Consider the following 137,294-nt stretch of genomic DNA (forward strand, 5'->3'; position numbering starts at 1 on the left):
ACCTTCATCCAAGTCAGGTATAAATACACTGAACAGCACAAGGCCTAGCCCTGTGGTATACCATACAACACTTCCCTTCAACTTGAAGCTGTTGGGTATGATTGTTCTACCAACTCTGTAACCATATAATACTAGCATAGTCCAGCCTACATTTGGTCATCTTCTCCATAGAATTTTGTGGGAGACTGTCAAATGCTTTGTCTAAGTCAGGGTACACTATTACTACTACATTCCCATGGTCAATTAAACTGGTCACTCTATTAAAAAAAGTAGTTCAGGTTGGTTTATTGTGAGTTATTCTTGATAAGTCCAAGCTGGCTCCTGCCAAGCAATGCATTCTATTCTAAATGTTCACATATCAACAGCTTAATAATTTGTTACAGAGTTTTGCCCAGTATTGATATCAAACTGACAAGCCTGTAGCTACCCCGGTCTTCTCCCCCCCCCCCATTTTTTTTTGAAGATAGGAACATTTGCCTTTCTTCAATCCTCTGGCACAATGCCCATCCTAACCCTAACCCTAACAACACTTTAATGAGAAAGAAAAATGACAGCTTAGGAAACCATGTTTCCTAACTCTAGGAAACCATGTTTCCAAACCATGTTTCCTAACCCTAACCCTAAGGTTCTTTTTGTTACTCTGGGTTGGAGGTCTTTTTGTTTACTCTGTTTTACTGTTTCTTTATGAGCCCAGCCGCTCGGTTTTAGGAGCATGCTGGTGAATGCTGTAGGAGGGATTTTAACAATAAAAAAATATGTTGTTTCCTAAAAAAAAGTGTTGTTTCCTAACCCTAACCCTAACCTTAACCCTAACCCATCCTCCATGATTTCTGAAAGATCACAGAAAAGGGATCCAAGGTGGCTTTCACAAGCTTCTTCAAGACTTTCAGATGTGGCCTGGAGATTTAAACTAATTCATGGGAGCCACGTACTTCCTAACTATATACTCAAAGTAGCTGAGGTAGTCTTCCTTCTCCTCCAAATATTACTGCCTTACCATCTTCTCCTAATAGTGGTCCCACCTTTAAGTTTTTATTTGATTTTGTACTAATATAGCCAAAAGCCCTTTTTGTTGCTTTTAGCTTCCCCTGAAAGCTTATTTTGTGCTTTAACCATTCTAACTTTCTTTCTGAAGATATTGGCTACTTGATAGTACACCTCCTTGGTAATTACACCCATGTTCAACTCCTATATATAGAGTTCAGTTGAACACTCCATATACATTCACATGGTTTCCTAAGCTGTCATTTTTCTTTCTCATTAAAATGGTGTTCAATTGTACTACCAATATCTTATTTGGGGGAAGATCCCAACTCTCTTCCATTTTTTCTGACTTGAGGAATTTGATCTATGGGATCTGCTTAGTACTTCTCTAAGCTTGTCCTGTCCTGAAATCTAGTGTTGTCCTGAAATCTAGTGTTGATATATCACTATTTTCTCTTTCTGTAATATTTGAACCCCAAGACAACATAGTCACTTCCTCCCAAAGTTCCTACTGCTCTTAACTCTTTAACCAGCTTTTCCCTACTGGTTAGGATAAGACCTGGGAGAATCAATTCCTTTGTCTCCTCTTCCACATTCTGGAAAATGAAACAGCAAGACCACAAAGACCTTTTGGAGATCTTGCAGCCTAGGCCAGGTTAGTTTTCCAACAGATGTTGTGATGGTTTAAGTCTCCTGTTAGTATGTGTCTCTGAAACTGTGTATCTTGTCCAGATTATCCAGAACTTTTGCTTGATTAGCACAATAATATTGTTATAGTTCTCCTTTCCTTATATTCTTACCCAAATGCTTTTGACTGGACCCTCACACTCAAATTCCTGGATCCCAATACATTTATACATATATATTGCCTTCACATATTTTATAATTCCTCTCCCTTTGTCTGCCTTATTCCTTTTGAATAAACTGTACCCTTCAATCTCAGCATCCATCTCATGGGTTTCATTCCATCAGATTTCACTAATGCTAACCAAATCATAGTTATCATGACTGCAGAATTAGCCACTATCTGTGCCAGCTAAACTACAATCTTTTTTTATAGCTTTATTTCGTATATTTTCTTGCCATCCAGCCATCATATCATCATCTCCTCTCATCTCTGCTACAAGTGATAGAACTGTCATCTGGATTCCCAAGGTTTCTGTAGGTTGAAAGCCTTCCAGCTGAACTTGCCAGACAATAAACTTATTTGTACGATAAGAAAATAGTGGAATGAAGTGAGTTAATGCTGTCTGACTAGTGAGATTCCAGATCTATATTCTCGTGAGGTCAGAATATATACTGTGGGCCCAAGATGTTAGTGCAGTATCAACAGCATGCCCTGTCAGTATTAACATTATCTAGATTTATGCTTCTTCAACAGATAAAGGTGATGATATAATAGAGGAATTTTATGAAAATGTTAAAAACATGCTACTGTTCATTAACTTTCCTCCACAACTCTAATAATCCTAATGGGTGATTTCAGTGCAAAAGTAGGAAAGATTTAATATGAATATCCGATAGGTGAGTATGGCTTAGGTATTAGAAATGAACATGGTGGCTGATTGATACAATTCTATGAGGAAGTACATTGTGCTGATACCACTACCTCCTAGAAATTACCATGTATGAGACTATATAGTTGGGTATCACCTGCCAATATGCAAGAACATATAGTTAGAAATCAAACAGATTATATTCTTACTAATGAAATATTTGGAAATAGTATATTAGGTGTGAAAACATACTTAGGGGCTAATTATTGTTCTAATAATTGTCCATTAGTAGTAAAAATGAGGTGAGATTCAAAATGATGAAAAGATAAAAAAGGAAAATACTAGAATTATAAATCATAGTATCTAAAAATTATCAGAGGTAAAATAAAGTATAGACATCATTATGAAACAAATGGAAGAGTTTAACAACCGGAATGATGTGAATGAAAACTGGAAGATGGCTTGTGAATTACTGATACAAATTATCAGTAGTTGAAACAGGTAAAGAAAGCATAGATGACAAATGAATTTCTAGAGTGACTGGAAGGACATCATAACATGAAAAACACAAATAAGGAGAAAACATAAAAAGAAAACATATAAAGATATTCACCAGAAGATCCAGAAAAAAAATTGACCTGCAAAACTAAAATGAGTGATAGATGTAATGAAACTGAAGTGCAGGAAGCTAAATATGATATTCTTAATATGCATTAAAATAAATAAAATTACAGGCACAGATAGAATCTAAAATACCAATATATGGAGAATATATAATTGCCATTAACCCTCCCCATGACATGCATGGGAAGTATATGTGGAATAACTTTTTATGACAATAAAGCACCACATTATAATTAGCCAAATGCAGATATAGGACCTCATATATGTAGAGAAGTCACACAAGGAATTAAAAATTAAAAAGTGATAAGGAGGTGGAACCTAATGGCATCCCTGCATAAACACTAAAACCAAAGAATGTAAACATTTTAACAAAATTGTTCAGTATAATCTTTGATACAGGGATTATTTCATATGATTGGCTAATAACTATATTCATTACCCTATTTAAAACAATGCCAAAAATGCAATGAATACTGTACAATAAGTCTGATGAATAATGTTTTAAAAATAGTTCTTAAAAGAGTACACAACAGGATCTGCTGATGCTGTTTTGAGTCTCACCCAGTTTGGATTCAGGCATAGATCAGGTAATAGAGATCCTTTTTTTAGTATAAAATGTCCAGCAGAATATTGTAGAGAGATGAATGAGGATGTTGATGAGGCAATGGTCAGGATAACCATTAAACTGCTGGGGAATTTATATAAATTTTAAATATTTTCTATATTTTCTATTTATATTTTTACGATGTACTAGTTTTTATGATTTTAATCTGTTATTTTAATTGAATTGTAAACTGCCCAAAGTCTCTTGTGAGATGGGCAGTGCAGAAATGTGAGAAACAAACAAATAAATAAATAAATGTACAACTTTGTCCTCCAACATCTGGAGTCCACTTCCTATCTTTATTGACACAGAGCTTTTTCTAGGGTCATGTAATCACTGTTGTGCTTCATTACAACAGTAATGAAGACCAGCTTTCTATCACTTCAGTGAAGGCTAGGTGATGCTTTGAAAATGTTCTAAGTCACCAGTCCGGAACTGGCCTATGGTGGCGGCTCAGAAATAGGTAAAACCTTCCTGTATTTTGAACCTGGCCCACAATAGATTTTGAAGCACTTTGACACGCAGCAAAAACTTCCTTCAGTTCTGGTATAAATATTCAGAACCAGGCCTTCATTGGGATGTATTTTGTGAATGTTTCTCCTTTTGAAATCCAATACCAATTTGACTGTTTGTTTTATGTGTTTATATTATTGCTTGTTTCTTTTATATTTATACTGTGGACATTTTATTGCACTTTTATGGACGTGTGTAAACTGCTGAGAGCCTTTTTCGATTGCAGGGTAGAGTAGGGGGTGGGTATGAGTCACATACATACATACATACATATTTGACAGAAGTGCCCCTTATTTTAGAAATATCCTCAAAGTTGAATTTCAAAAGGAAAAAAGTTGGTGCTTAAACATTGTCTCTGAATTGGGAAATCAAGACAAACTTTGTTTTCCAGGCAGATGTTTATAATCACTGTATAGAGCTCACTTCTATACTACAGCCAACAGGACATGTCAGCTGTTATGTCCTGATTCTAAAGAAGTGACACTGATGTCACTTCATCAGGTAAAAGTTCAGTCAAGTTGACTTGACTCCCAATCAGGGCCATAACTAGGGACTCTGTCACCTGGGGCAAACATGGATTCCACGCTCATTTTGACACCCCCCAAGTGCTCATTTTGGCCACCCCCCCAGTGCGGCACCCAGGGCACATGCCCTGCTTGCCCGCCCCCCAGTTGCGGCCCTGCTCCCAATAACTTTTTGGAACACAAGTTTTCTTGGCAATAGTATACTGCAGAAGTGCTGCTCTTGCCTTTTTAGGATGCTTATTTGACTTCCCAGTCTAGCCTATTTAACTTCAATTAAATTGTTGGGGAATTGAAGCAGAGGCCCAATGGGAGCTATGAGAACAATCAGTCGGTTTGCATTTGTTTGCTTGGAAATAAGCCTCATTAACTCTAAACGTACGTGTACCAATTGCCTCCTGATACAGCACTTTCTGATACAGCATGGCCGCTTGCAGAGGGATTTATCCTCCAGGGAAAATATGTTCTCTACGCAGCACCCAGTTTCTACTAGCGCTGGAATCAAATGCTGCCTTTACCCACAAATATGGGAGCGAGAGAGTGGTAAGAAAATGGCAGGTTGCTGGAACTCTCCCAATTAAGTAGCCTCTAGCATTGTTGTTGTTGTTGTAAAAATACAAGTGGCAAAAAAGTTGTGCCTTTGGAAGACATTTTTATGGAAGGAAGCAGGCAGTGACCTTTTATCTTTTAAAATCTGTTATTTACAAGCGAAGTTGTTGACTCTCTAATTGCAACTTAGAAACCAGCATACAGTCTCATTCAATCTCTGACTAGCTGCTACATTTCAGTTTCCTAACACATTTTTGTTTCCTTAGGGATTGTCTATATATGCTGGAAGTGAATCCCAAGGTAGATTATGAATGCAGAGTTGAGGGAATTGGATGGTCTGAATGCAGAAAGATTCCAAATACTGAAAAGTGGGTGGATTAGATAAAACCACCCTTCATTATTTTGAAATTGGCTTTGTAATCCTAAATCGAACCAGATGGACACACAAGGAGTAAAGAAAGAAAGATGATTAAAACTCCCAGAGTTCCCAGAAAGCACGGCCAAGTTGGAAATTTGGGAGTTGTTGTCTGGGGCCAGTTTGGCTAAGGCTGTTTACAAGTGTGTGAACATGCACACAAAGAGAATTCAAGAGAATTAATTCTGAGCGATACCGCAGTTGAATGCACACTGCTGTGGGACGAGAAATCCCATTAAACACAGAGGGATTTACTTCTAAATAAAACTTTATACATGTATGGATCAAAATCACGCCCAAATCAGTGAACACTATTTTGTTTTTAAAATGTACCGTATATATAATTGTTATATTATCAAAGGGCTGTTGTTGCTGTTATTTTCTTGCCTGCTTAAAAGCCTAGTATGGAAAGAAAGGGGGGATACAGGTAAGAGTCCTCCCACCCACCCCCATCTGCGCACTAACAGTGCCAGGAATTGTATCTAAAGGATCCTGGCAATCCCAGCTACATTTCCTAATGGAGCTCCTGTTACTTGGTGGATCAGACGGTTACCAGGAATGATCAAAAGTAAATTAATGAAGTGGAGGATGAAATGAAAGCTATTGAGCATCAAATAATCTCCAGCTATTCTACTACTGTTTAACTTGTTAACCTCATACCAAGCAATCAATATTTTGAATTATTTCCCTGTTGGCAGCTTTAAAGATAACATCTTGAAAATTGATTAGTGTCAAAATTACAGCGGCTCTTTCCAAACCATGAAAAGCCTTTTCCTTCTTTTACCTATACTATCCAAATGGTCAATTTTCCCTCCATCCAACATTATCAACGTAGCTCTCATTACAAAGTCTGGGACTTAGAGACACCCTGCAATGGAACAGTTGTGCAAAACTTACCTTTTCTTTTTCTTTTTTGCATATTCAATACATGCAGTAATCAATCCAAACTCAATATTTTGGTGTTGTCATATATGATCAAATCAGAAACTTTGGGGCCAGCCATTTTATTTTAAGAGACATTGCTCCTAGACTACAACAGCCATTCCCAACTATCAGTCCAAAGGACACATTTCCTTTCTTTGCATTTTGGTTTATTTCCCCACAATCTATGACTCTTGCTTGAGAATATATCCTCTTGAGATGGGTGGAAGTTAGTTTTCAAGTAAACATGTATAGGTTACATATGTAAATAAGAAAGGTAGGTATCAACCCCACAGTGGTCTGCTTAGCCTGATACGGCTCTTTCCATCTTCCATAGGATCATTATCACCAACTGGCTAGTAGGTGTTAGAATTATCAGGGATCAACTCAGCATTGTCTCATAAGCATAAGGGGATCACTCTAGTAAACGCATCTCTATTGTGCTTGTGGGATGTCCCATGGATCACCTGATTTCCACTTCCTCCTTCTTCTTGGGCTTGGGGATTAACAATCTCCATTACCCTTCTGGCAGACCTGCAAGCAGGAGGTGCTGCATGCAGCTCCTCCCCCTACCATCTTGCCTGCACGCAGAAATTTCTATTTCCATAAAGTGTCTACAAAGAACCAGTGATGATTAAATGCTTTCCACTATGAACCTACCTGTATCCAGATCTACTGAATAAAAGTAAGCTATCTCTATTTTCTCCATCTAACTACAGTGTGAAGACTGAATTTATTTTCTGAATGCAATTAAGCTTAATGTGCAAGTTCTCTCTTGGTTCATGCTTCTACTCTGCAAGATTGCTGTTAGCTGCTTGGAGTTCTTTTATTAACCTTAAAAACTCCATCAGTAGGAAGGGTCTTAGATAATTCTTTCCTGTTCCTGAACATTTTATATTGTATTTTTTTTTATTATATATTGTATTTTTATTTACAACTCTTTATATTTTTGAAGCTACTTTAAGAGGATTGCTGTCCTGAAAGGCAAGGTATAAATAATTGTAATAAAGCAATAAATAGCTGTTTGGTAACATAAAAAATAGTCAGGTAGAAATTCAGGGAATAACACTACCTCAAATAAGAGATGAAAGAATTCTTGTACATATTAGAATCACTTAAAAAAAGAGGAGAGAAAATGAGCAAGATCAGCACCACATGCATGTTATTTAGAATGGACTATAGTATTTAAATAAAAATACTGTAATTTAAATATTAAGACAATATCTATAGTGAGGAAGATTATAACAAGGTGGTTTGTGAGACTGTTAGGTCTGCAGTCCATCTGCTCAGTGTGAATGGGACTTCTAGGACCCTGTTCCCCATCCTTATGGCATCTTTACATTTGTCTCAGATTGGACAGCTTTTCCAACAAAGCCAGTGAGATGTTTGGGATGCTATCTGGGACTGGTGGGAACTCTCTTCTGGCATATTTGGAGGGCATCAGCCTATTTACCTGTGAAATAAAAGAGCTGCTTTCTGACAACCTTTATTATTGGTCTGTAAGTAGAGCACATGGTCATCCTTTCATTTTTATTTCATTTCAGTTTCTCATTGCTAGGCAACTTTTGTCCCAGCAATAGATTTTCCACAAAAGAAGCCGAAGCATTACTGGGCCATATTGATCACATGGAATAATAAGCAGCAGCAACAACAACAATGACAACGATCATAACCAAGGTGCTTCACTCAGTGTAGTGTCAGAGTAAGGCTGGGCAATAGGTGGGTCTCCAAATGATACTGAACTTTAATTCTTAGCAACTCCCAATCAATTTAATTTAATCAATTCCATTCCATTCCATTCCATTCCAATTCAATTCATTTAGGTTGCTGTTAGCTTCAGAATGACTGTGGGTGGCTCACGATATGACGAAGAGAATAAATACAATACAATTCAAAGAGACAGAGCCAACAGAAACAAATAGGATAAAGACAAGATAAAAAACAAGGTGGCGAATCCAGCCAACATACAAAAAAAACCCCAGGTATCAACACATATGCACAAGTGGCACCAACCACCCTAGCCCAGGGCCTACATGACCGACATGGACAACAATTACGAGGTTCTCTACCTAGGCCTTGAGAATGCTTGCAGTCTGTATCCAAGAACTCTCTATCATTTTCCTTACAAGGTTGTACATGTTTTCCCATCTGACAGTAAAAAGTAGGTAGCGGTTCATTGAAACCAATCTCAGAACACCTTATTTGCCTATACTGCTATTCATCTAGAGACCTGGAAGAGTGGCCTTTGAAAAATGGAAGGAGCGTTTACTAAATCTTTGTGTCAACCAATGTCAAAGTGAATGGGGGACGGAGTGTTAGAGAGAGCCCATTATGTGGTTACTATTTGTTTAGATTGGTTTGTTTCCTCAGCTGTTCATGTTTTATATTGTGTTTGGGTATTGTTTTTAAATGTTATAAGCTGCCTAGAGTTGCTGTTGTGAGATGGGTGGCTACATAAATCAAATAAATAAAATATAGCAAGCCAGCTTAGCTGTTGGACCCATAAAATTTGCTGATCATGTTTCGTCTTCTACATCAGTCGCTTCATTTACTAGGAAAGGAATAAGAATTGGCAGCATCAACATACATACCAACAGCAATCTACATGCTTTAGGTGCTGTTTCTCATCTAGCCAAGAAATGCACCAGAAGAGGTGCAGAAGAGGCATGTATTAGCAGGCTTGGAATCTTTGAGGCTTGCAGATGCCTGAAAAGCATTAAATAACAGGAAGAGGGACAAAAATGGTTCAGTGAAGACTGGGGCTCCTCCATGCTGCTGGAGGCCTTGCCCACTGCCAACTGCCACTCTATTGTATCACCATTGCTCCCAGATTTGGGGAAGATGAGGAAGGATAGAAAGGCCTCCTGGATGACCAGCAGGGAAGTGGAAAAAAACAACTGAACTCCACCCAGTGATCCATCCCCTATCTTCATTATTTCCTTGCTTGTTGGCTTTCATGGCAAAGAAAAGAAAAACACCACTGAACGCATGGGAAGAGCAACAAAATTGTCCCTATGATTTGTCTAAAGAAATGGAGGGGCTGATAAGATGCTATGGCACATTAGCTTCAGCAAGGAAGGGAGAAATCCCAAGAGCAGGAGTTCTCACCAACAGCATCTTAAGAGGAAATGTTACAAAACTGCCTTTGCAGCATTTCCTCTGGAAAAGGAACTGAGATGATAGGGAATAGGGCTTTACAAAGCTTCAGGTTCAAAGGCAGAACAGTGCTTTGGAGCACAACTGGGTGCATGTATTGTATAGCCATCTGCAACTCCTTAAACCAAAAGCATCTTTTCCCAGTATTGTGCTGCAGGGGTAGAGAAGGGAGGTATGTTTTGGTGTGTTTGGTAGGCACAAGAAGGTGAATGATTGTTGGGATGGAAGATGTTAGTGGAAGGACAATGGAAGTGTATGTCCTGATAATAAGTGCTCAGTGCTGTAATATTTCATTAAAGGCCCCAAGTATTTATTTCTGCATTTGAATTAATAAAACCCCTGAAATGTTTCTGCCTTCCAATGGTGCATCTATAATTATGGAATGTTCCAGATTCCAATGCTTAATGTAGAATGTTACCTTAACCTGCATAGGTTTTCCTTCTGACAAGAAAAGCAGTCTGTTTCTAAAATGGTAACTGTATTTCGTTTCTCCTGTCTGAACATAAAAGCATTGGCCAGATATGGTGGTGGTGATAGTGGTGGTCTTGCTGCAAGAAATGACATGGCTACTCAACTGAAATGTATTTACTTGTTTTTATCAGCAGATTAAGCATTTAAATGCTAGGTAATTTTAAACTAATTTTAAAAAGCTATTTAACCAGTCCTAATTTTAACAGTATGAGTATGCTTAAAAAGTGGATGAAATGTCCCAAGCTGATTTTAAAATCCAACAACATTTAATGTGAACTGGCAAAGGACAATTAAAAGGCTGATTTCTCTCCTCAGCTCTCAGTTTCTTTTACACATGACTTTTAATGTTCCCCATTATCTTTGTCTACCCACATTAGATTCCCCACATTTAACATGAAGGGTGTAGCCTGGGTGCTTGGATTTTGCTTTGCTAGGATGAAATCCCATCTGTGTATACTGAGAATTACTCATGAAAGTTATATCATCAGCGATATACTAATCACTTATCTATTTTAAAATTTAAGTCATCACTAATTTAATTCAATCTGCAATCTAAAAGAAATCAAAGAATTATTATGAACATGACTCATATGCATGAAAACGGGAATAAACATAATAATACACTGATTAATATTTGAATTTAAGTCAAGTTAGCTAAAAATATTTACACAGAAACAAGTCTTTTTGATTTATTTTTCTAAATACATGTGTTTGGATCACTGACTATTTGAATCAATTTTAAATTTGAATAATACCCTACACAAATTGAAGAAAATATTATTGATAGATCTTGGGAGTACAAATGAATATAAAATAGGAGAGGAAGGAGTAGTAAGCCATTTCAGGAGCTACAAGTGAACAATTTTAATAACTTCTATAAACAGTGTAACTATAAAAAGACAATACTTTTGATTCTGTGATAACTGAACTTAAGGAACTTCATTGAAAGAAAGCTTCCTGTTTCTTCCACCTTCCTAGATTCCCTAAAATGTGTCCTGAGACGTCAGGACCCCCGCCCCACAAACAGTATGGGATGGACTGTGTATAGCTGCTGGGGGAGACAGGAGCCCTTAACTGGGATGGCCTCAATACCATGGTAGTGCAGCAACCTCCATTATTCTTTCTGATCTTCTATAAATACATTTCAACTTCCAAATTAGTACTAAGTGGAAATCCAAACCATTATGAGCCATTATCTTCTCAATAACACTTCTCCTGTTCTGAAGGAAACTAGGTTAAAGAATCTGGCCATAAAATGTTGCAAGATGGGCTTTGGGATCCAGCCAGCCAGCCAGCCTACCTTCTTCCGACATTCTCCCTTTTCTGCCAATAGCCAGCATTCTGTAGTCATGGAGGAAGGATGGCCTGCCCTTGCAGCCTGTCAGTTCTAGAACTTGTGGTCCTCTCCTTGCACACCTGGAGAAGGTTCGTACACACACATAATCCACTGATGTCTCTGGTCATTCTTTCTGCAGGATTTTAAACTGTTTGAGAGAACTCTGAACTGATCAAAATCACTTGCCATGCAACAGTAAATAGCTCTGCATCATACGGTCTTCTGTGTCCTGAAAAAAATGACTGTTGCCATGCACTGAAGGGAGCATAGCATTAGTGCTATATTTCTCCCTCCCCCCGTTTACTATCATAAGAGTAGCAGATATACTTAAAATAAAAGCTATATTCTGTGTCACTAATTAAGAGGAAGCCTAAAGTCCTTCTACTCAAGTGTAAGAACTCAGTATCTTACAGCTTTCCTCTTATGGAGAAAATGGCTCTTAAATTATACAAGTTGTTTTAACATTTACAATTGCTTTTGATTAACCTTTGTAACACTTCCATCCTCACATGTATGGCTGATGTTTGCCCAAGAACTGCAAGTAAAATGAGTCACCAGTGAGGAATTTATGGGAAAGATCATGACAAAAATAGTGTCCCTGTTTAGAGGGAAGGTACTATAGGTTTTATTGCTTTGCCAGAAATACATAGTTAAATTTATCTATAAAACCTGACTTTGATCCTGTTGTTCTTTTCCCTGGCCTTGAGCAAATAGCCTGTACCTGTATTCTAGGTTCAGAAGTACTTGGTAAGTTTTTTTGGGTGATTTAAACTAGACTTCATCAATCTGGTGCCTTTCAGATATGTTGGGACTACAACTCTCAGAAGTCCCAACCAATATTTCCAACTAAAGACTATGCTGACTGAAAGATTTGGGAACCACAGTCCCAATATAGCTGGAGAGCACCAGATTGGAGAAGGCTAAAGTGACATTTCTTCATTAGCTTCCTTATAATTCTGCAGTTGGGTCCGCCAAAGCAGTTTGACAGGAGGGGTACTACAAGTTCCTCTTTGATAGTCCATCTTTTCGTACGATTGGCGAACTCTTGTAGTGGATCTCTTCCTGACCATTATCCTACTTCTCCTTTTTTAATGTTAGAATTTCTTTAAAAAAGAAACCTCCAAGTTTACCCCATTGCATCAGTGCACATACAGTATTGCAAAGATGAAGACCCTAAATCCACAAACTCTGGCTATACTACAGTCCTGACTTTTTTAAAATTACTTTTTCGTAAGATCAGCCACTCTGGAGATCCAGATGGCTCTCATCCGGTTGGCCTTCTGAAAGGCCTTGAAGATCTGTTTTTTTCTCCTTAGGTACTGGAGTAGGTACCGACAGGAAGCTCTGGCGCGGGCTGGTCCATGAAGTCACGAAGAGTCGGAAGCGACTGAGCGAATGAACAGCAGCAACTGGAGTAGGTGCTGGATGAGACTGTCAATAATGATTGGAATGTTGAATGATTGTGGACTGGCTTTGGCTTATATTATGTTCTCTCTCTCTCTCTCTCTCTCATTCTCTCTGCTCTACCTTGTTGGCTCTGTTTTTGGTTTTATTCCTATGTCAGCCACACAGAATCACAGTTTGTGAATTGGGCAGCCATATACATGAAATGAAATGAAATGAAATGAAATGAAGTGAAATGAAACAAAAGGATCCAATCTGCCCCCCGACATCAGTGCACTGAATATATACTTAGAATTGCATAATTCCTTTATTTTATTTATTATATCAATTTATATGGCCGTCCATCTCAAATTCATGAGTCTGGGTGGCTAACAGTAATTAAAATTGCATATAAAAAGATTAAAAAGTAAAAACAAGAACACACAGGTAATCCATAGCCAAGATAAAAACAAAATCACTGATGACAACTCAATACAACCATTGCGTAGGCTCTGCCCTACATCCAGATCTCCAGGCCCAGTGACAAACCATGTCTTTAAGTTCTTATGAAAGGCGGATAGGATTGAAGCTAATCTAATCTTATTAGATTTGTTAATATTAATAATAATAAAATTATTATGCACTAATAATATTATTATATATGCATTAATAATTGTTAAGTGCATGTGCAAATATATGTATACCCTGGTTTCTGTTTAGACCATATACACCTTCCATTTTTTAAAAAAAAATAAAAAAATTTTAATCATGCAGTTTTAGCAAGGGTAACAGATTTATTCAGGAGCTATGTAAGGAAGATTTGGGGACAGAAAAAAGCTATAACCAAATGAAAAGGGACAGCAGTATCGATCCAGGTGCAGGCTAAATCTTCTCAGCATGAAATGCTGTGTCATCAGCATTTCTATTTAAGCATTTCAAATCAACTGGCTGATTGGGTTTGTTCTTTTCTACCCTGCCCTGTAACTGAACAAAAGTTAGTAAGACAGTGTCCTACCTTTTTAAGTCAAGGCCCCGTTCCTGTATCATTGGAACTGACTCTGACACTGAACTGCTGAAACAGACTGCAGAGCTTAAGTGACAAAAATGTTCTCGCTGTTTTATGATTAGGGCTGTAAGTTTTAATCAGTAGATTAATCAACTATAGCATTAGTTAATTAATCACTGGGGGGCAAATCCAAGTCAGTGTGGAAAAATTTTCATAGCTGAAGCCAAAGCTGATGGGCAAGAGAAAAAAAATAACTACTATGGCTCTGTTGTGGTTCTGTCCTTGCAGGAAAGACACACACACACACATATATGCATGTCTGTGTGTATGTGTGTTTGTGTGTATGTAGCTGAATCTATATCTATAAATATCTATATCATGTTTGATTCTCGGAGACTGCCTGGACTAGTCCCTGCAGTTTTCTTGGCAAGGTTTTTCAGAAGTGGCTTGCCATTGCCTGCTTCCTAGGGCTGAGAGAGAGTGACTGGCCCAAGGTCACTCAGCTGGCTTCGTGCCTAAGGGGGGACTAGAACTCACAGTCTCCCAGTGTCTAGCCTGGTGCCTTAACCACTACACCAACTGGCTCTCATCTATCTACTATAAATCTAAATCTAAATCTATCTACATATAGACAAATACACTTCTTACAGTGTCTCTTATTATATTCAACTGTCATTTAACTCTTCATTATTTCAGAAAGCTATGCTGAGATTTTGGTAACATGAATTGTGTTCAATTATTTATCTATCACACAGCCATTTAAAAAGGCAGATGATAAATAACTACATTGTACTTACTTGTTCATTGTGAGTATTTATGTTGGTGTGTATGCGCAGGGAAAGAGGGAGGGAGGGAGAGAAAAAGTATGTAGGGCATTGTGAAATGTTTGCAGTTTCTACCCAGACCTGCTGCTTGAAGCAACAAGCCCAATCCAAGGCTTGGTGTGGCTGCTTTTGTTGGAGATCCTGGCAAATCCAACATGCCTTATTAGCATATGGATGGTTGCTCTAGGATGCAAACTCTCTGTGCTATTAAGGAAGCTGTTTGTTGCCACTTCCACTTCCTCTCTCTCTTCCTCCTTCTTCCACCTACTGAGGAGGCAGCAAGCATGAGGAGGCAGAAGAAACAAGGAACAAGTTACATTCCACCAAAGATGAATGTAACTGGACCAAAGAATAAAGTCAGTAGAACTCTTTTTTACTTTACTTTGAACCTACTCTGTCTAAGCATGTGATTCTTTATGCTTGGGAGGGCTAAGTGTGTAAGATCAATAACCTGTGTTTCTCTGACGTGCTCATTAAAGCTATTTTAGATAATATTCTTTCTCTGTGCTCTGCTGTGTTAAACTCTGCTCCATTATGTGGTCCTAGCTGGCCACTAATTGGCTTCAGCTTTGAGAGTCTTCCCATGTTCCTGACTATGCCCACACAGGCATGGAAGAGACTTCTTCTGGGATTTGCTGGAAACTCAGCCAAAATCCCAATGAAGGTGTCTTCAGATGATGTAGTGAAATCCCCAGGTAGACCTTGATGCTTCAAGCAGCAGATTTTGATGAGTGCTTCACAAAGTCCCCCTGTGAATGCTTTGCAGAGTCCTAAGAGTTCACATATGCAAAAATCTATTAGAAATCCACTACCAATTTGCATATGTGAAACATCTATTTTAAGTCTACCAGAAATTTGCATATGTGAATAATCCATTATGTCCACTACAGTATGTGCATAGGCGCAGATCTATTATAAGTACGCTGGTATGCCCAATGATGTGGCCAAGGTTGGACTGAACGTCAGCCCACCCACAGCCCTCTAGAGAGTGACAACAGATGGAGTAATAATAATAATAATGATAATAATAATAATATAACATATACGTCTTTAAGTAACTGAAACAGAGGGAGAGCTTTATAAATATGAATCTAGAGCAAGAAGTTACCTAGGTGTAACATTTGAGTATGCTAAGCATAGTACCTAACACCACAGCCCTAGTCATAATCTTTTTTAAAGATCTTTTTTAAAAATTGATTTTAATTAATAGGAAGGAATATAAAAGATCAGTAATCAAATGTAAAACTGAACAAAAATACAAAAAAAAAAAAAAAATCAACCCAGAGCACAATCAAAGCCAAGTGAAAAACCAGAAAGTCAAAAATGGTATGTAGTAGAATAAATCTAATGGGTCTCAAGTCTTAAAACTGACCACATGGAAACATATTGATCAGACATTCCCCAACATTAGGAAGAGGTCAATTCATACTGTAGAAAGTATGTACATATCTTCTATCCCAGATTTTTAGATAAGATACAGTAAAGTTTTTTTCCCTGGAGTAAAACAACCTCCTTAGCTGCAGCTTACAACTAATACATCTAAATCTGTTGTTCTTCAATAGGTTCCAAATTTTCAGGATGTAATTTAATGTAATACTTACATTTTAAATCTTATTTTTGTCTGCAATACCCTCTTTAAACCAAAATGGTGTCTTAATATATCATACAGTATTTATTAGTACAGTATTTATTAGTGTCCCTTCCAACATACAGAGATTGAAACTCAGCTATTGCTGCACATCTTCTGGGTCATCCAATAGACCAAAAAAAGAATCTTTTTGTTTTTAATTAATCACATTTTAAGATTGCGGAATATTAATTTAACATTAAAAAACTCTAGCTGATTTATTTATTAAAATAGGATACTATTAAATTATAATAAAAATAACTGTAGATTTGGAACTTCCATAGTTGTTTAAATAATATTAATTAACTTAGGAGCTTCAGATGCAGTTAATGCATCAGGCTCAAATAATAAAATCAGGAGGAGTTTTAATTGAATACATTGCCATTCTGCAGTCCTAAGGAATCTAAATTGTTTTTCAAAACATCAAATATTTCAAATGAGTGATTAACAACCTGCTGATGGAAGACACTGGAAATATTTTTGCATCCCATTATCTCCACCAAGATAATTCAATCAGATTTGAATCTCTTTCCCAAAATATTTCATGTGCCTGTAGCTTTTAATGAGGAAAATAATCAGATGTCTAACTAAAAGAAGAACTGAGTCCCTGTCAAGGTATTAAGAAGGCAAGACAACAGCTTTCTAGTTACGTCCGTAACGATTTTTGAAATACATCATTTAAATATCGCAGTGCAACAGAGTTAAGAACAGAACCTAAATGGAATAACTGAAAATCAGGAAAGTTAAAGCCCCTTCTCTGTATAAAAGTCATAATCTAGGTTTAAAAAACTAGGGAACTGATCATCTCATAAAAACATATACTTTCAAAGCACTCTCTCTTTTAATGTATTTGACAGCATTTTCTTTTTCTTTTACAAAATCTTCCACAACATGGAGGCTTTAAGACTACAATGCCAGAACATGGCCCTGCTGAGAATACAGAAGGTTTGTGCTTTGCTGGCAGGACCAATAATGGCAGGAGGTGCTGATCTTGCTGAAGCCCTGACACCAGCTAAGCTGATAACATTGAAAGTGATTAATGAATGATTGAAAATTCAATCACTGCAGCTCCAGGAAGAATCTCTTATTTAGGGGCTGTAGCAGAAAACTAGGCAGCTTGTAAATGAGCCTCTGATCGTTGTATTGATAGGTACGCTACCGTTTTCCAAGGCTAGACAGAGAAAGAGAAAAGTATAGGCCGAGCTTCAGTAGGTAGCAAAAAACGTAAGAAATATCTTTCTTACTGTGTACGAAATGCCTGTCACTTCTCACCTCTTCGTTTCTCTGGTCCAGCTTTTGCCTAAGAATATTATTGTCTTAACTCCGTTGTTATTCACCAGCCTGAAGTTTCTGCAGAGAATCCTTCATAGATTTTCTGTGGAAAGGTAAAACTAGGACGTAAAGCTGTGCTTTCATATGATTTGAAATGAGAAAAGTGGAAGAGATTGCAAACAAAGGAGGTTAAACCCCACTCACCATTTTTAGACCCTGAACTGAAATTAATTTTTAGATATGCAAATTCATTTTCAGAACTATACCCCACCTGTAAATTCATTCCCTTCCTTCCTTTCTAGAAAATAGGGACCATAACATTTTTTTAAAACAAACAAAAGGCTTACTTGGTCAATAATTTCATTTCAAATTCTAGTGACTTAGATAATTTCTTGGACTTTCTAGTCTTTAGGGGTAATGCTACGCTCATCTATTGAAAGCAAATCTTATAGATCCAGTAAAGATTATTTCCAAGAAAATGTATTTTATTTAAGCAACTAAATACATTTTCTTGGAAATTATCTCCATTGGATAATCTCCATCTCCATTTTAGCATCCTAAACCTAAAATTAATTACTTGTTGGACACAAATAATTTTGATGTCAGTGAAACTTAACATCTAAGTTGGATATAAACTGTTTTGATTTCAGTGACATTTAACACCCCCTTCCAGGCCATATCAGAATTGAAATATGCAGGCCCTCTTCCCACCATACTGTTCGTTCCAGTGATATTACTTCCTCAGATTGCTTTGTTACTTTACCATTTCGTTATTCAGAAAGTATGCTGGAAAGCAGGCAAGGAAACATGATTTTCCCCAATTGTGAAAATTAACATATTAGGAACAAAGTTATTTACCTCTCTCAGATGGATTAGTTTACCTCATGAAAGAAGTATAAACTCTCAGATGTGTGATTAGAATGGTTACAAATCAGGATTTTATCAATTTAATAGAGCCCCAAGTTTGCATGCCAGATGAAACAATCCAGTCAGTGCTACAGTAACTCCTAACAGTCCTCTATGGTAAAACGTTCCAATAAATGGAATGCTTATACCTGTACAGAAAATAAAACACTGCAGCTGTAGCAGACTCCTTAGATTTTATAATTTGAGGATTTTAAAATAAGCATAGTATGCTAGGGTAATAAACTTTTTTACATTTTATATTGATTTCCCCCCTTTGCTGAATACTGTTATTTTTTTTTCCTGAAGTTACTGTCCATACACTTTTTTTCAGTTTTTTAAATATCCATAGATAATATTTATTACTGGGCAGACTGAAAACATGTTTCTCCAAGGCATCCAGACAGAAAGATATTTTGACACATGGGTGCATCAACTAAGTTCATTATATTTACGGTATTTTGAAACAACAGGGCTGCAGCAGAGGATTTAGATACATGACCGCCTGGCATGCTTGGATTAGCTCTGCCTGTTTGCAATCAATTCCATCCCATGGCATAGACCTGATCCAATTCATTGTGGGTACTGTTCCGTTAAGGTAGGGGCAGGTAATCATATGGGTCCAGAGACTGCATTTTTCTTTTAAAAAGTGTCTTTGGCTTCCAATGGTTGCAGGGGTCATGGTAGATCCTGGCAATGTCACTAGAATGGGCAGGGAGAAATGTTTAACCCTTTGTGGTGCTTCTTGAAGTGAAAAAAAGGGCATAATAGATACATTGAGCTTCACAGAGACTAATGTGTATTTTGCTCCCAACCACCCCCCCCTTTTTTTTTTTGGTTTGCAAAAAGTGTCAGTTCCGACTTTTGGTTCTTTGATCAGAAAATCACAAAAGGTAGCCTGCAGTCTACCCACCTTTGCCATAGAATATAAAAATGCTCTGCTTTCACTTTTTACAAAGGGTAATATTCACATGTGGTCTTCCTGCCTCAGAACATTAAGATCTGTACTTACCTTTCAGGAAGAGACAGGAGAAAAATCAGCAAGGATATTAAGGTTATCAGGGAAAAATTGTAGTAATGGGAAGAGTAAAAACAAAGGAAAAGGTAAAGCTATTTCTATTCTCTGAAAAATGTGAGCAAATTATAATATTTGTATCTGGTCATTAGTGAACAAAATGTGGCTGCATTGTTTGTAACACACACACACACAAACACTTTCTTATCCATTATTAACCCTTGTTTATCAAATTTTACCAACATGATTTTTATTTTTCCTGGGTAGAAATCCTATGCTAGTAGCGTGTTTTTTTTTTTTGAGAAGTAAAAAAAAATCTTTTGATTGTCTGAATGTAGATATTTTAAAAGAGGCATCTGCAAACAACAAGGGAAAAAAAACAGCCTTTTTGTTAAGGCTTCATTGGGAAACAGTTACATTAACCCCAAACTACAATCAAATATAAAATTCTGATGGGGCTATTTTCTTGTTAAGTTTGTAACATTTTACATTCCTCTAATGACCTGAGGTTATAAGCAAACTACTCAATTAGAGAATTTAGGCTGGTTGCCCACATACCTGGGAGCAAATTATCCTTCACAGATGCAGAACATTCCTTATAAAAGGGCTAAACAATATTTCCTGTTTCTTTTCTCTCTTTTTGGGGGGTTGTATGAATGAATTATTTCATGAATTTCCCTCCTTAAACTTTCTTAACATTTTATTTTTATGATAATACTTCCTTTTTTTTTTTAAAAGGGCAAATATTTGGTTTCAATGCCTCTACTTCTCTGCTGACCCTTTGTTGGCATGTACGAATATAAAAATATAAGATGCTTTTCAATAAGTTTTTAATAAAAACAGTTCCCCTCCTCTTGTCTCAAAGTGCTCAGGCAGAGTGTGGTATCCTGTGTTATTGTGATAACAGATATTCTGCGTGTGAGGCCTTTCTCAGAGTCCGGCGCTGTCTTTTATCATGGACTTTCTCCTCTGTTATTTCTTTCATTTAAAGGAGGAACTGTTTCTCCCAAGCCATAAACACCCATTAAAAGTTCCCCACCCTTTCATACTGGGGCTGAGGGTCTTAACAGTCTGCAGCTGGGTGGATCATTTTATCTTCATTTCAAAGGCAAAGCTCTTCAACATGTAAGCCAGCTTATTACCAACTCCCCTTAATGGATGTTATCTTCAGTAAAAAAAGCAGGTGATCCTGTCCGTGAAGAGAGAAAGGGTTCCTGTCCTGTAATCTATATTCACAAATGGGAAAATCAAGTCCTGGCATTCTGGGGTTCAGGAGGACTCTGAGTGCAATCCAGGTGGACCAGCTGGGTAATAGAATCGGTGGCCTGCTAAGTGACCCTCTTGGGTGGCTTCCTCTTCACTGGGAATTTGCGGAAGGGAGAAGGCCTGGCGGATCGGGGTGGCCCTGTGTAATCTGAGGAGAGGCTCAAAGGCACTGCTGTAGCTGCCTTTCGTGATCTGGAAGCAGAGATTCCTAGTTCAGCATTCCACAGAGGAAATGTATATGGGTGCACAGACATGTATGGATGTATGTCACCTTAGAGGATGGCTGCAAGGTCTGTTTGACTCTTTAGGAAATAATGTGTTTTCTTTCTTCATAAATGGTTTAAGTCAACTGGCATTTTCATTCGTTTGGTCAGGCAAACAGGTATTCATTTTTTTCAGTGAGAGCCCCACATTTCTTAAAAGGAACAAAGAGTACCTAAGAGCTTCAAGGAACAACCAAAATATAATAAAACTCATGCTAGGAGGACTCAGATAACAAAAATGGAACGCAGGTTTACGTTAACTCAAGTCCGACCAAGTTACATTGACCTGGTTGTCTAGAAGTTTTAACTTCTAAAAAAAAAAAAAGCTCAGCCTTCGTGTACTGTACAAAACTCTGGCTTATTGAAAAAAAATCACAATTATGTGGTATCACACTAACCTACAAACAAGCAAACCATGTTTAGAGTTAGTGTGATGTGTGAACCATTCAAATAACTGGAGTCAGCTGGGAGTAAGTGCAACAAATGTGGTGCTGAGATGAGAAAATTCTTGTCCCTATCCATGCCAACATGATTCAGCAGGAGCAGGACATTCTGCATTAGGAATGAGATTTCTGGGTTAGCTGGTCTCTTGACATCCTGAGAAGGAGAACTAAGGTATTAGAAATTGTTGGATACATTATCTCTGTCCACTAAATTGTTCCTTTTATGGTGCAGAATAGAGAAAATATCACCTGGTGTCCTACTTTCCATTCCTATTCAGTTGTTGTTATATACATAAAAGGGTTAAACCTGGAACAATCAAAAGCCACTCCTTTGGGGTCTGTCTATGCTAATTACCCTCTGTTGTTTGCAGTGGCTTTGGAAAGGTCTGTGCTTTTTGACAGAAATGGAGATAAAGATGACATCAATTCCTACCTGTTGGTCATCTCTCTCACTTTCTATCCCTGCTTTTGCTGGCCTTTTATCCCACTTGGCTATTAACTATTTTGATATTTGCTGAGGGTTGATAAATAAATATCAGGTTATATTTTTGCTAGTTGAACTGAGTTCTCTGATCTGGTTATAGGGATCAACTGGGAATGAGCTGGGTACAAACTACACTGAAAATTACCTATAGTAATTATTCAACAAAAGAGTTATGGGCCCAGTAGGAAGCAAAACTAAACTCTGAGCTGCCCAGTCATAAAAACATCCCAATTTATTTCCAGGTGCTTGATCAAGCACACAGCTGATCAGTGATTAGAGGCCATACATTGTTGATGCTCATTAGGGCTTAAAATATCCTAATTGAGGAGCATTTTTCATGCCTACAAAGAAAACATTTTAAAATGGCTGTAACATAGGGACCAGAAAACCGCATCCTTGAAAATGGGAAAGAATATGGCATCTGGAGCATGAAATGGAGGCACTATTTGAAAAGCTGGACCTCTCAGAAGCTTTGGAGATAACCTCTCAGAAGCTTTGGAGATGCCAAGTTTTGGATGAAAAAGGATAGATTACTGAAATCTGAAATAATTCTGAGGTTGAGCTTCACAAACTAAGTTGATTATTAAATTGTGCTTCAGGAAAGGAGATCTGGGACAAGCTAAAGCAGACATGCAGGCTCAGAAATGAACAGTAATATTTTCATGCAGAAAACTCATAAATCTTAAATTACCAGGGAATGGAAATTGAATGGAACATGTGCCAAAGTTTCTATCTATTCAGAAGACACTAAAAATAGTGTGAAACTTTATTTTGATTTAATCAAGGAACTGTTATTAAGATCATTACCAGAACATTATAAACATATAGTAGAATTAATCAACTTCATGATGAAATTTCCCTTGAGAAAGTAATTGCAAAACGGGAGGCATACCAGCATGGTTTGAATGTAACTGTACGGAATGCAACTGTACAGAATTTTTTAAGCAACATAAAGGAGAGAAATGGAACCTGATATTACTGTAATAAAAGAGGAGCTAAGATCCATACAAGAGAGATATAATGAGATCAAGTGTCCTAAAAGAAAAGTCAGGCCTGCCCAGGGACTGCAAAAATAATGAGATGTAGACAAATACAGTATTTATATTAGCATACTTGAAATTGGATATGATTCTGAATTTGAAAAGAAAGACAGATTTTTGCTGGATAGTGGTACATCAATATATCTGCAACAAATATATTTTTATAAGCTTTGATTAATTTTATTATGGAAAAGTTAATTGAGCAAATGGAATGTTGATAGATGTATGTGGAAAAGGCAGTATTAAATTGAAATATCTGATAAATCATAATGAAAGCAGCAATATAATATTCTAAGAAGCATATTACATACCTGAATTGGATGCAAATGATATATGTTATCTATATAACATGGCTGTAAAATTGTGCTTAAAAATGGATTTTGCACTGTTACAAAGGACGGTGAAATAATGTTGATTGGAAAGTAAACTGAAGCTAATTGGCTAGAATTATGTGATCTAAAGCAAACAGAGTAGCAGGATGCATGCGTAATAACAATCCTACAAAATGGCATGGAATATTTAGTCATAGAGATGAGTCTGTTATTTAGAGAATAAAGGATGAGGACTATTGGAGTAAAAATTCCAGAGTTCCTCAACACTCTTCTCCCTCCTCAGTCGCCTAAGTGATGCGGTTCAGATCTGTCCCTCTACTCAATCAGGACACAATTTGTGAAGTCTCCAGTACCTTTATTAAGACTCTGCAGAGTCTGGTCAAACACACAAAGAATGTGTTTGACAATGCCTTCTTGGGCAAGACCCCAAGCACACGTACAAGCAAGCTTTTACAATCATTTTCACACAAAAAGTTAAAGGTAGGACAATTGCACTGGCCAATATAGTGCTTCCCAAACTTTCCTTCATCACCCAAAACTGCTTATCAGAAAGTTCGTTTTACCCAATGTAGGTAAAACACTTTAAGTCAGTTTAAATGTCTCTGTTGTGATTGGGTAATGGGTTTGTGTGTCATTACCCAAAGAAAAACCACTTTTACCCAATTTTGGGTAATTTACCCAGCTTTGGGAAGCACTGGGCTAATACATAAATTAGTCCATACAGTATGTGATCATTTTCAAACTAATCTGGAAGTTCCCTGCTTATAGTTTATCTAGCGCATGCATAACAGTGTCTGTAATGCCTTGGCAACGTACAGTGGGTAACAATGGAAATTTTCTGCTTTTGTGGTGATAATACCAGTGGTTTTCTATGACTATTACCTTTTCCTGGAAGAGGGGAGCTTGTGCATGCTACTATATGTGATATTTAAGCTCCTCTGTTCCTTTCTGGTTGTCCTAGTTTCATACTTCAGAACAGTTACTTTAACCACCAGTGTCGAGTGCAGTAACCTTATGGCAGCTGTCTTGCTCTTTTATTCCATACATCCCTTAAAGGACCTAGCAACTGGACTCAATATTTATTCTTACAAGAAACAAAGGGGATCACAATATGATTGTTGTTTAAAAGCAAAAGGAAAAAGGAATTTTGTTTATTTATCAAATTTCGTCACCGCCCATCTCCCCCAAAAGAGGGACTCTGGGCAAAAGGAAAAAGGAATACTGTAGTTCAAATTCAAACAAGCCAATGAGCAATTGGACTTAGTTTTTTCAAAGATTGTGGTCCCCTGCCAATCAAAATGAAAGCAGTAAAAACTTTGTAGTGTTCATGCACTGTCATTCAAAATATACCTGCATCTCTCTTAATAGGAGCGAAGTGTTTAAGAAATTCAGCCTCTGTTGTGCTTAAGCAGATAATAAGTTTAACAGAAAAATAAAGAGATCAAAATCTAATAATGGGGGAGAATATTGCAATCATGATTTGGGGGGGGAAAGCATAAAATGTTTAAAAATTATTGTCTTGAACAGGACAGGGCTTCAGAAAGAAAAATAAAATAAAAGCCTGCTAAGCATGAGGAGGTGTCTTCTGTGTGATTCAGGGTTATTGAATGATTTTGAGGGGAAAGCACTTAACACAGCTACTTACTGCTAAACCATCTATCAACAAAATGTGCAAATAAAACCCAACATGAGCTATGGAATGGGAGCAAACCCAGTCTTTCACATCTCAAGGTATTTGGATGCAAAGCTTATGCATATATCCCTAAAGAGAAAAGGAATAAATTAAATTGCCTAATCCAATTAGAAATAATGCTGGGGTATCAAATAGGAACAAAAGGCTACAGGGTTTTGTTCTTAAAAACTGGAAAAGTAAACGCATATGATGTTAGTCATTTTAATGAAGAAGAAGGATAACCCCAGATGAGCTGCACTATTTTTATACTAATGCAGACCAGTCTAATTTTACCAGTAGCACTTGGATCTATTCAGAAAATTCACAGAGGGAAGCAAACAACAACAACAACATTGCACAGTCAGAAGAGGTTACTGAAAATGAGTGTGAAGAATCTGAAATAGCATCAGATTCAGAAGGGGCTGCTGACACACAGTAAGACCCAGACCCAGACTTAGGTTAAGAAGATCTCAAAGGTCTAATAAAGGAATCTCACCTGAAAGAATGTGCTGCACAGCTAGAACAAGGGATGTGCCTGATCCCAATTCATGGAAAGAAGTACAGAGACTGCCAGCAGCCACAGTAGAGAAGCTGCAAGGGGAGAAATGAAAAACTTTCATAAAATTAAAACATGGATGCTATCAAGGGGCAAGAAAGCCATAAGCTCTAAATGGGCTTTCAAAACAAAACATGATGTTCATGTAAATATGCAATGCCATGAGGCTATGTAGTAGCAAAGGGCTACGCACAAGCATATGGTGAGGATTATGATGAAGTGTTTGCACTTGTAGTTAAATTTGCAAGCATCAGAACTCTACTTAACTGTAGCAGCATTTAGAAAGCTGCATGGGGAGCACCTAGTGATCAAGACAGCCAATCTGCATGTGATCTGAAAGAGGTTTACACGTGTCAACCGCCAGATTTTGAATAACCAGGGAAAGAAAAACCGGTATGTAAATTGCACAAATCCACATATGGGCTAAAGCGAGCAGCCAAAGCATGCTCTGACAAATTAAATAAAAATGTTGCAAACATGGGCTTTGAGCAAGGAAATACTGATCCATGCTTATATTCAAAATTAAAAATGGAAGATGCATATACATTCTCTGTTATGTTGATGATCTAATAGTATTGTAGAAGACAAAAGAAACAGCTTGGAGACAGAGAACACTTTAAATAAAGAAGTGGAAGTAAAATATCTTGGAAATATTAGCTACTGTCTTGGTACTGAAATTAAAAAGGGCAAAAATGAAGCATACTTGCTTGGTCAAAAGCAAAGGTGATTCAGGTAGTCCTCACTTAACAATCATTCGTTTCGTCATGGTTTGGACTTACGATGGTGCTGAAAAAAACTGACAACTGGTTCTCACACAACAGTCATAGCGTCCCTGTGGTCACGTGATCATGATTTGTGCACTTGGCAACCGGTTTGTGTTTATGACCATCGCAGCATCCCATGGTCATGTGATCACCATTTTCAACCTTCCTGGCCAGCTTCTGGCAAGTAAAATCAATGCAGAACTGCATGATTTGCTTAACAGCCACTTGGTTCGCTTAACACCTGTGGTGATTTGCTTAATGACTGCTGCAAAAAAGGTCGTAAAACCGGGTAGGATTCGCTTAATGACTGCTTAGCAATCGAAATTCCGGTCCCAATTGTGGTCATTAAGCAAGGACTACCTGTAGACCTAATGAAGTTTCTAGGTCACAGTGAGGCAAAGGAGTCAGGTACACCCATGGAAGGTGGATATCTGAACAAAGGAGGAGACCAAAGTGAGTTGGCAAATAATGAGCAGCATAGGACAGCTTGAGAAAGCGGCAATATGCTGCATTTTGGGGCACACCCAACATAGTAGTTGGCCTGCTTAGAAAAGTCAATGAGCCAAGGCAAGAGAGTTGTATAGCATTAAAAAGATTAGAAAGGTATAGGTGGTCCTTGCTTAGTGACCACAATTAGGACCAGCAACTCTGTTGCTAAGCGCCATGGTCGCTAAGCAAAACATCATGTCCATGACTTGCGATTTTACTTCCGTGTTCTCCATTAACTCTGCTTGTCACGAGCCAGTTGGGAAGCACGTGAATGGTGATCACGTGACTGTGGAATGCAGCGACGGTCGTAAATGCGAGGATTGGTAGCAAAGCTGTTTTTACACCATCCTAACGTCGAATAGTCACTAAATTAGGCAGTTGGTAAGTGAGGACCACCTGTACTTGAAAGGAACTCTGGATTTTGATTTAAAACTGCCTGTTAAATCTAATAACGATGCAAAACTTACTGGATATAGATTTGGATTGGGCTGGAGACAAATCAGGTAAGAAATCAACCACAGGATCCATATTCTTTTATGGGGATGCACCCAGAGCTTGGCGCAGCAAGAAACAAAGCATAGTCGCCCCGTCGCCTACAGAGACTGAACACTCTGCTGGAGAAGAAGAACAAGCAGGCGGGGAATTCGCACAGCTGCGCAAACCATGACTAGATTTTAGAATAAAAGGACCATCCAGCCACATTATTTGAAGACCACGTGGGGTATATAAAGCCATCCAGACCTCCTATGAAGGGCATAGATGTTAAACTGCGCCCTGTGAAGGACACGCAAGAAAAGGGGCAAGTAAAACTGACGTAGGCCCAACTGAGGATACGGTCGCAGACGCCCTTACTGAGCCACTGCCCAGGGACCACTTCCGCAGGCTGAGGGGAGCGCTGGGACTCAGAGAGTGACACAACGTGTGGCAGTACAACCCATTGTGGTGTGCAGTTCGGTGCGCAGAGCTGCCGAGAAGGGGAGCACTGGATACATCATCCCTGTCCATCAAATCGTTTCTTTAATGGTGCAGAATACAGGAAGTATCACCTGGTGTCCTACTTTCCATCCCTATTCTGCTGCTGTTATGTACATAAAAGGATTAAACCTGGAACAACCGAAGGCCACTCCCTTTGGGACTGTCTATGCTCATTAGCCACAGTGCTGTTTTCCGTAGCTGTGATGTAAATCCTTGCCTGTTCTTCGTGTCTCTTTCTCGCCTGCTCTTCCTGCCTTCCTTTTCACTTGCTTTGCCAGTTAACTCTTTTAATGTTTGCTTATAAACATCACAGCACATTTTTCTAGCTGAACTGAGTGGTGTGTGTGCTTGCTCTGATCTGGATACTGTATAGGGACTGACTGGGAGTGTGTTGGTTACAAACTAAACTGGAAATTACCCATACTGTAGTAATTTTGCAACAGAAATGGAAGATCTACACTATGAAGTAGATGTACGCATGTAACAATACACAAAACAGGATTTGGAATGATGAAACTGCTACTCAGGAAATGGCCTACCTTAGAAAGGTTTTGATTATACCACAGTGGTGTAAGAAAATGTCCACTATGGAAAGCTGTGTTTTACCTGGACTGGTATTAACTGTTTCAGGAGAAACATTTGCTTTAGGGTAGTTGCACAAATAAGATTATCAGCTGCTGCAAGATATTTTATTCCATCTCCAACCCTAGTTTTCCATTTATTTTTCCAAACACTAGTATTACCACCATCTGAGGATACTTAGTCCCCATTATTTTTCTTGTTTCTCCATCCTTAAAAGGACTTTTTTCCTCAATAATGTTTTGGGTAGAAATCCTGGGGCCCCTCCAAATCTGCTGATGCATCCAGCAGATGCATCGTTGTTTGCATCTAAGAATCTGCCCTCAGAAAACAAGCTGTTTTCTAAAAAAAAATAAAAATCTATGTAGATGGCTTCTTTCAGCATTTAGAGAAATACACACCATATAAATTTTACTAGCATAAAATACTACAACTTGCAATCTTGCTTGTACAGAAATTTTCACTTACTAGATTAATTAAGAGGCATAAAACAATTATACTGATATTCTTTTTTTTTAGAATATATTAACAGTACAAAATCAAGACTAAACCAAAGTATTATTAGGCATTGTCTTTGTAAGGGGGATGGTTATTAATATCCCAGGATGGCAATGGATTCTTGTTTGTGTCCTGATACTATAAAATCTGGCTCATTCGATGCAGACTAATTTTATGGTACTCTAACTTTTCCTGATGGCTTCAACCTTGGAGATCCCTGTTTAATATTAACCACCAGAGCTTTGGGGAGAGAAAGAGACAAAACAGGTGTAGTTCACTGAAAACAGAGAAATTTGCTCTTTGCCAAACCTTTTCCTGGACAGAGAGAAACTATAATGATATTTGCATTGGTAATCTCATAATTGAATTGATTTAATCTGATCCGATATTTCCATGGATTCAGAACGCAGGAGTGCAGATGCTGACTAAGATACCGAGCCATGAATATATCACCCATGCTCTGGGAATGCAGTACAGTAGTTGCTGAGAGAGTATTGTATAATTCTCAAGGTTTGCTGTTCACAGACACAACCTTGAGTTCAGGATTGAACGATCTGTAAGACTGCCTCAAACTTTACAGACTGTCCGACCACTGCAGTTGGGATTTCAGTGGTTGGCGCCCCATTCTACAGACTATTATGAAGTGTTTATGTATGCAGAAACAGACAGTATGACTGTTATCTGTATCTTCTGGACACTGTAGGAGGAAAGCCATGTTAGTGCACAGTAGCAAAACTTAGGAGTCTTGTAGCACCTTTTCTGACTAACACATTTTATGAAAAGGCATCAGCTTTCATGAACTGCAGCTCACTTCATCATGTGCAACATACGAAGAAAACTTAGGCTTTTTCATAAAATGTGCTGGGAAAAGTGCTACCAGACTTCTGGAAATTCTTTATTCTGCTTCATGAGAAACGCTCATCCCTTGGTGCTGAGGTCTGAGCTCTGTGAAGAGTATAACTCTTTACTTAGGCCTTTGTGAATTAATGCTACATTGATTTTAGCAAGACTGATTATATGAAAGTTTTTAGTATTAATTGTTCTATTGTACTTATTATATTTTCTTTGGTTTTATTCTTAACAGCATTTAGCAATCGCTTTAGTGCTAATTAGTCCAGAAATATTTTGAAATAAATAAAAAATAAAATACCAGTGCTTATAAAATATTAAACAAACATGCATATCTTTCAGTAAAGTAATATCTAAACAAATGGCATGAATTGTCTTCAAAATTCGCCAAAGTGACGTTACCTATTCCTTGAATAGGAATGGGGAGGGAGCACCTTGTCAAGAAAAGTAAGTCCTTTTAGGATTGTAAAACACTGTACAATTTTGGAAATCCTGGCCAATATATTTAGGATACAAGATGTTAAAAGACCAATGAAAATGCAACTCTCTCACTTTCTCTCTGTGTGTATGCTGTATATATACGTGTTTATGCATGTATGTATATATATGTGCATATGTGTGTGTGTGTGTACACATACACATATGGAGTAAGAATAAACTCACAGATGTAGAAAGAAGAATCTCATCTATAAAAGTTTTTTTTTACTGTTATGGGAAATGAGAGGCAGCCTTCACTTTTCCTTATGTGGGCTACAAATGAGATACTTTCTCAATTAATACATTTTTTAAAATAAGGAAAAGTATGTGGTATTGATTAAGCATTCTGTAAAATGTCATAAAAGCACCAAGAAAAGAATGAAAGTATTTGGGGCTTTAAGACCTGGTATAAGCAGTTGGGGAAAATACACGAAACCAAAATGCCCAGTTTTCCCCATGCAATATAATTTGATTAAAGGTTATTGGCCTTATAGCAGGGTTTTCAATTTTATGGACCTACTAAAGCTAAAATTGAATTTCATATGCAAAGTATATACAGTTCTGTTTGATATTAGCATTGTCCCCCACAGAGACATTTGCATTTTGTTTAACTGAAAGATGAAGCAAGTTAAATGCCAATCTGCATGCCTCAGTCCATTATATGAAGCATTCTTACATTATAAAGATATTGAATGGAAGAATATTCTTGGGTAGTTTGTGGATACTTTAAATCTAATGCATACATTTCGGGTATGTGAAAATTAGGCTTCGTGTTTTAGGCCAATTTATTACCAGCAGAATCCAGTAAAAAAATTATGAAGAATACTATTATAGATTGGAAGAGTTCAATGCAGTGCCTGCATTTTTTTCTCTAACAATTACCAAGGTTTGATTTCTGAAAAGCCTTTTCCATAGATTGTAAGAAATTAATAATTTACAACAACAACAACAATAAAACATATACTGTACATTATGACAATTTTATTGTCTTGGACTTCTGGATTTATATTGGTAATTTTTTAAAAAATAATGAATAAAGTATTTGGTGTGAAAAATGATGTAGTGGACATTAGCATTTTTCTTTTGTATCGTGTGATTAAATAGGTAATGCGATTCCAAAAACTTTAATCTCAGTGGTGAATGGTGTTAAACTTTTAGCCTGAAATTTACATATTTTCTAATTCCTCATTTTTATCTTTGCTTCCATCAATGCATATATTTGAGCAATTCTAAAAATTTGCTGGAACAGAAAATATGTAATTCCTCTAAAATATTGTTGAGTTTACCTCAGATCTTACTGGAAATTTTGTAGCACAGAACATGGCTGAATAGATAGAAGAGAGTTCATTGATTGGACATGGGCAGGGGAACTGATGAAACAAAAGTTCAGAGGAACTTTTCCTCTGGACTAGAGGAATGGGCAGACTTTTGACTTGTGAGATACGTGTTTGTGTATATGTGTGTGTCGGTGTGTCTGTGGGTGCAGGTGTGTGTGTGTGTGTGTGTATGAGAGAGAGAGAGATCTTTTTGCTATAAATGAGGTATATCAATTGCTACAAGATCTAGCATGGTGGATCAGGAGGAGAACCTGTAATCTATGAGCTACATCTAAAGTAGGTAGACAGAGAGGCAGGCAGACAGAATCAGCCCAAATTGATCCGCTCTGCAGGATGAAAGCCTCTTCATTGAAGATTTGGGACTGTAATCTACCATGCTGGTCCAGTGCAGATTTGTAGGTACAGATGGCTTTTGACTTCCTAGTCTAGGGCTATGACTGGCCCAAGGCCACCCAACTGGCTTCCTTTCCTATAAGAGTCCATTGCAGGCAACAACAAGTACCTAGGAAGTAGTAATAATAATAGTAATAATAGTAGAGGGAAGGGCCACAGCACAGTGATGGAACGCAAACTTTGTATCCAAAAGGTTTCAGGTTTAAACATTGATATTTCCATTATTTATTAGACTTATATACCAGCTTTCCACCTAGAAAGGGCACTTTTATGGCTAACCAAAAAGAACGAAGAAATAATTACTGTAAAATCATAGTGAACATAATGAATACAATAAATAACAACCAAAATAACTAAGCTAAATTTAACAGATGTATCTTGATACCTTGTCTTAAAGGTTTAGAAATGATGACCAGTTAAAAAAACAGAAAGAATGCATCCTGCAGTTCAGAAGTGACTGAAAAACTCTTTCTGTTTTTTCCTGTTGTGATGGACCTCTGCAAGCAGAACCGACTTGAGAAATATCTCCTACAGATCCTAACCTAGACAGTGCTCCAGTCATGAATTTGGAAAGGCACTGGTATCCAAAGCAGACCATTCTAATTTAGATGGGCAAATAGACGGCAAGGCACAAGCTATTGATTGGCCTTATATGTTAGCCACCCAGAGTCACATTTTGCAAGTTGAGCACCATACAAATCGTTTAAATAAATAATGTTGGATTCCAGATTGGCCTGTAAGAGCTCAGATGTCTGAAGAATATCTACACTTGTACTAACAAATTCTCTCTCAGACTCAAGAGTCTGAGAGAGAATTTGTTACTACAAGTTTAGATATTCTTGTATTGATATAGATATATGTATAGATATATACACACATACATATGTGCAGGATGTACCAGAAGTCAGGCCCTGTAGAAAATGTATTATATAAATTACATTAAATGTTTAAATTGGTTGCCATTTTCTTCTAAACACTTCCTTACTGATTTGACACATGACCTTTGAACATTCCTAACTACAGGAATATTTTTCTCTGGAAAAAAATATTAATTAATAAAACATTGTGATTGGCCTAAGGGGCCTGATGTGTGTATAATGGTTAAAGCAGAGACTAGGAGCAGGGAGATTCTTAAAACCAAACTCTGGGTTTTTTATTCTTGGGGTTATACGCGCATATCCGAGACAGAGAGAAATAAAGAGAGAGGGATTAAATATATTAATTAAATTTAAAGATTTAAGATATTGTAAATGTCATAGAGTCCAGAATCAAATTAATTGTTCTAAGATTGTTTGCTTAAAATCTCTTTTCTTCTCTGAGATGCTAGCTTCCTTTCCCATAATCTGTGTGCTGTTACTTTCAGAAATAAGTTGAAACAGTTACATTTTTCAAACTCTGCTACTGAAATTGGAACGAAATGCTTTTTTTAAAATGATGGTGCATATACTAAAATGCCTATGTAGCATAAACGAATACAGTAATTGTATTTGAGGCCTTGGAATAGATTTTTTTCTCCTAGACAGAAGGTGAAGTATCCCCGGTCATGCTATCAACTTCAATACAATTACTGTATCCCATTCTCCCTCCATTGTTTTGGTGCACTTTGTCAGTCATGTGGTCACTCCCTCACTCACATGGCATCATCCTTTATTTATTTGTTTGTTTGTTTGTATTTCATTAAATCAATTTATATGCACCCATTTCACAAATGCAATTCTAGGCGGCTAACAACGCATTGAAAATGTATCAACAAAAGTGTAAAAACCAAGAACAATCCCAACAAACAGTCAACAGTAACAATGACATCTCATGGGCCCTCTGATCCCCCGGCCCCCCTGCCCCGGAACACATCCAGATCTTCAGTGCCTTGTGAAAGGGCCACAGGGCAGAAAGTTGGAAGAAAATTATGGCCTTCTCTCGTTTCTCTAACAGATAACAGAACAATTCAGAATGGTGCAGAACCAAAAGCACTCATTTAACAATTAATCCCCCCATCAACTAAATATCCCAACCTATCAGTACTTTTTTAAATCAATTTTTTTAACAGTTCTGAACTCTGGCCAGTTACTAACTGCTTTGAGACCACCCACAGTTATAGTCCTGTAAGTATGATGGCAAAGCACATAACCTTGGCAAGTGATATGAATATATTTAAGTTGCAGATGTAAAAAATAGGAAGCATGTATTAAAATATGATCCAGCTACTATTGGCTTTAAAGGAAAATTATACCTTTGCTAAAATCTTTCCTTTGCAACTAATGGTGCAAAGAAAGTAGTCCTAAACACAAGAGTTTTAATTCCACTTAAAACACTGGGACTTATTTCCAAGTAAATATTCAGAGTTTTTCAACAAAATTTTAGCTGCCTAATTATGAAAAATAGATAAACAAATACTAGCAACCATCAACAATAAAAATTAAGCATTCTAATATTGTAAGAAATATATGACTAGATATTATTTGTGACAAGTTGTCTATGAGATACTTCTAAATAATAGTATTTTGTTTTATTTTGATTAATTCTAAAGTATACATTTCTTTGTCAAATGGTATCTATATGTAATAGATCGTTCTCTTCCTGTTAGTCATGTATAGACTGACCATCCTCGGTTAAGTACTGTATCATAATATTAACTTGATGGTACAGTTAAAAGACTAATCAGCAACAAAAGCAGAGTTAAAGCAAGACAACCATTTTTACCATTATCACTTACTAGTGTATGCATCTGATCACTGACTGGTTTACTTATGAGTGCCGGAAAGAAAGCTTACTGTAAAATTAAAGCTTCAGTTGGAGTCAATGGCACAAAATGAACTACTGTACACAGAAAATAAGAATTTGGATGCAACGCAATATTACATTTTTAACATGGCAGTTTTGCCATAACTGGTTACAGCATTCCCATATGGATTCTGAATTTTGTGTTTCACAACATGGGTGAAGTTGAGTAGAACCTGGGATCAGTACTAAGATTCTGGTGAGGAACTAGTGTTTTTAGATGCATGCATTTTCTGTGTGTCTCTCAACAAAGACAAGATCAAAGCAACAGAAAAAATAAATCCAAACTTCGGCCGTTCCATTGGTGTAGGACTAATACTACAATAAATAAACAAATACTTAATTTCAAGTACCAGCTTTAAACTTAGATTTTCTTACCATGGTTGTGATGGCAAAATAATGAAATGAGGCTGTAAACTCTTCCCCTCCCCTCTGCCTCCCTTGCTCCCCCCCCCATTGCATATGTAAAATAGGGCCTGACCCAAGAACAATCATGTTTCTGCTGTCAAGAAAAGCCGATTTAAACACATCAGGGCAAGAACAATGAGAAAGCTCTCACCTGTCCGCCTAAAGGTTTTCTAGGAGGCAGCCCCAGTGAGGACACGTGTTGCTAACAAGGTGAGAGATGGCAGGCATCCCAGATAATCAAGCGTGGGCGCTCAGTTCTCTCAAAGTTCCACTCCTGGTTAGCAATGGAATCCTTAGCTTGCTGTCTGTCACATGGTGTGACTTTGGTTTGACAATAGAAACACACTGTCCCCTGTATCTCACTTCCCCCAAGAACTTGCTCACGAATCAGATCCCTCAGATTTCCCACCTCTCAACCCCGAAGCGTATAAGAATCTCTGCTTTTCTACTGTTTGGGGTCCCTCTTTCTTGGAAAGCAGGCACCCAACAATCACTGAAAAACAGCTGGCAATTTCTCCTCGGCGTTGTGCTCCCTTCTTCTGCAAAAATTCCATGAGGTATTTGGCATAGTTCAGGAATAACCACTGAACTACTGGAATATCCTACAAAGTTAGTTGTTTATTAAAGTCTATTGATTAGCAAATAAAATAATTAGATAAGATAGATGAATATTTACACTATGCCATTTTATTTTTTTTGCCAGTATTGCATTATCCTTTGCACCCCATGCCAAACTCTTGCATCTTTGAAGAGGCCTGCTGTAATTTCTGTAAGCATTCAGACAGGCTTGGAAGTATTCTACCTGGAATCTGTGCTCCTACTCCCAGTTATAGATCGGATTGCAGTGAATTGATACATAATAATGCACAGTGAACAGCTGTCTCATTTCGTTCGATTTCACATTTATTTGTTGAAGCTGAGCTGAGATTCAAATGTTGTCCAATTAAGTCCCCTCGGCAATCTGTTCCATCTAACTCCGTTTAAGACTTTTCTTCTAAAATGTTTTAACTACAATAACCTCTACCCTGAATGAATGCATAGTTACTAGTTGAAACACCAGCATTCCAAAAGAAAAGAGAACTTTCTATATACTTGGGATGTCCTCCTGCTGCCCACCAATACAGACATTTGTAAATTAAGAGGTAGACATGTTTAAATCCCAGAAAACAGCCTGGGGATTTAAAAAATGTTGAAGGCATGGGGAAAAATGAAATATACTCATTTTGTTGTCTGCAAAGGAAACTTCAGGATTTACACTGATAGCCAAAGGCAATCAAAGACAGCTGATTTTAAATTAGGGTAACATCCTGAATTTCATCATTGTTTTTTATGAGCACTTTTCATTCTTGTCTGGACACGAAAGGAAAAAGAGTTGAAGGAAACTGCATGAGGCAGTTGGTGTCAGGCCCAGCCCAAGAACATCAAAGGATCAATCCAGCCAAACTTCAGTTCTTTGTCTGCTCACACCTTATAGACAGAATCTTGCCAGACTAAAGCTACTCTACCTAACCTAAGGGGAAATAACCTGGGAAGGCTCTAAGGCGGGGCTACTCTGAACCTCTTAGTCTTCCCACGTTCCAGCTCGGGGCTGTGTTGTCTCTTATCTCGCTCCCCTCCTTGGAACATGCTCCCTCCTTCCCGAGAACCAGCTGCCGTTACTGTAGTCCATCACATCACCTCCCCCTTCATAGACACCTCCCATCACAGTCAGTAAGCGAGGACTACCTGTATCTTTTTTCTGCCATGTCCTTATGACATCGCTTTCATCTCATCCCCAGCACATGAGACAGACTATCTTAACTATACTGGTGATTGTGCTTTCCCAATTAAACTGACAGCATCCAATGGCAGCAGTTAAATGTGTAAAATTTATTACACTTCACCACCTATTACATCAGAGGCAAAGTCAGGTGATTAGTAACAAGTTACCAATAGTGCTTATTGAATATTTCAGACTGAAGCAGGTATGCCTCCTTCCTCCTACTCCTAGGTTAGTCCTTCCCTGCCACTGTTCTGTAGTGGTCTCCTACAAGAGTCAGAGCAGTGCTGTGCTGGTGGGCTATCAGAATTGCCTAATAATGCTATGCTGCTCAACTGATGGTACTATAAACACTTTCACTCTATGGTTTTGAAAGTTTAGCTGAATGCTGCAATAGTGGAATGACGGGATCAAACAGCCCCCCCCCTCACTGCCTTCCAAATACAGCATATTAGAACCTGGAAGTTGGCATTTGTTGCCTGCATAAAGGACGGAAAAAGATCCTCAATAAAAGTACGGGTTGTGACTGGGCTCCCTATACGACTCAAAGACAGAAGGAACCTAGAGATAATGGACAGGTCCTACAGCCAGATTTGCCCCATTTCTGCTACAGGGCCATGAGTGGTGGATGCTTTTCTCCCCAGCTGGTGACAGGCAGAAGAGGGAGGACAGCAAAGCCAGAGGAATCAACCAGTTGTTTTGCTTATCATAAATTGCACAGACAAAATCAGCATAGCACTATTTGGTGATGACTTAGAACAGAGAGGAGGCAGCACAGGAATCAGCAAGTTTATTTCACTACAGTATAGTTTCTGCCAACTCAGGGATGGGTGGATAGCGCTTTACTTCAATAATCAGGAAAGGCCTTCAGTCCTCCTCAGGCATTGCAGGACCAGTACAATGCTGGACATGTGGTTTTAACAGCACCCCTGCCCCCCAACAACTTCTGTGCTGCAGTGCTACAACTACTGGGAAGGATCCCATTGGATTGTGCCCCCTCCCACTGCTTAACATTGCAGTTGTAGAGGCGGCTTTATAAACATATACCCAACAGTTGGGTGTGTGCTTCAAATACCCCTTTTGCATCTTCAAGCACCAGACGTGGGGGAGGCTTTTGCAGTCTACACTTCTGTGGGAAAAAGTGACAAGACACCGTTTTGCCAAGATTGGATATCCTCATTCTCTATTCCAGAGCTTATATATGTCACCAACATCAACCTTCATCATACTCTTTATTTCAAATAAAATTAAATTGGTTTTATTTCAAAAACAGCATCTCTTAAACATCCAAGCATCTGGAGCATATTGTTCTAACAATACATGCTTTAACTAAATATATTGCTGAGCAGATGATTTAGGTAAGCTACAATCAGTATGTAATCTTTCACAATTCTTAAAATACTGGTTGTTAATCACCCGATTTAAGCTATTGATCCCTTGTTAAGCCTAGGAGTTCCGGTAAAATATTTCCCTTTCTTCCAATTTGGAATTGCCCAGGTTTTAAGAAAAGTTAAATACACTTCTTGTGACTTAGATATGAAGTTAATTCATCAGAAAATGTTGTGTGTTTATTGGGTTCCTCAAAAGAAGTTTTAAAAAGAATGGATATCAGATTTGTTGCACTGATTTTGCAGGTGTCTTTGAGTCACATGTTTTGCTCATGTTCTTATAGTCCCTTTCTGGTCTCAAGTTATATGTAATATGTAAATGCAATGTTGAACTGTATTTCAAAAATATAGAACTTGATATTTTATGAAGAACTTTGGCTCTATTTTGCTTGGGAATCAGTTAAGAGAATCATTCTATGAAGGTGGAATGTTAAAGAGTGGATTCAAGAGATGTGTTGTGATTTGAAATGTCTTTATATTGTAGAGAAGATAGATATTATGTTGCTATATGGTTTAGATTTAATAATATGTTAAAGGACTAAGGTGTATATTAACAGCGCATATGGATTTTTAAAGTTTATCACAAGTGTGTGTGTGTAGGTTTTTATATTATCACTACTGTATTGTTTTTACTTTTGTTAATAAAAACAGGTAAAATGACCTTCTCCTCTCTCTCCTGTTCTTGTCACCCATGGCAAGAGGGTTGACAGAAAAGGGGAACTCTGTCTCTTCTCCTCCCCCTCTTCTTTTGCCAGGGGGAACAGGAAATGCAGGGGTAGATAAATGATAGCAGTGGAGAAAGGCTTTTTTGGTGCCGTTCTCTAGTCCCACCCATGGGATCAGAAAACTAACAGCACCAAAGGAGGTGTTCTTCCTACCCCGGCTCTGTCTTCGCCTGGGCTCTCAGAGCAGGTTGTTCTGTAGCACATTTGCTTAGGAGTCCTAAGTGTGATCTTCTTTGCGCCAGCTCCTACGCTGAATAATAGCACTTTAGGACTGCTGTGTCAAAACACCCTGAGGCAAATGTGCATTGGCTGAATGCCTTTGGTGGAAAAGCAGGAGAGACACAATATCATCTATGAGGACTAGTATGTTCTTCTCCCGTTTAACCACACCTCTATTTTTCATTTTTCCCATTATATTTCTGTCCCGATATTAGATTGCGAGAGGCCATGTGCCCTAAGCGCCTGTTCCTTGTAAAATGTCGTGATAGCGCTGTCCTCGTAATAGTGGGAAAAGATTTTCCATCTCCTCCGCCCGTGCAAAAGCACAGCAGAAGGCTTCATAAATCTATATCCAACAGCTGGATGTGCGCTTTAAACACCCCCTTGCGCCTTCAATGCTTTAGCACCAAACACGGGGGCTGCAAAGCTACGCGTTGCTCCCGTTGGGCCTCCTCTTCCCGTCCTGTCCATAAAAGGCACCGCCAGTTCTCTGCTTGTCACTCTCCGCGCTTTCTTTCCTCCCGAAGGTACAAAACGCCCGGCATTCTTTTTAAGCCCGGGAGCTTGAAGAGTTAATTATTATCTGGGTTCTTACGCCTGGCCGTTCCGAATCGAGCCTCAGAAGCAGAACTTCCCTCTCAAATTCAGTACTGTACCACTATGGCTTCTAGGCAGGACGATATACATTTTAAGCTCCACTATGTCGATTCCCAGAGAGGCAAACAAGAAACCATGTCTTCTTACAGTTGAATTTGAAAGCCCTCTGTAGTGGAACAGCGGAAGCGGATGAATAATCCCACGCAAACAACGTAACAAACGCCGGGAGACTCGTCCTTTTCCAAGATGGCCGCGCAGCGGACAGCGTCAGTCTTGCGTCATAACCGCCTCACCGGGGGCCTTGCCCTTTTCCAGAATGGCCGCGCCGCGAGCGTCGCCATCCTCCTCACGTTGTTTCTCGAACTGAGACGCGAAGGAAGTTCGACGGGAGGGGAGGGAAGGAATCCCGTTTTCCTCGCCCCACGTCGAGCAGCGCAGCTGAAGCACGTCGGAAGGAAGTTGCGGTGGGGCGGGGAAGGTGCGTTTCCCCCGCGGGGCAGGAAAGGGGGGCGTGTACTCCTGCTGGCCGGCGATAAAAAACTTTAGAGAACGAGCGACGATGAAGGGAGGTGTTGCGACTTAGCAGCGCCCAGAGTGTGACCTGTCGGGGCTCTTTTAAGTTTAACGAAAGAGAAAAGCGAGGGAGGTGAGTGGCGTTGCTGAGTTGGAGCTTGCCTGCCTGCCCTGGCCCTTATTAGCCTGCTGGTTTTGAGCATCCCTCGGTTCCCCTCCGCGCCCTGCATTTCCTTTGTAAGAGCCTGCTGTGGATCGGCTTGGGAGCGCCGGGCAGAGGCCGTCGATGCCCTGCTTTGGGATGCCAGGGAGCACGAGTGGCAGGAACCCTTCCCTGCGGAGGTTGATGCAGTAACCATTGAGGGATGGGCGGAGGGAGAGGGGGCAAGCATGCGCTCCTTAGGCGTCCAGCTGGGTCATGCTAATGCACATAGTCTAGCGTTCTCGAATATAGGCCTCGGATTTTTTTTATCCTGCCTTTATTATTTTTATAAATAACTCAAGGCGGCGAGCATACCTCATACTCCTTCCTCCTCCTCTTTTCCCCACAACAACAACCCTGTGAGGTGAGTTGGGCTGAGAGAGAGGGACTGGCCCAAGGTTGCCCAGCCGGCTTTCATGCCTAAGGCAGGACTAGAACTCTCAGTCTCCTGGTTTCTAGCCTGGAGCACTACACCAAACAGGCTGTCAGAGCCTGACTAAATGTGTGGATTGCATTTTAAACTAAAACTAGCAGTTCTGGACTTAAATTGCTTTTCCATCTTGTTTCCCCCTTCCCCTTTTTTTGGGTAGATATTATACTAAATTAATCCCCCTCCTCTGTTAAAAAACAATTCTAATTCAGAATCAGTGGTCCTGTATGTGGGTAGGTATGTCCATATAAGGTCTTATACCATTAAAAGTGTAAAATGATTTAGGAGTTACACCACAGATAGATCTAGTGTAAAGTTGCTAAAAAAGGAAAGGGGAAATGTAAAATAAATAGTTCTCATTGTGGGAAAGTATGCGTAGTCTTGCTTATGTATGAGATTTCATCTAGCTTTCTTGAAATTAAACGGGAATAACATAACTTGGTGGTTTTTGTTTTTTTTTAGGATTTCAAGTTAATTACTGGCAACCATGAAACTTCTGCAAGAGTCTGTAAAATGCAGATTATTACAGCCATGCATAGTTTAGGTTTTTTCTTAAGGGGTGGGGGAACTAATGGAGAAACCAACTGCATATTACAGTGGGAAGGGAAGTGCTGATTCCTGCCTAGGAAGATGTAAGAAAAGCATTGTCCTATTTTTTCCTTCCCATTATGTACTCCAAAATCTGTTCACAAAATTTCATTTTTGGTCACACTGTGTAATTAAGGTTCCACTTATGATAGAAATACAGGGCACCTTATTGCTTTTCAGTACTTGGCAATATTTGTCATATGTTTCAAACCTGGTGCAGACACTATGTTTCTCCTCTGGAGTTCAACATTTCAGAATAGTTTAGACTATAATCCTGTAGTTCCCAAGATGGCAAGGCACCCCTCTGCCATACGGAGAAGCTCTTCAATGCGAGTGTCTGCAGCTGTTGCTTCTCTGTGAAGATAGTAAAAAGGAATGTGGGGCCCATGACAGGGAAGCTTGGAACTCTAAGAACCAGAGTTCTCTTCCCCCATCACCTCCATCCCAAAGTAGGGAATAAAGGTCTTCAGCTTTGTGACGTGATACAATTTATGTTCTGACCCATTGGGGAAATGAGGCAGTGGGAAGAAGAGAAGCAAAACAAAAAAATCTGTCATACCTTTCAGCTTGCTGGTGAAGTTAGCAATTATATTTCTCCTGTCCTCTTCGGATTGCTCAATTAAAGGCATATTTTTATTCATCAGCTATCGCTTCTTTGGATTAGTAATTTATCTAGCTCACCATTTATTATCTAGCCAATATATTTGGAGGAGTTGTGGTTTGGCAATGATTTAATTACTAAATTATTTTTGTCAAGTACCTCAAGTTGTTTCTTGATTAGGTAAACACTGAAAGTGGTATAACCTGAACATAATGATGCATTCTGTGAGATGTTAAAGCATTCAATGCCACACTCTGCCAATAGCTTTTAGTTCCAGAGTGGAAAATATTTTTTTTCTTTGTATGATAAAAAATGACAAGAAATTGATATTTAATAGAAAAACAGCTCAAGGCCCATCTTTTTTTTTGGTGAGCATTCTGCATGGCTGGATTTATCTATGTTAGATAAACCATGTTTTAATGAGCATTGTGTGCAGTGCGGCTGTATGTATTAGTTATATCCTCTAATTCAGTGTATCTCAACCTGGGCAACTTCAAGATGTGTAGACGTCAGCTTCCAGAATTCCTTAGCCAGCATGACCATTAAGAATTCTAGGAATTGAACTACAGACATCTTAAAGTTGCTCAAGTTGGGAAATGTTACTCTAGTTCTTAAAGGTATAGACTGCTAGGCCTAAATGTCTTGAGATGTGTAGGCCTCTCCAGGCAGGGAGTCTGAACATATGATTAGCATGCATGCAAAGACAGCATAGGACTAAAAAGCTTATTCCCAATTGAGGTTATCTTGTATTCTAGAGAGCATGCCCTTTGAAACTCATTCTGATAGTCATCTTTTTTTTGTGGGGGCAGGTGCTGAGGTTTTCCTGAAATTAACAACTCTTTTCAGTTCTGTGCTCTATCTCCATAGAACTTGAAGTTGTATAAAATTTCTTATATGGGAAAAGGTGGGTATGTCTTCTTGCATCATTAGTGGTTCTTCAGAGAATGTTTTTTCCCTCTGGTTCAGCAACTGGAGGAACACTTGAAGGGAAAAGGGATAACTGATCAAAGGTACCTGGTAATAGCCATTCTAGTGGGCATAATTCATGTTCTGCATGCCAAAGGCATCTTGATCAAACTGGAAAGTTCAAGTCTTTTATCACCTGCTTGAGATCTAGAGTAGGACCAGGGATTTGACTTAATATAAGATACATCTCTTGCTTCTGTCTGAGTAGATAAAGCTAGGTAGCTCAAAGGGTTGACCTGTGTAAGGAAGTTTCTTTGTTTTTATAAAGTTAGCAGAACAGTATCAAAAGAAAAAAGTACAGTTTAAAGTGTTTATGATTTTGAATTCAGATTTTTAAATAAGCATGCCTACTAACTTAGGCTTTATTTCTTGGCAAATAAATACAGTAGAGGATATATACAATACAGGAAGCTCAAGGAATGTTATCCAAAATGTTGGTTTTGTAGCCTATATGCATTATACAGATGAAAGAGATATTATTCTTTGAGGTTCTTGGTACATGTATAAGGAGGTAACCAGTCTCCTTTTACCTATCCTATTTAGAAATAGCTCATTTGGTAAGTGGGACTGGATTTTGGTTGTGTGCATATTTGCTCAGAAGTAAGTCCAGAGTTTTCTCTATAAGCATTGGCAGGTTAGTACATTTATGTTAGTAAATAAGTATAACTTTAGAATTGAAGGCAGTATAGAGATCAGACAGTTGTAGTGCATAAAAGAGAAGAATAGAAGTTGATCAAGGATCCTGGTATCCAAGATAGTATATCCTAGCTAGCATGACTGTTCGTGGTTCAGAAGTGGACCACCTAGAAAAGAAACAGCAGGATTTTATCATTCATGTAATGCTCCTCAGTTTGTTTACCCACATTAAGTTCTGTGGGACTTAATCCAAACCAAAATGTCTGGATAAGAATTGAAACTTATAAGCCTTGTTCTATTTTTACTTTAAAAAAGAGGGGAAAACAGGTCTGATGTTTGATCACTGATACTGACCAACTCATAGCAGCTTTGAACACATTTGTGCACTATATATTTGGATTTCATTTGAAACATTGTGTCAGAAGGATACCGTAATTGAAATACATTACTTTTTAATATAATTTTATTAAACAGTTTAAAAAAGAAGATTAAAACTAATACAAACTAATATAAAATAAGAAAGAAAAAAGTAAAAAATCAAAGAGAAAGCTAAAGTTCAAGAAAGGAAAAAAGTAAAAGAAAAAAGAAAAATACAAAGAAGTGGCTTCTGATCTTTACAGCAGTTATAAGTACAATTACAAATTTACCTCTTTCTCTAAAGTTACAACATGTCTCTCTTCTTTCTATACTCTACCCTGTCTAGTCATCAAAACCATAAATCTTAAGTTCTTTTTTTCTGGTTTCTGCAAAAAGTCCATAAGGGGTTTCCAGTCAGCAATAAACGTAGATATTGTCTTTTCTCTAATCAAAGAAGTCAGTTTGGCCATCTCAGTGAGTTCCATCATTTTCACCATTCATTCCTCCATTGTGGGTATTACTGAAGAAATACAATGCTTTTGAAATACTTGTACTATATAACATTAATTCTCACAGTGCTTTTTAGAAAAAGTAATTTAGCAGGGTCCATGACCACCTTTGTGTTGTCTCGTGGCACTTCAAGAAATCTGCCTGTTACTTTTCTTTTTTTAAAAAGGAAGATTATAGCACACATGTACTAAGCTTTCCAGTATAGCTGTGTGTTTTTCTTTCTTCTTAATCCCCACATTTTCTGTTGTTCATAACATTACCTGATTTGCTCCCAGCCCCCAATTTGTACCCTCAGTTTCACTAAGCAATGAATGAAATACTAAAAGGGATCCAAGACGAACTTTCCAAGCAGACATGACCTAAGATTGTTCGAGCATTCTCTCAGCCTCCCCATTTGCATGGCTGACTGTTGGATTTTAGGAGGATAATTTAGCAGTAGTATAGTTGCATTCTCTGCATATCTGCAGGGCTGCTTACTCCAAGTAGAATCTGGCCTCCCAAGGCATACTGGTAGAAAAACTATAGTTACAGCCCATGTCCTCTGTGAGTTATGGCGGGAGAAGACTTGAAAAGTGAGCATTCTGTACTATAGCTCCCCTTGTGCAGAATCAGCTCCTTCCAGAGGTAAGATTAGCACCCTCAGTGTTAATATTTGGAAAACTAGAGGTAACTTGGTTATTTAAGCAGGCATTTGAAGATTGAGATGTGGAGAGTATGTGTGTCCAGGATATGAGTGGGTGCTATTAATGATGTTATTTTATTGGGAAGTGGATTTATTTATATTATATGTATTTGGATATTTCTTATTGCATATTGCTTTTGTAAGCTGCTCAGGGTTGTTTTTAATTGAACTGCCTTAAAAGCACTGATAGATAGATAGATGATAGATAAATCTGGCAATTATTTTTGACAGGTAAGTAAGCAAATATCCACATTCTTTGGCAGTATCTTTTGTTCGTGCCTGGAGGAAAAGCTTTTAACCAAGTGAGACACTGAACTCTGTATGCATATCCTCCCATCTTCTATAATATAATCTTTTACTTTTCTTTATTAATACATGTTTTCATGTACTGGAATATGGTTAAATAGCTTAATCTTTTTGTCCTTAAAATATTTTTCTCATGATACAGCAAGAGGTACTTAAACTTCAAGAATTAGGAAGTGAGGCATTGATCTTGGAATCAATCATTTGTAGCCCAAGTAGAAAAAGCTTGTAATCCTTTTTGTGGAAAGTACTTCTGGCTGCAGCCTGGTTTTCCCTGTTGCATTGTACCTTATTGTGGTAAAATTGTGGCCATGCAAGTTGGAGGAGGTGGGCAAGTCTTGACCTGGATATTACTACAAGTTGGCTATGCATCAGGTTGTTGTTTATTTGTTTAGTTGCTTCCGACTCTTCATGACTTCATGGACCAGCCCACACCAGAGCTTCCTGTCGGTCGTCAACACCCCCAGCTCCCCCAGGGACGAGTCCGTCACCTCTAGAATATCATCCATCCACCTTGCCCTTGGTTGGCCCCTCTTCCTTTTGCCCTCCACTCTTCCTAGCATCAGCATCTTCTCCAGGGTGTCCTGTCTTCTTATTATGTGGCCAAAGTATTTCAGTTTTGCCTTTAATATCATTCCCTCAAGTGAGCAGTCTGGCTTTATTTCCTGGAGGATGGACTGGTTTGATCTCCTTGCAGTCCAAGGCACTCTCAGAATTTTCCTCCAACACCACAGTTCAAAAGCATCGATCTTCCTTCGCTCAGCCTTCCTTATGGTCCAGCTCTCACAGCCATATGTTACTACGGGGAACATTGCTTTAACTACGCGGGCCTTTGTTGTCAGTGTGATGTCTCTGCTCTTAACTATTTTATTGAGATTTGTCATTGCTCTTCTCCCAAGGATTAAGCGTCTTCTGATTTCCTGACTGCAGTCAGCATCTGCATTAATCTTTGCACCTAGAAATACAAAGTCTTTCACTGCTTCTACATTTTCTCCCTCTATTTGCCAGTTATCAATCAAGCTGGTTGCTATAATCTTGGTTTTTTTGAAGTTTAGCTGGAAGCCAGCTTTTGCACTTCCTTCTTTCACCTTCGTCATAAGGCTCCTCAATTCCTCTTCGCTTTCAGCCATCAATTTCATGCCTCAAGAGCAAATGAAATAACCAGGAACTACTCACACATGTTGGGTAAAGATAGAAGAAGGCTCCATTCCAGGTTAGCAGAAGCATGGAGAAGGTTTCAATTATTAAAACTCAGGCAAGACACACCCAAGAGCTTCTGCATGCATTCTTTTTCCTCTGGCTAACTCTGTTAATGCTTCACATCATATGAGTAACACTTGTAAAATTGCAAACACTGCTGGAGGGAAAAAGTAATCACCAAGTAGGATCTATCCTAATTTGAACCTTCCTATTTAAGCCAAAAGGGAATAGGTTAAGTGTGTGTGCGTGTGCATGTGTGCACATCTATGTACGTAGTTCTTGGCAACTGCCTCAAACTGGCTGTGATTCTTTTCCAAGCATGATTCTCATAGAGTTCTCTTTAGCAAGATTTATTGAGGTGAACGGGAAGAGGTTACAAAAATGCCAGAAACTGAATTCTTTTCCATTTAAAACCAATATTTCCCCAAGTACACTGGGGTAAAGACTTAATCATTTCTTTATAACAGTTTTCCTATGATCTAGTGGGAAGAATCGTGAGGAGTTGGGCAGCATACAAATTTAATAAATTATTATTACTCTCTCTGATAACAGAGGAGCTTGCAGCTGGCTGTTTACATACTGTATAAATCTTCTGAACTATAATCAGATTGGGACTCAGCTATTGTGCATACACATACGCATTTCATACACACAGACACAGCTCTTGTGATTTTTTAAATTTTGAATGCCAGTGAGACAGACTAAATCTTGAGACACTGGAATAATCTGTAATTCCAGTGTTCAATCTTGTCCTAGTGTTATTGCTAAATCCTGTCTCGTTAATAGAGTCTTTTCTTCAGAGCATACAGAATTAATATTATAGGAGGCCTCAGTTTGTAGTAACAGAATTAGTAGGAATGTTGGTTTCCCTTTTGAGCCTATCTATTTTTTTAGTTCCTTGTAGATGAAAAAAGAAATAGAGGTATTATATTAAACATTTTATACTTTTTGGGGTGTGAATGAGAGACTGGTGGTGCTTTCGTGTCTACTCAAATTAAGTACCATTGAGTTCACTGGCTAAGGGTGTCTAGGACTGTAAGTCATTATAATATTAATACATAGTGCTTGCTGTCCAGCTTGCAATAAAGTTGCTCAGCTCACAAGATCTGTTCCTCCACTTGCACTATGGGTATTCCAGAGATGCATGCTCAGTTGTTTTCCTCTGTTGTTGAGGGCATCTGTCAGCACTAGAGAGAATGGAATTTTCTGTGATTTCCCTGCAGACTCTCCACAGACCCCTCTCATACCTCTACAAGGATCCCGAATCCTTTGGAACAGATGAGAATGTAGGGAGTTGCAGTGAGTGAGGGAAAAATGGCTGAAACCTGTGTACCTCCCTCCTGGCAGCAGAAGCAAACTAGCTTTTGTTTCTGCCCTAGATATTCTTGGTTATTATGCCAAGACACTGTAATGCCATTAAAAAAATTTTTTTAGGGCAAGCAAGCTAATTTGAATTGTAGTTGTATCTTATGCCATATTTGCATGAATGGAGGTCTTTAATTTCAATAATGCCTTTCTGGGATTTGAACGAAGTTTATAATATTCACATTGAAATTCTGTTGAAATATTAATCAGCTCTCAGACTCTCCATTCTAAAACTGCAGTTGCTAATGATAGTCATCTAATTGGTAGTAAATTTTTTATTTTTATTTGTCTAGTATTAATTAAAGAAGGGATAGAACTATTTTGTTTCCATGGCCACTTGATATTTTAGAGTGTGGGTTTCTTTTGGAAAGCTTTACCTCATAATTTAAAATTCAGAACAAAATGTATACTCTAGCATAAAACAAAGTATATATATATAAAGTTAAAATGTGGAGGTGAATTTGAAAACTAGCTTGTGTGTGTTAATGATGAGTCATTTGGATGACTAGAATGTAATTTGAAATAACTTGATACTTTTAGGATTACACTGTGGGTGAATTTTTAATTAAAAACACAAATGCTTTACTTCTAGCTGTGAATTCCATTACAAGATTGGTTATAAGTTACCAAAACGACCCATCTCCACAAATAAAGCAATGGGTGGAATCTTTTCCAGATGGCGGGTAAGTAAATCTTCTCAATTGGAGGTACATGTTTTTGTACTGCAGGAAGGAGAGTGTCTCAAATGAACTTTTAAGTTTTTCTGTAATATAGAACAACTTGGCGAGTGTAGTTAGGGCAGAATCATATTTATCAGTGTATTGGGTGCTCTTATTTCTACAGTACTTGTATGATGAGCCTTCCAAAGAAGATAAACTGCTGGAATGTTAAGACTGTAGAATGTAATCCATCTGTTAAAATCAGAAGGCTATGCATATCTTTTGTGCAGCATTGAATTGTGTCTGGTTGTTACGGGATGAGATGTCCTAGGTGATGTAAAAAAACACATATTGTTGATAACCAAGGGGCTGTCTAGAGAAAAGATGGATGAAGTAAAATTGTTGAATTTTGGTAAGCTAGTTTTGTAATATCTGGCATGCTGCTGCTTAATGAGAGACCACATATAAAAGGCAGCTTTGTTTATGGAGTTTTCCACTTTTTTGGAATGATTAACAAGAATAGCATTTATATCCAGCTTGCTAGTATTTGGACTGCATCTTATGGAAGACTTTTCTAAGAACAGACAAATCATATTATCAGTGAATTTCTAAGTTGGAGATGGGAGTCAAGAACGAGAATAGCAGCTTGAGTTTGAAGGTATTTGTGGTTTTTAATGAACACTGCCTGTTAAAATGTATAAATCACATGTGGGGATTCATGTTTATACTTCAAACATAATTCAATAAACTTGTTAGTCCTGCTTTAAAAAACATGAATGTCATTGGGTTATATTTGTGTATATGGAGTATGTTTAGTTTTTTCTATATAAGTACATTTTATTTTTTAGATCTGTTGAATCTAAGAAAGACCCTTCTATTTAAATAGAGCTTCTTTATACATATAGAAAAAGGAGTTCTTTCCATTTATGTGCAAATGTATATGGCTGTGAAGTGTTGAAGATAATGCCATAATACAAAAGGATGCATCTGCATCTGCATCTGCATCTTTTTTTTTTTGGCTATGTATACATCACATTTATATCCCACCCTTCTTTTTAAAAGCTCTCAGGGCAGCATTTATGGTATTAATGTAATGTATTTGCACATTAATCCTGGGAAGTAGGTTCCGGTTGACAGATACTGACTCACTGAAGGCCACCTGCAAATTTCATGGCAGAATTGAGATTTTGAACTCAAGTCTCTCTGGCATACTACGCTGCCAGTTTATTGCATTGATTACACTGTTGAAGGAAGAACCTACATTTACTGCAGTTTGATCTACTGTACTGTAACTGTAGAGTCTGGAAATTTGCCAAACTGAAATTTGTCCTCAACCCGATAGGAATGCATAGAAATCTATCACCAAACAATTATCCCTAAACACTAGTACCCCAAACAGCTTTCTCTAATCCCTCCCCTCTTTAGTTATCTAGATATTTAGTGAGGAGGCTAGAGCACAAGCTTGTATGAGAGTTTCCATGTAGAGATGAGATGAACATAAATGTTCACTTGTGTTCCCATCATTTTGAAACGTTTCCCTTTTCCACTGTAAATTTGTCCATGTGTGTTTGTGTGAGAGAGGGAGAGAGGGAGGGGAGACTTTCACCCATATATTACTTATGTGGGTACATACAGTATTTATTTGTCTTAGACTTAGAGTTATACGTCTGCTCTTGGCATGACCCTTTTTGTTTCAGCTTCATTGGAGCACTCATAGCAAGCAGAGTAGTGACAGTTTTGGTCATGTTCTTTATTTATAGATTTCAGGTCTGCAAAATTGTATGGCTTCTAGTGTGTAGATAAATTTATTTAAAGATAAAATCTGTCCTTTTTATCTATTTAATTATGCAAAACTCCTCTATAGAACTGGGAAACTGCTTCATTTGGGGCGATCTCAATGGGTCAAGTGAAATTTGTTATTTCAATGATCTACTGTTCTCATACTTCATAACAATTGATTTTGAGGATATGTGCTGCTCTTAAAATGCAGTGTCAAGCTACATCATACACAAATTGTTCTGTTAGAAATTGGTCCCCTTGTCTGCAAATTGCAGTATTCCACATCCTTATCGCATCTCTTTCTCATGTGATCTGTGGAGGCAGTTACAGTTATGGGAAAAGTTAGTGCTTGTGCTCCAAATTCTTTTTCACGTGTGTACTTTTAGTCATATACAACCTTAGCTTGAGGTGACTGAGGAAGTAAGCTAATATAAGCAGAGAAAAAGTTTGAAAGGGAGGCTGCTATTACTCAAATTACTGGATGTGAGGGCGATCTGGCTGCGACATCTGTCACCCCATTGATCGCCAGGGTTGATTCGGCTGATCTCTTCAAATTATTACAACTACCCTCATCTCCAGATTTCTAATTTTTGTTTGACAATATTTATTACCTAGTCCTTCAGGGTAAATTTTCATAACTTTTTCCTTTCATTTATAAGCAGGTAAAACCTTCCACTGTAGAAGTGTTGGAAAAACTTGATAAGGTAGGATTTTCTCTTAATACTGATTTTATGAGCTAACTGAGAGGCTTTAATTATCTTTTCAGGTGTCAAGTTGTATGTAGTTTCAATGGGAGAATATAAAAAATTATGGGTGATTGGTTAAAGCATCATATATGTCATAAGCATAAACATTCTTGACTGGAGCAGCCCATTTGAGAATAAGTGAAAATGGAAATTGAAGGATATAATGCTGAATTTTAGGAGGAAAGTACTTTTGGAAGGAGAAATAAAAGACTATGCATAGGAAGTAGAAGAAATGGAAAGATGAAGAAATGAAAGAAATGAAAAGATAGTACTGAGTAGCAACCTTCTTCAGTGTTACAAAACAGCCTTTATTGCCAAAGACTTTCTTGCCCTGGAGTGGGACAGATGATTAACCAATTAATTCACCTATTAAACTTAGTAGGAAATGCTTCCATGTAAGTAATAGTTATGAGAGCCAGTTAAGGCATCAGCCTAGAAACCAGGAGACTGTGAGTTCTAGTCCTGGGTGACCTTGGGCCAGTCACTCCCTCTCAGCCCTAGGAAGGAGGCAATGGCAGGCCACTTCTGAAATCTTGCTAAGAAAACTGCAGGGACTAGTCCAGACTGTTGCCAGGAGCCGACACTGACTCAAAGGCACCAAAGTATATAAATAAGTAATAGTGAAGATAGATTAATGTATGCTAGTGCTTATTCAGAATTACAGGTAGTTCTCATTTAACAATCTCCACTGGTTCTGACAACATGGTTGCTAAGCAAACCACGTGACTAAAGAGAGAGAGAGAGACAGGCTATGAACATCACTAGTTGCTGCTGTCTCATTTAGATAAAGTTACTCTCTCTCCAGCCTGCGTTGTTGCCAGGTGCAGAAATTTGGGTGTCAGTGCACGCATTGGTTAAAAAATAATTTTTTAAATACCATTTATTACTGTCATATTTGCGAGCGGTCACTATCCAAGGCAGCTGCTAAACAAGGACTACCTGTGGTCAAATGTATTTATTTTCAGATAATAAACTATATTTAAAAATAAATATACTTTTTTTAGCTTTGCTTTTCTGGTTTCTGCCATTTCAATGGGCAAATTGGATATTCTTGGGATAATTACTCTTTATAACTCATTCCCTTTTAATATAGGAGAATATAAAATAATTAGTACCTCATCATTTCCTTCATCTTCCTCTTACGCAGAGGTTTCCCTGTGCTGCTCCTCCCTTTGTGTACATCAGTGAGGGTTGTGCATATGTTTCTGAACACAAACCATAGACTAGTTTAGGATGTTAAATCTATTCATTATATTACCTCGTTCTTAATTTTTCAAATGAAAGTTTTAGAAAGTTAGAATGCTGCTAAGATACTCAAATATAAATATTATTATATTTACAGGATATCCAGGCACTGGAAGAATTCAGAGAGAAAAATCAGAGGCAGCAGAAGCTATGGGTTGGAAGATTTCTCCTCTATTCATCTGTTCTCTATCTTCTCATCTGCTTAGTTATTTATTTGTGGTACCTTCCTGATGAATGGACTGCTCGATTCATTATGACCCTTCCACTTTTTGCGTTTCCTCTGATGTAAGTAAAATATTCCTGTTTCACAGCTTGTCATATTTACAGACACTATGTAGAAAGAGTTGAAAAGGATGCTGTGGGTTCTCCATGAATTAGAATGTGATTCATCCCACCCTGATCTGTCTGCAGCTATCCAGAACTTATAGATGGGGAGTCATGAAACAATTTCTTCCACAGGCCAAGTAGGCGCCTCTGAGAAGTTCATAATGAATGTACAAGCACAGTATCCTTCTGCTGTTATTTTTGAACAAGACAGGCACTAATATATAATTTTTGTACTTTATCACCTTGATCACCTCGATTGACCAGACTGTCACCAGACAGAGTCCTGCTGGTCACAACTTGCTTTCCATTCGTCTCGAATCCTGGCTTTTCTTCTCCAGGTTTGGCCAAAGTCCTTGACTATTGGATCTTCCCATCTCCTTGGAGGTTGGCCAATAGATCTTTTTACTTCTCTTGGATACCATTCAGCAACTGCTGTTGTCCAACGGCCATCCGACATGCGCGCGATGTGTCCTGCCCAGTGTAGCTTCTTTTTTCGATATTCAACAAGGACATCATTTCTTCCACTTCATGTTCTAATCTGGCTGCTTGGGATGTGGTCTCGGAGAGAAACTTTCAGCATGGATCTTTCCATAGCCCTTACTACTCTTGAAAGCTCTTCCTCTTCTGCCTTTGTTAGCAACCATGTTTCACCACCAATAAGACAGTCAAATTAAAAAGATTAGCATGCAGTTTTCTGTCGATCTTCTCATTCTGTAGGACTTCCCTAATGGAGTTGTATCTGGCCAATCCAGCTTTCTTTCTTCTGACAAGTTCTTCTCTTTGATCGCTGTTCATTTTGATTAGCCGTCCCAGGTAGACATAATGGTCAACCTCTTTGATAAGTTCATCACTTCGATAAGTACTTAATAGCCACAGATAATGTTATACTTCATTAATTTATGTACTCACCATCTGATCCATATGTTATAACAGTGAGTTTCATGGCGTATGCTGTATGTGAAGAAATATTTCATTCGTTTGTCCTGGATCTCCTACTCTACAGGTTCGTTGGATGATCCCAGTTTCTAATACTGTGAGAAATAAATAATATTTATGCATGATCTAATATTTTTATATTATGCCTCTCGGTAATAATTTTCCCACCTAAGTTAAATAATTCTAAAGTTGCAACATTTCCTCCATGGTGTTGTTCTAGACTCTTAGAACTCTTCTAGCGTTATAGTAGCCATTTGGAGGTACAAAATTCACAGCCGTACATGGTTTTGAAAAGGTGTTCACATCATAGATTTGTAATTTTCTGCCAGGAAGGAAATGTTTTGTTTGGGTTTAAAAGAAGAAAATAAAGTTTTCTGAGACTAAGAAAATAACCTTCAAGACAGAATGGGCAATTGTTTGGCCAGAGCCTGCATGTGGTCCTAGACTAGTCTTTTGTGACTCATGAAACTCCCTGGAGTCTCTTACGCAGTGGTTGTATTTCTGGCAATCACAACTGTGCCTTGCTGAACAGACATTATTACTGAGAAACTATCAGGATTATATGAGCATAAGCTCAGTGAAATCCTAGAGGACTCAAAGGCTGTAGGGACCCTTGGAATAATAATTAGATCAGGACTGGGGAACATTGACTCTGACAGTAGCCCTGGACAGGATGGGCGGAGAGTTCTTAGAGCTTCATTTTCTGTTATCTTCTCATCTACTTGCTTGCCTGCTGCTCTTAATGTTTTCTTGTGGCGGTAGCAGTAATTTGATTAACACAGATCAATTTTCTCTCATTGGTTTTTATGAGAGGGATGAATCAATTTTTTAAAAAGGCCTTGGGAAAGGATAAGAAAACCCCCAAATGCTACTCCTTTGTTTCTTCTGCCCTGGTAGTAGGTTGCCTATTTTGCAAGATCAGTTAAAATTAGTCTCAATTGTTTTTTCCTTGCTAGGAATGGGTAGCTGTTGACAACTTGTTTTTTGTTTCAGCCAAGAGGTAAATCTATGTGGAATATGTAGTGTGATCTGGTGCTAATTCTGGAGACTTTTCAGTCTTAAGCAAAGTAAATAGTGCCTGCCTTTCTTGGTTTGCAGTTCCTGCCTTGGGCTACTCTCCAAGGGCCTGATAGTATTTCCAATGCTGGCAAAGTCTGCTGGCTTTCAGGAATATGTTTGCTGCCTATGATGCATGCATTTAAATTTTTTTGGAAATAAGATAATGAAGGCATTTTTGTTAATTTTGCTATTTATATCTAAAACGTTCAGCCTAGCTTCCTTGAAATCCTAAAAATCTATAGAATTGCCAAATATGAATAAATGAAAAGAGAAATATAAAACTATCAGAAATATTTATACTCCTAATTTACTTTAATACGTAAAGCCCTTTTCTTTAATATATATTGTGAACATGCAAAAACGGTTTTTCAATTTATAGGGCTATCCAGAGATCAGGGTCTGAAAATTTCCTATTTCAGAAAAGTTTGACTGTTTCAAAACTGTGTTATTTTTAAAGTATTTTTATTAAATATTTTAGAAAAGAAGTATTATGAGTGTATTACGTTTTCTTCTCTGTTGCTGAATGCCATTTCTTACATTTCAATAAAATATATATTTTTTCCTCTATAGAACCTTACAGTTACTTTGAATGTACTGTTCAAGCCACATAATATAGGCTGGATTTAATTCTTTTCACTTCAGATAATGTAGCCCAAGTATTTGTGCCGACTGTGGATACTGAGATGATTATGCTTACTGGAAGTATACTCATTTGCATAGAAAAAGAATTCCAGAACAATGTCAGATTCTACATTTTCTGGAAATTGCGCACCTCTGGAGAGACTGTATCTGAGCTGTAAAAGTTCAGATGGCCACAAGATGGCAGCAAAGAGATTTCAAAGACCGTTGCCATCTAGTGGGTGTCTAGATTTCTGCAGTCCAGATGTGGACAACTAAAATGATTTGGAAAAGTATTGATCCTGAAAAGCTTATCACAATCTTTTTATTTCCTGTTAATCAGTCTGTATTATGAGATGGCTAAATTGAAGTATTAGTCTTGGTTACAATGTACTGAAAGCTGTTCACATTGCCATCTTTTTCATAGTTTGAAATTGACTTACCTCAAGTGCAAGGGTGAACCAGTTTTACTCATAAAAGGGTTACTGTTTGTTTCACTGTTGTCAACGGAAATAGGCCAAGAACCACGCTGAGTCGAAGTCTTCAGCTCTAGTTCCTGTATTGCATACTATACAGACAAAATCTTGCCAGACTGAATGTGCTCTAACTAACCTAAGTGTAAATAATCAGCAAGGCTCTAGGGCGGAGCTACCCTGAACCTCTTAGCTTTCCCACAAACAGAATCCGGGCTGTGAAATCTCTTATCTCCCTGGAATGCACCCCCTCCCCCCTGGGAAGGAGGGGCAGCTCCAAAAGCCACCACATCCATAAACATAATTTACAAAGAAAAAAACTGCATTATTTGTAACACAGCAGTTTCTGAAACTCTTTATCTTTGTTCCTATAGATGTGTGATGTTTCAGTAAAAGAGGGGGGGAAATACAGAAACTGCATTACCCTCCACCTATCCTAAATTCTGGTTTTATCAGTCTTTGACACAGTAATGGAGCTTCCATAAAGCCAAGTGTATATGCAACAGAGTCCCAAAGTCCTAGGCTGGAGACCTTGCTTCTATAGAGTATCTTAATTTGATACAATGTATTAAGACAGGGGATGGATCAGCAATTGGTCTTTGCCTTCCAGTTCTCAGTCTGCAGTTTTTGCCTCTAATTATGAGTATTGCTGTCTTAATGTCCTTGCTTGAAACAAGTCCATTCAGTGAACTCATCTAGTAATATGAAAAATGGTGGCTGCCTGGGCACAGGACTTGCTTGGCATTAGCTTCTTTTATTAAGGTTGGGGTTAGTTATGATGCACCACAGATAATAGTTAAATTCTTATGAAGAATGACATTAATGTTCATTTTGCTCTTGTCTAGATTTTCTGGATGTTCTTTCTCTTTTTACTCTCTAACTTTTCTCTTCCCTTTACTCTAGAGTTTGGTCCATAAGAACACTCCTCATCTTCTTTTTTTCAAAAAGAACAGAAAGAAATAGTGAGTATTTTATACATATTTTCCATATTTGTTTCTAGATCATGTAAGGATAAACAAGGGTATTAGCAGAGTGACATTGTATACAGGTAGTCCTTGTTTAATGACCCTAACTGGGACCAGCAACTCTGTTAAGCGAAACAGTTGCTAAGTGGGAAATCATGTGATCGTGACTATGCTTTCCAACTGGAAAGAGACAAGACTACTCAGTTTCACACCTTTGGCTTTTGTGCCTTTTAACCACTCCCCCAGCCTTTGGAATGCTTGAGTGCCTGCTTACTGTCTTACACACATCAAAAGCAATGTGATTGCACCAGCAGCCTGGAGCTGGGAGCTGTGGGCATGCTACACAAACAGCTTACTCTCTTGAAATCCCTTCCTCTCCAGTCTCTCCGCTTTGAGAGGTGGTGGGGGAGTTAAAAAAAGCAAGTGATTTCTGTAGGCAGTCTTGTCTTTGCCTGACCTTTTCCAGCTGCCGGTGTGAGTGCATTGCTTTCAATGTGTAGAAGAGTAAATTACTCTCTTGAAATCTCTTCTTCTCCAATCCCTTTGGTCTGTGGTAAAATTGGCTGTAAAGTTATTTTTTCAGCACCGTTGTAACTTTGAACGGTCACTGAACGAGTGGTCGGTAAATGAGGACTACCTGTACAGTAGTTTTGTAGTGAAAACCTTGTGGATGGCATTGTGGATAGGATGGTAACCCTTATTAACTTTTTTTTTAAGATTTCAAGAAACTTAAGAGTCTTTCATTTGGCAATAAAATAGAAAAAGAATATGACATACAAAATGTAGTGAAGATGATGGTATATAGTATAGTAAAATGACAGTACAATAAAGAATATTTTCTATTATACAACATTTGCCTTTTTATAAATTATAGTTCTTTAGATGCTACCTGGTCCATGTCCCCCTCACCTATAATGCTTTCCCATTATATTATTCTTAGATAGCAGATTCAGTTTTGGTAAAGCAGAGTCTGATGTAACTCAGTGCAATGCCATTTAGGACTTTGTGGGTCAACACCAGCATTTTGAATTGGGTATGGAAGCCTATTGATAACAGGTGCAGTGACTACAGGTAGTCCTTGACTTATGACCATTCATTTAACGACAGTTCAAAGTTACAACGGCCTTGGAAAAAGTGCTTTATGACCTGTACTGGCACTACAACTGTCGCACCACCCCTGTGGTCACATGATTGCAATTTGGGGCTTGGCAACTGGCTCACATTTACGATTGGTTGCAGTATCCTGCAGTCACGTGATCACGATTTGTGACATTTTTTGCCGGTTTCTGGCAAAAAATGTCATTAGGGGAACTGGATTCGTTTAATGACCTGTGATTCACTTAATGACTGTGGTGATTCATTTAATGGACATCGTTAAAATGATCATAAAATTGGGTCTGGTCACGTGGTGACTCGGCTTATGACTGCAATGACTTAGGATGGAAATTCTGGTCCCAATTGTCAAGGACTACTTGTATTATAATGACAAGATTATTCTGTCAACAATCAACCTGCTGTATTTTGGGCCAGTTGTATCTTCTGAGTCATCTCCAAAGGCTGTTCCATATAGAGCATTTTATATAATCCAAGTGATGATGATCAAAGTATGATAGGTCTTGATAGGGCATATCAGCCAAAGCTGGACAAGTGTGTGTGTGTGTGTGTGTGTGTGAAAGAGAGAGAGAGAGAGAGAGATTGATTTTGTGCCATCAAGTTGGTGTCACTTTTTAGTGATCCTCTAGGAGGATCTGTCCTCAACCTGGTCCTCTACATTTTCCAACAGTGCACCAATTGCTACTGTAATTGAGTCCACCCACCTTGCTGATGGATATCCTTTTGTCTTTCCTTTCACCTTTCCCAGCATTATAGACTTCTGCAGAGAGTGTGGTCTTTGCGTAATATGTCCAGTATGATAATCTGAACTTGGTTATTTGTCCCACAAATGAAAACTCTGGGTTGATTTGTTCAGTGATCCATTTGTTTGTTTTCTTTAGTGTTGGATTCTTCTCCAACATCAAAAAGCTCAATATTCTTTCAGTCATGCTTCTTCAAAGTCCAACTTTCACTTCCATAGAGTGTCACAAGGAAAACCATTCACTGTACAGTTCTGATTTTGTAGGTATCGACACATTCTGGCACCTGAATATCGTTTCCAAGGCTTTCATGGCTACTGTACCAAGTGCTAGTCTGTGGCATATTTCTTGACTGCTGGTTCCTTTACTGTTGATAGTTGATCCTCAAAGGCAGGAGCTATCCACCATTTCAGTGTCTTCATTGTCAGTTCTAAAGCTAGTTATTGTACCTGTTGTCATGAGTTTGGTCTTCTTTGTATTTAACCTTACTCCAATTTTTCACTGTACTCCTTGACTTTCATACTAGAGCTTGCAGATTCTTTGCATTTTTGGCTATGAGAGTAGTGTCAGCAGCAGAGTAGAGGTTATTGATGTTTCTCCTCCAGTTTTAAAACCATGGTTATCTTTTTCCAATTGAACTTCCCTCAGTGCATATTCTGCATGTAGACTGAATAGATGAGGGGAGAATATAAAGCCTTGTCTCACTCCTTTGCCAACCTGGAGCCACTTCGTGTTGTCATGTTCTATACTATGGCTTCCTGACCTGTGTTAGATCTTTGCATGAAGACAGTGAGATGTTCTAGGATTCCCATTTTTCTAAGCACATTCCACAGCTTGACATGACTGACACACTCAAAGGCCTTTCTATAATCAATGAAGCATATGTTGACTCTTTTTTGAGTATTCTTTGGCTTTGTCAGTTATCCAGCAGGCATCAAGAATAATCTCTCTCCTCCACCTTTTCAAAAGACTGCTTAACAGTCTCTAGTATCTATTTCTTCTATATGCAAGTTGTTTTAATTTTCATAATAATTTGTAAACATTCTAGATTGATGTGAAACAATCTTCTTTAATAGCCAAAATCTGCAGGGAGCTGTAGTCTTATACATCTACAAGGTTTCATGCTGGGAAGGTTACTCCATAACAGTATGGGTGGTGGCTTTGAGAGAAAAGGCATCTAGGTAGAAAAGGGAGAAATTGTTACCTTTCTTCTGTTAGCTAAAGGAATCTGTCTCGATTTTTTTTCCCTAATAAGTAAACAAGTACACTTGCACACATACAAACACACATTACCTCTAGCTCTATATATCTTTATCTTAATAAATCAATGGGAATGGCACTTATTTTATTGATTGATTCATTCAATTTATATAGTCGCCCATTTCACATTTGTGACTCTGGGCAGCTTACAATTAAGCATAAACAATACCAAAAATCACAGAATAAAATATCCATATGGACAAATAATACAAAACATTAAAAACAATTAAAACCATACAGTGCAGTCACTGGAAGAGCACAGTAATTCATGAACAGTACAACCATTTCCATTTTCATTTTCTGATGTTTATTTGTATATATTCTCATATAATTGTCTCCTTGAATTGGAAACAAAACTGAAGATTTTAAGTAAAGGCTGAAAGTGATTTGCAAAATTTGAGTTTGCTCTCAGTGTTCAATGTGAGACAAAATAAGCTCTGTATCAAAGCAGCAAATTATAAGACTTAACGTCAGAAAAATCTGTCTCCTTGAAGTTAACAACACTTATTATTTCTTTTTGTCTGCAATTAGCAGACTGGGGAGAAAAAAGAGGATTGATCAGAGCTAAGACGGTGTGAGGGGACTAACCTCCTGACAAGCCATCATGTAAACTTCAAACACAGAAGTGGCTGTACTTTATTTTACTAGCCCTTCAGATCTGATTGTCAAAAAATGCTTCAGAGCAAGCAGCAGCACATATGTAGCACATATCTGCAACATCTCAAGCTTGCCTTTTCTCAGGATCCACAGGAAAAGCAGCTGCTGTGTGAATATTTTTTTGAATATTAACTTTTATGTGCTACACAGCCATTTTTACTATTATTATTTGTACTGTTACTTACTATTATTGCTACAGGCTGGCCTCAGGGGGCAGGACAGTGATGTCATGACATCGTATAAATGGCCAGAGTGATTTTTCCTAGTATATTTTTTAATTGGGGGTGGTTTCTGATCCCCAACCAGTTTAACATATAATAAGCGTTAAATGCACATACAGTAATTCCTCTTAGGGCACGAGGGTTTAAGAACTGCATCTGCCCCACAGGCTGATGCCAACAGGTACTTCTACTTTAAAATACACTGAAAACTTTACAGCAAGTTGATATCAAGTACTAGATACTTAAATGTTACTTAAAGTGATTTTCTTTTACTTAAAGACCTGTTATTCTTAAAACACATGCAAATGAATTCTTTATAGTACAGTCTGACTTTATTTTAGTGGCTCTTAGGCTACACAAATCATTTGGACATACCCTAAGATCTATTAGCACGATTGCTTTGGGAGACCTGTTGAAGACAGCATTTTATAGTGTGGCATTATATAGGTGAGAGAGCCAGTGTGGTGGTGTGGTTAAGGCATGAGGCTAGAAAGCGGGAGACCCTGAGTCCTAGTCCCGCCTGAGGCACAAAGCCAGCTGGGTGACTTTGGGCCAGTCTCTCTCTCTCTCTCAGCCCTAGGAAGGAGGCAAGGGCACACCACTTCTGAAATCTTGCCAAGACAACTGCAGGGACTAGTCCAGGCAGTTGCCAGGACTTGAAGGCACAAATATGTTGTGATACAAATATACAAATATATGTTACTCTTGAACATGATTCAGTTTTCTAAGGAAGATCTTTTGAATCTTTTGTTTTCTTGGGAGGATACATTTTTGAGATGTTTAGATCTAGTACAGGTGATGCTTAAGAACTGCCAGTTGATGTACAAATTAAACAATTTATGCAACACCTCTTCAGCTGAACTGGGTGAGGATAAGGAATGTAAACAATATACTCCAAAGCTGGAATTTTACCATAGCACCAAAAATGTGCTTTTAAGCATACGTTTGAAATTGTTTCCACTGAGAAATGAATTTGAGGCATTGGTTTCAAGTTGGTGCATGCATTCTTCCTTGCACATTTAAAGAGAGTGGACTTATTGTTGGCTAAGTTTTCTGGAGGCAAATACATTTTAAGACATTGTAGGCAAGGAGTTATCTTATTAAAGGAAGGAGTTTAACCTGAATGGAGTTCAACCTGTTATTTAAGTTAATTCTTATGATGTGTTCCTAAGCCTGGTGCTTTATAACTAAAATCTGTTGTGGTTTTGAAAAAAGGGGAGTTGTCTGTATTTGTAAAAATTGTTAAGAAGATAATGATAATAAAAGTCCTTGTTCATTTTTAGAACAGCCCTCTTGAAAGAGCTCAAAACAGTATGTAGAGGAATATATATCTTTTTGCAGTACTTTTATGAGCTCATGGTTTATTCAATCCCATTTCATGAACTTCTTGTCTAACTGCTGATGTGAAACTACTTTTCCAGTTTCATGTAACATGTAATAATTAAGTTAGATTAGTGCTCTCTGTTTCATACCAGTCTAGTACAGTTGAATAGATTGTAACAGCTGTTTATTCCAGAATTTGGAGTTATGTGGGTGCTCTTGGCATAAACCTTAGTAAGCCTCTCAGTTCAGTTGTATATATCTTGATATTGGCTTTTATGTGGCCCCACTGATGTTCTCGGGCTTTAGTACCAGAACTCTGTTATTACTACTTCAGTAATTTCTTCAGTTGCTCTGAGTTCAACACTTGAGTTGCAGTGACTTCACAAATATACTTTATATGTTTAAAGTTAGATTTTTCTTTTTTCCCAGGAGGTGATAAAAATATTACAGCATTATTATACAACCTGTTACAATGTTGCTTCTCTTCCATTGTAATTCCTGACTAATATTTATTTCTTAAACAAAATGGGTTTACTAACCTTGAAGCCTTAGTGCAGAACTGAGCATCTGCTTAATCCTGGGACTGATTTTTAACACTTTAAAATTATATTTTTATTTAAACTTGAGCTAATACACTTTTCCCAGTAAGTAATGTTTCTGTCATAGTAGCTCCATATTAATTTTAACTTCTTGCCTTAGTTATGAAGCTGTTATGACAGGTCAAAGCAATGCTAGTTTTAATAATAATTTGCCTGATAAAGTATTGCATAAAAACTTAAAAGACTTCATAAGTCACCATATTCAGTTGCAGCAAAATTGGTAAGCTGCTGATTATGAACAATGATGTGTCTTATTACAATGGCCCATCAGTTAGCCAGAAGGGAATGGGTAAATACTCCAGTAGAACTTTAACCTGGTCAGTGTGTGAAGAAAATACATTTTGTATCCAATAATTTATTTATTGTGGATATGCTTGTCGCATTAATATTAAAATATTATTGTAAATATTATTTCCTAGATGAAGCCTTAGAAGATTTAAAATCCCAGAAGAAAAAAATAGTAAGTCTATGTATAAGTATATTCCTTGAAATCTTATCTGCATGTTTTACCAATTTAACTGTAGCATTCACTTAGTTTCAATAAGATATTCTTAAAGGATATGTGAAATGCTGTTAAGATGTTTAGCTGATTGAGCTGTTATTGTCAATTGTATATGGAGGGAGAAAAATTTCTTCTCATCCACAATATCTTTTGAAGGGCCTTCAACAACAGGATTGGAGTAGTGGTATAGAGGAGAAGAAAATCCCCCCAAATTTATGGACTTGTGGTTATACAGTATTTATTACAGTCAATATACTTTTAATATGATTTCATTATCCAGATTATTTGTGTATGTTCTGGCATATCTGATGTGCTTTTGTAATTTTATGTGCTGAGGTTTTTAAAGGATAATTTTATTGTAAACCGCCCAGAGTCCCCCTCTTTGTGGGGAGATGGGTGGTAATAGAAATTTGAATAATAAAATAAATATCTCCATTCAAGGTTGTGTCAATGAGAAGTCAATTGTCACATATTTCTGTGAGCATAAAGTCTTGATCCGGATCTCTTTGTTCTTTATTCTTTAATGTTTATTGAAATTAATAATATGTTATAGAAATCTATCAGCATTTTTCTAACGTATTCAACAAAAAATGCCAGCCTGATCTGTCATGGGCCTGGCAGAGGGAAAGGATAGGGAGTTCATCTCTTCCAGCTCTACCTTTCATGTACAGTAGAGTAGATTTGGTGGATAGGGAGAATGGTAACTGTCTAGCCAGTTGCTCCATTAGCTTCCTTAGTTTAATAGGGGATTAAGTACAATGAACCAGAAGGGATAACAGCTTGAGTGTAAATAGTGGGAATTTCAGAGTGAATTAGATTGAGCATGGAATAAAGCACATTTGGAGCGATATCCCATAGTGTGGATGCGGTAAAGAATGCTTACTTCACTGCCTTCACTGTTTCTGCATGAAGTAGGTTTGCATTGCTTTTTCATACTGAGGCACCTATTCCATCAGGATGTCAGAAAAGGAGTGCCAGAGCAGATAATGAATTGGTATGAGCAGTCTGTAGCATTCCTTGTGGATAAAGTAACTTGGAGCAGCCTTAACTCCACCTTTATTTGGACTCCAGTGTTGAGGTACAGTGGGAGGATATAGCAATAGCAGGCACTTAACCTGTTGTTTTGGATTCTTTCTAGCTGGTAGGCTCAAGGTTGTGGCCAGGTGTCTGGATATCTGTAGTTGCTTGGAACTAATTAGCTGCTTTATTTGGACAGAAAGGAAGAGCTGAATTTAGATGCTTACTTCCTTTTGGTATTACCTGGTGGTTGTGAGGCGAGCCCTGATCCTTTCCTGTCCTCCCAGAGATTCATGTAGGTGGTTCAGGGCAAACCTCTAAATACTTTTAAATAAATGTGTGGCATTGGTGTCAGCTTGAAGAGCGAATATAGTACCCAGTAACACATTCTTGCTGAACTCCTCACTTGACATTGCCAGATGCATATCTTTTAATTAGCAGGTGTAAAACTCAAATCACGAATGAATTAATAATTAGTATCTTTAATAGTAACCAGAATGATTTTCTTCACTTACAGTTTGTTGTGTTCTTTCTGTTTTTATATCCTCTTTCCTCTCTGTGCCCAGCAACATAAGCACTCTGTGTCATCTCTGATTTCACAGTCTCCTCTATGTTCTGCTGTTCTCCTGTGCTTTGCCACGTTTTGGCTGATAATTTGTTATTCATTACTCTTCTTTTTTTAATTATATATAATTTTTATTAAAGATTTTAATTACAGTAATAAAAACCAATACAAATTAAACTCAGAGAGAGAAAGGAAAGTAAAAAGTGCAAAAAAGAAAAAGTAAAAAAAGAAAAGGGAAAGAGTGAAATAAAGGAAAAAAAATAGATATATGACTTCCAACGTTCATCACAACAAGTATAAATAAGTTTGGTAGCTCTTCACCCCCCTATAAGGTTACAGACAGGTACCTCTTCTTCCCATAACCCATCCCTTATAAGCAAATTCATAAGACACTAACTTTTCAATCCTGGTGTCAGCAAAAAGTCATGAAGGGTTTGCCAGAATTTCATAAAAACATGTCTTATTGTAACCTTGATCAAATAAACCAACTTTATATTCCTTCCCTTTACCTCTGAAAATCTTAATCTTTAGTTCATTCAAATATTGTCGCAGGATTTGATCTCTCTTCAATTCTTCTTTGTCCCATCTCATAGGCTTCTTCAAGGCTTTAACAAGCTTCTTTTGTAAATCCAATGAAAAGACATCCAGATCATTCTCTTGGTTTATCATTTGCATTTACTCTTTAATTTTTAAAACTTCAGTCAGCTTCTTTTGTATATCCAATAAAGAGTCCTTATCTGGTCATCATTCTCTTTGCCTGCCACTTATATTTCTACTTTAAATACCTTCTCTATCTTGTAATCCACACTTCTTTTTTTATCCAGTATTTCTGATTCCACTGTTTCTGCATCAAGCAAAATTTGTTTCACATCTATCATTCCTTCATTAACATCCTTTAAAAATACTCTATCCATAGAAACAGACATCGTTACTGATATTGTTGATAGTGTAGCTACTAATTTCTGGCCCCATTCTTCGAAGATCATCTGTAATATTTCAGATGTTATAGTGTTTTGTGTCATTTTGTAAATCCCAATCTGAATCAAATCCAAAGGCAGGGTTTTTTTCTTTTTGTTTGGAATCTTTAGTCCCTTCCAGTGTCTAATTTAAATCATAAAGTTTTTAATCTCTGTTATGACTTACAGTAGACAAAATAATTCTGGTTCCCATGAAAAGCTGTTTATTTTATATACCTAGTTCCAAAATCTAATAGTAAAAGTTTCAATATTCCAAATTTGTCTTGACCCTTAATTTGTTTATAACTTTCTTGGTTCAAAATCTTATTTAGCTTTTTGCCATTTATTTCAGATTCTTTAAGTTCTTAAACTTATAGTTAATTTTTCTTTTGTTCAGAAATGGACTCACCAAGTGGCTTTTCAAACTTGTCATTCTGAAGGTCTTTAATAGCCTTAAGATAGTTAAATAGGCAATTTCCTAAAGTGATTAGAAGCGAGGTTAGTGAACTTAGTGTCCTTTAAAAGACTCTGCCATGCTTGTAAGCTTGATGATTGATCCCTTTGCCTCCTGGCACTCAAACCCATGGGGGACTGCTGTCCTGTGGTCTCCTCACAAGGAGCAGTCTACTCACCGGTTCTCCGATTATTGTCTCTACTTTCGACAGAGATGTGTTTAGCACGCCATGCCTCCACCAGAAGTCATATCTGGCTATTATGTGTTACTTTTCCAGTTAACCTACTCTTCGTTGTCCACAGCTTCAGGTCCCATCAATTAAGCAATGTTATCTATTGGAGTCCAGGAAGTGTGCTTCCCTGCCATGGAGCCAGCCCTCTGGAATTATATCCCCGATTTGGATGGCTCCCACCCTGATGATGTTCAGGAAGCTATTAAAGACCTGGCTTTTCTCCCAGGCCTTGGGGCAGGGGGCAGGTTAAACACCTGTTGGATTGGGGTGGGGGGGAAGGGATGTTTATATGTTTGTGTTTGGGCCATAGGCCCAAATAGAGTTGTTAGGAGTTGGCCAGCCCCTAAATTTTATAAATAAATCTGTAGGTTTTATGTCTTCTATGTAGGAGCAGGAGAAGCAGTGAGTCTGTCATGCTGCATATGTAGATGCCAAAGCCCAGAAGCAGGAAACAAAATTCCTTTGTCACCTCTCCTTACTCAGAGGAAGACTTGTAAAACTAAAAAAAGGGCTCTCATGAGGGCACATGCCATCACTGAACTGGTATGTGGATTTATTGGAAGCTTGTTTTGCTTTCCTCTTGCCTTCCTGTTGTCGAAATTCCACTCTCCCAATTTCTTAATTCTCTCCCTTTTATTCAGTTTTTCTCTCTCTTTTTCTTTTTGCTTGCTCACTCCTTAACTCTACTGTTTGACTTTGCTGGGTTTGGTACAGAAGTCTTTCATCTCTCCCAGCGGTTTACGTGAGGGAATTTTAGACATAGTGGATTGTGCAATATGGCTGTCCAGCTGCTGCAGCCTAGAAGAATATTCATCTGTTGTCTTATTGGCCCAGCCATATATTTAAAATAATAAATTTTCCTTCTTCACTTCTGAAAACTTAGAAGCAGCAGCTTAAAAAAAACCTCTAGTAGCATTTTAATAAAAATGAATTTTGTAAGTCTAGATTTGCAAGAAAACTTAAAAGAAACTGCAGTGTAGAATCTGTGTAATTGTAAGTTTAGTTTCAAGAAATTACTACAAACACATCTGCTAGTATGGTCATGTTAATACAGATTAGTATTAAGTTTCAGTTTGTGATGATTCTTTGGGCCGTTGTTCCTTGTGTTGTTGGCTATGAAGAATGTCATATTTTGCCTGTTCTTGGAAATTGCTATCAAGGTGTATTGAATTCTATTCTAGCAAACAGCTTAGTGTAGTACTAGTAACTTAGAGATAGTAGAAGACCAAGAAATTCTTTACTTATTTTGAATTGTTTATAGATTTTGAAGATTTCCTGTATTGTGCTATTAAATAAATGTACCACATGTACTCAGAATACATACATACATACATACATAATATAATGTATTCAGTTTTCAGAAGATGTGAAGAAGGAAAATTTATTATTTTAAATATATGGCTGGGCCAGTAAGACAACAGATAAATATTCTTCTAGGCTGCAGCAGCCAGACAGCCATACTGCACAATCCACTATGTCTAAATACATACATACATACATACATACATGGACTTCACCAGATGGACAACACTGAAATCAGATTGACTACATCCTTTGCAGCCAAAGGTGGCGGACATCTGTATAGTCGGTAAAAACAAGACCTGGAGCTGACTGTAGTTCAGATCACAAACTTCTTATTGCACAATTTAGGATCAGACTAAAGAGATTAGGGAAGATCCACAGATCAGTTAGATAGAGCTCACTAATATTCCTAAGGAATATGCAGTGGAGGTGAAGAATAGATTTAAGGGAGTAGATTTAGTAGATAGTGTCCCGGAAGAACTCTGGACAGAAGTTTGCAACATTGTTCAGGAGGCGGCAACAAAATGCATCCCAAAGAAAGAAAAAACCAAGAAGGCAAAATGGCTGTCTGCCGAGACACTAGAAGTAGCCCAAGAAAGAAGCAAAAGGCAACAGTGATAGGGGGAGGTATGCCCAATTAAATGCAAAATTCCAGAGGCTAGCCAGAAGAGATAAGGAATTATGTTTAAACAAGCAATGTGCGGAAGTGGAAGAAGACAATAGAATAGGAAGGACAAGAGACCTCTTCCAGAAAATTAGAAACATAGGAGGTAAATTCCAGGCCAAAATGGGTATGATCAAAAACAAAGATGGCAAGGACCTAACAGAAGAAGAAGGGATCAAGAAAAGGTGGCAAGAATATATGGAAGATCTGTATAGGAAGGATAATAATATCAGGGATAGCTTTGATGGCGTGGTCACTGAGTTAGAGCCAGACATCCTGAAGAGTGAGGTTGAATAGGTCTCAAGAAGCATTGCTAATAACAAGGCAGCAGGAGATGATGGTATCCCAGCTGAACTGTTTAAAATCTTGCAAGATGACGCTGTCAAGGTAATGCATGCCATGTGCCGGCAAATTTGGAAAACACAAGAATGGCCATCAGATTGGAAAAAATCAACTTATATCCCCATACCAAAAAAGGGAAACACTAAAGAATGCTCAAACTATTGAACAGTGGCACTCATTTCACATGTCAGTAAGGTAATGCTCAAGATCCTGCAAGGTAGACTCCAGCAATTCATGGAGCGAGAATTGCCAGATGTACAAGCTGGGTTTAGAAAAGGCAGAGGAACTAGGGATCAAATTGCCAATATCCGCTGGATAATGGAAAAAGCCAGGGAGTTTCAGAAAAACATCTATTTCTGTTTTACTGACTATTCTAAAGCCTTTGACTGTGTGGACCATAACAAATTGTGGCAAGTTCTTAGTGGTATGGGGAGACCAAGTCATCTTGTCTGCCTCCTGAGGAATCTATAATGACCAAATGGCAACAGTAAGAACAGACCACGGAACAACGGACTGGTTTAAGATTGGGAAAGGAGTGCAGCAGGGATGTATACTTTCACCCCACCTATTCGACTTGTATGCGGAACACATCATGTGACATGCTGGGCTGGATGAATCCAAGGCTGGAGTTAAAATCACTGGAAGAAACATTAACAATCTCAGATATGCAGATGACACCACTTTGATGGCTGAAAGTGAGGAGGAACTGAAGAGCCTCATGACGAAGGTGAAAGAAGAAAGTGCAAAAGCTGGGTTGCAGTTAAACCTCAAAAAAACCAAGATTATTGCAACCAGCTTGATTGATAACTGGCAAATAGAGGGAGAAAATGTAGAGGCAATGACAGACTTTGTATTTCTAGGTGCAAAGATTACTGCAGATGCTGACTGCAGCCAGGAAATCAGAAGATGTTTAATTCTTCAGAGGAGATCAATGACAAATCTCGGTAACATAGTTAAGAGCAGAGACATCACACTGACAACAAAGGTCCGCATAGTTAAAGCAATGGTGTTCCCTGGAGTAACATATGGCTGTGAGAGCTGGACCATAAGGAAGGATGAGCGAAGGAAGATCGATGCTTTTGAACTGTGGTGTTGGAGGAAAATTCTGAGAGTGCCTTGGACTGCAAGAAGATCAAACCAGTCCATCCTCCAGGAAATAAAGCCAGACTGCTCACTTGAGGGAATGATATTAAAGGCAAAACTGAAATACTTTGGCCACATAATGAGAGGACAGGATACCCTGGAGGAGATGCTGATGAGAGTGGAGGGCAAAAGGAAGAGGGGCCAACCAAGGGCAAGATGGTTAGATGATATTCTAGAGGTGACAGATGTGTGGGAGCTGGGGGTGGCAATGACCGGCAGGAAGCTCTGGCATTGGCGTGGGATGATCCATGGAGTCATGAAGAGTTGGAAGCGATTATGAATAAACAACAACCACCACATGTACTCAAGTACTGGGGCTGGTGCAACATTTCTTTCCCATCTTCTTCTCTTGTTAAGTATTCCTGAACTTAGAAAAGTAAGCGGGGAGCAGTGGGGAGGATATTCAAGACCTTATGCAAGGATGCGCAAATCTTTTCACATGCATTTTTTAATTGGAGACAACAAACTGATTGCAATCAGCTTCTTATACTCAAAACATGCTAAAAATACATTTGGGGAAGTATGCAGAAAAATAGAAGAAGCAAAAAGTGGATAAGTAAAGCTTCTGCCCAGATTATCTGTTTCCATAGTACCTGTCAAATTGATTGAGAAATCTTAAGAAATTTGATGGTTAGATAAATATAGGTGTCACTTTATATTTGTGAATTCTGAATGTATGGCCTTTTAAGAGGATTAGAGGAAACAGTTAGTATAGCCTTTGATAAGGGGTTTTGAAAGGGCAAAAATGTTTTGTGGAAACATTCTCAGTAACTTATAAGAATAAAACCTATGTTAAAAGGTCAAGGAAAATAACAGTATATGAGCCAATGAATTTTGTATGACCTTTCTTGTATAGGATTTGACTTCCAAGAAACACTTGCACATACTAGTTAACTTGAGCAATATGTTCTCTTCTGTAAATAAATGTTACACTCTGCCATTGGCAAAGAGTTCCAGTGCACCACCAGTTTGCAATAGCTGTCCAGTGCTTATCTTGAGGTATACATAGAACCCTTTTCTGCTAACACCTCTCCCCCACCCCACATTTGTTTGATGCCGTCAAAGCTAATAAGGGCAGCTACATCTTTGGCAATACACGCTCAACATAGTGCCAGATTTTTAAAAATGTGTCCATATAGGAAGTTGGATTTTTTCTGAAGACAAAATCCATACTTGCACTCAGTATAATTTCACTTGCATTGAAAGAAGAGGAAAGGAGAAACTTAAAAATAAGTTCCAGAGGGTTGCAGGTGGAATTGACAGAACTTATCGAGTGAGAGCCTCATTCCCTTCTGTGAATGGAAATACCACTTCTATTGGTAGACAGACACTTGGGATCCAACCCACTGTAAATAAATCTGTTAGTTGATTATAATCTAGAGTTTGTTCTGACCTTGAGATGCTTAGTGAGGTGAGGAACATGGTTATATCTTTTAGATCTAATTCTTCACCAGGCCTTCAATCAACAAATGCTACTTGAATGGTTTTTGTTTACATTCTTCTTTGTATTTCTCAGATTAATGTTATTTTTATATAGTTCCAATCTACTGTTTGCATTTTGTATTTTAATTATACATTGAGAATCACTGTGATTTGGAACATTCAGAAACAGTATAAAAGTACATTTACTAGTAATAATTGAGAAAGTGATGCTCAGGGGATGGTTTAATAAGGGGGAAAAAAAAGATAAAACGGCTGAAGTACGAGAAAGAAGTAAAATCTTTCTCCCAAACTTAACTGCAACTCATCCGTATCCATTAAATTGACAAGTTATATCAAAACAACTTTCCCAGACTCAAGATGGTTTGTACGGTAATTCCCATTATGCACAGTTACATTTGGGAGCATGTTAGGTGAATTGGCTTCTTGGGTGCCTAAATAATTGGGCATGTTAATTTAAAATATTTTCAAGACCTAAAAATCTGGAGTACTTATTCTAAAGCTTTCTTTATTATGTAACGGATTTGTGACCCTAGCAAACAGGTTTGCTAAACTTTCATTTCAAAACTTTTTGAGCCTGATATTTCATGAAATGCCCTGCTTTTGAGTGCAAAATGGGCTGTCAAGAATGCTGGAAATATTTTTACAATGCTCAAAAGAGGCCCTTTTTGCAAAATTCCAAACTCAAAATGAAAGATTCTATGCTAGTATTTTGCACTTGGTTCTTCAGTTTCTAATTATGTCAGAGTTAACTGGCTAACATGTGTTGAAGCAACAACTAGTAAAAGAGAGTAATCAGATAATAAGTTATCTTACCTAGATAATTTGCCTTGTTAACAGAATCTTAGATACTTTAAAGACTGGAAGGGTTTAAACCAAACTTTTGGTTTTAAATGATCATTTGGGGAATTCTGGCATCTATAGCTTTCTTCCATAAATTGGTTGATCTTAATAATGTGGATAATTTTTTACTTCCTTCTCCTGAAGCAGCTACTACCAACATGTATTACTTGCTAAATAAATCCTTGATTCCTCCTTTGGAGTACAATCTATACATACTATTTACATTTAAATAGTAAATGTAAGGATAATATAGGGCAGTCTTCCCTGGTCTAGCGCCTTCCAGAAGTACTGAAGTTGCTAGAATTGTTTGAAAGCATACTGTTTGGGAATCCTAGGCCAACACATCTGGAGACTGCCAGTTGAGAGAGGGAGACCTGCCAAAAGGGTATATCATCTTTTTTAATCTGCAGGAAGATCAGTAAGGTTCCAGCCCTTCTATGAACTATAAAGAAATAGTTTGATCAGTATTTGTATAGAGTAATTCTGCTCCAGCACAGAATAAGGACATGAAATAATAGCCTGTATGAGTGGGAGAGAAACACTACTGGATTTATAAAGGGGAAATAAATTTTAACAGTGAGAAGAACCTGAGGAGAGGGGACCCATCAAAATGCACTGTAAAATGCTTCATATTCCTTGTACATATTAGTCATCTGTCATAATTTTAGAACACAAATATTCATAGTTAAACTTCTTCTGATGCTGGCTATTAACTGCTAAAATGATATTTTACTAGTGATTACTTTTTTAATTAAGCCCATGTATTAGCTATAAAGCTGCTTGAGTGCATTGTAAATAAAATGCTGTAATAATGAAGTGCTTTAATTACAATCCCTAAAGTATGCATAGTACTCTGTAAATTTTTTATTTAAATTCTTAACATGTTCTATTTTTTTCTTGAAAGGCAGTTTGAATCTAGCTGTAAAGGCTGAAGCTTTAGCCTTTAAAGTCATTTGAGCAAATTCCATGGCTGTTCTCCCAGTTAGTGAGTTTTCATGGCATTTGCAGCAAGCTAATTGCTTCTGCTAATAAATAATCTAAAATCAATGCTGACAGCAGTTAATTGGCAGAGAGACTTTATTCTGTAAAGCACTTGGCTAACGACCTCCTTTAAATTAATAGCATTAAGTGCTATGAGGAAATAAATCTAAGGAATTGCCTGTCATTTGCTTGTCATGTCTAATAACTTCCAATAATGATAGCTGATAGATTTTTGCACATTCTATTATTGAAGTTGGTGCATGTAATTATTCTCCTCATTATATGTAAACAATTAGCAATATTTGGTGTTTCCTTGCAATAAAGCTGTTGAATACAACTAGAGGTTAGAAATCCTTTTTGAAGCTAGATTTTGTTTCAGTGGAGTGCAGACAGACTAATGTGCATGTCTGTAGCTGTGTGTATAGTTGTTTTAGGATTTCCCTGGGTCAAATCCACTGGAACAATGGGGCTTCTCCCTGCTCTCCCCTCCCCTGGCTTCATATTAGTGCTCTCCCACCTATCCTGGGGGGATCCCCCACGTTCTCTAGATGATATTTTGGAGGAGGGAGAAGCAGGAGAGTCTATTCCACTAGCAAATGTTACTTTGTCGTACTTTTAATTTGTGCCATTAAAGGAAATACAAAGAAATATAGGGAAATGTAAAATCTAAAGAGGTCTATCTTGACTAATAGAACTGAATTTTATTTTTAGCTTGAAGAAGTAATGGAAAAAGAAACATACAAGGCTGCTAAATTAATCCTTGAACGATTTGATCCAGAAGCCAAGAAGGCAAAGGTAGAGTCTGATCTCTGTACTAATTTTCTAGAAAATGCACCATAGAGCAAAACACTTTGTAATATTATTATAATTGACAGGATGTTGAGCCGCCATCTGCTGGAGCATCTGCAGTTCCAAGACCTGGCCAAGGTAATAGCTCTGCAAGACTGCTGCATTTCATAAGGAAAATTGTATTTAGGCAATTTAATATTTATTCCAAGGGATTTTGAATCATTTGAAACATTGCTCCATCATGAATAGGATCTGTTCCTAAGCAAGAATTTAAGTAGGGGAAGTTCCTAGGGTTCAGTGGTTCTTGGTGAGTGAGTGAAAGGAGTGTAGCTGAAAGAAGCAGACGATTCCTCCCTTTCTCCAGTAGGCATGGTGAATCCATGAAGTTGGTGGGCAGAAATATCCAGGGATGTATGTAGGCTTTCCTGTCTTGCTTGACCCTAGATCCCAGAGAGAAACAGACTCCAGCAGCAGGAAATCTTTCTTTATGCCCCTTTGGCTGCAAATAAAAATGATTTAGAAACTATCGGTCAATTTTTCCCCACAAGCCCTTAGGCTTGGCAAAATCCGAAGGAGAAATTTCTGTACATGGATTCAAGGACTCCTCAGAATTATTTCTTTCCAGTAGAGAAAGAATATTAAAAATATCCTTCTGTATCTGGCAAAGAAATAAGATAAAGCTGAAGCAGCATTTTGAATCCATAAAAAAAGAAGTTTATCAGTCCTTTTCCTCTAGTCATTTGAACATAGTACATAGATAATTTTCTTATAGAACCCCAAACAGGATGCAGAGTTTTGAAAGTACATATGTTGGCCTGAAGTGGCTTAGTTCAAGCCAGCAATTTGAACTGTACATTGAATGATACAGAAATCACACATATTCCTTGACTTTTGGGTGCTACTGTTGTTATTATCTACATGAGGAACATTTTGCTCAGAGATGGTCCCTGCCATAAATAATGATACTGAATTCAGAGCTGAGCCTATGCATTGCAGCTTTGCTAGCAGGGCAATCCTAGCTCAAGTTGTATATCCCCACAGTTGTGATTCTGTATGGCTTAATACTTTATCAGTGACAAGTGTGCATGAGGTCTTCAAGCTGGAATCTGATGAACTATCATTATTTTGGTCTAGCTTTGATTCTCTTTCAATTGGCTGGCTCCTATCTGTTCCTCAGTCACAACCAGCAAAATGACAAGTCCAAGGTCAGAGTAGAGCAGCACCATCAGCATACTGATAGCACCTTAAGGCCTACTTCAGAACTCATTATCTATGGCAAATTCCTGCAGAGCGAAAGGCAGTTTTATATATGTAAGGATGATTTAACAGGACTCCCATTCCCTTTGCACGAGAGGCGCTCTTATGGCACACAACTCATTACTAACTAGGTATCTGATCATTTTTGCATGGCCCTGAAGTTGCTGTTCAGCCCTCCCCAACAGAAATCTAACCCACACCATCCCACTGTTCCATTTTCTACTCAGAAAAATAAGCAGATATTTTCAAACATTTGAGTGACTTGTTTATTTCTGCACTGATCAGGCCTGAGAACCACAGGAGAATAGCTGTGGGTTTGGTAGCATTTTGAATAGTGTGTGGTAACATTCGAAAAATTACCTAGAGGCCCGAAGGTCATTTGGTTTATACTTGAATATAAGTGGTTTGCATTTAAATGTAGGTTATGTCAACCTGTATACTAATGCAAAAATGCCAAGAGATATTCATTGTTGCTGTTCAGGTGAGACCCCCTTGTACTGTGGTAGGATTAAGTCCAAGAATAGATTGATCTGCTAACTTTGGTGTGCTTTTCTGCAACTTTTGGAGTGCAGATTTCTTCCTTCTAGCTTGGCTAATGTAAATACATTGCCAGTTCTTGAATCATTTGGAATGCTGCTCACTAAATTAAGTATGTGAATGTTGTCAGAACTTCGCCATCGGACCCCAGTGCGAGAAAATGTGCCTCCGCCTGTCCCAGTTACACCAAAACAGGGATCTCCAAAAGCATTGGGTGCAGTGCCACCACCACCTGGCTTGCCAAGAGACATTTCAGCACCCGGTGGACCTCCGGAGAGAACTCTGTCATCAGCCTCACCGCCAAATATGTTACCGCGACATCCTGGGTCCCGTACTTCTTCGATGCCTGGAATGGGTAAACGGAGCACTTAATGTTGTTTACAGTTTATATTGTTTCCTCTAGTTACCAATAAAACAGGCCATTTTCAGACAGTATGGAAATAGCATTTTGTTGGGAAATAGAAGAGCAGTTATCTGATTAAGCAGGAGTTCCATATTCAATTAGCCATAACTCTTTACAGCTGGCACCTTATGATAGTGAAGCCTATTGCCTGAGCTCATTTAACTGTTATGGCTTCTTTGTTTAAATGGCAATAAAACTTTGCAGGATTCTGTAGTCAACAATATAGCATACCTTTTTATGTTTTTGCTTTAGGCAAGCTCCAGGCTTATATAAATCAGGTACATAAGAAAACACTTTCAGAATACATTCATGTTTCATACAAAGCTCTGGACATATTTTTAACGCGTGTTTTGACATTTATTTAAATGTTCCTTCTAAGCAAAAAAATAACATGCTGCAAAGATTAAAGCATAAAATACTCAGGAACTGAAGAGGATTTTCCCTGTAGACAGCAGAAGTTTCTAAAGTAGCATGCTGATAACCAGGAGTTAACATCACTTAGCATCTTATTTGAAACATTTTACCTCTCAATTTGTTTTAACTGGGTTTCCATTTTGTAGATGCATCTTTTTTCAGTTGTGGATGTAAAAATTTGCAGTGAGTGCCTCCCATTTATTTATTCAACAGTGTTTATAGGCTGCTCCAAATTGTGTAGAAGTGGGTGACAAACAGCAATTCAATGTACAGTAAATTTAAAACAATCAAAAATATTACAGTAATTCTAAATTAATCCATGATAACTGCCCAAACAATACTAAGGACCAAAAATGCAGCACCAATTTTACTTGCTCCTGGAAAGCAAGGAGGTTTGTAGTTGTCCATAATTTAGGCATTCCATGGAGTCAGGCTGCTGCTGAGAAGTCTTGTCACCTGCTTCATAGCTCATATACCACCTGCGTTAATACTGGTTAATTATCAGCGTGCATTTGTCCATCTTTCCCTGCTTCTGAAAAGGGTCCAGGCATTAAGAAAGGATGAGGCTGTTTTTCAAGATGGTAGCTGTCATGAGTAAGGATGGCGAGCAGGGGGCTCCCATCCAGACTGTTAAGCACATGCATAGCACTGAGGAATTAGGTAGCCATTCAAAGAGACACAGATCGGGACCGCCTTAACCTTTGGGGTTTATATGGCTGGGTTTTTCCCACGCTTCTTCAGTTTGTTAGGATTCCTGTTATGTACAAGCAATAAAACATTAGAGACCAGTTCCTTGTCTCAGCGTGTTTCCTGGCAGTTAGGACAGTAGCTGTCTCCCATCCTAGTGTACATTGTACTTTTTTGCCTGTCTTACTTTAAAGTTATGAGCTACTTTGTATCCTCTGTTTAATTTCAAGCTGTGTTTAGGTAACATAGCTACCTGGCAGTATACAGTATGCCAGATGTATTTTCCACTTGGTTATCCTGGAGGTAAAGTTAGTAACTTTACTATAGGTGGCATTGTCTAAGCCTATCTCCCCCTACTTTGAACAAATTGAGTTCCACATTGCAGTGCAACTTCTAGGCATGTTATGTTGTCTAGCTAAGTGGTAGCTGACTGTATCTGAAGAGGCTGAGTTAAACAGGAGTTGTTGGTTCTTTACAGAATTCCGGAATGTGACATTAGAAGAAATAAACTGAAAGCTCTTCATGCAAGAATATTACTCTTTGAGAAATGGGGAGGTTTGAATACCAAGTTCTTGCCACCAAGAACTGCACTGTTTTGGGCTGATGTTGATTTAGAACGGTGACTTATATTTCTTTTAAAAATAACCTTTGTATCTGGTAGTGGTTCAGCTCTTTCAACCCTTATGATCTCACAGGTCACTGCAGGTTTGCACATACTTCACAGCAATATATAATCGTTTTAAAATTTCTAACCGGATTTTATTAATACAAAAGTTGAATCAAAGTTGCTAATACGAAGTGTATACATTTAGAGAAGGTGATTATTAATAATATAGTGATAAATAGTTTAATATAGCGATGAACATAAATACGTGACACTATAACATTTTATTACCAATCCCAAATATAGATTGTGAGTCCCTTGGAGACAGCAATAGGTATGCATGCAACTGCCATCACATGATAATGCTGGTTATAAATATAAGCAAAATGTAGCAAAGTATTATTTTGTTTTGGAGTTCTAATCAGCCAGCCAGATTCTATTGATAAACAGATCACTCTTCTTATACCTCTTGCAGGGCCCTGTTTTTCTTTCCCAGTGGATAGTCTGTATCTTGGTTTCCTCCCCTCTTTTTTGAAATTTTGAGAGCATGTTGTGAGTACTGTGATTGTTATAAAAGCCCATTTGCAAAATGGCTGTTGTTGTGATAGGGCTTATCACAAACAAAAAATTCAAGTGGGGTGTGAAATTGGGAGGTTGCCAAGCGGAAGATTCGTTGGCTCACTGATGCTTATTGGCATGCTTCTGGAAATGATTAAAATTATCTTCTGAGTTGTATGTTTTAAAAAGATTGTTTTGAACTTTCCCAAGCCATGCAATGTTCTTCAGCACATTGACAGTCTTGCTTCTTATATCCCAGTGGTTCTTTTTTTCAGCACTCGGTACTGATTTTGCTACTAGTCAGGATAATACAACTGCTGCCCTACTATTAAATCATTTTTTGAATTGAAAATAAAGAATCAAGCTCTGTCATAAGCAGGGCATAGACGAATTCCCTGTTTCTCTGCTTTTTTAAAAACTTTATTAATTTTCAAAGTATAGTTAAAATATAAAAGATAGAAAACAGAAAAGATAGAATACAGAACTAAAAACAGGGAAACTATAAAGGTGCAGAAACAGAAAATATAGAAAGAAAGTGACTTCCAACTTTCTCCAACACAGATATAAAAGCATATTATACAGATATAATCTCTTACCATTAATTAAACCTTAAGTAATATTATTTCTATAAAATCAAACCATTTAATCATCAAAACCCAAAATCAAAATTTCATTTTTTTCAGATACAAGCAAGTAGTCCAAAAGTGGTTTCCAGGTAGAAACAAATCCAGATACGGTATTTTCTCTTATCAGTGCTGTTAACTTGGCCATTTGTGCAAGTTCCATTAATTTAACTATCCATTCTTCCATTGTAGGGATTTGTGAATCTTCTGTTTCTCTGTTTGACATGCTGTTGCTGTGCCGGATCAAGTGTTTGTCTGTGACAGGCAGAGGCCATCCTGTGGTTCACTTTGGAGGCAACCAGCAACTGGTTCCTTCCAGGATACCATGTGAGAGCCAGTTTTGTCTAGTGTTTAAGGCAATGGGCTAGAAACCAGGAGACTGTGAGTTCTAGTCCTGCCTTAGGCATGAAAGCTGGCTGGGTGATTTTGGGCCAGTCTCTCTCAGCCCAACTCACCTCACAGGGTGGTTGTTGTGGGGAAGATAGGAGGCAGGAGTATTAAGTATGTTCTCCGCCTTGAGTTATTTATAAAAACAATAAAGGCAGGGTAGAAAATAAAATAAAATAAATAAAATCTTGGCAGTCCTAATGGGTGTAGCTTGTCTTCCAAAGATTTGGGGGTGCAGGCCATGTGAGGCAGGCAAGAAAAACCTTAAATGGAAGGGAATTGCTGATAACATTCCTATGTGGAATCTTTTTGTCTTTGCTCTCATAGGGTGGGACTATGTCTTACTAACTTTCTGAACACTTTGTATGGTCAGGTTCAGTGGTCTCTGGCAGACAGATGAAAGATTTAAAACAATGTAGGGAAGAAAAAAATAATACATTCTTCCAAGTTTTTAAAAAAAATTTACACACATCCATTAATGGTAATCATTGTTAATGCTTATTATTAAATGTGACCAATTTTAACTATATCCTTTGGGAAATAGGAAATAAATACCCTCAGTTAACTCAGTTAAGCGTACTCTTAAAAGACGCTTGATTACAGTCCTGGTGCTTGTATTGGTGCAGGAATTTCAGTGATCATTGGCATGGTATGTAATATTTAGCTTACAAACAGCATAAAAATAATCAAGTTTCTTGAGATATGATTTCTTCCTATCTTATGAGAAATAGCAGTCAAAGTGCATATGACTGCACTTAATTAGCTTTAAACCAGAAAAGATCATTCATTTTTTCATTACATTATACTTTGTGGAAGAGAATCAATTTAACATGTATTATTACAGAGCTTCCATATGTCTAAAAATTAATAACCAGCAGGTAGTTGAGACTTTGCCAAGCTTTGCAGAAATAGCCAGCCTGCCCACAATTATTGCTTTTGATGTTCATATTAATTACCGTTGTCCATATCAGCATGAAGAATAAGAAGTGTGCTTAGATGGTTTGTTACTGTGCCAAGTAACGGGAGAGATTCTTGGGGCACATGATCTCATGTTTTAGGCTTCCTAATTTTAGTTAGGCTGTACTCTGCAATGGACCTTATCGGCACTTCCAATTGAAATTGCATCCAAAATGTGCATAATAATAATCTTGGGCACTAATTTGTTTTTTTGCTTTGTTTTGTTGTTCTGGTCCTAAAACTATTTGTTCGGAAAAGTATTCTCCTTTGTTGATAATGGGATATTGCTGGACTCTTTTATTGACCTGTGTAAAATAAAGTACAGTCTTAATCAATTTGTCTGATAATTATAATAGAAATGAACTTTTGCAGTTTTTATCCCTAAGGTTGTTTCTTTTGCTTATGGTAATAAAATCTGACAGAGTTTAGGCTTGCAATTTATTCATTTCTTAACAAGCCTTAAAAATTCGTGTCTTCAGCAGAGCAAATACTTCAAACTATTTCCCAATCTAAGGCTCTCCAGATACGTTGTATTATAACTTCCATAATTCCCAAACAGTAGTTCCAAAATATATTGTAATCTAACACAGAGTCCAAGAATTGACACAGCTAGACCAAATGGCAAAGGAATGCATTTTCATAGATTTTGAATGGAAACCATCATAAGGAATCTGATGGAAGAAAATCTACCAATATTGCTTTGCTTGTCTGATCAGAAGAAATAACTATGTAACCTAAACGTAAGAAATTTTTAAACATTTCTTTTGATGGTCTTTGATCCAAAACCTGATTTTTTTTCAAGAAATTTATGCATGGCAAATTTCCTTTTATTTTTCATTCAGAATCCATTGAGAAATGCATTCATATAGAGTCATCCTAAACATCATTTCGATTTCCTGAATAAATCTTTTATCTGGTTGGTTGGTTGGTCACTGGTTGGTCCACCCATCCATCCAATTTATATTATAGCTACTCACTTGTCAAGTGACTGGCCAACTAGGGTTAAAAACATCAACCACAAAAGAAAATTGTAAAAATAATAGGACATAAGAGACTGAAAGATACTGCACTTGGGACCAGACACACAACTCATAATTGCCACAGGCTTGTGCCCCATCCTGGCCCAGCCTCTGGTTTCAAAATGTTAGCCTTCCACTTAGGCGTGTGTGTGTGTTGTATGTGTTAGGCCAGGGCAGGTAGTCCTCTGGGACAAGTGGTGAGGTAGGTTGTACCCAGAACAACAATCCTTTAGAGAACAGCATCTCCTCCCACAAGGCATGAATAATAGCCATTTTTTGCCTCTAAATAAGGTGCTTGAGAACACTCTTTGATGGCATTACGATTTCACTATCAGAGCTCAGCATGTTTTGCCAATCCCCAGTAGTTGAGCCATTGTGTAGAACATAATGGGAACAACTGGAGATTAAGCCTCTTCCTTTCTAAATAACAGTGTAAAGCATTGTTTTAATGCTTAATTGTTGCTGGAGTTGTTTTTAAAAAATACTAGACTAGGCAGATCTTGATATGATCCAACATACTTATTCTTGCTTTTTAAAAGAGAGATCAGCTGTGTTTTAAATATTAAGGTATTTGTTTGTTAATGAAAAATTCATTAGCGAACTAGCCGTTCTAGTTTAAAAAATCCCCAAGATTAAAATCATCACTGCATTGGAGTGTGACACTCAAATGGAATTTGAAAGCGGGGATTTATAAATATGCTGAAGTTGTTTATTAATATTAAAAATAATTATGTTTTATTTGACTCAATAAACCAAGTTCTTCAGGCTGATTACAGGATGAGCAGAATATCAAAACCATGAAAACAGTAAAAACAGTAGAAGACAATAATAAATTCTCTAGGGAGGGAAATAAAAATATACAAAAGCTACTAGTGTAGTATAATATGGGCACTTAAAATCAAAGGTACCTATAAAATGCTTGGGAGAAGAGAAATATGCTAGCCTGGCACTAAGGTTTGCCTTTGGATAGAAGGGACGGAGCATTCTAACATAGCACCCTTCCAGACAGGAGAGGGAGAGGACTTTCCTTCCTTCTCTCTCTCTCCTCCTCCTCTCTGTATACACACCCACATCCACACTTTTCTTCGTTGCAGCCTCTCGGAGGTCTTGTCAGGGATTGCTGGTCTACCTGGTATGATAATACTTGGGGAGCAGATATTACCCAGCAGTGATTTTTGCCATCTAGTGCAGTACTGTTTAGATAGGAATGGATGCCAGAGTGAAAGCATTCACTTGAGGGCGTGGCCAAAGGGGGCTGACGTTCTCACATGTAATCCAGTGTCTGGAGTGAGATGCTGTTTTCCTTCTACTCTGAATTCTGTTTCGCTCACAGAGCTGTGAAAATTAAGCTGACTCCTTTCTACATAGCCGCTTCCTGTTCTAGGGGCTGATTCCCGTAGTTAAGAATAAGGAAGTGGCCAGAGCTCCCATCTAGCCCAGTTTGTTGGCACTGATTGTCAGCTGCTCTTTAAGGTCTTAAACTGGAGCATTTATCGACTCTCCCTGGAAAGGCCACTACTTAAACTGGCCCTTCTACTCCACTACTGTTACTTGATGATTGCAGCATCCTTTGATGACTCTGTTATATAAATGGATTATCGTTGGTGCAATGCCCCCAGTAACACTTCTATGTGGCCTCTACCATAGTGGTTTCCAGTTCACAGAATCATGAAGTATTTTAAAAATATCAGATTTATGCACATTTATATATGTATCTATAAATCTAAGCGGAAAGCCTAAAAAGCATATGTGTGCTGTTTCTGAAATAAAATTTTCATAACGTTTACTAACTTCTGTTTTTTAAGGAAGTTGTTTTAAAAGACCATATGTCTGTGTTAGGAATCTGGGCAAAAATTGAAGACATGCCAATTTATTTCTAAGAATGCAGAAAATTCCAAAGCTAAATCAAGTCAGGACTTTCAGCTTGTGTGGCATCTTAGCCCTCCCTTTCCAGTCTTTAATCTTAATTTTCTCCCCCTTCTTCTAACATGTGGAAGAAAGAAGTTTTCAGGGGGCCATAATAATATTAAAATATCTGAAAGATTGTTGTAAACAGCTATCAAGGGAGGCAGAACCTTCCAATTCTATTTTCACAGAATGTGAAACATTTTCTGTTACTTAACTTTCATTAATAAAAAGCTGAAGTGTGAATTTAGGTATGACAGTGGGATATAATGTAATCTCTAGAATATATTTGAGACATTTTCCTACTATGTGTCCCTCATATGGGCTGAAATGTCCTTATTTTTAGTGAAGTTATATTTGAAAGCTATTTTTGTCTTCCAGGCCTTCATCCTCCAGGACCCCCATTGGCAAGACCTATTCTTCCTCGAGAGAGGGGAGCATTAGATAGAATTGTTGAATATTTAGTTGGAGATGGTCCACAGAACAGGTAAAATGTTGCTCATTACAATAAGTGAATTTTATAGCCATGGCAATGAAATGGTTGCAATTTCTTCCCTTAGTTTTTGGATAATAACAGAAATCTATGTCTGCCTACTCCAACCAAGATGTCCTCCAGACATGTGAACTTCAGTTCCCTGAATTCCCTAGCCACCATGCCCATTACTGAGAATTCTGGAATGGAGAACCAGATTTACAGAGAGCATCCAGATTGGTGCTGGGGAAGACTGCTCTCTACCAAATAACAGACATCCTTGCTGTGGCCTTTCTCCTTGGCTATATTGTCACTTGCACAAATTAGGGAAAGCAAAGAAAGTCATGTGAGAAAGTCATTTGCTAGCTTGTTTGCCAGCTTCTGACAAGCAAAGTCAATAGTGAAGCTTGCAGGAGGTTGCAAATGGCAACCATGTGATGTCCTCACTTAATGACCTGCGGTGATTTGCTTAACAGTGGCAACTGGAAGTGCTGGAATTTCCATCACTAAGCAGAGCGGTCACATGACGTTGTGCTTTATGACCGCATCGCTTATTGATGGAAATTCTGGTCTCAATTACCATTGTTAAGTGAGGACTACATGTATACTGTATCTACTCAGACGTCAATGGTACTGAGTTCAATTAGCTTTAATATGATTGCAGCCAGAGTGTATCTTTCTAATAACACACATAAATAGTTTCAAAGCAGTTTTTGTTTTGAGAAGGTTAGCCACAAATCGTAATAGTTTGTTACTAGTGAGGCCAGATCTGTCAACTATTGCTTAATATAAGCAGTTACTTGTAGCCTTTAAAAAAAACTAGTATTGCAGTGTGAGTGTGAGAGTTCAGAATAATAGTACTTAAAAACCAAATTACCAAATCTTGGGCTTGTAGCAGCTGAGTCACAGTATGGTTAGAAATACATAGATGCTGTCTGGAATTTGCAATTATTGTCGTATGTTTATGAAAACAATCTATATCACACCTTATGCTGCCTTCTGCATACATGAATTAAAGGCAGGTAATGATGGGGAGGGAATTGGCATTCTGGGGTCCCTTCAGATATGGTGCTAAACGACGTCAGGCTTGTGTGACAAGCTGGTCGGTCAATTCCTGTCGCAACCAATGGATCAACATTTGGTTGATCTGAAAAACGGGCCCTGCACCCATGGGAAAATGCTAGGAAGAAAGAAATACGTGGACGTTGTAGGGTGGAGTACATATATCAGGAGCAGGTCGGTGTCCTGTTTCATGCATTTAGAGGACACATGGAGGTAATCTTACTTCTGAATTTTAATGCTGTCTGATGTGAGATTACTTAAATTAATACCTGAATTAAATTGTTAAACTGATAATTTTGGCTCTGATCCTTTCTTTAGATATGCCCTGATATGCCAACAGTGTTTCTCACATAATGGGATGGCTTTGAAGGAGGAGTTTGAATATATTGGTAAGAACAAATCTGTTTATTGTACTATTCCAGTTATAACCAAGGTGCACTTAGGCATTATATTTATATAACATATTGGTTCTTCCTTTAGATTAAAAACTTCACTCTGTGACCTAAAAGTACTTGAAATTGTTAATTTTTTTAAAGCTTAAGCAAAATTAATTATTTACCATGCATATAAATATTTACCACACTATTTTGGGGAGTGGGAGTCAAACCCGTCAGGAAGGCACCAGATTGGGGAAGGCAGTTTTCTGGGATTTGTGGGTACACAAATTGGCTGTAGAAATACAGTTTTTTGTGTGCAGTCTTAAGATTGCCTTGGTATAAATAATTCACTAAAATGTTTTAAGGTTTTAGGCCCTTACTTTGCCAGAATTTAAAGAAACATTGCTTTAACAACAAAATTTGTGGAAAACACTAGAAACGAAGCAGGAGCAGGCTCCAGGGGCTATACTTTAGTTTTATGTTTGTCAATAACTGAAGGCAGGCACAGCCCTTCAGTGAACACAGATGTTAGTTTTGCTTCTTCTCAGCAAACACAAATCAGTATGCAAGTAATGCAAAATAAATTATGCCAAACACTGGCTCTTTCCTTTTTCATGTGGGTATGCCCTCCTGTGTGCTCTTGGCTTTGTGAATATGTTCAGCACAGTAATCAATGCATTTATCATGTCCCTGTATTATCAAGATACCAACATCTTTTGTTAAAGTACATCCTCAGGCCCTGTACTTCGGCTAAGGCTTTTCTAATAGATTTTTTTCCTGCTACATTGATGTAGGCTTATTAGATTATATTAGTTATACTATGCATATAAATAACATATTAAATTTTATAGACTGACATTTGCCTCTTGCTGTAACACTTTGATTTGGGATTAGCTGTATTTTTTCCAGGAATATATTGTATGGTGTTTCCAAACTTTATCTGAAACTCCTCCTTTATTCATGAAATGTTAACAGCAATGCTTGGAAACCAGAATTTAACTTTTATTAACTATTCAGAATCTGTATGCATACATAAAGAACGTGTGAATCAATTTATGTTGGGTCCATGTCAATCTCACTTTCTCCTCCCTCCTTAAAATGAAGTTTATTGTGATTGATAGAATTTATCAAATATTACAGCTTGTATGACTGAACTGATAATTTGTCTGAAAGTGTGTCTGTATTCTGTATTCTGAAAAATAATGCATCTTTTTAACTTTTAAAAATTATTAAGCTTTGAAAAGATTACAATTAATATTTCTTGAAAGACATTGATTATAATTTGTAGATCATATATAAATTAACTAGGTATATAGCTATATTACAACTGTACAAAAGTTACTATACTCTAAAACAGAAATCTAACCTATTCTCTCCCTCCCTCCCTCCTTCCCTCTCTCTCTCTCTATATATATAACATACTGTGCTAAGCAATCAGGTACAGAGGGTGGGAGGAAGCTGACCAAAAAAATGTAACAAACCGAGAGAGTAAAAACCTTAAATAACAACTTAACAATTAAATAAAACAAAATGCACCTTCCCATTACATCTGATGTTACATTTATGGAATACAATTATGTATTCCATTACAATACACAATTGAAATTAATAAATAATCCCAGTGTTACTGTGTAACATCATGAAAATTAAAATCATCATCATCATCATAAAAGAGATGTAATTTCAACAAGGAGATCCTGGGTATTGAACCTTCCATAAAAAAATAACCAGTATCTTATTAATCTGTTTAAAATATTTAAGTGGAACCAATATAAACATTGCTCACATGAAGACATCAGTTTTGATGTCATTTTCACATTAATTGTACCCCACACTCTTACAGATATTTTCATCTATCTCTTAATAACCACTTTCATCTGGGCAATTTTGTTTGAAATGTTATCCACTAACATGGATATTTTCATGTCATGTAAATATTACATGTATTCTATTTTTGGTTCATACTGTATATCTTTCTTATATGCATCCTTCCCAAATATGTAATTTTTGTGCACAGTTTTTAGCTGGGAACTATTTTTAGCTGGGTACTTGCAGATTCCATGCATTGTGTCCCATTCATACTCTGATGGATTCTATTTCGGCAGAACACACTGCTCCTTGAAGAGAAATCTGACAAATTACTCCCACATCCCTAGTATATATACCCCACCCCCAGACATTCAAATTTGAATATAAATTCCCTATAAGACCACAAAATGTGAATATATTACCTGTTGTCTGCAAGATCTTAATTTGCACTTCTTTAGTCAAGAAGACAAAACATGTTACTTTCTTCTTCAGAAGACAATGTTTCAAACTTGGTACGTTAAAAATCTCAAGTCCTTTGTTGACTGAGCTTTTATGTGAGCAATATAAATGCAGCAGTAGGCCTCAGTCTATTCGAGGATGGTTGACTTAATAACTTAAGTCAGCTTAAAACAACTTTATATCCCAGTCTTTTAGCTACTGTCTGATAGCTATAGCTTCCTTAGCAGATCACATAATTCACTTTCTACACATCCAACCCAAAGCCAAAATATAAAGATTGATCAGTGCACTTGTCCTACAAGGTAGCTTTTATTCCTTAAGTCTTAAGATTTTCAGGCTGTGGGGAAAGCCCCTATTATTGCCATACTTTTTTCCCCCTTGAAGCTCAAAATATAGGCAACAGCAATCGGTATAAATTTGGGAGGTAAGCAAGGAAGAAGCAGCATAGGGTTATCTGAATGAAGTAGCAGCTATTTCTTGGGGCAAAAAGCACCAGGCCTCTAATCAAGCCATTTGTCCTCTTCATCATTACCCCTGTGTCATCAAGATGGCCCCCTCTGCTTATTATCATTCCTATTTTTCTCTTTCCCTCTATTTGCAGGGTTGTAAAGAGAAGGGATGCATAACCTTCAGATTTAAAGATAGAAAAATAAAGATCAGTTGAATTCAAACTGCAACCGCTTCCTTCTGCTTACCTATTTTTCCCTCCATTGGGACTGGAGCCAATGACTAGCAGAGAGTACTGATAAAAGAATCTTTACTAAGTCAGTATTCCAGTAGATAGATGGCTTATTAGAGCAGTGGCCTCCAGATATGTAGCTGTGCTCATTTTCTAAACAAATGGCTTGGCAGGGGCAAACTGTTCAAAACAGTAGGTAAGTATGGCCCCAAGTTCAGAAAGAGGACAAAAAGCTGCCTTAAGATCCCTTTGTCCTTCTGTTCATTCCATACCCTATAACCCTTCCCAGACTGGAGTGAAAACTCCAGTTTTCTGAATTCCAGAATTATCAATCAATCAATCAATTCAGAAACTAAAGTCTCAGTGCAACTGGAGAGTGCTTGGTTGAGAAGGGGAATATAATGTAATTTTCATTCATGTGAAAAAATTCCACACATAAAGCAAATATCAGAACTAAAAGATTTTTTAAGAATATGCAGCAGCCAGTTTCATGTCTGGAAGCAGATGTTTCAGCTACAGAAAGTTTGTGTTTGGTTTTTCGTATTACGATCTGAGGCTTCAGGGATGTTAACGCTGAAAATAGACATGTGATAATAGGAAATCATTGGTTTCTAAGTTCTGGCAAAGGTTTTTTTATACTAAAGTCCTTTATTCTGTTTATTTATTTGCTTCCTTGTTTCATTCCTGTACTGCTCCCAAGTATTTCTAGAGGTTTATAAAAAACAGAATATAAAACTATAAAAACATTTTCACCCTCAGCAAAACCCAGTATCCAGTAGCTTCTTCCCTTGGATGTCATGCATTAAAAGCTCTGCAGGAATGTTCTGTTTTAGCTGTCCTCTGAAAACTTGTTAGGGAGGGTGCCTTTCAGATAGCTGGAGGTCAGCTGTTCCAGGCAATTGCATGCAAAAGTAGAGGCACCTTCCACAAATTCTGTGTTACAACATACGTAAATAGAAGCTGACAGTGGTATAATGTTAAACACAACATCTTTCTGTAAATTTGAATACATACAGTACTGTTCATATGCAGTTGTTTACGTATTCAAAATAAGAAAATAGTAACTATATCAGCTGAAGAAATTTGAACATCCTTCCAATTGATTCAGTCTTAATTAATTAATTGATTGATTGATTTTACTGTACAATAGAAAGGTAATTGACTTGTTAGGCCTACGGCCAGGTGAACACGTTCTGTTCTGTTCTGTTCTTTCACAGATGAACAAATACCTTGATCCTTCTAATCTTTCAGGTTTTGGTTGTTCATTTTGCTCAACAGTGGGCTCCTCTGAGCAGCTGTCTGGACATTTTAAAATGAAGAAAATTCACTCTTGTGAAGCTTGAGGATTTGGCTATTAAAAAAATCTAGCTAGAAATTTCAACTGTGAGAAACATTGTTAAGAAAATAAAGTTACATGGAATTGCTGAAGTCAAGGCAAGTTCTGGAAGACCAAGAAAAATCTTCATTTACAATTGCCTGAAAATGGGTCAGAACAGAATCCACAGATCGCTGCAGACGTCCTGCTGAAAAATGTAGCTGATGCTGGAGTCGTTATCCATAGGTCTACAGTAAAGCATTGCTTATGCAGAAGTGGTCATCATGGGAGAGTTGTCAGTAAAGCTTTGCTCTGACTTCATCACAGAAATAATTGTATTGAACTATGCAGGAGAAACCCTTAAGAGGCCTGAAACGTTTGGGAACGAAGGTCTTCAGACTGATGAAACAAAAATCGATGTGATATATGGAGACAAAAGGTGAAGCATTTGAAGAAAATAACTCATCGGCGTGGCTCTATAATGCTTTGGGGTTGTGTTGCGGGGAATATTGTATAGATGAAAGGAAGTAGAAATTGAACTAAGTATCCTAGAAGCTAATATAATATCCCACAGTCAGTGAATAAATTTAAACTAAAAAAATGTTTCAGCAAGATAGTAATCTAAAACATACCTCTAAATCAACCATGAAGTACTTACAGGAAGTAAAGATATTAGAATCACCTTCACAGTCCCCAGGCTTGAATCTGTGGGGACATTCCAAGTATGGAGTGCATGCAAGGAGATCTAAGAATATTTCTGAGCTAGAAGACTTCTTTAAGGAAGAGTGGGAGAAAATTCCAAAAGCAAGAATAAGCACTTAGAATAAATGTTTCTTACAAGAAACATTTGGAAGCTGTGATTTCTGTCAAAGAGGTGTTACAGAGTACTGACTGGAAAGATGTCCAAACTGCTACTCCTACCATACCTGCCATAATCATATTTTTCTTATATTTAATTTGTAAACAACGGCACATAGGTAGTAAGTATGTATTTAAACTTGCAGAAAGATGTGTTTAACTTTGTACGATGTAGATGTTTCAACACCTTATTTTCTCTTAGGGATTCATTGAAACAGACCATTTGACAGGAGTGCCTAAATGTTGGGTGCAACTGTAATGTTAGGGCACTTCCGGAAAAGCACTGAGCTCTGCCCTCCCCTCCCTCCACCCCACCAATTTCACTAGGGGGAAGCATTTTCAGCATCCCTATTCAGGTTGAACAAACCAGACAAGTTGATTTACCTGAAGTGGGAGAAGCTGCAGATACCCTGTTGTCAAGCTAAAAAGGGTTTATATGCTAAAGCTGGCGCTTTGAATTGTACTTGGAAGCTTAATGACAGCTAATGCGGTGCCCACAGAATCATTGCGATGTGGCACTGGTGACGCACTGCCAGTAGACAGGCTGCTGCATTCTGTACCAGTTGCACTTTCTGGGTAGTCAGTCTTCAAAGGCAGCAAAGTGCATTGCAGTAGTTAGTTGGAGAGGTAATGAGGCCATGAGTGACTGATGTGGGGCATGATGCTCCAGGAAGGGCTGCAACTGGTGCACCAACCAGAGCTGGTGTTCCCAAGAGTAACATCAAAGAAGAAAAATAAATTACACAAGCGTAAACAAGAGCCCTAATGTTCAGTGAGCTTATTGGATATGTCTATATAATCTTTCATGCAGCGTTTCGGTGTGCCTACTGCTTTTTTCTGAATCCTGCAAGAAAAACCAGACCACAGGCTCCACGGCTTCCAGATTCCAGCATTGAAAAGAAGCCAGCTGCTGAGATGCAGAGCATGACTGAAGCTCAGCAGTTGAAGGAGGAAGAGTTACAACAGACCCAAACGGAAGAAGGTAGGTAGGAAGCCTCAGTTGTTCGACGAAAATAGAATCAGCATACTTTGATCAAACGATTTGAGGGATTTGCATTTTTCTTGCAATGGTAACAATGAAAGATTGCCCATGTACTGTACAGGATACCATATATGTAGCCCAAGACAACAGCAAGTGAACACTGCAGAGAAATCTGTTTTCATCTTGATTTCTTTAGAATAATATCTTGGATCATTTGATAATATATGTAGTCTTGTTTGTTCCTTACAGTTTAGAATTACAGTTCTCTTTTGGGGGGATGGTTTTTTGGGGGCAAAATATGGCTGCAGGAACATCAACCCTACCTCCAAGCCTTTTCAAATTTTTCAGAAATATTTTTTCTTTGGTATCTGACGTTTTCCCCTTAACTCTGGTTTCTTTATAAATCTTGGGTTCTTCTATTAATTAAAAAAGTTAACAATATTAACAATTATATTCACTAATTAAGGGATTTGGGTCATCATGTGGTTACATTTCATAGTTTTTAGTGTGTCATTGGGTTGAGGTGAATTGAAGGTCTAGCTTTTATTCCAAATTAAAAGGTTGAAAAGTTAGTTTTGGTGTTTCCCCCAGGGCTGGAATATCTAGTGAAACAGACTTGTTTAAAAATAGGGAGTTCAAAGACAAGTTCTCAAATTTAATTTAACAGAGTTCCTTTAAAAATGTTTTATAGGTTTGAAATATGGTAGGTATCTTGTGTTCAGCTAACAGGAAAATGAAGTATTGTAAACATACCACTTAGGCTGTGACTGTTGATTTCTTCCTTTAAGAGCATACCCTGAGATGAAGGGAAGTTATATGGAGAACACTTTTGTGGAGCGTTAGGCAGAAGAGTTTCTTCAGAATATGCTGGAAAACATAACTGGTGATGACTGGAAGAAATAATGCTGCTGACCAAAAATACTTTTGTAACCTTCTACAGTGTTGGTTGATATCTTTTGTATATGGCATAAAGAAGCAATTTTTCAAATTTATTGAATGTCTAATTCAACATTATGTAAACTGACATCTCTTCATGCAAAGAGGCTGCTCTTTACTCTCTTTCTCATTGAGGTCCACTCAGAGCCTCAAAAATTAGCATGGAAGATTGCTTGTATTAATATTTTTGTATTAAGTTAGAGGAATGTATTGGCACTGAAATTTGATGGGTGGGAATATTCTCAGACAATATATAAATTTGTGTGCTGGCACAGAAGTGATGAAAAATAGTGATGGCTAAGCTGCTATTGTTGTTACGGACCAACAAAATGTATTTCTTTCCCCAAAGCTTCTTGCTTGTTGAGATTCCAATGCAGTAGCAGCTGGTTACAGTAATACCTCTTTGCACACAAAAAGGTCACAGAATCATTCAGAAGAACCCTCTGGATGAAGGCGTATGGATTCTCTTCCAGAACAGTTGTTTCTTTCCTAAAAATCTTCCATTAAGGAATAATCTACTAAAAATATTCAAATTCCCCGAGAGAATCTGTCCGAAGTCCTGCAGTGTGATGGTTGAAGCCTGTGAGACAGGAACCTGTGAGGAAAGGGACAGAAGCAGAGAGCTTCAGGGCTGGAAAACGGACAGCTCTACAGGCTCCTGCCATCTCTTGTGTCATCCTGTAGCACTTGGCCGTGCTTGGAACCTGAAGAGTCTCTTACAGTAACTTTCTGGAGCAGACTTGGGAGGAGGTCATGCCTTTTTCCATTGGCAAAAGAGAAGCTTTGCAGCTGGGCAAAGAAAAAAGAACAGTGGAGGTATATAGATCAGGATGCTTACTGTATTCCAGTAGAAGAGTGAAGTACAGGCAGTGAAATATGGTGCCTGTAACTGAACGGTTCATAGAGAACTCACACTAAGTCCCAAAACAAACAAAACCTGCCCAGTGACTTGGCATTTGTATGTGTCGTGCCACTGTGTACTACTGGGGATCCTTGGTTGGTATAAATGTGATTTACATGCATGTATGATTATCTGTGTACAGAAAATCTTGCAGTCTTGGAATTACGACACTGCCTGTTACAGATTTCAAAGAAGTAACAATGAAAACAGTTAAATGCAGTTACTGTACCTTGGAAGCAGAACAGGATAAAAGGATAATAGAGATGAACAGATTCTGTTCTTCATTGTGTGACCCATATAAATTATATAGGTCACTGAAATCCCCCCCCCAAATTCTGGCTCCACTAATGTTAAGATATAAACAGCTCTATGCAACTTTAAAATCCCACTCTCTCATCAGACTTTTTTTTCATCAGTACTTGTAGCTTTTGTAATTCCTCTGTATAAGATTGGACAGGTTTTTTTTAAAAGAAAGATTTGTTCATTATTAGATTTATATCCCACCTTTATTTTGTACAACTCAAGGCAGTGTACATAATGTTTCCCCCTCTCCCAGCAACCACCCTGTGAGGAGGGTTGAGCTGAGGCAATGACTGGCCCAGAGTCCCCAGCTGGCTTTCACGCCCAAGGCGGGACTCAAACTCACTGTCTGCTGCTTTCTAGGCCAGCTGCTGTCACCACTACACCAAAGGAAGGTAACTTACAAGGACATAGGAAGAGCCCTTTTAGATGAGACTGAGGGGGCTTCCTGTGGGGAATGGCAGACTGAGTGGTACTGCTCTTTTAAGCAGTGCTGATGGCGCAGCATTTTCTGGGCGTGGGCTGGGTCCCTGCAGCCGAAGAATTCTCCAGGTAAGGAGAATCCAGGAGATCCTCCCTTTTGCTCTCCGGAGAGCATTCTCTCATGGGGGGGTTGCAGAACGGAGTCCCTGTGATCAGTCCGTGGTTGAGAATGCTGGGAGGCGCAGATGTCACCGAGTTCAGGGCTGCACCGAAGCCGTAAAAAGGACACTAAATCCTGCCACCCCATTTCTTAAACACCAAGGGTTTTTTTGGTTGGTATTTGTTAACCGAAGAGAGGCCTTTTGCAACAAAGAAGTGCAAAGCTCTTGGTGATCTTTATTTTTGGAATTTATTAATTTGGAAAGTTGGCTTTTTTAATATTTAAATTCTAATATTGGGATTTAAAGATTTTTGCTGTTTTGTTGCCATTTTCTTACTGTTTGGAGGATTACAAAAGATTTACCTCGTTCGCTGAATCTGCGGAGTTGGATTTTGAGCTACCTGCCTCTGCTTTCCTGTGAGAACGGCTCTTGTTTGCATCTTTTTTCTCCTGACAACACGCTGTGGAGAGACACGGAGGAAATGAAAGCGGTCTTTAAAGGACTCTTACCTTGACGTCACCCGAGCCCCGGATCGTCTCCTAGAACCCGTGGAGTCGAAAGCCTACCAACAGCTTGGAAAAGAAGGCAAGAGTGAAAACTACTTTGAGAGCAGTGCTCCTTCTTGAAAGAAGGAAATGAGGATTAACGTTTCCAAGTCAAAAAGTGAAGGGAGGAAAATTGGACTGTGGAGAGTTAGCTTTGATTCTGAAGGAAGAAGAGTTTTGGGTGCAAAGGGAGCGATACGACTGGCTGAGTTCCTCGAGACCAAGAATCAAGGCTGGCTGCTGAATCTGAGGCTTGTAAGGGGAAGCTTTGGGTCTAATACTGAGATACGTAAATGCCTTAGTCTATTTTGAAGTCGGATAATTGTTTAAATGCATTTATCAGGATGGTCTCTTAAAAGTTTAGACTGATGCTTTTGTTTTGGGGATAATGATTTTACCTTGGGTACAAGGACATTAACCAAATGTAGATAATTTACTTTTTTTTATTTTAGTAGGCAGAGAGGAGTAAAATTTTAGTGAAGTAGGATAATATTTGAGTATTTGCTTACTAGGCGAATAATTATGTTAGAAAAGGGTTTTTTTATTTTTTTAAGAGAGATAGTTTGTTTTAGAGGAGAATGTCATATAGAGATGGAAATACTTTGTAGAAATAATGTTTATCTTAGTTTAAATTAGCGTAAGGGATTGATAATGAGCTATATATATCCCTGTTGTAGAAAGTCAGAAGCCACCATGTAATACTCTTCTCTGTATTTTCACACTTTTTTAGCTTTCTTTTTTCTTGTAGTATTCTTCGTTTCATTCTTTTTAGTTTGTATGTGTTTTATATATATGCTGAAAAAATTAATAAAGCTTGACATTCAGTAGATGAGACTGAGGGAGCATCTGATGCACAAACAAGCCATAAAGGAAACGCTCCTGTCTTGCTGTTAACTTTTCAGTAAGTAACGTTCAGCAGCAGGTCTAATTTGGTCACAATACTAAGCACGTGCATGTTCGTTTTTTTAGCCTATCCATAGAAGACAATAATTTATTTCAAGGCAAGAAAGCACACTTTGAAACCATGATTTACAAATCCTGACTCGGGATGTCTCTACCCAGAAGTAATTCTTACTTGTTTTTGTGTTCTTCCCAGAGTAGGGAATTGGTGTATTAGTAGAAGAGATGAAGGAAAATGAAACCAGGAATTGGCAGAAGAATCCAGTGATTATTCCGCAAGATTGTCTTTGACTTAATGGGGGGCCACCATTAAAACTTGTTTTATTGTAAACCGCCCAGAGTCCCTCCTTTGGGGGGAGATGGGCGATAATATTTGATTGATTGATTGATTGATTGATTGATTGATTGATTGATTGATTGATAAATAAAACATCCTGGGTTAGCATGATATGTGAAAGCAGCCATAGACTGCTTCTGAAAATAAAGTTGCCATTTATCTGTAATGGCTGATAACCATCTATATAGTTTTGTTTGGTGACTTTTTCAACCTCTCTGAGTTCTTCCACCTGTTCATGTTCACTGCACACACAAAAATATCATTACGTTAAGTCACTTATCTAGAACATTCTTACTGTTCTTTTGTACCTAAAATCTTACATGGAAAAGAGCGTCCCATACTGAAAGATGCCATTTTTTAAAAAAAGGAATTGTTAAGGGAAATCAGAGGCCAATTAGTTTAACATCTATCCCAGACAAAATGGTTGAAAGTGTTACAGCATTATTACAGAGAAGTAAAAATATACATGAATGAGCCTTGTTGAAAAGCAACTAACATGGCTTTGCAGAAGATAAATCTTGTGAACATTCTAGACTTTTCTGAGGGAGTCAAAAAGCAGGTAGATAAGAGTTCCCTAGCTGTACTTCAATTTTCCATATGCTTTTGACAAATCCCTCACTAAAGATGGAGCTAACCAAGCTGCCATGGACAGTGCCCTCATGGATAGGCAGTTGGATCAAAACCAGGAAACGATGTAGAAATGAAGTGACAATTCTCACATTGGCAAGTTGAGCAAAGTGGGGTTCCCTGGGAACTGTATTTGTATTTAAATGATCTGGAGTTATGATTGAGCTGGAGTGGCTGTGTTTGATGATGATGATGATGATACTGTTCAGAGTGGGTGGTAAATTCAGTAAGGGATTGTGAAAAGCTCCAGAAGAATTTTGCCAAATTGGGTGTGTAGGTTTCAGAATGGCAAATGCAGTTCAACATAAGCGATGTAAAATGATGCATGTTGATACAAGAGATTTAGACTTAGCATTTATCTTATTGGGGTGGGAGTTGGCAGTCACTAACCAAGAAGGGATGTATCTTGGAGTCCTGGAGGGCAGCTCAATGAAAATGTCAACTGCTGTAAATTACAGCTGCGGTAAAGAAGGCAAATTACACGTTGGGTGTCATTAGGGAGGGAATTGTACAGGTTTAATGCCCTTGCACAAATCTGTGGTGAGACCATGCTTGGAGTATTGTGTACAGTTCTGGTCACAGCATCTTTTAAAAAGGTGGTTTCAGAATTAGAAGAAGTGCAAGAAGGAGCAACCAGAATGATTCCTCATAAAATACTATAATTTAGAGTCTTTAGCTTGGAATGAAGGAGGGTAAGAGAAGACATGATAGAGGTATATAAAATCATGCACAGCATAGATAGAATGTGCTTCTCCCTCTTTGCAGTGTTGGAATTCAAGTTTACATGAATGGACTGAATGATCAGAGGCAATACTTTTCCACACAGCACATAATCAAACTGGAATTCACTGCCAGTTGTTGTAGAAATTGCAATGTGGATGCTTTGAAAACGAATTAGATGGATTTGTGGGTCGGCTGTGGCCGGCTACTGCAATTGATGGCTGTTAACTACCTCCTGAATCAGAGGCAACATGCCTTTATATACTGGTTCCTGGGGAGCAACAGTGGAAGGGGTTATTGCCCTTCCCTCCACTGGTGATGAGCTTCTCAAACACATCCAGTTGGCATAGGACCGGTCTGCACCATCCTGATCCAGTGCAGACGTTATTTTGCCCATCAAACTAATAAACCTTCCCATTCCCTGGGTTTCCTCCTAACTCTGCAGTGACTATAATTACCTAACCTGTGATGGAATGTTGCCTGTGTATGTTCAGCTGCAGGGAACGGCACCTGCAGGAGGGCATTAAGGACTCCTGGAGAATTTCAATACGATGGAACCTCAATTTGGCTGATACTGTACTCTGTCGTTTAATTAGCATAATTTATCCAGCCCCGCTCAGGAAGATGATGAAGCTTCGCAAAGGATTAGTTCTGCAGGAGAAAATGGGAAGTATCTTTCTCCCACACTGGGCCAGGCTGGAGGACTCTGAAAAGGATACACATACATAGGCAGCTGAAAGCAGCAAAAGGTTACACCACCCAGCTCAGCAGCTGCTTTTCTTTTATTGTTGCCATTACATTTAAAGACAATAGAAGGCAGATTTCTGTCCTTTGGTTTTAACTTTTTAAAAAAAACTCTGCAGTTTCTTTTCTAAGCCTCAGTTATGTATCACTAATACAATTATATTGTGGCCAGTAAATAACACTTAAAAAAACCCCACTGCTTTGAAAAAGAATTTTCGGTTTGCTTCCTTGGGGAAAAAAATTTGATAGTCACATACTTTAGACTGTTTGGTGTTATATTAGGCTTTTATGTTATGATGATGATGATCAATCTATGTTGATAGTGTGATTGTTATTGATATGTCCAATACTTCTTCATTTAGTGTACAGGTAGTTCTTGAGTTACAATGGTAACTGGGACTGGAATTTCCATCACTAAGTGATGCAGTCATAAAGCGTGATGTCACGTGACTGCATTACTTAGTGACAGCAGTCCTGCCACTCCCTGTTGCAGTCGTTAACTGAATGCCATTAGGTGAGGACCCACCCTGATCCAAGCCACTCTCAGCTTGGTCCCTCCCAGCCCTGAGCCTCGGTAAGGTAAGGGACTGCTTCCTCTTCAACTCCCCCCACCTGCCTATCTTCCCCCCCCCCACCATCTCTGCCCTTTTGGCTGCCTAGCACTCCACCACCTCTGTTGGCCTTGCCACCCTGCGCTCGCTGGCCCTGCCACACCCAGCTGACCTTTGCTGTCTTCCTCCTGCTGCTGATGAGGCGTGCCCAGCCCGGCCCTATGTGAGGCAGATGCTGGCCGCACCAGGCCGCCTTCCTGAGGCTGCTGGTGCCCGTCATTCTCCAAATTGCACATGCTTCGGAAAGCTTCTGAGGCCTTCCAAATCATCATGAGAATGGCCCGTGCAATTTGTAGAACAATGGGTGCTGCCTTCTCATGAGTTTTTTGAAGGCCTCAGAAGTCTTTTGAAGCCTCACGAGAATGACCTGAATGGCCTCAGGAAGAAGGCCTGGTACAGACAGCAGCTGCCTCGTATAGGGCTAGGCCAGTTGTGCCTTGTCAGCAGTGGGAGGAAGGTGGTGAAGGTCAGCTGGGCATGGCAGGGCCCTGTGGAGTGCAGGGTGGTGAGGCTGGCCACAGTGTGGGGCTTGAGGTGGCACTCCATGGCAGTGGTGGTGGTGCTGGGGCTGAAGTAGAGGCCCAGTGGTGGCTGGTTGAGGCCGCTGAAGGCCCCGCAGCCTCTACTTTAGCCCCAGCATCACCGTGGCTGCTGAGGAGTGCCACTGTGCAGGCCAGCCAAAACGGCAGAGATGTGGGGGAGATAGGCAGGTGGGGGGAGTTGAAATGCCCCTCCAGTCTGGTTGTAAGCGTGGGTGGGCTGCCAAGTGCCCAAATTTTGACCACGTAACTCTGGAGGCTCTGCAACAGCCATAACTTCAGGGACCGGGTGTACCTACCATTTGTTCAGTGCTGCCATAACTTTGAACGGTTGCTGAATGAATGGTTGTAACTCGAGGACTACCTATGGTCCCAAGCTGGCTGGGTGACTTTGGGCCAGTTGCTCTCTGTCAGCCCAACTTGCCTCACAGGGTGGTGGTTGTGGGGAAAATAGGAGGAGGAAGGAGTATTAGGTATGTTCGCTGCCTTGAGTTATTTATAAAAATAATAAAGGCAGGATAGGAAATAAAATTATAGGTATTGCACATTGTGCTGTAAACTGCTTGGAGTTGTGTAATTGAAGTGGCATAGAGGCATTTGCAATGAATATATAAATAAATACATTTTGTGTAATTAAAACGTGTGTCTTGTAGGACTTGCAGAAGAAGCTCCCCCATTGACTGAGACAGACCAGGAAAATAACAAAGTTTTAATAGTCAAACAAGATGATGAGATAGTTGAATCTGCGGAGAGAGAGCAACCAGCACAAGAAACAGAACCAGCGCCTGCAACCACCCTCCCTCCTCCAGGTGACCAAAGAGAAGAACCTTCTGTGGGAGAATAAGTGCCTCATTGTTTCTAGCTACATATGGTTTTTTTTAGATGTTACTTTTTCAAGGACTGATTTTGGGCTTAGACTGCCACTCCACTGAATGTTAAAAGCTGTGTAGATAGTATTGCAATAGTGTTTTGGGGGGTAAGTGGGTGAGCTAAAGCATTTCAGTCTGGGCTAGTTAATTGAAGTCTAACTCAAACAGTGATTTTTTTTTTTTGGCGTACTTATAAAGAAATGTAAACATGCTTAATGGGGTATTTTCCATATAAGTGATAGAACTATAGTATTATTTGGTCTTTGAGCAAAAGTGCTGTAAATGACTAAAAAGATGTGTAATTTTTGCTTTAAATTTAGGGGGTTTTTTTGTGAAAATATTTAGCTATTAAACTGAACTAAGTCAATTTAAATATCCAGATGTTTACAGGAGAAAGGGTGCTTGGATATTTACTGTACCATAAGCAGTACATTTGTGTCATTGTAACTTAAAACCTTGCCGCTCTTCATATTTTTCCTTGAAAGAATGCAGTTAAAGAGGGCAGACTAGAATAGGATGTCCCCTGTTGGAGGCTCTGGGCACAGCAGATGAGCTGAAGGCAGCATGTGAAAGAGAAAGCTGGTTTGTGTTTACATGAAGCGTAGGAATTTCAGCAATTGATTGTACTTGAATACTGAGCATTATTTATACTTGTACAATAATGATGAGAAGTGCATTTTGTGTATTTTGTTAAAAGCAAATAAAGACTATATAGCATTAAGGGCTTGTTTGAAGCATATTCTCATAATTGACTTAAATTGGATCTCTTATTTCTCATTTCATTGCATATTTATTCTTGAATGTAAAACTACTATATGAAAATATTAATAGAACAGAGTCACTCCACATTCTTGTACATACTATTAGCATCAGGTAATTATTTACTTAGATTCCTCAAGATCAAAAGAACTCCAGATTACATCTCAATGCCACCTCGTTCGCCAGCATATGTTATGCCCAACTAGCATCCAAACCAGAGTAGATACAAACAACTATCTGTGAAGAAACCTGCAACTTCATCTGGCATTCCTGCACATGGTTTCCCCATCCAAGCTTTTTAAAAGGGACTGGGTAATTCTGAACAGGGCTATCGGGAGATAATCTGAGGATGCAGTAAGTGCTGAGAAGAATTGCTGCATCACTACCATTGTGTAGGCTTTTTTCACCACTGTGTAGTCTCTTACCAGCATTTAGTCAGACCCATTTTTGGTTTTCCCTTACTGTCACTAGGGGTCTTTTCAGTCGCTTCATCTCCCTCAGCTCTTCAGTAAACCTTTGGGGTTGGAGACTGGGAGGAGACCTTGCTGGTGCACTCTCTGGTTGCCTCCATGTTTCAAAGATTAACCAAGGAAATCCCCAAGATTTGGGGATTTGGAAACCTGGATCCATTAGGTGTCTGGGGCGGACTATTCTAATTGGTACTGTGCTATTGCAGTGTGGGCTCCGCTGAACCCTTCCTCCAGGTTATTAAAGATGGAAGTCACCCAAGATTAAAAACCTCAGGAACTCCAAATCCTAATCCAGGAGCTTGTGGAGGGCCATTGCTAGGCAGCTTGGTAGTCAGTACTTCAGTAGTCCTAGCTAGTCTGGGTCGCCCAAATCCATGCACAGTTGCTCACATCCAGTCACCTAGAGACCAGTGTTCCTTGTCTCAAATCGCAGTGACTTCTCTTCCCTGACCTTGATGTTGTACTGCTGTGGACCTGAAACTTAGCTGGGCAGCTTTCCAATAGGGTTATGTTTCCCATCACTGCTGGCCAGGTCTTAGTAATACACACTAGGTCTACACACTCATCTATCACCATATCATGGATAGATGTGGCCTTACTGTGCAATAACAAGGTAGCGTTTACCAACAGCACTCAGAGACTAGGGCTTCCTTAAGTTCAGCAAGCTGGGTCCAGGACAAGGGCCTGTGGCGTATCTTGTAATGTCCTCTCCAGGATATTTGACTCCCCCCGCCCTAATAAAATTTGAATTCTTCTGAATTTCTCCATTAGTAAACACTTTCAATATAAAAGTAGGTTTTCCTTTAAAATGTTGCTGTATTTAGGCCAGGTTTAGGCAGAAAATAGATTGGGATCTGTTGGCAGATTCCAGGGTGAGTTGCCATAGATCAACACAGGGTTCTAATTCACAAGTATTTAATGATAGCACTCTATACCAATAAAACACAGATGAGGCTCTGATAAAATTCAGTGGAAAGTTATGCAAACTTTCAGAAAATCTGAAAGGACAAATACTTCATAATCCGCTAAACCCTGCGTTAGGAACATTGTAATATTTATTTGCCTACTCGCAAGATTCTAGGTGGCTTTATATGTAGTCTGTATACCTTTGAAGGTTGTTTATTCCATCTTGCCCAATTATCAGCCATTTGTCCCCTCACCTTTGGCCTGCTCACTGCTGTGTCTTGCTCTTTGAAGCCAATTAGGGTGAAATGAAACCTTGTTCCATATTAGTGCCATTAGAAACATCATTTAGAATTGTTCTGCTCAGAACAAGCTGCATCAACTTTGTGTTTGATAATTCTGCTTAGCATAAAACACCAGAAGGCGCATCAGATGTTTTAAAAGTTTCATGTATTCACTGAAACCCAAACCCATTGGGTGGGTAGAAACCATGGATAGAAGAGCACAGTGTAATTGGCTTAGTAAAAAATTATTTTTAAAATATCCCCATAAAATGAAGTAGAGAAAGTGATTTTCTCAGCTTGTATGATCTCTAAAGAGGGATTGGGTCACTTAAATATTCTGTACATCTGTTGAAGCTAAATATGTACCAGTAACTAGAGGAGGAGTAATTCTGTAAGCAGCAAAAGAATCTCTCCAAGTGGCATGAGATCTGCATGTCCCTTCCTTCCTGTTCTGTGAGTAGCAGAGTCTCTCCAAGAAATTTTAATCCACAGAATTCTTTTCTATATTATCTTTTCTTTTGTCAAATGAAATCCCACTTAATTAATTATAAATTAATTAATTCCTTTAATCCACAGGACTCCTTGCTATGTTTTGTTTTCATTTGTCAAATGAAATAGTGCAATATTATAATAATGCTGAAAAAAATAAATCAATTGAAGTCTCCCTCCCTCCCCCTGAAGGAACATAAAAGAGCATTTAAAAAGAGGCAAACCAAAGGATGTTTGATGCATGGATAATTCCAACTATTCATAAAGGCTGGTCCAGTGTGACCCATGCAAAAAATAGAACCGTTACCATAAAAGCAATATTATTAGTGATTGATTAATTATGTGCCAATCAAGTTGGAATCAACTCTTAGCAGCCTACATAAATAGATTTTCTCCATGATGATCTGTCCCTAACCTGGCCCTTCAGGTCTTCCAATGTTGCACTCATCACCACTGTCCATCCACCTTGCTGCTAGTTGTCTTGCACTTCCCTTTCTTTCCACTTTTCCAATTATTACAGACTTCTCAAGAGAACTAAGTTTTCACACAATGTGTCCAAGGTATAATTTGAGTCTGGTCATTTGTGCCTTGAGTGAGAACTCTGGGTTGATTTGATTGATAATCCATTTATTTGTTTTCTTAGCTGTCCGTGGTATTCTTAGGAGTCTTCTCCAACACCAACATTCAAAAACGTCAGTACTCTTTCTATTCTAGGCTGTGACGTATTTCTTGACTGCTGGTTCTTTTATTGTTCATAGTTGATCCTCAAAGGCAGGAGCTCTCCACCATTTCAGAGTCTTCGTTGTCAGTTCTAAGGTTGGTTGCTGTATCTGTTGTCATTAATTTAGTCCTCTCTATATTTATTCTTAGTGCCATTTTTTCACTATGCACCTTAACTTTCATTACTAAAGATAGCAAATCACTTGCACTTTTGGCTACTAGAGTAGCCTCATCAGCACAGCAGGGGTCATGAAGTTTTCAGTTTTTAAAACACGTTCATCTCCATCCAATCCAGCTTCCCTCAATATATATTCAACATATAGGTTGAATAAATAAGGGGAAAATATACAGCCTTGCCTCACTTCTTTGCCAATCTGGAGCCAGTCTGTTTCACCATGTTCTGTCTGTACTGTGGCTTCCTGCGTGTGATTAGATTTCGCATGAAGACAATGAGATGTTCTGGGATTCCCATTTTTCTCAGCACATTCCAAGGCTTGATACGATCAACACATTAACACCTTTTCTATAATCAGTGAAGCATATATTGACTTCAGTGCTATGAGTAGCCTACCCCAAACTTGCATTAAAAGAGGCTGACAGCCAAAGTTTAGCAAAAATGAATTACATTGCAATAGAATGTCACATTCATGCTTCTCCCATTAAAATCAATTTTACTTAAAATGGTTTATCTTTAAAGTGGAACATTATTATATTTGAAAGCAGACCTTCCTTTATAGTTACAGTGCAGTGAAAATGTTGGAGCTATTATAAAAGCCTTACACCAAGCAGAAGTTGGTTTCATGCTGGTTTATTTTTGGACAAGCTGTAGAAGAACACTGAGATGAGATTTCATGTTAAAGATATAATGCTACTTGATACCCCAGAGCCTGTCTTGCTGTCATGCTAACTACCACTTTAATAATGCTTCCATAGCTTCTGGGTGTTTCTGGTACACAGAAAGAGAGGATTCCTTCAGTCAACGCAGAAGCAAGCAAACCCACAGAATGCACAAACAAACCATGCTTGGCATATTATACATAGGCAGATCTGTAACTGACCTAGTTAAGTGTGTTGTGTGAACCAGAAGGTGATTCTCCCTACCCTGTGACCATCTACAGTCAAATTGCTTTTCCTTTTTCTACATTTCCTCCTCCCTCAACCTGCTGGCTTTCAGCTGTGTTACAACTACAATTCTGATTTCCAGGCTGGCTGGGAATTTGGGGAGTTATAGTGTAAATGTCCCTGAAAGACATCACATGGGCCAGAATAAGCAAATGTTCTGCCATAGTTGTGTGTCGTGGTTTGTGAGCATAAATAGATGAGCTAGTTACAGTGGGTGACACCAACAGTTGATGATCTATAATTGGCATGCCCTGCTTTTAATTCCCGCACACGATCACTTGAAATATATTGGAGCTTATTGCACCTGTATGTACCTGTGTGTATAACACCCAGAAGCTATGGAAGCTCTTTGTATGTAGCAACTTGTAATGATGGGGCAGATCAGTACTATTCAGGTCCATCAGACTGGTATATGTTCATTTATAAATCAGCTCTACTCTTTCTGCCACTTTAACTCATTGGAACATTAGAACCCATGGTAACGGTTTCCACACTCACACAGCTCATCATACAGAGAAACCTTTGCCTCATCAAGTGGCTGCCACACCTCCAATTACATGGGCAAGCCAGAACTGAGTACGGGCTGTCATCTCATTATCTAAATTTAGGGTTTGGCCTTAGCGGGTAAAGAAAGGAGACAAAGCATGGGATGTTTGAGATGTTCAGCTAGTGAAGAAAATCATTGGAATCATAGTGGTACTTTGAGCAAACATCCTTTGAATGACATGACAAGTTCAATGGCATCGCAGCTCAGGGCCTCATCTGTAGTCCTCCCTATACTGACTATATGAGGCATCTCATGATCACAGCAACGTTTATTTTAAACTGTATGCATCACTGCAATAGCAGGAGGTACGATCTCCGCCAACAATCCATGAATGCTGCTACTCTGGAACATTTTCCAGGAAGACAGGAATGAGCGGCAGAAACTGAGAGAAAAAAGGGCAGAGAAGGAAGGACAACAACAAACAAAGGTGAAATCAGAAGAAAGAGAGGGAGGCTAAATGGAGGCCTCTTGAAAAGCATGGTATAAAGAAGCTTTTGCCTCTCATCACATGTATAAACGTCTGCTATTATTGTGATAGACTTCTTGCACACTGGAACTCTCCATTCCTCTCCTCCTGCCAGTACCTCCAGTATCCCCTTAACCTCTTTGGAGCAGGTTTGGGGAGCTCCAGAGGCAGAGAGAATCTCTTCTGCTACAGATAGACACCACTGGATGCAACACTGGAGGATTACAGCTCAAAGGAAACAATTCTTATTTTGCAATTCTCTCTCTCTCTTTCTCTCTTTAATTAACCTCAAGAACACATAACTTAGTTCCCATTGTGCTTTTTTCTTGCCAAAGGGACAGGTTGGATCAAGCTGCATGTTAGAATTGTTATCCAATAATAACAATTGTGAAATGCTATTTTGAACACCCTGTCAGGGCCAGCCTCGCTCCGAATAAGACACGGACTCACTTAATAGGGATTAAGGATTTCCAGTTTATTGAAACGGTGCTGACAGAAAGAAAAACGGGAATGGAGGCATGGTGGCATGGTGCCCTGTTTATACCCTCTTGCCGGACCCCGTGCTCCTCCACCCTCCATTGTCCCCATTCCTCTGACCGGACGGGCGATTTAGGTGTTGATGTGATTTGTGATGGGTGTCTGGGCATTTTCCCGGCTGCCGTCTTTGTTCTCTGGTTGCAGGTGCGTCCTCCGGGGCACAAGGCTTGAGTTCTTCTGTGTCATCGATGCTTATCTGGATTACCTAGTGATATCCTTCTATTAAGCTGTAGATCAGTTCATGGGTGTGGACGCTTGGGTGATTATCTGAGCATTGATTTGATTGTGATCCTTCCTCTCTTTCCTGATGATCATGATCCACGTTGTGAGGCTCTTGTGTGCCTTGCAACGGGGTCATGACGTGCTGCCCCCCGAAGATGTCTTTAGGGTGCTGGTTTCTCTGGGTATGCCTCGTGGAAGTGTCTGGTCAGTTGTTTTGCTAAGACGTGTTGTGCCTGGACCCACTCTGGGTGTGGGAAATGCTTCCATTTGATGAGGTATTGTAGTGTGCCCCTGTGCTTCTTGAGTCCAGTATCTCCTGTACCTCAAAATGCTGTTGTTTGTCTATCATGATGGGTGGGGGCGGGGGGTCTTCCGTGTGCCATTTGGATGGGCTTGTTGGTTTCAGCAGGGCACAGTGGAATACCGGATGGATCCGTCATAAATTGTGGGGCAGTTCCAATTTAAATGTAACCGGGTTGATTACTTCTGTGATTTTAAAGGGTCTGATGAATTTCGGTGCCAGTTTCTTCGAGGGTTGTGAGGTTTTTATGAACTTAGTGGAGAGGTAGACCCTATCTCCCACTTTGTAGTTCAGTGCCTCCGCCCTGTGATTGTCCGCAAATTTCTTGTACGTGGTTTGTGCGTCTGCTAGGGCTGTTTGGATGATTGGCCAGGTTGTCGCCAGTTGTGCCGCCCAGTCGTCTGGTGAACAGGGTGGTGCATCTGGTTGAGGTAGTTCTGGTATCAGTACAAAGTCCCTTCCATAGACCACCTTGAATGGGGTGTGGCCAGTGCTCTGATGTACTGCATTGTTGTAGGCTACCTCTGCAAAAGGTAGTAGGTCCACCCAATTGTCCTGTTGGTAGTTTATGAATGCCCTCAGGAACTGTTCAAGGGTTGAGTTTAGGATCTCTGTAGATCCATCTGTGTGTGGATGCCACGCAGTAGACAGTGCCTGTCTAGTCCCAATGAGTTTTAAAAATTCCCTCCAAAATTTTGACGTGAACTGTGTGCCCCTATCAGTCACCAAACGATAGGGGGCGCCATGGATCCTGTATATGTGTGTGAGGAACAGGCGTGCCAGTTGTTGCACGGTGGGGATGGTCGCGCAAGGGATAAAGTGTGCCTGTTTTGAAAAGTAGTCTTTTACCACCCAGATGACTGTTTTCCTTTGGCTGGGTGGTAGGTCTGCTATAAAGTCCATGGAAATTTCTTCCCAGGGGCGAGAAGGGCTGGCTACTGGCTGCAACAGCCCTTGGGGTTTCCCCCCTTTCCTTTTGGAGGTGGAACATGTGGGGCAGGCGGCGACATAGTCTTTAATGTCTTTTCTAAGAGTTGGCCACCAAAATTGCCTTCTTGTTAAATGTAGGGTTTTTACGAACCCAAAATGCCCCGCAGTTTTGTCGTTGTGTGAGTGGTTTAAAACTTCCCCCCGCAATGATTCTGGCACGTACAAAACTTTCTCTTTCCAGGCTAGGTCGTCTTTGAAAGATACATGGTGTCGGTTGTTTTGCGACCATGTATCCGTTTGTAGTGCTTGAGTGAGTCTTTGTTGCCAGTCGGGTGAAATTGAATGGCGCCTCTGTTCATTTTCTGGCATTCGTGCTGGCGTGTGCTGATTTCTTGTCTGGCTGCGCGTGACAGCTGGGCAGCCCAGTTGTTTGTCAGTCCATACTGTCCCCACAATGTCCGAGGCTTGCGTGGTGTCCTGTGGCCGTCGGGAGAGGGCATCCGCCAGGAAGTTCTTCCTTCCCGGTATAAATTTCAACGTGAAATTGAACCGGCTGAAGAACTGTGCCCAGCGTACCTGCTTCGGGCTGAGGCGTTTAGGCATGCTGAGAGCCTCCAGGTTCTTGTGGTCTGTCCAGACCTTGAAGGGGCAGGTGGCCCCTTCCAGTAGGTGCCTCCATGTTTCCAGAGCTGCCTTTACTGCAAACGCCTCCTTTTCCCATACGTGCCATCTCCGCTCTGTTTCAGAGAATTTGCGGGAAAGGTACGCGCAGGGTTTCAGCTGGTTGTCAGAGTCCCTTTGGAGCAGGAGAGCTCCGATGGAGAAGTCGGAGGCGTCTACCTGCACCACGAAAGGCTTGGTGGGGTCGGGGTGTTGTAATACTGGCTCTGCTGTAAATAGGTTTTTTAGTCTCTCGAATGCCGTTTGGCAGTCAGCTGTCCAGTTTAGTAGCGCCCCCGGGTTTCTCGATTTGCAAGTGTCCCCCAAGCCCTTGGTCCTTAGGAGGTTAGTTAGGGGCAATACAATCTCTGCCAGTCCCGGGATGAACCCCCTATAGAAATTTGTGAATCCGAGGAAACTTTGTAGTTGTCTCCTCATGCGTGGGTGCTCCCACGCCAGTATAGCTTGGACCTTGCTTGGGTCCATTTCTATTCCTTTTGCCGAAATCCTATACCCCAGATAGCCAATTTGTTGTTTGTGAAACTCGCACTTGGAGAGCTTGGCAAACAGCTCTGCCTTGCGAAGTTTCCTGAGCACTTCCTTTAACAACCTTCCATGCTCACGTTCCATTTCTGTGTATATTAAGACATCATTGAGGTAAACCAGCACCCCCTTAAAAAGGTGGTCGCGCAGGACCTCGTTGATTAATTGCATAAATACACGCGGTGCCCCTGCCAGTCCAAAAGGTAGCACCTTGTATTGAAACGACCCCAATGGGCAGTTGAAGGCCGTTTTCCACTCATCCCCCTCCCTTATCCTTATGCGGTAATAGGCTTCCCTTAGGTCTAGTTTAGAGAATACCTTACCCTTTGCCAGGTGGGACAATATGTCCTTTATTAGGGGCATTGGGCTTTTATTGGATACAGATGCGGCGTTGAGGCCCCGGTAATCTGTACAGAGCCGCAGTGACCCATCCTTTTTCTCGTGAAAGAGGACCGGCGTTCCTACTGGAGAGTTTGCAGGCTCGATAAAACCCCTCGCCAAGTTCTTATCAATGAATTCCCTTAATGCTGCCAGCTCCCTCTGGGTCATTGCATATATTTTGGGTTTGGGGAGGGGTACCCCCAGGACCAGTTCGATGCTGCAGTCTGTTTTCCTGTGGGGGGGGGGAAGTCTGTCCGCCTCCTTCTCGCAGAAGATGTCTGCGAAGTCTGCGTAGTTGGCTGGCAGGCCGTCTGGCAACACCGTCCCTCTGTGCTCTGAGGTCGTCGTTGCCCTTCCCATTGCTGCCCGGGGGACCCTGTCCCCTGTGGGTGCTTGGTAGCGTCCGTCAGCAAACTTGATCTCTTTGGTTTTCCAGTTGATGACTGGGTTATGCTGCACGAGCCATGGGATCCCTAGTATAAGTAGGGGTTGCCCCACCGGTGCCACGATGAAAGCCAATTTTTCCTCATGGCTGCCAAGCCGTAGCGCGGTTTCACCGGTGTATTGGGTGACCGGGCCCCCTCCCGCTGCTGATCCATCAAGCTGTGTAAACACCAAATGGTGCTGAAGTGGATAGCAGCGGAGGTTAAGTGCGGCTACCAGGTCTGGGTGCATTAAGCACTTAGAGCAGCCTGAGTCAATCAGTGCCCAGACCTTTTTTTACTTTTCCCCATGGGTGAGGGTAACACGGACATAGAGGGTGGGGCATTCTTCACTCACCCCTCCGTCGGTGTGCCTGTTGCCTTTTTCCACCTGTCCTCTGGCGCCCCTTAGGCCAGGTGGCTGGCGTTTCCCGTCGGCTTGTCGGAGTTGCTTTCCTCCTCCTCTGAGCTGTAGGAGAACTGTCTGGCTCTGTTTTCCCCTGTCGCCACTGGTCGTTTTCTTGGTGCTGGGGTTGGCGTGGCTGGTGCCCTCCGCGTGCTCTCTCTGGGTTTAGTTTTGGGGCAAGCCGCCGCCTTGTGATCATCCTTGCCGCACTTGAAGCACTCGCCCTTTGCGAATCACCGGTCCCGTTCCTCCTTCCACATGTGGGATCTTGCCTTCCCTGGCCCTGCAGCTGTGCGTGATGCTCTCATTGCCTCCGCCTGCTGCGCTTCCCTCTTGGCTTGGAGGAAAGTGTCTTGGGCATCCTCTGCTTCCCCCGCCAGCCGGATCCACTCGGTTAGGGAATTGGGGTTGTTGCGACAGAGTGCCCACCTGAGCACGTTCAGGTTGAGTCCTTCTTTAAATTTCTCAATCAGAGTCGATTGAGACCAGACCTCCACTTTTCCGGCCAGGGCTTGAAACTCCATGGCATACTCTGCCATGGGGTGCTGTCCTTGCCGGAGCGTTTTCAAAGTCCATTTTGCTCTTTCTTTCTCCAGGGGGTCCCTGAAGTGTAGTTCCATCGCCCAAAGGAACTCCGTACTGTCCTGCAGCTCCCGGGTGCCTGATTGGCACAGTTGGACGTACCAATCAGCGGCCCGTCCTTTTAGTTTTATGGCCAGGGCATTCACCTTGCCCCTTTCAGTCCTGAAACAGGGGGCCTACTCTTCGAGGTAGTATCTGGCGTTCATTAAGAAAAAGGAGAGTTTTGAGGGGTCCCCGTCAAACTTTACACCCAAGTCCTTGGCTGCCATTCTGGTTTGGCTCCAGGTCACATCTGGGCTGTGCAGCGTGCTTCGCAGGGGTTAGCGCGGGTCGATTCGTCTCCAGGTGTCTGGCGGTGTCGGTGTCCTCTCTCGCTGGGTCTCCTCGTAAGCAGGTCGTCCCCTCGACAGGGTGGGGGGGTGGGATGTCATCCATCTGGTGGGCTCCTGGAACAGGGCTCTCCCGTAGTCGCCGTCCGCTGGGTCGTCCCTCCGTCTTTCCTCCGGGTGCGACTCCCATCATCGGGCGGGCTCCTGGAACCGGCCGCTGTCTGCTGGGTCGTTTCTCCACCTCTCCTCCGGGGGCGACTCCGGCCATCGGGTGGGCTCCTGGTGCTGGACTCTGCGGCGGTCTGTGCTGTCCTCTCGGTCGCCCCTCCGTGTCTCCTCCGGGTGCGTCTCCATGATGCTGCCGCCATGGGATCCCTGCGCCACCATCAGCTGCTGGAGCAACAGCTGTACCTCCTCCATTGCGCTTAGCCTCGCCGCCGTCCCTGAACTCCTCCGGGTGCGCTCGGCTCTCCGCTCGCTCTCGTCTTCGTTCGCCATGGATGACGGTCCGTCCCTCGGTTCCTCAGGGTTGGGTGGTGAACCTAGAGAGGATCCCCCCATCTCGTCCGCGGTGGCCCACGGGCCCCGGGACGCCTGGGTGGTCACCCCCCTTTCCTCTTCCCCCGAGCTGGATCCCGCACTTACCTGGGCGTCGCACCGCCTGGACCTCAGGCACATCCCACCCGAGGGGAGGGGAGCTTCGCCGCTGGTTGCCGGGTGGTCCCGTCACCGCACTCCGTTGCTCTCCATAACCTAGCTGGGTCCCTCACAAACTGGTTGGATAGGTGCTAGGTAAATTTTTTTTTGTCGATTCCCGTTTTTATGTCAGGGCCAGCCTCGCTCCGAATAAGACACGGACTCACTTAATAGGGATTAAGGATTTCCGGTTTATTGAAACGGTGCTGACAGAAAGAAAAACGGGAATGGAGGCATGGTGGCATGGTGCCCTGTTTATACCCTCTTGCCGGACCCCGTGCTCCTCCACCCTCCATTGTCCCCATTCCTCTGACCGGACGGGCAATTTAGGTGTTGATGTGATTTGTGATGGGTGTCTGGGCATTTTCCCAGCTGCCGTCTTTGTCCTCTGGTTGCAGGTGCGTCCTCCGGGGCACAAGGCTTGAGTTCTTCTGTGTCATCGATGCTTATCTGGATTACCTAGTGATATCCTTCTATTAAGCTGTAGATCAGTTCATGGGTGTGGACGCTTGGGTGATTATCTGAGCATTGATTTGATTGTGATCCTTCCTCTCTTTCCTGATGATCATGATCCACGTTGTGAGGCTCTTGTGTGCCTTGCAACGGGGTCATGACACATCCATTCTGGGAGAGAGAGCCTTTGCCACAACTATAAACAAAAGAATCCTCACTTCTGGTACACCAGAAACATCCAGGAGTTGTGGAGGCTTTATTCAAGTAGTAGTAAGCATGACAACAAGACAGGCTCCCAGGTATCAAGGAACATTAGATTTTCAACATGAAATTTCATCTTAGCTTGGCCAATAATAAACCAATATGGAACAAATATCAACCTCTGAAAAGGAATGGGGTTTCCATCTCTCCACAGCCTCAGAGGAATAGTTAGAATCTCCAAGAAGCTGGAGAAATCCAGGTAACTGAAGCAGGATGTAGAGAGTAAGGAAGATGACCATAACAGGGATAGGCCAGATCCTTTATCAGAGCAACAAAGGGAAAAAACATGGCTGAGAACAAGAAGAAGGTATGTGCATGTGACTCAGGCAGACACTTCCCTAATTCACATGAGGATAAGAGGGGGGTGGGGAGGTGGGGAAGTAAACTATAGCCAGACTTGCAAGATTTTGTTACTATAGCCAATATTAATAAAAGTAGTTTGAGCCTTCTTGTGGAGTTGATTTCTTGGTTTGGTCTACATGGAAGGGCTGACACAGGAAAACATTTGCTTGAAGAAGCTTCTTTTTTTGTAGAAATAGGGAAATATGTATAGTTAGGAATTTGCCCTACTTCTGTATTTCTGTGTGGTGCTTAATCTCATACTCTTCATCTCTCCGTAAAAGTTCTGGAATTTGGTGTTTAATTCCAACATTCCTTCATACTTCAGGCTGTAACCACGAATATGCTTTATTTTCCTTTAAAACCTTATTGTGATATGTAATATTTTGAAGTCTCTCCATTACCTTCAGTTAGGGCAGAAAACTCTTTATATAGAGAGACAAATACCACCTTCTGGAGCTTTTCTTTTGCAAGCTGCGGTATTAAGTGATCTGGACAGCTCTACAGTCATCCCCAATGAATGTTTCTATTTCAGTATTAAAAATTAGAAAGGCCCTCCCTCCCTCCCTATAAAGTTTGACTTTAGGAAGAGCTGAATCCTATAATCACCATGCCTCTATGCTACTCAGTCACAGGATGGCTGATTAATTATTTTCTTCTTGGGAAAATTACTTCTAAGACAAGATTTTGCTCCCACGTATTAATATGAAGTTAGTTATGTGTAACAATCTGGAGTATTTTGCAATCAAAACTGTTTTTTTCCCTGTATTATAAATTTTAACCAAATATGCCACTAGTTTTTTTTGTTTTTTTTTTAATACTGTGGCTATATTAGTTAAGATGGTTAAGATGCTGGGCTATAAACCAGGAGACAGTGAGTTGTAGGCCTTCCTTAGGCATGAAAGCTGGCTGGGTGACTTTGGGCCAGGCACTGCCTCTCAGCCAACCCACCTCACAGGGTTATTGTTTTGGGGAAAATAGGAGGCAGGACTATTAAATATGTTTACTGTATGTATGTGTGTGTGTGTGTGTGTGTGTGTGTGTGTGTGTATAGGGTGGGATAAAATGATAATAATTTCTTGAAAGAAAAAAATTCTTCAAATCTTTAAAGTTTCATTTTCTACCACATTTCTGAATTCTATTGTCAGCTTTTATTTTCCCCTGCTTCTCAGACGACAATGACAAATATGTGCTTAGGTAGTTCAGCAGTGCAATCCTCCCTTTCTTATTGGAGAATATTTATAATTTTGCTTATAACAACAAAAGGCCTTCTGGTTTTGATGCTGAAGTACATGCTTGGTTTGGAGTAAATTCCATAAACTGGACATTATTTCTGAATAAATATAGGATACTTATGTGTAGGCTTCAGCAAAGGATCATTACCTTGTCGTGGTGCTGGAGCTTGAGCACCTCAATGATGCCATGCGCTAAACCATGAAGGGCCACCCAAGACGGGAAGGTCATGACAGAGAGGTCAGACTAAATGCGATCCCTGGGGAAGGTAATGGCAACCCACCCCAGTATTCTTGCCATGAAAACTAAATGGATCAGTACAACCAGAGATATGTCGGTATACCATCGGAAGATGAGACCCCCAGGTCGGAAGATGGTCAAAATGCTACTGGGGAGGAACAGAGGATGAGTTCAACTAGCCCCAGACGTGATGACGCAGCTAGCTCAAATCCGAAAGGACGGCTAGCGGCCGATGGTGCTGGTGGTGAACGGCGAATCCGATGTTCTAAGGATCAACGCACCATTGGAACCTGGAATGTAAGATCTATGAGCCAGGGCAAATTGGATGTGGTTATTGGTGAGATGTCAAGATTAAAGATAGACATTTTGGGCGTCAGTGAACTGAAATGGACTGGCATGGGCCACTTCACATCAAATGACCACCAGATCTACTACTGTGGACAAGAGGACCACAGAAGAAATGGAATAGCCTTCATAATTAATAGTAAAGTGGCTAAAGCAGTGCTTGGATACAATCCAAAAAACAATAGAATGATCTCAATTCGAATTCAGGGCAAGCCATCTAACATCACAATGATCCAAATATATGCCCCAACCACAGATGCTGAAGAAGCTGAAGTAGAGCAGTTCTATAAGAATCTGCAGCACCTACTGGACAACACGCCTAAAAGAGATGTTATTTTCATCACGGGAGACTGGAATGCTAAGGTGGGCAGTCAAATGACACCTGGAATTACAGGTAATCATGGCCTGGGAGAACAAAACGAAGCAGGACATAGGCTGATAGAATTTTGCCAAGACAACTCACTCTGCATAACAAACACTCTCTTCCAACAACCAAAGAGACGGCTTTATACATGGACTTCCCCAGATGGACAACACCGAAACCAGATTGACTACATCCTTTGCAGCCAAAGGTGGCGGACATCTATACAGTTGGTAAAAACAAGACCTGGAGTTGACTGTAGTTCAGATCACAAACTTCTTCTTGCACAATTTAGGATCAGACTAAAGAGATTAGGGAAGACCCACAGATCAGCTAGATATGAGCTCACTAATATTCCTAAGGAATATGCAGTGGAGGTGAAGAATAGATTTAAGGGACTGGACTTAGTAGATAGGGTCCCAGAAGAACTATGGACAGATGTCCGCAACATTGTTCAAGAGGCGGCAACAAAATACATCCCAAAGAAAGAGAAAACCAAGAAGGCAAAATGGCTGTCTGCTGAGACACTAGAAGTAGCCCAAGAAAGAAGGAAAGCAAAAGGCAACAGCGATAGGGGGAGATATGCCCAATTAAATGCAAAATTCCAGAGGTTAGCCAGAAGAGATAAGGAATTATTTTTAAACAAGCAATGTGCGGAAGTGGAAGAAGACAATAGAACAGGAAGGACAAGAGACCTCTTCCAGAAAATTAGAAACATCGGAAGTAAATTCCAGGCAAAAATGGGTATGATCAAAAACAAAGATGGCAAGGACCTAACAGAAGAAGAAGAGATCAAGAAAAGGTGGCAAGAATATACGGAAGACCTGTATAGGAAGGATAACAATATCGGGGATAGCTTTGACGGTGTGGTCAGTGAGCTAGAGCCAGACATCCTGAAGAGTGAGGTTGAATGGCCCTTAAGAAGCATTGCTAACAACAAGGCAGCAGGAGACGACGACATCCCAGCTGAACTGTTCAAAATCTTGCAAGATGATGCTGTCAAGGTAATGCATGCTATATGCCAGCAAATTTGGAAAACACAAGAATGGCCATCAGATTGGAAAAAATCAACTTATATCCCCATACCAGAAAAGGGAAACACTAAAGAATGTTCAAACTATCGAACAGTGGCACTCATTTCACATGCCAGTAAGGTAATGCTCAAGATCCTGCAAGGTAGACTTCAGCAGTTCATGGAGCGAGAATTGCCAGATGTACAAGCTGGGTTTAGAAAAGGCAGAGGAACTAGGGATCAAATTGCCAATATCCGCTGGATAATGGAAAAAGCCAGGGAGTTTCAGAAAAACATCTATTTCTGTTTTACTGACTATTCTAAAGCCTTTGACTGTGTGGACCATAACAAATTGTGGCAAGTTCTTAGTGGTATGGGGATACCAAGTCATCTTGTCTGCCTCCTGAGGAATCTGTATAATGACCAAGTAGCAACAGTAAGAACAGACCACGGAACAACGAACTGATTTAAGATTGGGAAAGGAGTACGGCAGGGCTGTATACTCTCACCCTACATATTCAATTTGTATGCAGAACACATCATGCGACATGCTGGGCTTGAGGAATCCAAGGCTGGAGTTAAAATCGCTGGAAGAAACATCAACAATCTCAGATATGCAGATGATACCACTTTGATGGCTGAAAGCGAAGAGGAACTGAGGAGCCTTATGATGAAGGTGAAAGAAGAAAGTGCAAACGCTGGCTTGCAGCTAAACCTCAAAAAAACCAAGATTATGGCAACCAGCTTGATTGATAACTGGCAAATAGAGGGAGAAAATGTAGAAGCAGTGAAAGACTTTGTATTTCTAGGTGTGAAGATTACTGCAGATGCTGACTGCAGTCAGGAAATCAGAAGACGCTTAATCCTTGGGAGAAGAGCAATGACAAATCTCGATAAAATAGTTAAGAGCAGAGACATCACACTGACAACAAAGGTCCGCATAGTTAAAGCAATGGTGTTCCCCGTAGTAACATATGGCTGTGAGAGTTGGACCATAAGGAAGGGTGAGTGAAGGAAGATCGATGCTTTTGAACTGTGGTGTTGGAGGAAAATTCTGAGAGTGCCTTGGACTGCAAGAAGATCAAACCAGTCCATCCTCCAGGAAATAAAGCCAGACTGCTCACTTGAGGGAATGATATTAAAGGCAAAACTGAAATACTTTGGCCACATAATGAGAAGACAGGACACCCTGGAGAAGATGCTGATGCTAGGGAGAGTGGAGGGCAAAAGGAAGAGGGGCCAACCAAGGGCAAGGTGGATGGATGATATTGTAGAGGTGACGGACTTGTCCCTGGGGGAGCTGGGGGTGTTGACGACCGACAGGAAGCTCTGGCGTGGGCTGGTCCATGAAGTCATGAAGAGTCGGAAGTGACTAAACGAATAAACAACAACTTATGTCTAGGAGGATCAAAAAGAACAGCAGGATCTTTACTCTAAAAAGTAGCCCAGAAAAAATATTTAAATAAACTTCCTCTATAAATCTCATAATTGTGCCATATAATTAAGTCTGAGATGCTAAGTTAGACGTAATTCATTTTGTGTTATTAAGGCAGTAAACAAGATGTTTAGATTTGAAAAGGAAGTCCAATGTAGTCCTTATGATGTTGGATTAGGACTGTGGCGATGTAGGTTGCAATTCACCCTCAGGCATGAAAACTCACAGGTTGACTGTGGGCCAGTCACTCTCTCGGCCCAACATAGTTCATAGTATTGTTCTTACGGGAATAAAATGAGGGGACATCACCACATATACCACACTGAGATCTCAAGGTGAAAGGGGATACTGTGAGATTCCAGCCAGCCTCTGACTCAGAAAACGAAACTCTTTCTGAGTCAGAGGGGGAAACAGAAACTTACCAGGCTGACACCAGGAAAGCAAAACCCAGAGATGACTCAGCAGTGTGGGAAAAGTCACAGCACTGATTGGTCAGTCTTCAGAGGAGGATTTGAATCCCCCAATCAGCATGCACGAATGATGGGCAGAAAAGTGCGTGAAGGAGAAGCCAGCCCGATTGGCTGCAGAAGGGAGTAGGTGCACAAAGGATCGGCATAAAAGGCAGATGTGCGAAGAGCAAGCTGCCGGAGACAACCAATCCTTCAAGCTCACAGTTCCAGCAGAAGAGTCCTTACCTGTGTTGGAAACCTCATCTGTAGCTGGAGGGGAATCAGCGCCAGGGTTTCCTTTCAGAGAGGACTGGGATCCTGCAACTGCTGCCACAGAGGATCTCCTCCTGGCCAAACCCAGCAGCCTCAGTCTTGCATTCAGCTTCGGACCTCTTCGTCGTCCTTGTGCATGTTCCAGACACGCTTCCAGCTTTGCTTTGAGTTCCTAGCCATGTCCAGAGTCTCCAGTCCAGCCTCGTCATGCCTCAAGTCCTCAGCCTTGCCTTGAATCTCCAGTTCAGCCTTGTTGCGCTTCTAGACTTGTTCCGAGTCTCCAGTTGCGAGTCTCCAGTCCAGCCTGAGTCACCGAGCCCAGTCCAGTCCTGTCGCTAGAGCCAAGACTTGTCCAGTGAGTCCAGTCTGGTCTCACCCAGTTTCACGGTGCCAGCCTAGTTCGAGTGGTGTTCCAGATCATGGACGGTAGTCTCCAGTTCCAGTGGTGCCACGTGCCCTAGTTTCTTCCAGTCTTCCAGCTCCCATCAGCGAATCCTGCTCTGCTGTTTTACTACAGTCTCCTCCTGCAACCTTGCCAGTTTCCTCGTTGTTACCCAGTTGGTCTTGATAGGAACCAGCCTACCTCTTGACCGTAAGGACTTATTTATTGTAAATAGTTATTTAATAAAGAGTGTTTTTGATAATAAATCTGTCCTGTCTGAACAGAACAGATACAATATAAATGCAGAAGAAAAGAAAACCTTCCTTCCTTCCTTCCTTCCTTCCTTCCTTCCTTCCTTCCTTCCTTCCTTCCTTCCTTCCTTTCTCTGTCATCTATCTCTATCTCTCTATCATCTCATAAAATGAAATAAAAATTTTAAAAGCCCCAATGGGCATGCTGGTAGAGAATTTTTGGAATTGTAGCCCAACAACTCCCAGAAATCGTAGGCAAGATGGAATTCTGGGAATTGCAGTCCTAATACAGTCCAAAAGCACCAGACTGGAGAAGCTTGACCTACAGTAGTGTGGTCCCTGCAGCTGAAGCCATTTAAAAACCTAATCCATAGTAATATTGTTTTGTTTTATCATTCCCACTCTCAAAATATAAAGTTGGCATATAGTCAGCTCAGGGGTTATAATGACCATTAGACCATTAGCACATTAAGTTTCCAACTGCATAGTTAATTAAAAGCAGGATAGCAATGAAACTGGATACCCATGATTATGCAGTATCATAATGACTCCATCTATCTCCAGGTTCTGCCCCAGGATGAATGACTATGGGTTCTGCATACTTTGTCAGTTAAAAAGGAAAAGGAAGTTTTGTATTTCAATGTTATTTTGGCTCACGAATGATCATCTTTGATGTCTGTAGGTTTATTAGAAGTTGGAGTACATCCAGAGATTAATACAAAAATCAAATTAACTAACTGTTGCATGTGTGCACTGTTGCAGTTCACATGAATAAATGCTAAATGATGACAGTGAGTAGCCATTTAGTGTGTTGTAACACATTTAGTGATGAGTATTGTTACATTAAAAATTAAGTTTTATTACAGCATAAGATTTTGTGGAACAGAGTCCATTTCATTACATGCTTGAAATGTTATTCTCAGTTGACATTACAGGGGGACAGGGAAGGAAAGGCTTTGGTACCAATGTTTGTTTCTTTTTAATATTCATTTGCATTCCATCTTTCAACCAAATGATTCTTAGTCTAGGAATGGTAAAAGATAAAAATTCCCTTGAATCAAGCTTGATGCCAGGACACTGCATGGAACAGGAATCTAGAGGTGGTTTTTTTTTTAATGTGTGTGGGGGCAACAATAAGTGGTTTGCCATTGTCTTTTTTTAAGAAGCTGCTTCAGTTGTTCTACCTACCCTCCATCCCTGGGATGTCCTGGTGGTCTTTCAACCAAGTATTAACCAAGCTGACCCTGCTTAGCTTTTTGGGATCAGAAGTGCTGCCACCTGAGCAAATTGCTGCCAATAGTCCAAGAAAGCTTCCAATCATTCTGTTTCCAGGAGTTGCCATATCTGAGCCTTGTCAGCTGCTCTTCAAATGGAGGAGGCGTCACAGATCTGCCCAACAGTAGCTAGCTGAAGCCCACACATTTTATGTGGGTGGTCAAGTAACAGATGTTTCACCTACAACAGAAAGAGGAAGACTTGGAAGAGAAAGGTGTGAGGTGAAGCAAAGTCACACACACAGTCTTGTAATGTACTGATAGAGAATGTGCTGTACTATATGGCCACAGGGTTATAATGACACACTTATGAAAAAAAGAGCTGGCCCCCCTAATTCTGTTTTTCTACATGGCTTTTCCTTGTCCCTTTCAATCAGTACAATCCTATACCCAAAAGAAGTAAGAAACTAACCTGGAGACAGAATAATCCATTATAGCTGTTGACGAAATTATACTTGGTTGGAGAGTTCCCAGCTGAAGAAGGCTGAGCTGCTTCACATCAAAGGGCTCTGCAAAAGTAGTATCAAGACCTATGCTTTTGAGATAATGATAAAATGTTTCACTTTGTCTCCAGGCACTTTGTCTATCATCCCTAGAAATCAGCCACTCCTTGCATAGAGAAAAGTTGCAAGGTTTCTCATGATGCCCAAACACTTCTGAAAGGAGACCACTTGAGCCACAAGTGGGAGAATCATGAATCAAATGCACCAATGAAATACTATCCTGCAGTTAGAGCACCAGAAGGAAGCTCTAACGTTCCCTAAAGGAGTTCCAAGGAATGTTCATATCCCCTTCCACAATATGGAATGGTGCTGTTAATCTTTATCATCCATTCAGGTGTAGATGCTGTACTGGAGCTGATTGTGACCTCCTGACCAATTTATTGCCAGAAACAGCTATTCTTCCAAAACTGATCCTTTCCAGTTAATTATGAGCCTCTAAATCAGGGTTTCTCAGCCAGGGTTCCATGGCACCTTAGGGTTCCATGTGAGGTCACTAGGGGTTCCCTGGGAAATCCCTATTTATTTAAAAAACTATTTCGAATTCGAGCAACTTCAGATTAAAGAGGCAAGTTTCATTCTTTATTTTTAGTTTAAGAACACTGTTAATGCATATACACAGGCTGACACATGGAACAAATATAATAATTTTGTAACTTCTGGCCTATATTTGAGCCTGAACATGCAGAGGTTCCCTGAGGCCTGAAAAATATTTCAAGGGCTCCTCCAGGGTCAAAAGGTTGAGAAAGGCTGCTCTAAATCATTAATCGACACCAACCAACATTTCTATAGAAACCTTTGAACCGGTCCTCTGTTCAAGGAGCTGAATCTCCTTACATCTCAGACTAGAAACCAGGAGACCATGAATTCTAGTCCCGCCTTAGCCATGAAAGCCAGCTGGGTGACTTTGGACCAGTCCCTCTCTCTCAGTCCAACTCACCTCACAGGGTGGTTGTTGTGGGGAAAATAGGAGGAGGAAGATTAGGTATCTTCCCCACCTTGAGTTATTTATAAAAATAATAAAGGCAGGATAAAAAAAAATCTGAAAAAAACCCTATCCAGCTTTTAAAAAAACCCAGCTCTTGATGCCTTTTATTCATTGACTCCTTATGATTACATGGACACATCCATATTGCTGCTCCTGCTGATTCCATTATTATTGCTGTTGTTATTTTTTGTTACTGTTACTATTGATGTGCTATGTACATTCCAACTTGAAAGTAGGATTCTTGGAATTTATTGGAAAGATAAGCACTTTAAATTATAAACAAATGAAAAAAATACCACCACCAGTCCTCGCCATTGTGTTCTGAAATTGGACAATCTAGGATATCAAACAGAAGTTCTTTGGTTTTCAATAAATCCTGATAAGCCTGGTTTATCTATAGGCAAGCCTGTTGAATCATGGCACGGGCAACAAACTATTCTCTGGGATCAAGATGGAAAAGAACTGAAGTTGTAAAAGGGAGGGTGGATTGTGAGTCACGATTACTTCATTTTATGTGCAGAATTGCATCTTTGGACAAGGGTACAAAATTGGAAAACTGTAGACTTTTGTCCTAAGATAGCTTATCAGTAGAAGATATAAACATTTCAGGTTAGCTATTATAGCCTTATTGTCTCTAAATAGAGATTTTTGTCCTTATTTCTGCATTATTGTCCACTAGGCACAGCCCCATGTCATTTTTCAGGTGTTTTTATTTTCATTAGTATAGCCACTTTAGCTTGTGATCACTGCAACACACTGTATTAGAATCGTAGCATTGACATCCAAGCCCTCTGAGTCGGCTCGTTGACCCTTCTACTTCCGACACATTGGTTTATCTCTCCCTCATCCTGGCCCACGACTTAAAATTAGAGAGTCTTCTATTTGTTTCATGTATGTCGTGGGCAGTTTAAAGGCTGATCAGAATCAAATATTGCTCTTTCAAATTTGATAACGTATGACTACAAAACAGTGACCTTTGATACTCAGTAATACATCAAGACGACAGGAGCTGTAAGTGCTGCAATTACCTTTGCTACACGTTGAGATTGTGTGTTAGCTCTCATCTTGCAAGCAATTATTTCCAAAAAAGAGGAGTGTGTGCATGTGTAGGCATGGAGGAATCCTCTCAAGAGAAAAAGATGTATCAGTTTCATAAGTAATGAAAATGAAGAAATTGGGCACATCTTCATTGTTACAAAATGTACCTTGATAGCTGAAATAAATCATCCTCCATTCCCACAAATACTTAAAACAACAAGAGTTCTATCTAGTTCAGACAACTGCTGTGACATCATTCCTCTATGAAATTCTGTTCCACAAACTTTCCAACACAGCAAGAACATAAATCCTTCAGTGACTTAGTACAGTTTTCATTTCTGCTGGTAAACAGCTGACACCAAGGCTTTACACTGGCATTAACTGTGATGGGATAGGGGAATAGCCTGTGCTTGGTAACTGGGTTAGATAGTGCCTATCTGGAGACTGAGGCTTCAATCAAATACCCAAGGGGCAAAGGCAGGCACTTAGCTAACAGGAGGCTTCAGAAAAATCTTCTAGGATTTGCAAACATTGACGATCCTTTGGATTAGTTATTCTTGAGGGTTCATGTCTGTATGACATTAGATGACTGAATCCAACCCCATGGTCAGTGGGGTTGGATTCAAACGAAAGCATATGCATTTCTGCCAGATGGCTATCTGTGCTCTGCTTAAATCCGTCCAGTGAATCTCTGAGTAACTGGTTCCACTATCAAGCTTCTCTTACTGATTCTTGCCCCCTCTTTAGACAATAAAAACATTCATTCCCTTCCTTGAACACAAATAAGCCAGTTCTAATCAGTTTAGACCAGCGTGTTTCAAAACTGGCAATTTTAAGACGTGTGCACTTCAATACCCAAAATTCCCCTGCCAACATGGGAGTTGAAGTCAACACATCTTAAAGTTGCCAAGTTTGAAAAACACTGGTTTAGATCTGAAATCGAACCCCAAAGTCCTGTTTTGATATGACCCATTAGGTCAAATTATTCAACAGGAAGTATATTTCCAGGATCTTGTGTAAAGATCTCTCCAAACACCAGCTATTTTTTGTTGTTTATAGCTGCCAGGATTGAATGATGGATTCTCTTTTTAGCACACAAAGCTATGGTCCCACCACTTTCAGTTAACTATGGTTGTCTCAGGAGAAGAGAAATCCATATGAGTTCTGGCTGAAGAACTTGTCCAAGGGAGGAAGTTAAGAATGATCATTCCTGCCCACTGAATTTTCCCCATAAGTCCCCTCAAAGTGTTGGTCTTGGTGTGTGATACATTAATGGCTAAGAAAGGGACATGGGGAAGTAAGAGCTTAACTGCAAATTTTCTATCACTATCTGTGTGCCATAGAATTCATCTGTCTGTCCACTGAAGTCAACATAAAGCTTGGGAAGAAGGCTGAACTGAAATCTCTTTTGAAGACTCTGAAGCTTCTTAGCTAAGTCATCATTGTTCTCTCAAGCCAACAGCATTTGTTGAACCCTTGCTATGAAGATCGCACAGAAACGGATAAGTGTGGATGGTCACTCCTTCCATAACAAAGGAGAAGCAAGGTAACAGATCTTAGCACACTGTGTCCTCAAGTTGCAAATTAGTCATAGATTCAGCTCTGTCAACTGTACCTGTATTAACTATCATACTGATATGGATCTTACTTTCAGCATGCCCAAAATGGAATATCATCTAGGGACTCAGCTGATCCCTGGACTGACTGCTGCTTGTCTAAATACTGTGTATAGAATTTGTGTGATGTGGATGGGCTTTGCTCATCTCACCAAACTATTTACCATTATGAAAGGTATTCATAGAGTATTGGTGAAATTATCTATGAAATTATGTCTGATTTTCCTAGCATTTTTCTACACAGGATTTGCAAATAGCTCACATGCAATTAATGTTACATCAAGCGTGACCCTTGCTCTTGCACACTAGTGGGTCCACAGGTCCCCGTGCCTTAGATCAACCTATAAGCTGAAAAACGTATAAAATTCAGTGCCTTCCAAATAAGTCCATTAGTATCAGAGAAATGTCTACAACTTTTGTAAATTTCTGTTGTTGAAACATTTTGCACTGTCTAGAACGGGAAGTGGTGTAGTTCTGTTAAAATATCTGGAAACATCTTAAGGCAGGATTAATAAAAGATATGGAGCGAGCTGGAGTATTAAGATTGAAAGATTGGTTAAGTAAAGTTTCTAGTAGAGAAGATATAAAGGGAATACTTGGACAGAGTAAAATATTTTGGTATAATGTATTGCAATTGGAGTTATGGACTAAGAATTGAATAAAACAATATGGGAAATGTAGACAATTAACAAAATTTGAGGAATTAATACAGTTAAAGCAGAATGGTACAGACAATGTAATAAAAGGGTTAGTAAGTAAAATTTATAAAATATTGATAGAATGTAATTCAGCACAACAAGGAATGAAATTTAGTTGGGAGAGTGATTTAGGTATTAATATTACAGAAAAGGAATGGTCAAGGATTTGGACACAAAGAATTATGAAAAATATGTCTGTTAGAATTAAAGATTACAATTTGGAAATGGTATATGACTCCAATAATATTAAACTACTATAATAGAAATAATTTAAAAAATTGTTGGAGGTGTAAAAAGAAATTGGGACTTATTTACATTTATGGTGGGAATGTGAAAAGATTAAAAAAATATGGGAAAAGGTTTTTGCTGAGATTAATGAAATACTATCTATTAATTTGCAAATAAGTCCAAAAATTGCATTATTGTTAAATTTTGGAAATATGAAATTAGAATGGCAAAAGAAAGAGATGATAATAATTTTTGTTACTACCTTAAGATTAATAATAGTTAAAAAATGGGAAGTGGATTATAAGTATAAGCTTGAAGATTGGTTTAAAGATGTATGGAATATTGCTATTAATGATAAATTGACATGTGAACTAAAATATAAAAAGGATTTGGTGAAAAGGTATGATTTTGATGTTATATGGGGGTGAATTTCTGGAATATGTTTTTGTTAAAGGGAAGGGTTAGGAGTAAAACCAGATCAATATAAATTATCTTTTTGGAGAAGAGGGCTTATTAAGAATTATTAATAATAAAATGTGTGATAATAAAAAGTAAAGAGATAAGGAGGGTTATAGGTCCCACGGGTGATGGGTGAAAATAGAGGTTAAGTTATAAATGTGTTATGTTTTGGTTGTTGATTGAATTATTTTATTTTTATTTTTATTTTTTGTTATTACTGGTTGTGTGTTTTGTAATTTTTCTGTTAAAAATAAAAATTTAAAAAAATATCTGGAAACAATTTATCAGTTTTCACTGAGGCCTCTTGGCTACCTGACTTAAATATATACTGATTGATGATTTATATTTGAAAACAGAACTGATAAGAAGCATAAGTGTTCTTGATATTATGTTTTGTCATATCTGGCTAAAAGATTGAAATCCTGAGAAACAATTTTCTGAAGAAATGAAACAATATGCCCTCCTGAACTCTGGCGGGAAAATAGCCTCTGCGTTTGCTCAGAATATGAAACACTGAAGCAGCGTAAGTAAAATAGACAGCCTTGCCAAGCATGTCACATTTCTATTTGTCCCAGTTGGAATGATGTTTTAAAAAGATTTTCTAGTTATTTTTCATACATAAATGGTGCAAATAACATCTGCAAGCTAACTCAGCTGAAGTTGTGTTTCTCTTTTTGTCAAATTAGATTCAGATTGTTGTTTTGTCTTCTTTTGGAGAAGGAGGCTCAGCAAACCGCCTTGCTAAACTTGCAGAATTTTCAAAGAATAAGTACAGTGAACAGAAATAGATTATTCATTTCTTGTAATAGTCTTAGTTATAAGCTCCAAAAAAATAAAGTTGTTGTTATCATGATCTAATCCAGTAGGTTTTCAAAGTACTCTATGTTCCAGAATGAGCTGATATAAAGAGTGCTTAGTGGGCAGACGAGACAAACCTGGCTGAAATATACTGCCCACCATCCCCTCCCCGGAGGGCACATATTGGCAGAATTGCTATTTACCCATTGCCAAAAAAGAGAAATTGGCATAAAATTCTGCATATGCTAATTCATATGTAATATACAAATACAGAAAAGTTACTTTAATTTTAATAGAAATATATCTCCTCTAATAGTGGAAGACACAGCCATTTGACCTTGTGGCTTGAAGTATTCTTCAAGATACTTCCTTTCTAAAGCTTCTTCATTTTTACTGAATTGATAGTCTTCCAGTACAGATTAAAGTAATGCCTTCCAGATATGTGGACTTCAATTCCCAGAATTCTCAGCAATGGCTACAGTGACTGGAGAATTCTCAGTTTGGAACTTCAAACAACTAGAGCAGTGGTTCCCAGCCTTGGTGACTTCCAGGCATGTGGACTTCAGTTCCCAGAATTCTCATCAGTAACCATGCTGGCTGTGGAATTCTGGGATTTGAAGTCCACACACCTGGGAATGGCCAAGGTAATGAAACACTGGTCTAGAGGGTGCCTGACTGGAGATGGCTGTTCTAAATGCTGGCTGTACACTAACTAACTGGGAAGTTAGAAGGCTCAGATTTTTTGCTTCTGATTTTTTGTCTTGCAAAATAATAATAATTTAAAAATTTCTCCCTTACTCTTATAACACTTAATATAATGTAATATGCCATAAGTACAAAGTGACCCTACCTAGCAGCTCCAGAATTACTGTGGGGAATTCAAAAGGTTTTTCTGGAGAAAGGAAAATCAGGGGTTAGCCAGCACAGAGGGCTTCCAATGGCCAAATTTGCCATTCTAGACAGGCAGGGTGATCACAGGGGGGTGGTCAAAAAAGTAAAGATGGTGGCCATAACTGCGCAATCTTAAGCCCACCCCTTTTTATATTTGTCACATGTGACATGGAGCATGGCTTTGTTTGTGCAGTCATGGCTGCCATCTTTATTTTTTTTTACCACCCCCCTGTAGACTCCTCTGGCTTGAGATCAACATTGAGCTTCCCCAGGCCGCAGACTGTTGGCAACTGCCTGACAGGATGATGGTGTCAACTCCTAGTTTTTGGTCCTGATAGTTAGCATAGTTATCTAAAAGGTACTTTTCCTGTTTTCTTTATTCACTGAGTATTGGGTGGATAATTTTCAGTAATAAAATCAACCCACTGTATTTATAAGAGGCAGTGTTGGGTGGAATTATATGTTGGTGTATCTATCAATGTTATAATAAATGTCTCCCTGATTCTTATAAGACTATTGGATGGAAATAATAGAAGTCTCTGTAAAGGTCAAGAGTGAGGAATCAGGAGGGGAAAATGGTGATTTGCCATAGAGAACGGCTTGATGCTCATTGAGGCACATTCTTTATTACTGTGAGTTGGACTGAAGATAGATACATGTTGAACTTTCATCTGAAGATTAAGAATCAGCGAAGTTGGCTTCTGGTGGGGACATGGCAGACTGAACAGCTGTGCCCGCACACTCAGCGGGCAGAACTGACAACACGGCAGTTTTTTCAGGCTCAGGCAGGTTTTTCCTGAAGCCCAGGAGTGTTTTTCCAGAAAAAGGAAAACACCTGGAATCACCCCATCTGTCCTCTGGATGGCTGGCTGCAGCCAGAAGCTTGACTGGTAAGAGCTAGCTGGGAGGCTGGGACATCACCATTTCCAAGCTGTGCTGTAGCCTAAAAGGGACACTAAGACTGGCCACCCCATTTCTAAATCACCCAATTTATATTTCTTTTAAGTATGCGTACCCTAAGAGAGGCTTTCTACAGCAAGGAGAAGCAGGTTCTCTTGGTGCTTGTCTTTATTTCTGGGATCAGTTTTTTAAAAAAATTCTTTTTAAGTTTTGGACTTTGTTTTCCATCCAAATATTAAGGAGGATTGAGAGTAAATAATTGTCTCCCTGTTATTATTTTTGTACTAAATTTGAAGATATTAGCATTTTCCTATATGTTGAATCAGCTGTTTTGAAGTTTCAGTTTTCTGCTTCTACTTTCCCTGGGGAACTGTCTCATATCCCACTTTCCCTTATGTAAACATGTGTGAGATTTGAGCCTGCTTTTGACTCTGAAAACGAAACTTATCCAGAGTCAGAAGGGGGAAACGAAACTCATCAAGAGGGACTTGGAGAAGCTGAACCAGGAAGTGACTCAGCAGAGCAGGAGAATTTGCAGACGTGATTTGGACAAACTCCAGAGGAGGATTTGTATCCTCCAATCAGCGCTCGAGACAGGACAGCAGAGAAGCATGTGAATCAGAAGGCAGCCAGATTGGCTGCAGGAGAGAAAAAGCATGGAAGGGATCACTATAAAAGGGCAGGCATGTGAGGAGCAAGTTGCTGGAGACAACCGATCCTTCGAGCTCACAGCACTTGTGGAAGCGTCCTTACCAGTGTCAGAAGACTTGCCTGTAGCCAGTGTGGAACCAGCGCCTTCTGCCATCTCAGAACCGCTTTCTGCACAAGCCGCTCCAGTCGAGCCTCTCCTTGCCATCCCTGCTGAGCACTGCCTCGCGTCCAGCTCTAAGCCTCGTCACATCGCTCCAGCGTGATCCAGGTGTGCTCCCAGATTCAAGCCTTGCCCAGACTCTCCAGTCCAGTCCAGCCGTGCTTCCAGCTCTCAGCCTTGCCCAGACTCTCCAGTCCAGTCCAACCTTGCTTCCAAGTCTCAGTTTTGCCTAGACTCTCCCGTTCAGCCCAGCTTAGCCTCCAGAGTCAAGCCTTGCCTAGAGGTTCCAGCCCAGTCTCGCCTAGCCTCTCCATGTCAGCCTGGTCCTATCTGTGTGCCAGTTCACAGAACCTTGCCTCTAGCTTCTGCCTTGCCACACGCTCTAGCTTCACCAAGTCTGTCAGCTTCGATCAGAGAGTTAGCTGAATTCTGCCTTGCTGTTCTGCCACAGTCTGATCCTGCAGCCTTGCCTGTTCATCCGTCATTGCCTGGGTGGACTCGATTGAAATTGCTTTGCTTATTATTCACCAGGACTTCTACTGTTGTAAATAGTTGTTTTCAATAAAGAGTTTGATAATAATTCTGTCTGGCCACCTCATAGTCTGAACAGGAGATTCTGGAATTCTTTCATATCTTCAACTTTCACTGGTTAAGCTTCTAGGGGGCACCATATTCTACTGAGTGAGACATGGAGGATTTTAAACAGACTTTCTCTGACTTCCACCAAGATTTTAAACAGATTCTTTCTGATTCCTACCAAGTTTTTATGCAAGGCATTCAGGACACTGTGGAAGATATGAGGTCTAAAATGTGTAAACTGGTAGGAGATGTTGTGGATGAAACGGAGGAATTTAACAGCAACAAAAATGTCTCTTCTAAGAGTGAGATCGGGAGATCAAGTTGCAAGCCATAAGTGAAATTGATCTTCTGATGAAATGCCATGGAAAAGAAGGGGTTATTATGTATGGGAGGTCTCCTGAAAAGAAGTCGGAGTTTTTGAGGGAGGGAGTTGGGCTGTTCGATTTTTTTAAGAAAAAACGCTCTGTGTGCATTGTTGGGCTATGTAAATGGACTGGTTTATTTTGAAGTGGGATAAGGGTTCAAGAATAGTTATCTGGATTGCTTTTAGGGTTTGGCTGATTTCATTATCTTTAATGATTTGGATTAAGACTATTAAGATATAATTAAAAAATAATAAATGTCTGGTTTTGGGTTTAATATGATTAAGATTATTAAAACTGTTGTATTAACAAGTACAATGGCAGACAATTTATATATTTTTTAGTTTGATCTTTATTATAGTAGACAGGAATGTATAGAATAGTAGTAGGAAGGAAATAAATAAATGTTATCTTTGGGGGGGAAGTTGATTAGGAGATTATATATATAAATATTTCTTTTAATATAAGGGAAGGGAGCAACTGTATTTAGTGATTTTTATAATGTGCCAATGGAATGATTTTTAGAAATAATGTGATTTTGGTTTAATACAGAGTAAGGGATTGATTATGGAAATTTTTGTATACTCTTGCTGTTAAAAGTTGGAAGTCACCTCTTTTTATAATTTTGAAAAATTTTCTCTTGTGTTTCTACACTTTTTTAGTTTTTTCTTTTTTCTTTGTAGTTTTTTGTTTTTCTGTAGCTTTTATCTTTGCTTGAAACTTAATAAAATTCTTATATAAAAAAAGAAAGAACCAGCAATGTTGCTTTACAAAATCAGAAATATCTGTGAACAGGCAACTGGGGAAGTCAAGACTCTTCTTAATCTCAGTCATATATGAACTAATTCCTAGTCCTTGCTGCTGGTGGCAAACTTCTGCATATGCTCAAAAAATGCACTTTTTTTACCATCTTCCATAAAAAAATTAATTTGGAGCTAAATTCTGTCTCAGTCCTAGGTTAGTTTACTCAAAGTAAGATCCACTGAACAGAATAGAATTTACTTCTGAATAAATATTTATATGATTACATTTGGATGTTCTCTCCCTGCCACCCCCCCACCCCCCAGAGTCCTGGACAAACAAGGACATGGTCCCCTGTGAAATAGATTAGGTTAAAGTATCAAGGTCACTCAATAGATTGAGGAGGGATTTAGATACGGATGAGCATCTTTTAAGGGCTGGAGGCTGCACTAAACTTTTCTGGGGAGTAGTAGAGCAGCAGTGGGTACAGTGATGATTCAAAGAGAGCAGGGCTGCTTGGCAGATATGGCAGAGCTGGCATTTTGGTTAGGATGATGTTTTACTTTGTGTACTTTTTAAAAAAGTGGATTAAACCTACTTTTTGCTCTGGTTTTGGTGGATTTCCTACCGGAAATGGGCAAGAAAAAGTGCTTCAAGCTCTGCAGTTGCACTAGCAGAATTTGTCAGCACATTGAGAATGATTTCAGGGCTTTAAGAGGAGGTTTTCTTTCTGGTCCTCATCAAACACCAACTCGAGCACCATTCTGGCTGGAGCTGGAATGATAATAGCAAACTTTTGCAGTGGTATTATGTGAGACTGGAAAGTAAAAAGAACATGCTGCAAGAAGGCAATGGCAAACCACTTCTTAATTGTTGTAAAGGAAACTACATGGATGTATTCATGAAATCACCAAGAGGCCTGACATTTCCTGTTAATTAAGGTCATGCATAATTCCATGCCTAATTGTTCTGTCTCCCATAAGCATGCCCCTTTCTATGAGATACTCCAAATCCCTCTGTCTCCTGTGTCAGTGTATGTAACACAGAGATGCTCAGGATCCAGGCTAAACAGAATCAATAGCTAAAGATTTTAAAATTCAGATCAAGAGGAATCCTTGATCTGAAAGGTACAAAGAATCTGGGAAAGCAATAAGAAAACTAATTCCAAAAGGGATGGCTGATTCAGCAATATTTTGCATTTTTAAGGTGATTTTAAGAATTGTGCCTGGATGGTAAGTCAGTGGGAAGGAAGAGCAGCTGGACAAAGATTTAAGAGAGGCATGGAGTCACTGATGAATTTTATAATACTAATTATATTTGCTGGAATTAAAAAAGGCTAGGTAAGTAAAATTAGCATTAAAGCAGGAACAGGTTAAAGCGTTTACTGGGGCAAACAGTACATGAGGTGCTGTAATTTAATAGTGGGGGTCTCACCTAATCGCGGAAATTTCCATTATCTGTTAAGATCATCGGACCTCAATCTCTCTTCCTTTTCTGTTTTTTCTGTACTGCAGCCTCCTAGAACATCTCACGTGTCCTTCTGAAGACTTTCTCCAGCCAGGCTCTTCACACTAGAATTCTGGTCCTGGTTACTGAATATCCTGGCTTAATGAACGGGATGGTGGGCTATACTTTAGAGACAGTAATCCAGAAATCCTCGGCAAACTTTTAACAGTGTACCTTTGTGACTACTGTTTTTTCCTTGAATACTTTGGGATGAAAAGCACTGCTTGAAAGCTATGGTGCAAAGGAGAATGACAGATTTGGAATGACAGATCCAGCCAGGGCAGAAGATTCCTGCTGGCTTAGAAAGTATATCCATCTGGTAAGAAAAAAGATAGGTGGAGGTGGAAAAGAGTGTTCTGGAAAACCAAAGGGAGGTATAAAAAGCCTTCTCACTAGTTTGCCTTCAGAAGAGTTTTTTTTATCATTGGCTGCATCCCTATATTAATGGGAAGCCTTCTTCATGACAACCATTTTGAGAATGTGTTTGGGTACCACTTAAAATAACTGAATGGGGATCTGCAAAGTCCCTGCTTTGCAATCTCACTGCTGCCAAAATGGTACTTACAGACATTTTCTAATTTCAGTACCCCCCACCCCCAGATGTACAAATGGGACAGAGATATATAGTAACATTAAGGCAATTAATTCAACACAGTTGAAAGGATTACTGAAAAATTATTTACTTTATTTTTAAAATGTATTGTTATCTCCAAGGTTTATTTTAAAAATAAACCATATAGAAAGACTTTGAACACTTTGAATGCTACCAAAATACAAGTATTTTGTTAATGACCCAAATGCCCATTCTGGCCTCACGTACAATAGGATGAAAAGGAGGCATAATGGATGAGGATGCACACCCAGCCACCATCCTGGAGGCCCCCTGTAAGTAAGAACGAGTCATTTAATGTTAGAGATACGTGATTGGCCTTTACCATAGTTGCATCCCTATGAGTGTTTTGCTTCCTTCCATAAAAATGAATGATTGCCTTTTTGCAGGGTAAAAATGATGGGCTATTCTTCAGAGTACCATCTGAGATGGGCTACTCTGGCTAGGAGAATGTAAGGTCACAATGGAAGTTTCTGCTTCTGAACTTGATGAGTATATTCTATACTTTGGGCACTGCATATGCAATTAGCATGTGCAGTCTGAAATCACTGTGTTGACATGCATACAGTGGGTATGCGCACTGTCTCTCCATAAGTAAAGTCTCCCCTGACCTAAGCACAACTCTTGACAACTCCATGGACAAGTCCATGCAGTTTTCTTGGCAACAACATAGAAGGGGATTGCCCATATTGGAAGTGGTTTCTGGGTTGCTTTTCAGATTTCCTGGCTTAGCATATAGCCCTGGGATTTCCTATGGTCCCCCTTCCAAGCACTAATAGGATCTGCTTAGCTTTTTGAGAATACTCAAGGTTGGCTAGGTATTGCTGTCTGGACAGGCAAGCTCAATCTTCTCTGGTAGATGGGATTAGCAGGCTGGTGCCATGACCCCATCCATTCTTCTGCCTGCCTAGTCATTTTCACTGAACAAAAGAGGGAGAAGTTAAAAGAGAAATGATGTTCTGTGAGTCTATTATGTAATGTGTGAGTCAGGGCTGTGTGCTGAGTTCCAGGAAAGGTGCAGAAGTTGAGCTTTTATTTATCATAGAAAGTCTCTTGTCTCTTGGGGCAGTTGAATCCCAGTTCTGAATATGGGAAAACAAGCTGACTTTGCAGGAAGGAGGCTGCATTATCTACCACCATCAACAGTATCAAAAATGTTATCACAGATGTCGATGAAGATTCTCAGTCATCCAGGTGGAATTGTCTGTAGGTTGAGTCATGGCAACTGGATTTCCTTCTTTTTGGTTGAAATGTTTCGCTGCTTGTCCAAGCAGCTTCTTCAGTCTGGGCAAAGGTTGGTAAGGGGACCCCATATATAGGCTGACCTATATCACAGATATCACCATCTGGCTCACTGAACAATCAGCCCCAAGAACAAGTGCTGAAAATGTTGGAGAGACACTTGAAAATCTCTGCACTTTTTAAGAGAGCAGATTTATTTATTCAATCTAACCGTCTTATCTTCAAGGCTATTCAATAAGACCAGTAAAAATGAAATAATAATTTATCTATAATGACCCACTGATCCTGGGTAAACAGGGATGTGAACTGATGTCTCCCAGATTCAAACCGTATCTACTGTACTATAGTGATTCTCTTAACATATTATATTATGTCCTTAAGAAGAGTTTGATTAGAACATGCCAAAGATCTATCTAGCCCAGCATTCTGATTCTCACAGTGGTCAACCAAAGGCCTTTGAGAAGTCCCCAAACTCTCCAGCATTTAATTGCATACTGTTGCTAGCCCTAAATGATTTGCTGTATTTAGTGGTGCTTGAATGCTTTCTCCCTTAAATCAGCAGAGCCTCTCCCCACCAAAAGGAAAAAAAAAGACGGGGGGGGGGGGACCAGATTGAGAAGAAAGGTCATGATGGGGTTTCTGTCTCAAAAAGTCCACAAATGGAGATTGAAAGATTTATTCAATCCTATGACTGCTCCCCATGGTATACTTTCCAGTGGTTTGACCACTCTAGTTTGAAAAGTATCAAGCAATGTGTGTACTCCAGGGTAGACCTTCAAAGAAAATAATGGTACTTAAGTGCCTCTCATCCATTGATTTTACAATGAGAAATAGTTAAGTGCCATTTTGCCTTGAAAATCTATCCCCCTTCCTCCCTTGTTTTGTCCCCAAGCATTAAGTGAACACATCATGTGGGAAGCATTTTCAAGGGTTTGCCTAAATACAAAAATGCCACATTTAAATCTGAAAATGTATTCTCTTTGGGGTCTATTTAATTTCCCTTTTTCCATCTTGGTATTTCAAAACTTTGGGCTTTGATGCTTTAAACCACACACACACACAGATACAGACACCCCCCCCCCCACACACAAACACCCCTAATCTGTCACAGCAGCAAGTAGCTGTAGTTTGCCAGCTTGATGGTTTATGAAAATTGAAAATTCAGTTCAAAGAGAAATGTTTGTTATTCCTTGACACTTGGCATTTGAGCTGAAGTCAGTTTTTCCAAAATGTCAGTGTCTAAATTTGGATCTTTTGTTATGCTGAAAATCACAAGGTAATAAGTCCAGTGCCCCAACAAAGCTGATTAAACAGGTAGGAGAAAAAATAACCACTGGAATAAGTGATGAAGATAATTAAGCCTTCCTTCAATAATCTGGAAGAATCCTTACTAGCTGAATATCATTTCCAAATACCCCATCCAAGAATTAAGGCTGTATGCTTTTACTTCCTTTATTATAGCCCTATCTATACAGTATCACAGCATCATAATAACAGAAGTCTATTTGATTCACTGCTGTGAGATCTCTAACTCAACACCAAGGGGCCCTCCATGAGTAAATTTATTGAACAAGTGTTGGCTTGCCCATTGGCTGAATGTGATTTTTGGAGCAGATGCTTGAGACTGGCCTTGAAAGGGTGGCAGAAGGTCAAATAATGAGGCAGGGGGACACAGTAAAAGAAAGCAGTGTAAATTCATCCTTGAAAGAGATGGATGGTAGTTCCATCATGGAAAGGAAAACTAAGCAGCTTCCATTCAAGGTTCCAAGTAAAGTAGACATGGTCCTCTTAGAGATTATTACCATTTGCCACAAGTCAGTTCTAGCCCTGGTGCAAAGAGGTATTTAGCATTTTACCAAATGTGTCAGAATTTGAACATGATGTGGCTATTTATTTATTTATTGCATTTTTCCACTGCCCATCTCAAACAATGACTCTGGGTGGTTTACAAGTGAACTTAGAACAGTAAAAAATTAAAAGAAATACATTATAAAATATACATATACAAATATACTGAAAACTCTAAAATATAAAATATGAGGTCTAAAACTCAAGATGGTGAGATCGCAGTCTTGATAAAATTCCCCAGGCCACATCAAGGTGCCGGCCACCCCCATGACGAACTGTCCCCGCTCCCACCCCAATCGAGGTGGCACAGCCACGTCTTGAGCCCCTTTCAGAAGGCCAGGAGAGCGGGGGCTTGTCTTATCTCTGGGGGTGGCTTATTCCAGAGGGTGGGGGCTGTGAATGTGCTTACCAGTAAAAAATAGTGCTATGTGGGAACATGGCATCCCTATTTGCATACCCAAACTACTGTACAATCTAGGGGTCCAGCCCGGGCAGTAATATGCACAGGGAAGCCTTCTTCTGGGTTGTAGCTGTTTTTAAACAGGCCAGGATTTTCTTCTGAACTTAACTGACATTTGCCCCTTTTCCATCAGAGATGTTTTTACGTCCTATTGTGTCAGAAGGAAAAAAAAAAACCCTCTTAAAACCATTCATTTGATCATCCTCCAAAATACTTGGTGCATAAACTTTTTACTTTGGGCGTCTTGTGTTTTGAGGGCGTATGTGTGTGAATCAAGCCCTGCCAAGCAGGCTCTCTGTCATAAAGGCAGCAGTCTCCTCTTGCCACGTTGTTTGAGTGATTTGCTACGGCTTTTCTAAGCTTGTTTTTGCTCTTACCGAGGCTTTTTTTTAAAAAAAATGGCTGCTGTCAGGCTGGGTTTATAATGACCCCCTTCCTGCTTGATGCCGGTAGAGACAGTCCTCCCCTGCCTTGGTCGGAAACATGATTGCAGTCTTGAAATGCTGCCCCTGCCCTCCCCTCCCATAATGTGTGTGGTTTGGATAAGCAAACAGCGAGGAAGCTGGCAAGGAAACTCTTTTTGACTTTGAGGAAAGGCGAGATGCCACGGGCTCATTAATATGTAAACGGGAGTATGTAGATCTCGGTGAAAGTGACAAAGGAGTGCCACAGTGGGTATTGCTGAACACAGGAAATGGTTGGTTTGAGCTAATATATACTTTTGGCGCTACTTCATCTTAAAATCATACAT

At 39.4% G+C, this 137,294-nt stretch overlaps 1 protein-coding gene across 5 annotated transcripts; it reads left to right on the forward strand.

The window, feature by feature from the left end:
• The first annotated feature begins 40,221 nt into the window (after positions 1-40,221).
• Positions 40,222-100,912, forward strand: LNPK (lunapark, ER junction formation factor). Of its 5 annotated transcripts, none has more exons than XM_063318144.1 (13): positions 40,222-40,557; positions 48,857-48,947; positions 51,362-51,406; positions 52,791-52,978; positions 57,010-57,068; positions 63,404-63,444; positions 74,137-74,220; positions 74,301-74,352; positions 76,139-76,363; positions 83,947-84,052; positions 85,418-85,488; positions 91,408-91,578; positions 99,976-100,912. In XM_063318144.1, the coding sequence occupies exons 2-13, from the start codon at positions 48,921-48,923 to the stop codon at positions 100,164-100,166; spliced, it is 1,260 nt and encodes a 419-aa protein (XP_063174214.1). In that variant the 5' UTR covers positions 40,222-40,557; positions 48,857-48,920; the 3' UTR covers positions 100,167-100,912. The 5 variants fall into 5 exon arrangements, with proteins under 5 accessions (XP_063174214.1, XP_063174216.1, XP_063174215.1 ...); XM_063318146.1 differs by having other exon boundaries at positions 51,365-51,406; XM_063318145.1 differs by having other exon boundaries at positions 40,222-40,389.
• Positions 100,913-137,294: the final 36,382 nt, after the last annotated feature.

The sequence above is a fragment of the Candoia aspera genome, chromosome 1, assembly GCF_035149785.1.
Source record: "Candoia aspera isolate rCanAsp1 chromosome 1, rCanAsp1.hap2, whole genome shotgun sequence".
Lineage (NCBI taxonomy): Eukaryota > Metazoa > Chordata > Lepidosauria > Squamata > Boidae > Candoia > Candoia aspera.

Coding starts and splice junctions, on each gene's coding strand:
- LNPK (XM_063318143.1), top strand. CDS start 49,543: ATGGGAGTCAAGAACGAGAATAGCAGCTTGAGTTTGAAG. Junction 57,069..63,403: donor AAAAAGAACAGAAAGAAATA/GTGAGTATTTTA, acceptor ATTATTTCCTAG/ATGAAGCCTTAGAAGATTTA. Junction 84,053..85,417: donor GGAGATGGTCCACAGAACAG/GTAAAATGTTGC, acceptor TCCTTTCTTTAG/ATATGCCCTGATATGCCAAC.